The following is a 122,437-nucleotide window of genomic DNA, read 5'->3' as shown; positions in this document are numbered from 1 at the left end:
GGCAGCTGGTGCCTTCATGTCTACAGGACAGTGGAATCCACTCCAGGTTTTAGTCCAAGCTTCCAAAGGAGCTGTCCAAGAACCTTGAAAGTTCAGACTAAAACCCACAGTGGATTCCATTGCCCTACTGTCATGGAGAGGAGCCCATCTGGATCATACAAAAAGGCCCATCAACCCCAGTGTTCATCAGCCTTAGGTCCCCAGCTGTTGTTGGAGTACAACTCCCATCACCCCTTACCATTGGTTAAGCTTGCTGGGGCTGATGGGAGCTGTAGTCCAGGGACAACTAGGAACCCAAGGTTGAAGGACAATTGATCTAATCCAGCAACCCATTTTTCCACAGTGATGACTCTTAAGGAAGTTTACAAAGCAGAGCATGAAGGCAGTGTCCTTCCTGTTGCTTGACTCCATCATCTGGTATTTTGGAGGTACACTGCCTCTGTAGCTGGAAGCTCCACTCACCTTACCACAGCTAATAGGCATTGATAGATCCATCCACCATCAATATGTCCAATTTTTTAAAAAACCAATCTCTTTTTTAACACCACATCATCTTGCAGGCATGGCAGACCACATTCCTAGCATCTCCAGGTAACAATGGGAACGTCTCCTATACGGAAAATCTGAGGAGCCACGGCCAGTCAGTACAGACAACTCGGAGTTTGATGGACAATGACTGACTTGGTATAAAGTGGCTTTCTATGAAAGATTGTCTTACCCCTTATATAACTATTCAACCACTGCGCTCTGCAGGCAAGGGCCTCCTGCAGATACCATCTTATCAGGAGGTCCGTTCTTCTGCACAACATTGGAAGTGGGCCTTTAATGTTGTGGAACCAACATTTTGGAATTCCCTCCCCTTAAACATTAGACAGGCACCATCTCTTGTTATCTTTTTGGTACCTACTGAAGACCTTCCTCTTTCAACAAGCCTTTTACGTAGAGACCTGATCCCAGTCTGCATCTGTGTTGGAATTGGTTTTTTAGTATGTTTTTAACGCTTTTTTAAAAAAAACAGATTTGTTTTAATATATTTAAAAGTCTGTTTTTAAGACGTTTTAGAGTTTTTAGTGTTTTTGTTTGCCGCCCTAGGTTGCTGCTGGAAGGAAGGGTGGGATATAATAATTATAATAATAATAGTAATAATAATAATAATAATAGCACTTTATTCAGAACCATGAGGACTAGAACCTTATTTTATTTTTAGGATTGCAGTACAGTAGTAGAGCACCTGCTTTGTGTGCAAAAGGTCCCAGGTTCAATCCCCAGCATCCCCAGGTAGGGCTGGAGATTCATCTGAAATCCTGGAGAGCTGCTGCCAGTGTCAATGTATAAAAGGGCTTCCCTGTTGGATGTCTCTGAATGTACTACAGAAGTGGTCGCCAAACTTTCCCCCCCACGGACCATCTGTCCCAAGTTCCAGCATGATGAAAATATGCAAACTGAGCAGCAGTGAAATATTATTATTAAGCTTCAGCAGCTATAGTATTATTATTAAGCTTTGGCAATTGACCGTACCAAACTTTTTCCAGACTAAAAGAAAGAGTACTTTATTGAGGATCAGGGAATTTGACAGGAATCAGTGAAAGAGTTTGTACACCACTGCGAGAGTAAAGGAAACTGGGTCTTGAAAAAGGAATCACTCTGTCAAAAAGTTTTTAAAAAATCAGCAACAGCACACCACAAAGTAAAACAAGACCTTAGATCACAGTCATGCCTACCACAAAGGCCATTTCAGAGGCAGCCTAGATAGCTCTGGAAGGAACATTGCACATTAAAAGACTCTCCCATCATGATGCAGCCCTTTTGAAGCTATGTGACATTCTTTTTTCACCACTTGAAGAAAACTGAATAGCAATTAAAAAAAGACCCCAAAAGCTTATACATGTATATGAGTTACTGTACTGGTACAACAGCAATTTTATTTTTTGGAAGGGGTCTCCTTTTGTACCCAACCCCATTCATTAATATGCAATTAATTAATTGTATATTTGATTCTCTTTATGCCCTTTGCAACCTTGCTTGCCTTAGCAGAACCGACTTTGGTCCATCCTTCCCCTAACACCATCATCCCCTCAAAAATCTCCTCCTCCAAAAAGAGAAATGAAAGCAAAATTATCAGATGGTTCTTAAAACTCTGAGCGAATACAGACACAGTTATAGCTAAAGATAGTCCTACTCAGAGCAGACCCACTGAATTGAACAGAGATGACTAACCCAGGCCCATTGATATCAATGGGTCTACTCTGAGTACAGCTAGCACTGGATATAACCCCCCAATCCCAAGCAGACCTTGGATGAATGAATGAATAGGACTGGTCTTTAACCATTAACTAACATCTCACATTGACTTCAACGGGATCTACATGTGACTTGAGTTCACCAAGAAGGCCCCTATGTTGCCTGTACTGTCTTTACTTGGAGGGGGGCAACACTGCCGCAAGTCCCCCCCTCCCCAACTTACTGCCCAAGTTCTACATTTGTGGCAGCAGGGGAGCGTTTTGAAGGGTGCACATTATCTCCAACAGAGAGAAGGAAATCAGGATACCAGAAGCTACATGTCGGGCTTTGGCAGGCATCAGAAAAGGCCGCAGAGTTTGCCTGCCGTGATCCAGAAGACCGTTACCACCCTGGCCTCCCACTGTCGGCAAAATTGCTTTAGAAATGCCCACCCTGGACTGCAGGGCCTAGAAATGAGCACACTGTGCCCCACCAACCACCCTGATGCTTGATGGACCTGGTCTGTCAAAAGACAAGCACGGCTTCTTCTAGGTTGCTCACTGCCTAACGGATGGAGGACTTGTGGCCTTTCAGACACTCCCATCAGCCGGCATACCCAAAGCTCAGAGACAATGGGAAGCTGCAGTCCAACAAAATCTGGAGGGCCCACAAGTTCCCCCATTCCGGCTTTATAGCACGGATGGTCCTGGTTGTAGGTTTGGTCTCCACTGCCCTGTCAACGAACATTTGGGCACCTCGTTCCAACACATTTGAAAGTACCGCAACCTTCCCGTACCAAGTCAAGGAAGTGGGTAAGGACGGCATGTTTAGGAACCAACAGGGCTGCAATAAGTTTTAAAATGGGCTGAAGAAAACCTGCCGCTAAGGCATCCGCAAAAAAAGACCGAGGCAGTTAAAAAGTCCAAAAAACCCCCCAACCCTCCACATATGTACATTTACGAACAAACTAACAAACAAACAAACATGCACATCAAGGGACATTTTGCTTCGCCCAAGAAAGAAAAGTGGTGTTGTGTTTTTTTAAAAGGAAAAATGTTTTTAAAAGTTTATCTGGTAAAAACCTCCCCCCTGCCCCGTTGCCAACCTGCCCTCAAAGGGGGGGGGGAGAGAGAAGCAGAATTTTAGACAATGCAGTCTGAGGAAAACACCGTAACCTTGGATACAGTTTCCAAGGACACCAGGGGCCTTTGGCTAACAGGATAATAGCACAGGCGATGGGTGAACACAATGCTGCCTTGTGAATGAGTTGGATGTATTACAGCGGAACAAGACACACACCCCGTACCCCACCATGCATGATGCAAACAGCCTTTATCGGTATTTTTTTTTTAATTAAAACTGTTCATGTCCCAAAAACACAAAGAAAGGTGTTTTTGTTTTACGACTATTAATTTTCCTTTTCATTAAATGCTTTTCTTTGGTAGACTAGACACGGCACTGTCAATAACAGAAGGCTATTTCCCCTTCCCGTATCTGTCGTGGGCTTTAACGCATTCACAGTTCAATAAGCTCCGCTGTAATTAGACTTGAAGACCCTGCCTCTGCCCCCGCTCCCCGGCTAAAGAGGCTCACTGGAGCGATTTCGAGAAAAACAATAGCAGGAGAAAGAAGTCAGGGCCCTCCTCAGAAACTGCGGTTTGCGGTTGATGCTCCTTCAGCCTTTCAACGGCTGGCAGGATGAGGCTTCATTGCATATTTGTACTGGGACCGTTAATAAAAATCCTGACCCCACCCTCCCGTACGTACAGCAGATGGGTGATAGTACGCTCGTGATTCAAATTTAAGCAGCTCAGCTTCACTAACGCCCGAATCACAGAAGGCCGGAGGTGGTCTTAGTAGTAGCTCCCTTCTCAGGGAGGGAAGTTCAGATGATGTCGCTTCTCCTGTGAAAGCACTACGTGGGATTGTTACGCAAAGGCAGCCAAAGAAGGATTTCATGGTCTCAACGCCTAAGGATCAGTGTGGCAAGCCCAACTGCCTACTGATCGTACTTCTTTTTTTCCATATGCCCATTGGCGTGCAGTGGATCACTCTCTTTGCCCCAATGTTATCGCTGCTCAAGATCTTAAGTACCTCACAACTGTTCCTCCTGTGGCGCTGATGTGAGAGGTGAGGTGAGGGACTTTTGAGCCCCCCTCCATTTGACCCTGTTATCACTTATTCCTTGCAAGTGCATTCTCACATTAGTTTTGGGATGTGGTTAAAGAGATGACAAGACGATTTTCCCCACGTTTGTGAGAGTGGCAAATGCGTCGTTCAAATGCGCTCTCGTGCGGAGGAAGATGGTATTTACCATGCCCAACAAAGGCCTGACCAGGGTTTGGGCTCAGTGCCATCAATTGCCCCACACAAGAGTGAGCTGAAATGACACATTCCGCCAAAACAAAAACTGCACATTCCTTCTCACAGAAGAGAGAATCCCAAGAGGAAAAATATGATTTGAGAAGCTGGGCTCACCCTCTGCTCCTACTACTACTATCTCCCTTGCTGTGCTTTTCAGATTTTCATAGCTGGGAGACGCACGGTGGCTGACGCCGTATCCTGCTGCTGAAGCATCACAATGGGTAAAAGCTGAAACTTGCTGAAAACTCTGTGCGACTATTACAGAAGTTCTAAACCCCTAATAAATTAGGCACGTCCTTTACCTGTCTGTCCCACACCTGATGTCACATGTGGCAGGTAGACATGGTTTCGGGAGGGTGACAGTCTCATGGGCCAAAGTGGGACCCCCTCCTGGGCCTAATTAGGTGCATGGGCCAGAGGTTCCCCACCCCACTCCGAAGCAGCAGAATAGGAAAACGACAGTGACAGTGGTAGATATCAAGTGTAACCCGTTGGGAGACGGGCCATCATTAGGCCTGGCCCCTGACCGAGAATGGCATCAAGTTTCCAAGGGAGGGGGCGGTCACCAGCGAGGGCAGGCAAACTTCTAAAACAAAACAAAAAAAGCGAGAAGATTGATTGTTTCATGCTGTAATCGAGCTGCTTGCTTCGTTTCAGCAGAATTAAGCAGTCCCTTTCTGTATCAGTGCAGCGGTTGCAACCTGGAGATATTAAATACATTTTAAAGTGGGGGGGGGAGTAGAGAAGAACAGCCTATTTTGCTTCATCGCAATCTCTGCACTGCTGCCCTATCTAAGCCACAGCACGGCATGACCCACTTGCTTAAAAGGGGAGGGAAGATGCCGCTTCCCCCCCAATCTACCCCCCTCAAATTATCAACGTACCATGAAAAGGGCTTCCCTCAGAGAGAGAGAGAGAGAGTTTGAGAAATGTCCATGACAGAAGACAGCTTTAGCCTTTAGGCTTTCTTTGCTCACTGCAAACCTAACAGAGTCACAAATAGTGGTAATGCCCTTTAGAAGATAAGGGGAGGAAACACCCCACAATCTTACATGGCAAGACCCCTCCCCTCCACATATACCTTCTCTTGCCTGCTTTTATTCCAAGCTGTCGTTTGGGACAGCTGATTCTTAAAAGCATTTCTAGGGACAGATCTCTAAACTATAGAGATCAACGGCTCTAAAAGTGACAGGGGGCCCTTCATTCCCCTGCACCCTAAAACACTAACAGAAATTTGGTGCGAGGGGGCTGAGAATATCTGCAAGCAAATTTGAGTTGGCTCCCTTAACATGGAGAATTCCTTGTCGAAGAAGGGGGAGAAAGGGATCCCTGACACTTAAACTGATTTAAGGAAAAGAGGTGGGGAACCTTTGGCCCTCCAGATGTTGCTGAACTCCAGCTCCCATCATTCCTGGCCATTGGCCACACTTGCTGGGGCTGATGGGAGTTGTAGTTCAGTAACTTCCGGAGGGCCCAAGGTTCCCAACAGCTGTTTTAGAAGCTCGCTGGGTAAATGCAGGGTTAGGAGTGAGAAATCGTTTAAGACCCTGCGTAAAAGAACAAACAAACGTGAACCTCCCAACAACTCCTCCAAACCAGACCCGACTCCCTTTTGGCTTTGCAATCCTGGGGGGATACAGCCATTTAAAACAGAAGTTACTCCTTGGGAATGGGAAGGTCTTTAGCCTCCACCCTTCATTAAACGGAAGAGAACTTTGCCCCACTCAGAATGAGAGTGCCAGTCAAAAGCCATTCCAGAAACGCCGTTTGTGCCTCAGTGCAATTTCTTTTGTTTCCAAAAATCAGTAGATATTTCCAAATCCTTGCAAAGTCCTTCACAAGGAAATTGCAGATTAAAAAACACAGTGGCTTTCACCCTTTGCAAAAGAGAACAGCTAGCCTAAAAACAAACATTTTATAAATACACTAAACCCAACCTGCCCCAAAGCTGCTGCCCCCCAGATGCTACAACTACACCAGCTGGGAGGCTGACGGAAGTTGTAGTCGAAAACATCCAGAGGGCGACAGATTTGGGGAAGGCCACGCTAAGCAATCAGAACAGTTTTCACATTTAGTTGCCAGCCCTCCCACCCAAGCGCCCGCTAGTGTATGGTTCCCACATCGAGACCAAGGTGAAGGCTGACGGAAGTCTGCTTAAAGTAGGTCAGGCAAAATGAGGCCCGGGGGTTTGGGTTCCACGCAGTTGATCCAGAAGTTGGCGCAGGTGGCGTGGTATTGATGCCCCCCGTAAGCAAGTTTGAAGTTGTCCGTTTCCGAGTTAAAGGCCTGGGGAGAAGTGGGGGAGAAACGTCAGAATTAGAAACCGCTGCAACCATCCCATGCGCTAAAACATGGCGACACAGGAGAGGACTAGGTGCTGGCAGTGCGCACACACGCCATGACAACCTAGGCGGATGTTAAGTGTCTTTATGTAGCTTCCTTACTCCTCAAAGGGCATGGGTGTTGCCATAGCTCTGATGAAACATGTTAACAGCCCGGGGGGGGGGTGGACAGAGGTAGATGCCCTGCAAAGTTCAGCTTTATGCAATCAAAACAGCTCTTTCAAAGAAGCGGGAAGAGAAAGAGACCTGTTGAAGTCATTATTTTCTTTATTTATGACAGGTGTGGGGAACCTGTGGCCCTCCAGATGCTGCTAGACTACAACTCCCATCAGCCCCAGCAAGCATGGCCAAAGACCAGGGAGCATGGGAGTTGGAGTTCAGCAACACTGGGAGGGCCAAAAGTTCCCCACTACAGCATGGTGCTCCAACCATCTGACCTGAGATGGGGGGTGGGGAAATCTCAGGCCTGTGGACCAGATGTGGCCCTCTAAGCCTCTCTGCCTGGCCCTCGGGATTCTGCCCAAGCCACACCTCTCACTGGTCCTGCTTTGTACCCACAGGGCTTTTTCTTCTGGCTGGCATGTATGCATGAACTCTGATCATGCCTCTCACTTGCTTGGATGGAGGACAGAGAAGGGTGTGTAGAAACTAGCCTGCTGCACAAAAATAAGATTTATGTTTGTGGCTCTGCCCGCTTCTGCCTCTGACCCTCAAGCAGGTTGCCCAAAAGGGAATGCGGCCCTTGGACTGAAAAGTCTTCCTCGGCCCTGATATAAAGAGAGAGGACAGGGTGGCGGGTATCCAGTACCAACTCTTTCACGGCAATAGTATTAGGGTTGCAGTTTTTAATTAATCTTAATGTCAAACTTATTAAAAACATTTCAGTTACTAACTAGAGGCCCCAGATTAAACCAGCCAGCAGAAGTATATATATTTTTAATTGCTTTTTAAAAATTCATACACTTATAGAACTGCAGATCTTAGAAGAGATATTCCGATATGTGTGTATGTGCACATGTGTCAACAGGAAGCCACCTTTTACCAAGTCAGACTACTGGATCCATCTAGCTCAGTATTGTCAACACTGACTGGCAGATTCTGTCCACCGCTTCAGACTCTCCCAGCCCTAAATGGAGATACTGAAGATTGAACCCTGGGACCTCCTGCGTGCGAAGCTCTATCACTTCCCAAAGGGTGAATTAAGTATGCAGGACAGAAAATGCCTCTTCGAATGCAGCATCTGCCGCAAAGACAGCATGCTTTTCCCTCCAACAATTGTTTTCCCCCTCATATGCTGATTTAATTGATCAATCAATCTTCTAAGACTCCTCTGATTAATTGACTCTAAGATCTGTTTAATTGGGGTGACAAGCCCTAATTATAACTATCATGTGCTTTCAACCGGGTGCAGCTGCCTAGATGTCAGGGAGGATGGCTTACTCCTTCGGGCCATGCACGGCCCCCAACAACCTTAAAATCACGAATGTTTGAATCTGAACAGCTATAACTCTCTCTATTTATTATTTATTTATTTATTTATTTTATTACATTTTTAAACCGCCCTATAGCAACAAGCTCTCTAGCAGTGAACTCAGGTGAGAAGTGCCAACGAAAAGGGAGCCAAAATGGGGGCGTTGAGACACAAGGGGAGAAGTACAAAAAAACCCTTGAGCACACCCTACAACAGCAGCAGCAGCGGTGCGAAGGCTGAGCACATTCGGCAGCCAAAGAAAGTTGAAAAATACATACAGCAAGCTGCCTTATGCTGAGTCAGAGCCACTGATCCATCTAGCTCTGTGTTGTCTGCACTGACTGGCAGCAGCTCTCCCGGGTTTCAGGCAGGGAGTTTCGCCTGGAGATGGCAGGGATTGATCCTGGCACCTTCTGCATGCAAGACAGGTGCTCTGCCACTGAGCTACAGCCCTCCCCCCATAGTTTGGGTGAACTGACATTACGGTGATGGCGGGCGGGCGGCCCACCAGGGGTGGGAGAGCTACTGGCCAAGGTGGCCGTGCTCTGCCACCAGTCAAGGCAGCATGCTTCTGAAAATCAGTTGCCAGAATCCACGGGGGGGGGGGAGAGAGTGCTCTTGCGCTGAGGTCCTGCTTGCGGGCTTCCCCTGGGCAACTGATTGTGAGACAGGATGCTGGACTAGAAGGGCCACTGGCCTGAACCAGCAGGCTCTTCTTATGAGCTCAGGATCTGGCCCACCAGTCGAACCCTGCTCCCCACCTCTGCTCTCACAGCTTATCGTATCAGGGAAGCGGGCAGGGCTGGCTGGCAGGAACCCTGAAGAGGAGCACTCCTGTTAGGAGGCGAGGAGGCACTGCGATATTTGGTTGAAAGTGGGAAATGGACTGCCTTCAAGTCGGTCCTGATTTATGGCTACCTCTTATAATAGGTAGCAGTTCCATCCAGCAGGGGGAACTGCAGGGAGACTGCCATGGAGATCTGGAGGCTGAGCTCTAGAGTAAAGGTCAGGTAATGCTTTAGTTATAGCAAGCAGGTTTCTGTCTTCTCTCAGCAAAGAAAGCACTATTAAAACACTACCCTATGAAGACGGTGTTCATGGTAAGCGGCATTCAGAGGGGGTTTACCATTGCCTCCCTCTCAGGCTAGCCCTCCCCAGCTGGCTAGGGCCTGCTCAGCTTGCCACAGCTGCACAAGCCAGCCCCTTCCTTGTCCGCAACTGCCAGCTGGGGGGCAACTGGGCTCCTTGGGACTACACACAGGTGGCAGGGCACGTAACCCCTGAGCCACTCACTGTGGGGGTGATCTTTAGCTGGCCCTTGACATCCAGGAGACACGAGCGGGGATTTGAACTCAGACTCTGGACTCTCAGCCAGGCTCTCCTCCCCACTGATTCCAGCGTGGGAAACCACAAACAAGCTGAAAAGCACCTGCAAGGAATTTCTGACTGGGGCAATGCTAGCAAGCGAATTTTTCAAGTAAACAACACCCACACCATGGCTAATTTGACACTGGACAAGGTTTGCGGCTGAGCAGAAAAATAAGCTGGCAGCCGTTTTCTCACTAGCCTTCTCAACAGCTCTGAGCAAACAGCTGGAGTATTTCGGGAAGTGTTTTATTAGCGGGGAGGGGGGGAGGGATGCAAATGTTTTCTCGCTGGTCTGGAGTCACCGCACCTTGTCTCTCAGTCAGGGGCAGATAATGGAAAGGCAAAGCGCTTGCATGACTTTCAGAGATTTTTATCTTATTTTATTTATTCACTTATTAGATTTAAATCCCGCCCTTTCTCCCAGTAGGAGCCCAGGAGATTCCACAGGAGATTCATCTTACACAGGAGGTTCTGTGTAACCATATAGAAAACAGTGGTAGGAGTATTGTAAGTTTTTTTTAAAAACCATTAGCTTAAAAAAATCTACTTTGCACAGATAGAGGGTAGGTATGGATTTAAAAAAAACATTCTAAGGTAGTGCCTCTTGGGCCTGTTCACCCACCTTTGCAGCTTAATTCTGTGCAGATCATAGAGTCCAACTAGATGACTAAATGCATATTCACTTCACATGGAGGAGTCATAGAACACGTGGGATCCTACATCTTGGAACAGGCGTAGGGAGCCTTTGGCCCTTCGGATGCAACTGAACTACAGCTCCCATCAGCCCTAGCAAACATGGCCAATGGCCAGGGATGATGGGAATTGTAGTTCAGCAACATCTGGAGGGCCACAGGTTCCCCACACTTGATCTTGAATATCCCACCTTCCATTTTTAGAAGAGGGCATTTTTCTTGTCTGTATAGATGTAAAAGAGAACTGTGCGGGAATCAACAGGAGAGGGGTGCACCCTAGGGGAAGGGCCGTGGCTCAGTGGCAGAGCACCCACTTTGCATGCAGAAGGTCCAAGGTTCAATCCCCGGCATCTCAGGCAGGGCGAGGAATTTCCCCTGTATGAAATCCAGAAGAACTGCTGCCAGTCAGTGTAGCAATACTGAGCTAGATGGACCAATGGTCTGACTCAGGATAAGGCAGGTTCCTATCGCTTGTGATAAGACCCTCGGCTACCCTTTTAAGAAGGGCTCCAGGGAGGACATGGTTTGCCCACCGCTGCCTCAGTTCAATCTGGTTCCACCACATGGCTACACACCTGGCTAAGAACAGCAGGAGTCTCCAACTCTGCATTGCTTTACTCAGGCAGTCTGCTCACATCCGCCTGTTATTCTCTAGTCTTGTTATGATAGGAGGGCAGAGGGGATCTGGCCCCCTTAGCTACTGTTTTAAGTGAGAAGCAGGGACCACAAGTTGGCTAATGCTGGGATGAGTCAAATAGATGCGACTTAAGACCAGTGAGAAAACCTCTGCATTTCCCTCCCTAATCTCACAGAGAGAGACTCTGTACACATCATAAATTTAAAGCACACTTACAGCGCGTGGCTTCCCCCAAAGAAGCCTGGGAATTGTAGTTTGTTAAGGGTGCTGGGAACGGTAGCTCTGAGAGGTGTGGAACTACGGTTCCTGAACTCTTTGTGGAAAGCCATGTGTGGTGTGTACGCCGTCCAGAACTCTTTTAATGCTACCAAGACACTGTAAAAGACTGAAAATCCCAGTATTATATTTTGCTCATGCTGCTGTTGAGTCTCACGTGAAGACACCGGAGGGCATCAACCCTATTCAAAATAAGTCTTTTTCCGGACTTCCGGGAAGGGTTGCTTTGCCTGTGCTGCCTCTGAGCCGAGCTCTTGTCTCAGAAGAAGCTTTTTCAGCTATAAAATCAGTCACAACGCTCTTTTTGACTGGTAAAGATTTTCTCCCGGGCAGGGAGAAACGTAAGAGATTAACCACAAAGCCTGTTTTTGTGGGGAGGACTGGATTTCATTTATTTATGAGAGAAGGTTCAAACTGCAATGCCGGACGGACTTTCATCAAGCTCTAGCTGATTACAGCGACACGTTTATCTTTTCTTTAAAGAATAACGGACTTTAACAGGCAGATAAGCATCCTTCTTTCTTTTTTCTTTTTTCACTTGATTTAAACTGGTGCAGCAAAAAAAAAGAGATTTGTCAATGAATCAGCTGTGAAGAACTTTTTAGGTGAGTTATGGCTTTTCTCTTTCACTAACGAAATTAAGGAGGAAAGAAATCGAAAAAGCTTATCTTTGTTTATCGCAAAAAGCTGTCCTGGAGGTGCATTCTAAAGATACCAACGGAAGAGGGATTTCTATTTCGAGGAGGGGGGGGGGAATTTTTATTTTATTTTATTTTGGTCTATTTCACTTTGACGAATCTGCTTGTTCACGATGCCACTAATTGTTTTGATGTTGGGAACTAAGTTTGTTTTGTATTCCTGAACACATAGAGATAAGGCAGGCTGTATTGTCTACACTGATATAAGCAAGCCTGGAATATTAACCCAATTGTGGCTGAAATAATTTTTGTTTCTGTGGTTTTAAGAATGGCAGCCAGCAAGATTGAGACCATGGAAGAAATTATGTTTCAGAAAATAATGGATGAGATTGAGATAACGAAACAAACCCTGAGACAGGGTAGTCAGGAGACGAAAATTGAATTTAATAAAATGACGCAGGAGCTTAAAGAAATAATGGATTCTGTGAGAGAGGAGTTTGATGGGATAGGGAAGCTACAAGCCCTGGAGATTGGAACAAATGTGAAATTGGAAAAAGATTTGGAGTTTATGGATGATAGAAATAAAGTTTACTGTTTGGAATTCAACGTTGTCTCTGAAGAAATTAATGAAGATTTTGGTGGTAAAGTTATCAATGTCTTGGATAATTTTCTGGACTGGAATGATGTGATGGAGCTTGACATAGAAAAAATCTATGGAGTTGGCTACAGATATGTGACAGAGCAGAGATGCACCCAGAGCAGAGATGCGACTTTACAACAATATTTCAACAACATATTCAGAATTGATGGCAAGGACATATTTGTGATGGGGGAAATTCCCATCAGACTCTTGTTGTATGACTATGGCTATGACAGCAAGATCATCATGGGATACTGATTATGGATGAATGGATACTGAAACCACTGGATTTAACAGGATTATTGAAGATGGAAGATGGAATTAATATTGATAATGGAAGAATGGTTATGGAAATTATTGGACTTAACAGATTTGACTAGATGGATTAATTGATATGTTTACTTGGACTATGGCTATGACAACAAGATTATTATGGGATACTGATAATGGAAGAATGGCTACTGAAATTACTGGACTTAACAGTATTGAAGATGGAAGATGGAATTAATATAGATAATGGAAGAATGACTATTGAAATTATTGGGCCTAACAGATTTGAATTAGATGGATTAAGCGACATGTTTATTTGGAGAAAAATTGAAAGATATATCTCTCAAGGAATTGAAACCTCTCTTTGACTTTTTGTGGAAAGAATAAAATAATGTTTATGAGATTTGACGATTAATTAAGATAACTACTGGAGGAAAGTGATTTTATAATATAATTTTAGAGATAGGATTGTTATATATTGTAGACTTATAACTGATCTGCGACAAATCGGAAGTCAACATTTTATTTTATTGTTTAATTGTTTTTGTTTTGTTTTGTTTTGTTTTGTTTTTTTGATTTTGAAAATTTGAATAAAAATTAATGGGAAAAAAAAAAGTCTTTTCCCAACAGAAATGCTGATAAACAAAACTAAAGAAGAGAACTAGGGCGCTTCTTTAAAGCCAGGGTCGAGGGGACCTCAGACTGAGGGGGGGGAAGGGGGTGAATGTGGCCCTCCAGGCCTCTCTGTCTGGCCCTTGGGATTCTCCCTAGCCACTCTGTCTCATTAAGACACACCCCTCCCTGGCCCTGCTCTCTATGTGCTTTTGCCTGGCTAAAATGCATCCCTCACTCAGTGCCAGCTGGAGGCTCCATGTCAGGGGTGCAGTGGAATCCTCTCCAGCGTTTAGTCCAAGCTTTCAAGGAGCTGTCATTCTGACTAACACCTGGAGCGGATTCCACTACACCCGACATGAAGCCACAAGCCGCCACTGCCCTGACTTGCAATAATGCCTCTTCCTAGCCTGGATGGGGGGGAGGGAGAGAGAGATGCGTGTGCAGATGCTGACTTTTGCTGGGACGCATCCTATTGAACAAAGGCACGAGTCCCATCCATTATCCCCCCCACTTTTGTCTCTGGCCCCAAACCACCCCAAGCATGATGTTTCCCCACAAGAAAATGCAGTCACTGGGGTGGACCCCTTCTCCCGCATGCTTGAAAGAGAAGATGACTCCCAGACCCCCACTCCCTTAAATTCTGAAAAGCTTTTGACATCTCAATGCACAGCAAGGATTGACGGCGCACGCCCGGCCATCGCAGACACACAAGACTGGACAGGTAAGAGTCGACTACATTAGGCCACTTTGTCTGCCACGCCACATCACAGACCACCACAAAAAAAAGCAAAGCTACTCACAAAGCCACAGGTGTGCCGCCAGGATAAAAACTCACTTGGCACATAGCGCTGAGCCAAAAGCGTGGATGAGTGTGAATGCATGAGCAAGCGGGCTCCCAGAGAAGATCACGCCCGCTTTGGTCCTGCTGTGAGCTAGGCCCTGGTTTGGCTTAGTGCGTTGCCTGAACCTAGGCTTTTGGTTTGTCTCCTCCAGACAAATTCATTTTGAGGATGCAAAACTGAATTATGTGTCTGCGGAGTGTGAGACTTGATGGTGCGTTAGAATGGCAAGCTTGAGTATATTGGTTTAGAATATTGATGTGTTTGATTGATGCAAGTATGTTGATCAAGTAAGTGTGTTGAGGATCATTTGGTTGAGTGCAGGGCCGACATCAGGCGTGACTGGGCCCCTGGGCACCAGCCTGCCCAGGCCTGCAGCTCAATTTACTCCAACACCCCCTTCTGACAGAAGCAGCGTGGTGCTTGTATAGGCCAGGCCAGCCCGCCCCCCTACCTCTGGGGTCAGTGTGCACACATGCCTACCATCACCCAAGATGGCAGCAGGGCGTCAACCCCTTAGGGATGCCCCCACCGCCACCATAGGTCATGGCAGGCATGCACACACATCACGTGGGGTGTGCCCACTAATGTGACAGATAGGTGAGGCAGGTGGGCTTATTTAAGCCCGCACCACCTGTATTGGGGGAGGTGCCTGGGAGCTGCAGCTCTGTGGCATCGGGTTGCATGGTCCAACGCTGCCACGGATCACGGAGGGGGCCCTCAGGGGCCCTTGGCCAGGTCCTAACCTGCCTTTGTGCCAGTGCTGGGCCTGCTTGAGCAGAACTGAATAGTATGTGTTTCTATCTGTAGTTAGATTAAATTGTGTTTGTTGATATATACAGGGAGCTGGGAATTTAACTGGATTGGTTTGTTTCATGGTATGAATTACTTGTATGGTAGTTGGGAAGTGAGTTGATGATGACGATTTTTTTGCCTAATCCTCTATCGCAGTGGTTCCCAACCTTTATGAGCACGGGACCCCCTTTATAAGCTGAATTTTTTTTGTGACCCCCTCCCCCCAGGGAGGCAGGCTGGCTGCCAGGAAGGAAGGGGGAAAGCAGCCTTTCTTTGCAGGCTTGCTTCTTTTTGCTTCACAAAAAGCCCTCTCCTCTCATTCTAGGTAAGGGTGTTGCCAGTAGCGGCAGTGCAAGGAGACGGGCATCAGTGATAGTAATCCCCTCTTCTTCCTGGTAGCTGCACCCTCAGCTTCCTTTGGCATCTGCCATGTATTTTATAGGCAGATGCCTGCCCTTAGTACGCCTGAAAGACGCTCTGGCACTTCAGCAAAAGGCCTCCCCTCTCGTTTGGAGCAAGGGGGAGGTGTCATCTGCAGCGGCAGTGGAAAGCAGACAGTGTCTTTAAAAAAATAAAATAATTCAGTTCTTTACTGTTCACGGCCCCCTCTGGATTACTTCGCGGGGTCCCGGCCCCCATTGGGAACCACTGCTCTATCGTGTTAATTAAAAAAGCTAAATTTAGCCTTTTTATAGTTGATCTTCATTTGCAATATCTTACTCCCTGATGTTTAGAGGAGATATTGTTTAGTTATTTACTATGTTTATTATGAATTTTCCTTGTATTTTTGTAGCTGATTTTTTATGTGTAATGTTTATTTTGATACTAAAGAGGATGTTCTGTTTAGTTGTTAATTGTGTTTTAGAGAATGTAGAAATTATCTGGTCTCTCTCTCTCTCTCTCTCTCTGTATATATATATATATATACACACACACACACACACACACACACTGGGACTCCCAAACACACACCTTGCTCACCCACTAGCCTTTTTATAGTTGATCTTCATTTGCAATATCTTACTCCCTGATGTTTAGAGGAGATATTGTTTAGTTATTTACTATGTTTATTATGAATTTTCCTTGTATTTTTGTAGCTGATTTTTTATGTGTAATGTTTATTTTGATACTAAAGAGGATGTTCTGTTTAGTTGTTAATTGTGTTTTAGAGAATGTAGAAATTATCTGGTCTCTCTCTCTCTCTCTCTCTCTGTATATATATATATATATATATATATATATATATATATATATATATACACACACACACACACACACACACACACTGGGACTCCCAAACACACACCTTGCTCACCCACTAGTCTGCCTTCCTCATTTGCCTCGTGCCCACTGTGCACCCACCTCCCAACCCCCATGGAATATGGCCGTCACGCTGTGTGACAGCTTACAGAAATATTGTATGTATAGATATATGTATGTTTGTGCACACATGCATGTGTGTATATGTAGATATACATTTGTTATTTGCTATTTATTTAAGATGTTTCAGCCTACATTATAAACCAGTTTGTTTAAATATAAGCAGCATATAAATTGTCCAGATAAACAAACAACAAGCAGTTAAGTCACAGCACAAATCTTGGTTACAGTATATAGTTCATCTGGAGCAAGACAAACGATGGTCTGCAGAACATGCTAAGGCATACTATGGCTTAGCTCACAGAAGCAGGGCCAGGGAAGGAGCAAAGCGGCTGCTATCTCCTTTCTAGGAGGCCTGCACACTTGCGTGTTCTCACACTAAGTGTTACGTGCGAACCGGGCCATTGAAGAGGAAGCGACTCAAGCGCAAGTTAGTTGATTAAAATCGAGAGGTTAGAGAGAGAGGGAGACAGCGGAAAATGACGGCAATGGTCCCCCCCCCGACCATTTTGCTTAGAGCACACATGAAAAAGGAAAAAAGATAGCTTTCATGGGTCCGTACTTCTTTAGGATGTTCCTCCGCAGGCTTCTCTTCTTTCTGAAAACAACGTCGAAACCAAAAAAGGTCAAAACACAATAGCCAAAAGGGAGGAGTTGATTGCCAACCAAACACTCTCCTGTTTTAAGAGCCCCCCTGCTCTACTCAATGGGGGCCTTTCGCGTCTCTGTCCCACTGACAGCTCAAGTTCTTGAAGGTGGCCAAGTCTGTCCCTCCTTCCATCTTGCTAGGAAAAAAAATATATAGGTTCTAAGCCAGTTCCAGGGAACTCTTGACTACAGAAAGCTCCATGTCAGCTGGACCCTCCAGTTGCTGAGGAAATTAATGTATGCCACGGATGGGTAACTTGGTACCCTCTGGATGCTGTTAGGACTGCAACTCCCATCATTTCTGACCGTTGGCCATGCTGGCCGGGACATCTTGGGAGTAGGAGCCCAAGAACAGCTGGAGCGGCCACAGGCTCCCCATTCCTGATGTACGGCTTTTTTCGGGGGAAGGCCTTTGTCTCCTGCCTGGTGGATCCACTCAGGCCCCAGGGATTTGTATCTCTCACTTCCCATTCGTTGGCCCCAGCAGGCTGCCTTCAGAGCAGCACCTCAGCCATCTCCACCCATGCTGGCAGAAGAAGTGATGGAAAGAACTCTGCTCTGCTTACTGCTTCCAAAGAGGTTGCCAGGATGCTTCCAGTGACTGGTGAAAATTAGTGGACTGAATGGGGGGGGGAAGGGAGAAGACAGCAAATGCAAAAAGGGGATGAGAGAAACATGAAAAAGAGGCCGCAGCCTCCCTACTTACTTTGCTTCGAGAATTTACATTTAAGAGGCACACCCCGCAAGCCAGTTCTTGGGCGTTTTTAATGCCTGGGCGAAGCATACAAGAGGAAAAGTCCAATGAGTTTTCGTCCGGCTGCAGGAAGAGCAACAGGAGGAGGGGGAAAAAACACAGGATATTGTTTTGGAATGGTTTTTGAGATGTTTTATCCCTTGTTGTTGGCTGCCCTGGGCAGGATGTAAATATAACAACAACAATAATCACAGGAACACAGGAAGCCATCTCTAACCAGCTAGCTTGGACATCTATTATTATTATTATTATTATTATTATTATTATTATTATTATTATTATTATTATTATTATTATTATTATTATTATTAATAATAATAATAATAATAATAATAATAATAACAATAACAATAACAATAATAATAATAATAATATTTTCTGTCCTGCCCATCTTCCCAGAGGAGTCCAGGATAGCACACAACAAGGTAATATAACAATACAATTAAAAAGAAAACACTTAAAAACCTTTGAAAAAATGAAATGGAAATGCCTTCAAGTCGATCCCGACTTATGGCTACCCTACGAATAGGGTTTTCAGGGTAAGGGGTATTCAGAGGGGGTTTACCATTGCCTCCCTCTGAGGCTGAGAGGCAGGGACTGGCCCAAGGTCACCCAGGGAGCTAGAACTTCTAAAAACATTTTTTTTAAAAACAACAACGTAGTCCATCTCAATCAGGGGTTGCCAAAGTGTGGGCTGCAGAGCACCAGTGGGCCGTGAGCATCATCCCGGCAGTCTGCGGTGCGTCTGCGTTAAATATTCATCTTGATTTTTAATTGTATTCTTGTTGCTTTTCTTTCTTAGATTGTATTTTATTGTATTATAATTTGTATGCCATGGAACTCAAATCCTAATGCAATAAAACATAAGAAATAAAAGAAGCAACAGAAATGCCATTAAAAATCATACTGCATCTAGCGCAGCGCTTTATAGCTGCTACTATCAGCAGAAAAATCATTAAGGGGTCTGTCAAGACCCCGCAATTTTCAAGTGGTCTGTCGGGGGGAAAGCATTTGGGAACCGCTGCTATAAATAACCTAGATCACCAGCAGGACTGAACATGGAGGGAATGATAACCAAATGGAGCCTCCATGTTTAGAGGCAGCGTATCCTTAAAGGACAAATGCTCAGGTCAAAGAACATGGGATGGCCCCTGCCTTCACAACCCGCTCATGAGGCCCCCTTGTACTAAATGTAGTGCTAGAACGATCTAGGACGCCATTCTTACATTACAAAGGGCAAACATTTGTATGCTGAAGAGGCAGACCACATAAACCGCCTTACCGTTAAAGCAGCAAGCGACATGAAACCGATCAGGTTGTTCCACACTTTGTCAATGTCCTTCAGCAGCAGCTGGAGCTTTTCGCTACAGACGGCCGTCGCTTTGATGCCCAGCTCCACCCGTTTCGTGACTCTATAAACCTCGACGACTCCTGTTAGGAGACCGAAGATGAGTGTGGGGTCCCAGGTGACATGTCACGCTCTTTAACAGCAGCACCGAGGATCAAGGTTTCCCCAACGCCTGAGCTCATTTTATTATTTTTAAAATGTTTTTTATTACATTTATATCCCACCTTTCTTCCAAGGAGCTCAAGGCGGTGTACAAACCTGGCTCTCCCCATTTTATCCTCACAACAGCCCTGTGAGGTAGGTCAGGTTGAGAGACTGTGACTGGCGCAAGGTCACCCAGTGAGCTTCACGGCCAAGTGGGGATTTGAACCTTGGTCTCCCAGGTCCCAGTCTGACACTCAAACCTCTATACCGCACTGGCTTTCAATTTTCAGGTCGAGGGCCACATTCCCTTCTCGGCAGCATTCCAAGGGCCAAATGCCGCCCTCTTCCTCTGTGGCTTGGGTTTCTTTGGAGGGACCTTTGATCTTAGGCAGCCAATCTGTTTTACAGACTGACTTTTCTGGCTTCTGCTGCTTTTTACCCAAGGAAGACTGTGACAACAATTATTTTTTCCTCCCTTCACCTCCCCCACCTCACAGTTGCTTCCCCACCCACCCAACCCAGCATCGCTAAAACACCCACAGTTATTTTTTTAAGATGTAGAATATAGTTTCAGTGTTTCAGGAGATCTTGCTGGGTTGCTTTTTGCCCTGTCACTGACCCCTTGCTGAGCTTATAAAACCATCACTGACCCCAAGCCAAATTCCAAGGAATGTAAATGAAATCGAGTGTTGTATCCTACTCAGAGGAGACCCCATGAAACTGACAGGCCTAAGTTAGTTGTCCATTCGTTTCAATGGGTCTACTCCAAGTAGTACCAACACTGGACATTTATTTATTTATTTATTTATTTTATTAAATTTATTTTAATAAAGTTGAGGTTTTCCCACCTCCTTCCAAGTAGAAATTAAGTCTTATAGGAATATATCCAGCTAGTATATTGATTGTAAGTCACTTTGGGTTCACTTGTGTGAAGAAAAGAGACTAACAAATTAAATAAATAAATAAATATTTTATTTATATCCTGCCCTTCCTCCCAGAAGGAGCCCAGGGTAGCAAACAAAAACACTAAACACACTCTAAAGCATCATAAAAACAAAATAATTTAAAACATATTAAAACATCTTTAAAAAACACCTTTCAAAAAATATATAGTCAAGAAATAACAATATATAACTATTTATTGATCACTCAAACACCATTACTACACATCATAAAATGTTAAAAAAAATAAGAAAATGACACACACAAAAGCAAAAGTACACTAGTATACACATTCTTTTAGCAATAAAGCAATTTGGCCTGAGAACAGTGCTGTATTGTAGAATCATTTTATCGAACGCCGAGTTTCCTCGTTGGGAAGGGAGCAGCACTCTGTACCTTCCCATGCCCTTTATTTCCGAGGCTCCTAGTTCCTAATTAATTTTTTTTTTTTGCACTATAACTTGTCAGATTCTTTTCCACCCACAGGACCTTTTCAACCCCTAAGCCTTTATTCACCACCCTGCAGTGTCCCATCAACGCCAGGGGGAGTCAATATCAATGACTCTGGGAACCCCTGCCCTAGATGTTAATCCCTTTTGGGTCCTGCTTGTAGATCTGGCTCTTGAAGAGTATCATGGGCTGAGCAATAATTCCAGTGTGATTTCATTTTTTAATGCTCAACAGTACACAGTGTTACATTTTACAAAAGAAGCCTTTGCTTTCAGATTGTGGTAACTCGCATCCAATGAAACCTGGAAATTTCCTATGGAAAATAAAAAGTATCAGATTCCCATGCACTGTATGTTTCAATCAACCACACAACATCAGGAGGGCGGGCAGAGGTCAACAAGCAAAGGAGGTTAGAGAGAGAAAGGGGAAAGTATTTATTCTCCTCAAAAGTCCATTTTCAAAAAGGAACATCCCAAGCAGAATTCTTGCCGGGGGGGGGGGGGAGGGTTGCATCCAGTGCTAACCCTACTCAGAATAGACACACTGAAGTTAATGGACACGACTTAACGAAGTCCATAAATTCCAATGGGTCTACTCTGCGAAAAGCTGGCTGCAACACTGGGTATCTTTTTTTTTAAGTACTTCCTGTTAATTCTCATGTTAACGAGACATAAGATTCATACCTAATAAATATTCCATGCCTTGGGCCGACTGGATGACTTCTGTGCAGACAGACGAACTGCTGATTCCGTTCAGGGTGTTGTTTGCCTTCTTGATGACCTAACAGTAGGTAGAGAGGCTTGTTTATTACACACTGAATTCAGAGGGTGGTGTGCATGGGCTCCCCAGCCTGGCCCACCATCCAGGCCTGCTTAGCTCCGGAAATGCTACTGCTGTTATCACGTGCCTTCCCACTTGGCAGGGAAGGGGAATCTCAATCCAGGAGCCAAATGTGGCCCTCTAGACCTCTCTATCTGGCCCTGAAGACATTCCCAGCCCAGGCCATACACTTCCCCAGCCCTATCTTGCACCTTCCTTGAGAGGTTTTGCCTGGCTGGGATGTGTCTTTGAAAACTGTGGCTTTCTGCTTGCCTGGACGGAGGACAGAGTGTGGTGTGTGTATGTGTGGATGTAGAAACCAGCCTACTGTGCAAAGGGAACATTTCCATGCATTGCTCTGACCAGTTTTTGTCTCCGGCCCCAGCCGCTATTGGCATGTGGCCCCCGGAAGGTTGCTCATGGCATGTGGCCCCTGGAAGGTTGCTCAAAAGGGAATGTGACTCTCGGTCTGAAAAGGGCTCCCTACCCCTACTATATGCCTTAGGACTCGATGGCTGCTCTAAGCAAAGAAGGAGAAACCCAAGGGAAGGGTTAAGCTGATGTAGACATCTTCATTATCTGTTGTGATTACTGTTTTATGACTGTATGCTCCCATTTTTCTTTATCAATGGTCAACCCAAAGCAACTTACCGTTAAAATTTAGCACCATTCTAAACAGAAAGAAATCTGCCACTACATATTTAAGGGAACATCTTTAACCCTAAGAACTAGGAACTTCTTTATTTAAATGAAAAAAGCAGAACTTCCCAGGATGCTAGCAAAAGTTGCCAAACTGCAAGGAAAAAAGAAAAAGAGAGAGCCTCTAGCATAGCATGCCTGACTAGTGGGTAAGATTAAAATATGCCTCTTCCCTCTATTTCAATCCCTGCTTCCTGCTATAGCCATACTCCAGTTTAGGTTTTGAGCCACATGACTGGGCAGTATATTTTGTTAATTTCAGAGTAGGCCACCACTTTTCCAGGGCTTCCCTCTCTCAACGGGCAATGAAAACCATATAACTAGTTCCTAGTCCTCATGGTTGAAGTTATGCTCTATACTCGCAAATATGTAGTGGTACTTTCCTCCCCCTCCCCCAATTAGGATAGTGAAATGTCATGTTCATTTTTACCCTTGGATCCCTAACATCACTAGGTTAGGGTGGCCTGGCCACCTGCTCCATTTGAAGGCATATTCTCTGTTTGGCGGGTTGTCCAGTCTAAGCTCTTGTTCCTACATACATAAAATTGTAAGGCTGTCATCAAGAAGCTGCAGTTTGCATGGCTGCCAACTGGTGCCATTGCAAACTGCAACGTGACAAGGAAGGGGGTGGGAAGCTTTGATGAGGACTAAAGGTCGGAGGTAAGTGGAGGGGTAAGGAGGGTTGGAGAGCAAAGCGAGCAGGGGCACAGCCCCTAGTTAAGATAAGAAGGAAGAGCAACAGGGCCTTGAAGTTGCCCATTAACAGATCTCCTAGACAACAGACTGAAGAAACACATCAGTCACCAGGTTGTTGTGGTTCCCATTAGGGTGAGATATATTGGATTTTTTATTACAATGATACCAGTCACTTTGCTGGAAATCTGTTTATTTTGATTATTTTCAGATAGGAAAACCCAGTGGCCATGTTCAGATGCAACACTTTACCGTTGTTTAGCACTATGTGAATGAGCTAAGCCTATTCCCTGACTTGCACCCTCTCTTCTCCATGCTGTCAGAAGGAGAAATTTGGAACCTTTTGCATGGGACAAGGAGAGGGGAGCAGAAGAGCATGCAAGCCCAGTAGGAATTAAGGCTTGTTCATATTGCGCTAAACCATGGCTTAGTGTTGCATCTGAACATGAACATATATGTTCATATGTGCGCCTGGCGCCAACACTGTTACCTTTTTGGTGCCAGGTCAAGACTTTCCTCTTCTCCCAGGCATTTTAGCATGTGTTTTTAAATAGTTTTTAAATTGTGTTTTTAAATTGTTTTTTGTGTTTTAAAATTTGTATATTTGTTTTTATTGTTTTTAATTGCTGTAAACCGCCCAGACAGCTTCGGCTATGGGGCGGTATATAAATGTAATAAATAAACTATTTCTGAATATGCCTCTGTACATATAAATTAACACGTGCAAATTTTTCTTCCAAACCCATCTCCACCCTATACTAGATAAAGCAATAGATATGAATAGGAAAAGCAAGTTATTTTGATAGAAGGTGATAACATACTTACTTGGAGAGCACTTTCTAAACATCTCTGCCATTCATAGGCATATCTCTCGCTTTCCTAGGTGAAAAAGGAAAGGGGAAGGAGAGAGAATTTAATAGGGTTCCAAACAAACAAACAAACAAACAAACTTGTTGCTAGTCATGGCTGCTGTATAGATTTTTTTCCCCCAGCACGGAGATAGTCAAAAGCACAAAAGATTCCCAGAAAGACGCAGGCAGCTTTCACCTGACACTCTTGTGCAGAGTGTGGGATGCGGGCCATAGATTTGGTATGCCCAGCCTGTGCTGGGTGAGATATAGAAGGATAGAGGGGGTAGCTCAGCATTAGAGCATCTGCTTTGCATGCAGAAGATCCCGGTTCCATCCCCGGCATCTCCAGGTACAGAATATCCTGCCTCAAAGCCCAGAGAGCTGCTGTCGGCCAGTGTTGTCAATACTGAGCTAGATGGACCAATACTTTGACTGGGGAAGGACTATGGCTCAGTGGTTGAGCACATGCCTTGCATGCAGAAGGTCCCAGGTTCAATCCCTGGCATCTCCAGGTAGGGCTGGGAGTGCCCCCTGCCCGAAACCTAGAGAGTCACTGCCCAACAGCGTGGACAATACTGAACAAGAGGGACCAGCGGTCTGACTGGGTAGGAGGCTTCCTAGGTCCCTGTAAGAACATAAGAACATAAGAAGAGCCTGCTGGATCAGGCCAGTGGCCCATCCTGTTCTCACAGTGGCCAACCAGGTGCCTGGGGGAAGCCCGCAAGCAGGACCCGAGGGCAAGAACACTCTCCCCTCCTGAGGCTTCCGGCAACTGGTTTTCAGAAGCATGCTGCCTCTGACTAGGGTGGCAGAGCACAGCCATCATGGCTAGTAGCCATTGATAGCCCTGTCCTCCATGAATTTGTCAAATCTTCTTTCAAAGCCATCCAAGCTGGTGGCCATTACTGCGTCTTGTGGGAGCGAATTCCATAGTTTAACTATGCTCTGAGTAAAGAAGTACTTCATTTTGTCTGAATCTTCCAACATTCAGCTTCTTTGAATATCCACGAGTTCTAGTATTAAGAGAGAAAAAAAAAAATTCTCTATCCACTTTCTCAATGCCATGTATAATTTTATACACTTCTATCATGTCTCCTCTGACCCCCTTTTCTCTAAACTAAAAAGCCCCAAATGCTGCAACCTTTCTTCGTAAGGGAGTCGCTCCATCCCCTTGATATTCCTAACCTCGGCTAAACACCCCCTGCACATCCAGATGGTAGGGATCAAAAGCACCGAAGCAGCACTCTGCACACCAAACACTGAAGAATTTAGCTACGTATTGAGCAAAATCAAGTGGCACCGTTCTTTCTGGGATTCTACCACTTCACGCTGCAAGTTGGGGAAATCTCAACTCTGATAGGCTGCCTCTCTTTTGAAGCTCAGCTCCCTGAACATAGAAAAGTAGCACATCAGGAAGAGGTGAGTGCAATTTTCCCCCACAAAGAGTTTTGGTTTTATGCCTGAGAATGCATCGCACCTGTAATCTCAAGTGGTACAGTCCAAGGAAGGAGTCTGTTATGCGATTCTTACACGTAGTTTGGCTTTTAAAAGCCTTCTTAGCCTGACAGCCCTGATGATTAGGAAGCCCCACTTTCTTCACTGAATCTCTCCTTACCTCGACTTCCCCTGTAAGATCTTTGTATTTGTCTCTGATGACAGGCAGGGCGGGCTTCTCGCTGAGGGTATTCGACCGATCTCTAAATGGCTGCTCCGGAGGGGGCAAAGGCGAGGAGCGGCTGATCTCTCTGTCACCCAAACTCAGACTCCGTTTGTGAGATCCTAGAAGGAAACACATGCATTAAAGTTGGGGAAGTGTGTATGCCCCAATTCTGAATTGAGGGCAGAAGAAGAAAAAAAGACAAGAGGCCTGGTTCACACATAATGCTAAGCCATGGTTTATTAAACAATGGTTTATTCAGGGACTGCCTGAACCCTGATATACCAGCTTGATCACTGAGATCATCTCTCAGAGTGCCACTGGTTGTCCCCCAAATCGGTGAGGCTCATTTGACATCAACATGAAACCAAGATTTCACTGTTATTGGTCCAGCCCTGTGGAATGCTCTTCCAACAGAGATTCAGCAGGTGTCCTCTATATTAACTTTCAAATGCTTGCGGAAAACCTTTGTTTGCCAGCAGGCTTACGCAGGCAATTAAGAAAAACATTTTACATAATAGTCAGCTGGTGATCTGTTTTAATGTGTGTGTGTGTATCTGTGTTTTGCTGTATTATAACTATAAACTTTTGACTTTTTTATAGAAACAAACCTTAGCATTATGTGTGAACCCCACCCAGTGGCTTAACTATAGTTTGTTTATTGCCACCAAACTGTGACCTGAAGCCATGGTTTGCTCCTGGCACATGAACCTTTGTTTGTTTTAACTATAGCTTTGCATAAAGTGCAAACCCAGCAACCTTCCTTAATCATGGCCTGTTTGGCCACTCCGTCCCAGACACTCAGCAAGTTACAAAGACATTAGACAAGAGTAGCTGGAAAACAAAATAAACTGTGGAGAAAGAAACCTTGATTTGTTGGATCATCTGTGGGACAACTTATGGTTAACTTGTGGTTTGTTAAGCAAACCATAGTTTAGCGTTATGCGCAAACCAGACCAATATGAATGTTGTACTGTGAGGCAGAACTCACCTCCCTGAAAATCAAAGGTTCAATTTTTTTTAAAAAAGTTACCTTTCCTCAAAGGTAGTAAAGATGTGCCTGAAATTGTGCAAGCTAAGGACCAGCAACGGGAAGACCAGAATCCAAATCTCATCTGCAAAGATTTTCCTAAGATGTGTTTTCCTGGATCAGACCCAAGATCTATCTAACCCCGAATCCTGTTTCCCGGAGACCTTCTGCATGCAAAGAAGATGCTTCACCACTGAACCATGGCCCTTCCCTGGCCAGGGCTGATGGAAGTTGTAGTCCAAAACAACCGGAAGGCACAAGGTTGGCAAAGGCCGATCCTATGTCCTTAAGAGGAGCCCTGCTTCGATTAAGCCAATCTAGTTCAGCATTCTGCTCTCGATGCCAACCAGAAGCCGCCAAGCATAGAGCTCAAGAGCACTGTCCCCTCCTGTGGTTTCCAGCAACTGGTATTCAGACACATACTGCCTCTGACCTTGCAGCACAGCCATCATGGCTAGTTGCCACGGATAGCCTTTTCCTCCATGAATCTGTCTAATTCTCTTTCAAATCCGTCCAACTTGGTGACCATCACTACCTCTTGTGGGAGTGAATTCCATAGCTTAACTATGCATTGTGTAACAAAGTACTTTCTTTGTCTATCCCAAATCTTCCAGCATTCAGCTTCATGGAGTGTTCACGAGTTCTAGTGTTATGAGAGGGAGAAAAACTTTTCCCTATCCACTTTCTCTCCATGCTATGCATAATTTTATACACTTCTGTCATGTCATCTCTTACCTGCCTTTTCTCTAAACAGTTTTGCTTTGTCTTAATATGTTTTAAAGTCTTCTGTTTTAAAGATGTTTTGGAGTGCTTTTAGTGCTTTTGTTTGCTGCCCTGGGCTCTTTCCGGGGGGGAAAGCAGGATATTAAATAAATAAATAAATAAAAATCCCCAAATGCTGCAACCTTTCCTCACAGGGGAGTTGCTCCATCCCCTTGATCATTTCGATTGCCCTTTTCTGAACCTTTTCCAGCTCTACAATATCCTTTTTGAGGTGAGGCGCATCAGGACTCACCTTGAACAGAGAGGTCGAATGTTGCAAGCTCACTCTTGATCATTTCTTCACTTGATTTCACCTTCCCTTGAGAAGTTGCCAACAAGAAGTCAAATTTGCTGATTTTCGGCTTCTCACTCTGAAACTCTCCAAAGTCGTCTGCGCTTTCTTTGGCCGCTTCCAAAGAGGTGATGGCAAAGCCCGCAACCTCTTGGACTGTGCCTGCGGCTGGGCTTTCCGACGTCTCTGCCAAAGGTCTTGCAAATTTCCCAAAGCTTTCAACGTCATCGTCGCTCTGGTCCACAGACCGAGAGTCAGGTTCTTTGAAGTTAGCAAAAGGAGAAAATGTCACATCCTGGAGAGAATCCTCACTAGCAAAGGTGGTGACTTTGGAAACGGTGGTCATGGTGATGTTTTCTGAGCTGCCGAACAAAGTCTCTTTCTTCCGGAGGACAGAGGTGGCCAAAGAGGATCCACTTCCTGGAGGAGAAGGGAAGGGAAGGGACTTCCTGCTTTGGGAACCGTCATCTTTGTCAGACCAATCATAGCTTGGAAAACTACTCAGAGCGGAGCCATTACTATAGCTTCCGAAGGTGGCACACTTCAAGTCCTCAAAATCTAACAAGGGAAGGAGGGGGAGAGAGAGAGAAAGAAATCCCAACTGTTAGAACAGTGGTGGCCAATGGTTTCAGCAAATCAAATCACAAGTCACATCCAAAGATGGCAGCACTCTAGCATACACTAGAGTACTTAAAGAACTGTCACCTCCCATTCAAACCTACCAAAGTACAGCGGTCAACTTCTGAGTTCCGCTCTGTCATCCTCTGCTGTTGGAAATACAGCAGACAAGCTCCAAGAACAGGACCCTTTTTTGTTGTGGCTCCATGACCATGGAACAAGAGAAGTCTGCCCAACTCCAACTGCATTCAAGAGGCAGCTGGATAGCCACCTGTTGGAGATGCTTTAAGTTGGATGCCTGCATATAGCAGGGGGTTGGACTCAATGGCCTTGTAGGCCCCTTCCAACTCTACTAGGATTCTAGGAGAGCTGCTGCCGGTCAGAGTAGACAATAATGAGCAAGATTGGGCAAAGGCTTATGGTGGGGTTGGGGAATCAGTGGCTGTCCAGATGTTGCTGGATTCCAACTCCCATCAGCCCCAGCTAGCATGGCCAGTGGTTAGGAATGTTGGAAAAGGGAGTCCAGCAACATCTGGATGGCTACAGATGTTCCCCACCTTGTTTTACATGGATGGCTCATTAAAAAAATCAAAATACTGTGGATGATAGCTGCTAAATGATAGCTGCTAAATGAAACTACTTCTGACACTAGAAGTAGTATACAGCTATTGGGACCAGCTGTCATCGATAGCTCAGTCCTCCATGAATTTATCTAATCCCCTTTAAAGCCTACCAAGCTGGCAGCCGTTGCTAACTCTTATGATTGCAGAGGACTGACGCGCACCTCACACACTTAACTCTTCATTAAAATTTAAGATTTATTCCAGATTTTTGGTACTGGGGCTGAACACAAGCAGGTCTAAGCAGGGACTTCTGTGCAAGCACACCGACTTCACCTTGGAAAGCCAGAATAAGTTGGGTGGGAATAAGACCTCTCCCCCACACACCCTAAAAACACGTTACAAAAGGCATCACCACTCACCTGTATCGCGTGGCTGAAGCAGGAACAAAAATTAGCTCGGTAGCAGCAACTACCGTATGGAACACTCTGCCAACTGAGGTTCACCAGGCACAGTCTCTTTATTGCAGGTTTTTCCAACCAAGCGGTGCCCTCCAGATGTTGTGGACTACAACTCCCATCAGTCAACTATGCTGACTGGGGCTGATGAGAGTTGTAGTCCAAACCCTCTGGAACGCACCAGGTTGGCCAAAACTGCTTTACTGTTTCAAGAAGCCAGTAAAAACTCAGCTGCTTAAAAAAGGCCTTTGGCTGAACATTTTCCCTGTGTCATTTGAAAGGTTTGGGTGGGTTTTTTAAAGGTTTTGGCTGCTGTCCCTAAGCATTTTCTGTTGTTATTATGACGACAATTTTTTAAATCATTACTTTTTTTTTCTTGAACGGTTAGCCACCTTGGATTCCTTTTGGGGTTCAAAATCCCTTTCAATAAAAGCTTCTTCTTTTTTTTTGCTTTTTGTCAGCATATATTGTTTCCTCGTTTCAGTTTTAATTCTAGACCCAGATGCAGCAATAATAATCATAATAAAGCCAAGGGTCATAGGTTGCTGGTTTTTTTAATTGTAAGAGCTTCAGGGACAAACATGTTCCCTTCCGCATGATGGACATTTTGCTTCCCAGGCGTTAACGGCTGTCGATCTGAATTAAAGTCTCGACCAGGTCCAATTGTGGCAAAGTGTGCCATGGCTGGGGACAGTGGCTGACCAACCGCTGTCCACCCCTGCTGCTTGCACACCAGCTGTGCGGGAAAAGCTCAATGCGCACAGGCCCACACTGTGACTAGTTCCTAGATTTCATGGGGGATTTGATGATGCACCAGCGTCCTACCAGGATCTTTCATGCATTAGTACAGGGGTAGAGAATCTCAGGCCAGGGGGAAGAATGGGGCTCTGCGGGCCCTTATCTGGCCCCTGGGGCTCCCCCAAGGGCACATCTCTTGCCAGCCCTGCTCAAACCCCTCCTTTAATACTTTTGTCTGGCAACAATGTGTCCTTGAACCCTGAAGATGCCTCCAGCTTGCCTGGATAGAGAGAGATGCATGTAGCATTTTTGCGTGGCAGAAATGTAGCCTACTGCACAAAGGCAAGAGCTGCATCTGTTGCTCCGCCCACTTTTTCTTCTGGCCCCACCCACCACAGGCATGCGGCGCCCGGAAGGTTGCCAAGGAGGGAATGCCGCCTCTCAGGGTGAAAAAGGTCTCCCCCTGAATTAGGAAGCCCCAGATTAATGAGATGCCTAGATGCATTCGGGTAGAAGTATGACAGGCGCCCAATATCTTTACTTTCTGGAGACAGCTGAAGACATGTTTGTCGCAACAAATTTTTCCAGCTGGTTGAAAAGGTCTCTGCTTGACGTGTTCGTTGTGCAATGTTTTAAAACCTATTTTCAGTTGGTTTTGTACTATTTTAAAACTGTACTGCTTTTAGGGGAAGGGCTGTAGGTCAGCAGGTACAGCAACTGCTTTGCTTCCGGAAGGTCTCGGGTTCAATCCCCAACGGCATCTCCAGGTTGGGCTTGGGAAGATGCCTGCCTGAAACTCTGGAGAGCCACCATCAGTCAGTGTAGGCCACTGTTCTTCAACCTTGAGTTCGCAGACATTGTTGGCCTACAGCTCCCATCAAACCCAGCCAGCTTAGCCAATGGCCAAGGATGATGGGAGCTGTAGTCCAACAACATCTGGGGACCCAAGGCTGAAGAACAGTGGCGCAAACAGTACTGAGCTAGATGGATCAATGGCCTGGTTCAGTATAAGGCAGCTTCCTCTGTTTCCCCAAAATGACTGTAGCTGCTTATATAATACGACCGTAAATCGCCCTGAGATGTAGATGTAAAAGGTGATTCATAAACTGGACAATGGAAATGGACTGCCTTCAAGTCGATCCCGACTTATGGCGACCCTATGAATAGGGTTTTCACTGTAAGGGGTATTCAGAGGGGGTTTACCATTGCCTCCCTCTGAGGCTGAGAGGCAGTGACTGGCCCAAGGTCACCCAGTGAGCTTCGTGGCTGTGTGGGGATTTGAACCCTGGTCTCCCAGGTCATAGTCCAACACCATAACCACTACACGACACTGGCTCTCTCATACATCAAATAACAAATAATATGTGGAGAATTGGAAAAGTAGTCTCTCTCCTTCTGCAGACCCTTGCCTAGTTAAAATCTGGGATATGGCATGTACAGGGAAGCCAACAAATCTGGTTAAAGTGAGAGAGGGTAGACAATGAGAAAAACAAAGTGCAAGGGTCATTGAACCCGTGTTGGCTGCTGGGAGAAGTCTAAAAGTAAGGAATGTAGATGAAATAGGAAAATAATTTGGAAAATGATAACGATGGTTTTCTCCTGCAAGGGATTTTAAATGTATTTAAATGATTGATGATGTGATTATTTAATAGAAATATTAAAACTGTATTTATAATGAGCTGTATTCAACTAAGTCCCGCTCAGAGCAGACCCAGCAAAATTAATGAACCTAAGTTAGCCACATGGGTTAGCTTCAATGAGTCTACTCTGAGTAGGACTAAGCACTGAAGAACACCCAATAATATTTTTAGAATTTGCACAATATTCAATATCACAACATTCAATAGTTAGTTAATGCAGCGGCCAGATTGGTAACAGGGACCAGACAGTCCGAACATATAAAACCGATTCTGGCCCGCTTGCATTGGCTGCCTGTATGTTTCCGAGCTCAATTCAAGGTGCTGGTTTTGACCTATAAAGCCTTACACGGCTTGGGACCACAATACCTGATGGAACGCCTCTCCCGATACAAACCCACCCGTACACTACGTTCAAGATCAAAGGCCCTCCTCCGGGTGCCTACTCCAAGGGAAGCTCAGAGGGTGGCAACAAGGGAGAGGGCCTTCTCAGTGGTGGCCCCCAAATTATGGAATGATCTCCGTGACGAGGTGTGCCTGGCGCCAACACTGTTATCTTTTCGGCGCCAGGCAAGACTTTCCTCTTCTCCCAGGCATTTTAGCACGTGTTTTTAAATTGTTTTTATATTGTTTTAAATTTTAAAATTGTGTTTTAAATTGTTTTAAAAATATGTGTTTTAAATTGTTTTAAAAATATGTGTTTTAAATTGTTTTAAAAATATGTGTTTTAAATTGTATATCTGTTTTAATGTTTTTGATTGCTGTAAACCACCCGGACAGCTTCGGCTATGGGGCGGTATACAAGTGCAATAAATAAACAAACAAATAAATAAATAATGATTTCTGATTTTAAATGTTTATATGGTTTTACTGTGTATTTATATAAGGTGTAAACAGCTGTGATCTTTTTTTAATGAATAGCGGTATATAAATATTTTAAAATTAAAAAATGTATATTGTTGCATTGCAATGTATTAAACATCTCTGTATATTCTCATTAAGAACAATAAATATATTGGGTTGTATCCACCTAAGGTTTACTCAGAGCAAACCCACTGAAATTAATGGACCCAAATTACCCATGTCCTTCATTCTCATTGGGTCTACTTTGCGTAGGATTAGCTTTGGATACAACCGCAGTCTAGTTAACCCAGAAGGGGATCTGCCCCTCACAGCAGCAGTAGTCTGTCTCCCCTACTGTGTGTTCTCACCACACACCGCTTCTTGTAACTAGGAGCAACAAGTCCAAAGCAGAGCAAATGCCAACAGGTGCCCCCGCGCTCTTTTCACATCATTTTTTGGATGCAGGACCAGCCTCAGCAAAAACGGCACCTCCACCGGTATTGATGTCAACCCTGGGCCTCCCAATCCAGGCGTTTGTGGCTGGGAAGACGCCACCTTTTTAACACTTCCCAGAACACTTCAGAGATTGGTGCTACGCGGCGTGCTCTGGGACACTCTGGGAATACAGAAGGAGCAGCTTTTCAGCAGCTCACCATTGCCACCAGGTGGAGGGGTGGGGAGGCACCCAGGAAGATGAGCCGATGGCCCTTTTCAGATGGTCCCCCTCATCCCTGCTTGCTGAAGCAACTCTGACACAATCATTGGGGATTCTCACATAACTTGTAGCAGCTTAAAAGCACCGAAGACAGCCAAGCTGCCCTTTAAATGCCGTGTCTGTCTGTGCTCTTCCTTAAGCACTGAAGCCCACGGTGAGTGCATCATTTCTGCCTTTGTTTACCCCCACCTGGCAGGCGAAGGAAGGAAGACAGAAAAGGTCTGCAGCTCACTCCCTGCCCGATTTTGTATGCGACCAAGCCAGAAGACCTCAAAAGTGACAAACAGGGCTGGAACGAGAGAGCATTGCATTCTCTAGACTGCCCTTTTGAAATTCTCAGAAGCAAAAGCCTGGCAGAGAGGTGGAAGAGCCATTGTAGCCTCAGACCACAGGCCCATCCCGTCCAGCATCCTGGACTCACAGTGGCCAACCAGATACCTCTAGGAAACCCGCAACCAGGACCTGAGAACAATCCCCACTTCCAATTCCCAGCTACTGCCATACAGAGACATACAGTACTCCCTCCAACCGCGGAGGTAGAACATAGCCATCATGACAGTTGCTTTAAAGTTCCTGATGGCCACCTCTGTGGGTGCATTTAAAAAACCATGGTTACTCTGCTAACATGGAAAGCCAGCGGTTAAAACATGTGGGTACAGCTGTAATAACTCTGTAAAAGCACTGCAGCTTCAGATGAGACTCAGAACAGCGCTCATCAGGCCAAAATATAAGAGGGAGCACCAATAGGGAAGGATACATAGGTGCACGACTGTCTGAAAACTTTGCACTCTTCTATTCAGCCAGCCACAACATCCTGCTTTGCTTAATGTGGATTATGTAATGCCTCATCATAATTTACAGTGTCTGGAAACAAGCTACAGCCTTCAACTGCTGGTGAATACTTTCATGAGAACCTCCATTCTAGCTGAGAGGGGGAAGGACGCCATGGCTCCCTCTAATAGCAAGAGTAGGTGGCGAGTGCCAATGAATTAGAGCTAAAACGGGGCCACTGAGAAGTATGCTTGGGAAAACCATGAGACAGGGATGGGCGAATATGTCAGTTTTGGTTTCTTTCGTTTTTTCCACCTTCACCTCAGTTCTCCACATTTCCACATCAGCATTTTTGTGTGAATTTCTCCTAAATTTTTGCCTAAAAAATTGTTTACAAAACAATTTCCCGAAATATTTTGTATTTTTATATGTTATTTTCACTAATCTATGCATTTATAAGCACATTTTCAGAAACATTACTTGGCTGGATAACTGCACTGCAAAATTCATAGGAGTGCAAATTTTGAAGGATGGTCGAGTTTCAGTTTGGGGAAGTGCAAATTTGGCAAGTTCGCCTTTAAATGCAAACTGAATGAAACGTCTCCCCCATATGTATAAAAATGCATACGCTAAGGTAAAGTGTGCATAAAAATGAATAAATTAGTAGATATAACAGACAAAAGCTCTAATCTTAAGGGAAATTGCTTTCCAGAACCGTGTAATTAGGCAAAATCACAAATATGTGTATATTAGGAGAAATTTGCACTAAACTGCTGATGAATTATGATGACAATTTAAACAATATATTTTTGCAAACTGATGTGGAAATGTTGAGAACTGAATTTAAGACTGGGAAAATGAGAAACAGAGAAACTGAAATCAACAGGGTTTCCCATCCCTATTGGCAACCTCACCCTCCTTGAATTTGTCACCCCTTGGCCTATAGAGCACTCCTTGGTCCTATGAAGCTGCTGATATGTCTGAACTCTGAGCAACCCTTGGTCACATATAGCACTCTTGCAACTGACCATCGTTGCATACCTGACTGCTTAGTAAGCAGACTGGCTGACTGACTGCTTACTAAGCACCACCACCATATCTCTGCCATGACAGTCAACAAAAGAATACTGTGTAACAATTCATCAAGAAGTTTAATGCTCTTACTTAGGGACTGAATCAGACCAATGGATGTTTATCATGCTCTATGTGTTAACTGGCTTCCAATACCAGGATGCGTGTGTTATCAACACCTTTTTCTGAATGGCCACTGCTAATCGTATAATCAACACTACCTCTGTACTTTCTGCATTGCATTTCCCTCTGACCTCATCACTTACAATTCCCTCACAAGCGATGTGAACTGAGGATAACACTTCATGCATTTGATGAAGTGCACTTGAGTCCACGAAAGCTTATGCCACAATAAATTTGTTAGTCTTTAACATGCTGCAAGACTCAGGCCTACAGCCAACTAAGTTCTACTCAGAGTAGACCCACTGAAATTAATGCACCCAAATTAGTAATGGCCATTATTTTCAATGGGTCTACTCTGAGTAGGGCTAGCATTGGATACAACTGTTGTTGTGGCAACAAACACTGCTACTCCTCTGGAAGATGTTAAAAAAGAAGAGAGAGACATTTTAAGTGGAAGGGGATACCATTGCTTTAAACTTTTATGGTGTTTTTTCCCTGACGACAACCAGATGCATTTCTGGACTCTCAGAAAAAAGGGAAAAAGAAAAACCACACATGCTCAGACTTTCAAAATATGCCAAGATAAATATTTATTTAACACAGCAGGACTTACAGATCACAAAAGAGAATGCTATACAAGAGCTCAAAAGGGAAGTCATCAGAATCAAAGCATGCAGGTCAGTCTTTTTTTTTTTTTTTGCAGAAGATAGATATCAATGCAGATTCAAAAAGGCACATTCATACAAGGAAATGTTGAGTTCAAATAAAGGTGTCAGAGGGAGAGGAAAACAGACAGCAAAAAGGGGGGAAATCTCCACCCCGATTTCAGTTTACAAAGAATGTTTCCCCCTCCAGTAAGCGCCAATGAAAAAAAGGTTCTACCAGTTTGCAGGTTCGGTAGATTGGGTAATCTTCCGACCATTAAATCGTGAGCGAGGGTGCGGCCTAGCTGCAGTGTTTAAAGTCACATTGGAGAGGGGAAGGGGGGGAAGACCCCAACACCAAGCAATTCAAAGTGGCATGAACATTTGAGGAAAAGGGGTTAAATTTTGGGTAGAGAAGCAACAGCAGCAGCAGCCTGGTTGAAACCAACATGCAGGAAGTGCTTAGAGAGTTAACGGTTTGCCAGAAGTTTCTTTTTTTTTTAAAAAAAATCCACAATCAAGCCATATTATTAGGATCAACTACCTTCCGCACAAGGTATCATACAGCAAAGTTTAAAGAGACAGTATCCCCTTGAAAGAACTTGGAAGAGAAGTCTCTCTGCTTCACCCCTGCCCAGAAAAGTTAAGGCTATTTTGGCTGAAAAGGGACCAGTTCTAACATCCTAGCTCCCACCCCACCCCGCCAGCCAAACGTTCATCCCTTTTTGTCCCTATAACTTATTGCCACCTCTAAATTCCCAGAAAGGAATAAAAAGGTCATTTTATTTGCTGTGCCCAAATTGGAACGTTCAGATAAAGAAAGGTGTGCACGCTCATGTTCTTGACTGGAGAACTTCACTCGCAGAGCCCCTTCTGAAGACAGCATAAAAAGGAATCCCAACAGCTGACCAGCCACTTCTAAATCAAAGGTTACAGATTATATAAAAGGGATACTGTCCCTTTCTGACATTTCAATTTACAGACCAACAAGAATCAAAAGGGAGAAGAGGTGGAAAATCTAATTAAAGTATGTAAATGTCAAAGGAAGTTATATAGACACTTCAAGGTTACTATTCAGAGCCTGAAATACTTCAAAACAGATATATATATATATACACACACACACACACACAAGAAATGCCAGAGCACAAAAAAAAATGATTTAACAAATAAGAGTTCAGAGCAAGATCAGGAGGCTTCAGACAAGGAGGAAATGAGAAAAAAAGTAATCTTTGGGCCAGGGCAGATGCAATATTTTCTGTCTCTACAATGTTTAAGGGATCATCCACTGGCTGTGTACAGCTACATACAGCTACTTTGTTCTGCGTCACTTCTCTCTTCAAATGAGCAAGCAAACAAGTCAGAAAGCTGCAGCTAACCATTGTTTCCTTTTACATGCAAACCAAGAAACTCTGGCCAATGGCTTCCAAACAACATCAAGATTCTGATGCAGACTTCATCTCCCAGCCTGTCTGGAAGCCGCTGGGGGAATATCCAAATCATACCCCAAAGTAGATCCATTGAAATAAATGGAGTTCAGTTACTTAAGTCCATTGATTTAAATAGTTCTACTCAAGAACAACCAACGTTTGACATGACCCATTAACCAGTTTCCTGGTTTGGAAATAATGGGAAGCCAGCAGCTTCTGGGCTTGTTTCCCTGTTTGCGTGAAGGAAGGAGCAAACAAAGAGCTATGTGTCGGGAGTTCCTGCATATCCTGGATGACCAAATCTGGTCAGGGCTTGGTCATCAGAACCAGGGAAGTCCCTTCTCATTTCATGTGTAAATTTAGGTTGTCTCCTCATTGCCCCAAGGCCTTAATCAGAGTTTGTCATTATGGTTGCAACAAAGTTAACCACAGAAGAGGCTAATTAGGGGTCACTCCAAGCCAAAATTTGAAATATTAGTTAGGCGCGAATCTTGGTTGGCACTAACTATGGTTAACTTTGATGCAGCTTTTTAACAATTAACCATGATTATGGATGGTGGGAATTTATGGGCTGCGAGGGAGGAAGGGGCTCTGTGATCCATTCCTAATCCTTAACCATAGTTACAATAAGAGAACTGGTAGAACTGAACAGGCCCTTTGAAAAACACACCAGAGTTAGCACTACAAAGTAGGCAAGGCTTTCTGTTTTAGTTTCAGAAAACAGGGGGGAAAAGACAAAACCCACCAACCTCCTGATAATAATACTGAAATTTTAAACATTTAGCATCAAAAACACATGACCTGCTTAACCACCATTAGGACCCCAAATGCACCTCTCAATGTAAATCAAATGGCAAATGTATTATCTTTGAATTGCTACGGACACCAAACTCATCTCGTGGAAACGAGCCACATAACAGTTCAAGCTACCAACAAGATTAGATTAGAAAAATAGTAGGAAAAAAGTGCTTTTGAAAAACCCAAAGTCAAAACTTTCAAGGACTCACATCTGTAGGTGCCAGACAACCTACCAGGTCAGACCCATGCATTTTAAACATACAAAAATTGTTTTAATCCTTCGGCAAGAAGAATTATTCCTGATATTTTGCACCCTGTAAGAGGAATTCTCCATATCTAAAGCTACCAACAGTTTTTTCTCTCTCCTTTTCATCACTTAAAAATAGAATGTAGGGTTACAGTACTGTAATTTTTTTGCCTACTCAAGATCTTAAGGGCGGAGGGGGGAATGGGATGGAATAGTCCATGTGAACATAAATGATGTTTGTAGCAATGGCCTTCCTGCCACAAATAATACCAATGCCGCATAACACTTTTTCATTTTGTAATACTGTCGTTTCTCCCTGTTTTTAAAGGCCACAAAACATTTAATTCAATGTCCTCCCCCACCCCTAATTTTTACAGATTAAGAAAAGCACAAACCCAAACCAGACCACATGTGTGACATTTTAACAAGCTGCAATCCAATGTATATGCTATGGCGCTAATTTGATAAGGGATTTTTTTTAAGGGGGGGATTGTAACAAAAAGGTAACACAATATCCCCTCGGCTTTCGTTGCAAGTGGAAAGCTTGCAGATGCTTGAGCATCTACAATCATTTGGCAGAGGGTCAGAGTCATATGAGTTGGGCCCATGAAATGAGCCCTTCCCAGCTAAATGCCACCCAGCTCAACTGGGAGAAGCCTAAGAGGTTACTTCCGCTGATCCGACACGTACTGCAGTGCTCTGGGGTTCTTGCCACGCAGAAGTGGCTGCAACAACACTAGTGGTTCAAGTGAACAGATCCATATTCGCCACACAGGAATGACTGGCATGGTACATTTTTCGTACAATCAAAAGTCCATTCTTTGCATGCTGAGATAGGTGGGCTCTGTAATGTCAGAATGGCTGGGTCAGTGCAGATGTTGCAAATTGAGTGCCAGGATGAAAATGCATTGTGGTGAGACCATTCTGTCCTTACAAAAGCCACACACATCTCTGGACACAAGTATGGACCCTTGTGAACAAAAAATGGAACAGAAGGAGAAGAGTCCCCGGCTGGCCAAAGGGGTCTCCCTGTTCGCAATGCTAGTCCAAAGCTTGCAGAATACAAGAGTTCTGTGTTACCCTTTTCTTTTTCCCTTGCTGAGGGGTCATCCATGCCTGACAATCTGTGCAAATACAACATGGCAGCTATGCTATCCAGAGGCTATTATGGCACAAAGACTGCATGAGGCAGAATTTCAAAATACAGGTAGAAGGCTGATAAACTGTTTAGATGCCATCGTGGCATACAAGCGGCATATAAATAAATAAACAAATAAGCAAATAAATAAATAAACAAACAAACAAACAATACAGATAAAGGGCTCGAGACAGATGTTAACACTGGTTCTGCCTTGAGCTGTAGGTAAAATAAAAAGGCACCGACCCCACGAGTGTGCCCTCTATCACCTTATGACCACATTTAAGCAGACCCTTATCACTGTTGTTAACCATGGTTAAGGCTAAGGTTAACTGGCACTGCGGTTTAATCAAGATTTGAAAAGGCTGCTTAAAGCGGGTATCAAATCCTAGTTAAACTGAAATGCACACTAGCTTGAATATCAGTGCTAAGGTATCGCTCAAGTGTAGTTAAGGCAGAAAGAGGGAATTTGCCCTGAAGGGGACTGTGGCTGACTCCCAATCTCATAGGCAAGAAGAAGCTGGTATTTATGTCTGTACTGGATGCCTGCCAGTCCTCTTGAGACATCTCCAACATTCATTCTGACATTTGTGATCTTACACATCTTCAGAGATGAATGAGGATTCCAAGAGGAGACCAACGCCTTTCCAAATATAAGCAACCCCCTGCACAGCAAGAGTAGGCCAAAAGCTAACTTACAAATTGGTTAGCTAAAAACCTAGAATCGTGAGGCAGCCCCTCATCTTGTCTCCGAGACAGTCTTTTCTCAGGCACCCGTAGAGGCCCCATGAACACAGGAAGTGTGTCTCCCCTAGAACTGGGGCTGCTAAGAGAATATCGGTAATACTACGTAGCACAGGGACCACTTCAAACCATCCAATATAAAAATTACGCAGGACAACAGCAACATAAAATGTGTAGCACTGCTTGGTTAAGAGATTAGCAGCTTGCCAAGAGTACAGGTTCAGAGGACCAGCGCATAATACTGAGATTCAGCTCAAGGAGCAACACTTCTAGACATTTCCATTGCCTTTCGTTACCAGAGCAATCTAACTAGTTCCTCACCTGCGGCTGGCGGATGCTGACCACTAATGGTTGGCAAATCCAAAGAACTATCAGACATGACATGCTTAAGGTCTCCTCCCACATCTGCCAGCTTCATGTCAAACTGGGCAGACAGCGCATCTTCGGAGTCTTCCTTGCCCACGCTGCTGCCCCCGATGGACGGGAGGTCCAGAGACTTGACCGAGGCAGAATCCTCTTTGGCATGCTTGAAAGCCGTCAGCTTGTCGACCAGGGATTTCTCAGAACTGGAGGAAAACTTGTTCAAGTGGAAATCGGCAAAGTCATCTTCGCTCTTGACCGACGAAGGGGTGTGGTCTTTCAGTTCTTCAAAGCCTAAGCTGGGGCCATCCAGAGACAGCTGTTTGAAGATGTCATATTTGGTGGATGCGGCAGCCGGACTTTGCCCACTCTTTACGGTACTGACCAAGGAGCCAGCGGGAGGACCGGGGCTGCCATCTTGCTTGAGAGTGCTGTATTTACCCTCCGGCTTCAGCTCAGAAGAGCCAGCGCTGTTACTGAAAGCCATGAAGTCTGCAAATTCATCCTGAGTGGTGGCTGAGGTACAATTCGACAATCCCCCAAACAGGTTGAAGTCGGCAAAATCGTTGGCCAAAATCGAGCTATTGCTGGGCATCGGGAGAGGCGCAGTAGCAGTGGCAGAAGTTGGAGGTGGCGCCACAGGAAAAGACACCTGTTTGGGGGAGTTGTAGGTGGCCGGAAAGGGAAGAGGTCTGTTCTCGCCAGCAGAGGCTGAGGAAAACAGATCCAGGTCTGCCAGATACAGAGAAGGTTTTCCTTGTGGTTGTTGCTTTGATGGTGCAGGTAGAGAAGAGAAAGGAAGAGGAAAAGTTTTATCTTTCGGCGGCAGGTCTAGTGGTGAGATGCTGTCTGAGGTTTTGAAATCCGTAAAGCCATCATCTGTTCCAGCAGACTTGAATTCGGCAAAGCTGTCTCCTGAAGGGCAGAGGGAAAGAAGGAAATGTCGGCAGGATACTTGAAAATGGCAGCTACAATATATCTCTCAACCGAGCAATTAACATGTTAATTCATATAAATGCTCAAAATGGCTTATGGACAATTTATTTATTTTGTTCATTTCCAATCTCAATTCTTCCTAAGAGCTCAAGGCAAACAATGTTCTATTAAAAAAAAAAAAAGAGGCAGGGAGCACAATCTAGCCAAAGTGAGATATGTTTAAAGTCGCACGGATTCCAACGGGAGAGATTTAAAGATCTACTGACGATCCCCATTCAAATCAATGGGATATCTTTGACTAGAAAGATCATGCCCAGAGATACTCATTTTTAAACATATATTTTCATTCCTACGTAACTGGATTTATCTCAAGTCTTCCATATGCTGGAGATTATAAGCATTTGGAATGACAGGTACATTCTACATTTGATTCATGTATTACAGCCGGTGCCTTGGAACCTTAGGCCCTCCAGATGTTACTGAACTACAACTCCCATCCTCCCTGGCCACTGACTGTGCTTGCTAAGGCTGACAGGAGTTACAGTTTGGCAACATCTGGAGGTCCAAAGGTGCGCCACTCCTGCATTACAGCATCTCAACTGGAAGAAAGGTTTGCAGCTGCTTTTATAGAACGGCTACGACAGACTTAAACCCCCGTTTCCAGAATTATAAAATACACCAACAGGATTGCCAGTTTCTGAAAAGGAAAATTTAAAGTTAATAATTCTTTATCAAGAGGAGACCCCTGGAGGGAAAGGGAGGTTAGGATGATAGCAAAAAGATATTAGCATGCCTCAAGAGAAATGTGGAGCCAAAGTACTGTCTCAAACACCAATGAAGTGATGTAAGCAGAGGGAGCCAACATGGTGCTTCCAGATGCTGTTGGACTATACCTCCCATCAGCCTTGACCATTGGCCATGCTGGCTGGGGCTGATGGAAGATGGAGTCCAACTAATGATGGAGGACCAGAGGTTTCCTACCCCTAGTATAAAGTAATTAAATGAAATGCAGTACCACGCAGGCCATGTTCAGACATGATCAAATGTCAGTTCAATAAACCAAGGTATGGACATACATGCTTCATGCAGCGGCTTTGCCTCCCACTTTGCTCCTCCCTTCACACAAGCAAACAAAGAAGCCAAGAAGCCACAGTTAACTATTGTTTCCTCTAACATCCAAACAAGGCAGATTATGAAGTCATGATTTAAAGTTGGCTATCAAATCCCGGCCTGTTTGGAATCCATCAACCATAGTTTCCCCATTAACACGTAACAGGAAACTATGGTTAACTGCAACTTCCTGGCTTGTTTCGTCTCACATGTGAAGGGTGAAGAAAAGTGGCTGCAAGTGAAGTCTGTGAATCCCTCAACTTATTAAACTGAGATTTTTATCATGGGGACACAGCCGCAGGAGGTGGCCAAATTTGCTATGGTAGTCCACTTAATGAGAAGGGGGCTATCTAGAAGCAAACATGAGAATTATCTGGGGTGGGGAAGACGATTGGCTGGTGCAGCTGTTCCAAATGTGGATGGCAAATGCTTTTTACAGAACTTAAAGCCCTGATTGTACATGTTTAATTGTATTGATCTATCAACAATAGTGTAATGAGCCTTGATTAAAAAAAATAGTTTGCCTAGAACAGCCTTCCCAACCTGTCTTTACAGCACCAGATTTTTATAAGCAACAGTCATCTCATGGCAAAGTGAGACCAGTTTCATATTTATTTTAACTGTGATGGCTCCCACTCAAGGTTTTCTCGGAACAGATTACCACCTACAAAGGCTTGCATCATAAATAACCTGCTTGTCCATTGAGATAATCTGATCCTCTTCCACAGGCACCCCTGATTTCACAAGTTAGGTGGGCAGCTATCATTAGGGATGGGAGAAAATTTTGATTCAGCCTGCATTTAAAGGTGAAACTATCCAATTTGCACTTTCCGAAACACGTGAACCAAAACAAAGCCATCCTCCAAAATTCGCACTTCTCTGAACTTTGTAATGCTAATTCTCCAGCCAAGTAACGTGTACAAAAAATGCATGTACTCAGGCAAAGTGTGTATAAAAGTGTATATATCGGTGAAAATAATATGCATTTATACGAGGGAACATTGCTTTGCAAAATTATATAAATTAGACAAAATTGCATACAATGATGTGTATATTAGGAGGAATCTGCACTAAAATGCTGATGAAATATCTCAAACTGATGTGGAAACCAGAGAGCCAGACAGAGGATTAGCTGGCTGGAGGTGCAAGCCTCTGGCGTGGGCGGAAGGGCGAGAGCAAAAGGGCTCTCGTCCAGAGGCTATCAGCCGTGGATGGGTAGCTGTCAGGCAATACATTAATCAAGTTGGAAAAAATGAGAAACCAAAACTGACATACTCGCCCATCCCTAGCTATCACCCAGATGACTTTTTCTTTAGCAGAACCTTCATGATTCAATCTTCTCCACAGGCAAATTCCCCTGGCACCGTCACTGCTACTACGTGGCAAGCTAGGCCCAAACCCTTTCCCCCCTAAACTTTGAACAATATCAGCTGGCCATGGCTGCTTTTCAGTAACTGTACCGTTTTTTACCAGTGTTGATGGACTATTTTCTAGCTCGCTTAGAGTTAACTATTTAGCGTCACTATTTTATACTGTTTTCATTGGTGATGTAAGGCTCTCTTAGTGGAATAACAGTAAGGGGGGGGGGAATTAACCAATTCTTCCAAATAGCTTACATGCTGTTCCCAAGATTGGTGGCAGCGTTGCACTAACTGTTGATGGATCAAGGAAGGTGGGAGTAGATGTTTCCTTAGTGGAAGCTAATGCTTAGAAAATGACTGAATGCCTCGTCCCTCAAAAGCTTATGAGATAATAAATTGGTTAGTCAAAGGTGCAACAAGATTCATCATTGATTTTCCTGCAGCAAACTTTACATGCTGTGAAGGCTAGGACAGCCTTTCCCAACCAGTGTGCCTCCAGATGTTGTTGGACCACAACTCCCATCAGCCTCAGCCAGCATTGCCAATGGTCAGGAAAGATGGGAGTTGTGGTCCAACAACATCCGGAGGCACACTGGTTAGGAAAGGCTGCTCTAGGAGTTATTAGGAGATGGTTTCTTGAGACAGAAATATTTCTGAAATGTTCACAATGGAGTTTGGGGAAGGTGACATCCCTCTAGCTAAGGGACATGCGTGTGTATTTTATATATAAAATAGCGATTTATAGTAACCCGTCAGGGGTGACAGGCTGCATTGTGCAAAGGAGCTTCAAGACTTCAGTCACGACATAAACATGCAACCTAAACGTCTTCCCCTTAGAGATGCCCTCATGAAAACATGGCAAAACTAGTGCACCAATTTGATCATTTGTGCACATTTTGTTAATTTAAAACAGGGTGTTTAGGAACATAAGAAACTGCCTTTCACCATGTCAGATCACTGCCACAACCAGTCCCGTCTACTCTGACAGGCCATGGCTCTCCGGGGTTCCAGACAGGGAATATTCCCAGCTATATCTGGATATGCTGGGAATTGAACCTGTGGAAGTGTAAAGCTCTGCAAACTATGTAATGGATGACATTGGCATGACAGATGAAGATTTCATTGCTATCCTCTTCCTGCTTTACATCAGCCCTTATGAATGTAGTTTTAGAAGGCAGCTTCAATGTGAGCCCCATCTTCATAATATGCAGCTTCTGGCTTCCAGTGAGAGCTAGGAGGATTTGGCTCAACTGGAGCTCCCTCAGGCAGCAGGTGCTACGGCCCAAAGTCAGGCCATTGGTTGATCTAGTTCATTAAGTTATGAATAACCCGTTCACCAGCATGACATATTTGCACAGAAGCTGCTGTTAAAATCTGTCCATTACTTAAAATGTAATGCAATCTCTGTGTCTACATCTACACACACACACAACACACAGAGAGGTTTTTTTAAAAAAATATTTCAAATTACCATCACCAAAAAAATGAAACACGCACTCCAAGAAACTCCAGTCCAGTCAGTTTCACAAACGCTTTCATAAGTCAACAGAAATCAGCAAGTCAATGCGAAAGCCAGTGTGGCGTAGTGGTTAGAGTGCTGGACTATGACCTGGGAGACCAGGGTTTGAATCCCCACTCAGCCATGAAGCTCACTCAGTGACCTTGGGCCAGCCGTTGTCTGTTTCTCGGCCTCACCTACCTCATAGGGTTGTTGAGAGGATGAAATGGAGAGGGAGAGAGCTGTGTATACCACTTTGAGCTCCTCGGAGAAGATGTGGGTCACAAATGTAATAAATAAATGAGTAATTTAAGTTGTGGCAAAAACAGTGGCAGTCGGGTGGAGCGGGGTGGGGGCATTCACCTGCCTTCCAGTCGTCCCCACTGCAAATGCACCAGCGAGTCAATACGGAGGACAGGTGAGCACATACACCCTACTGCCCCCACTGCTAGGCAAAAAGATACTGAAGACACATTGAACACAACTCCTGTCACATGGATACGATTTATTCCTTGAAAGACGGGGCAAGCTTCAGCTTTCCCAAAGGGCTACTACTACTACTACTATTATTATTATTATATTATTATTATTATTTGTGAAACTGACGTCAACCCCAAACCGATAAAAGGTAACAGCAAAACGCAACTTACTGATGGGCTGCAAGCTTTTCCGTTAGAAATGTAAGCTGGTGAAAGGGTTAAAAGTGACAAGAGGGCAATTCAAAACCAAAGACTCTCTCTTTCTCTCTTGGACATGCTGGGCTGGCTCAACCTCTTTTTCCCCTGCGCCGTCATCCCCTTGTTTTGTGTAACATCCAGCCTGACAAAAGGGGGTTCTGGAGAACTCGAAAGCTTACTTGACCCATTTTGGTGACTTTCTAATAAAGGTACTACCCAGTTGTGGACTTCTGGGGCAGAATCCAACCTCACTCGTTCCATCAGCGCAAGGATTTCTGCTTACACAATGGAACTTCTCCCCCACGTGCCCATTAAATCTGCTCTGGGTTTCCCCCCCAGCCCTCCAGAGCCAATCTGGGGAGGGTGTGCAATGCCCCGTTGGACAGGAGACTATTGCGCAAGTGGAAATCCTTGCACTGATGGAACAAGTTAGTTGGATCCTGCCCTTGGAGAGGTTTTTTTAGCCCCTTCTAGACCAACACGGCTAATTTTTGTGAGTCACTCCCCTTCCCCACCATTCCTTGTTTCTTATACATGAAGCAACATAACAGCAACGCTGTAAACAATTAAACTTAGATACAATTCTCTTATTTGCACATCTGTGGCTTCTCAACTCCCATTCACACCTGGGTCTGTGCCAGCCTTCCCCAACCTGATGCCCTCCATGTGCTTTTTGTTTAACAAAACTTATATACCGCTTGAATATAAAGATCGCTAAGCAGTTTACAAAAAACATTAAAACGATTTTAAAAAGTGAAAAACAAGTAATTAAAGACACAATTCAAACAATTAAAACAGAACAACATCTATCTGTCTGGAAAGGCTTGCCTGTTGGATTAGAATTCCCATCAGCTCAGTGGTCAGGACGGATGAGTGCTTGTACTCCAACCACACTGGAAGGTCTATGTGCCCTTGGGCAGGGGGTAGAAATCAAGAGACTCTTGATGAGAGTCAAGGGCCGCATTCCCTCATGGTCAGCCTTCCAGGGGCTGCATGCCGAGGGGGGGGGGCTCAAGGTAAAAGCAGGTGGAGAAACGGATGGGACCCTCACCTTTGTACAACAGGCTACATGCCAGCCACGCAAAAGCCAGAGGGTGATACACACACCCTTGGATCCTCCATCCAGGCAAGAGGCATCCTCACAGTTCAAGGACATGTCGCAGCCAGGCAAAAGCACTTGAAGAGGATATGAAGCAAGACTGGAGAGGGGTGGGACTAGGCAGAGGAGCATGGCCTGTGGAGGAGGCGTGGCCTGGAAAGAGTCCCAAGGGCCGCATCCTGCCTATGGGCATGAGGCTCTCCATCCCAGCCCTTGATCATCTCCTTGGTATTCAGGGGATGCTACCCCATCAACGATCTGCTGATGTCACCGTCCAGTTTACTACACGGCTCTCTTATTCGTTCTTGGCTCCTTGTATCCTCTTTAAGTCATGTTAGTTTGGGCTAGTTCCAGAGAGACAGGAAGACTAGAGCCAGAGTCATGGAGAGAAATGGCCTAGCACAACGTATGAGCCAAAATCCCCCCAGCCATCTGTGTCCTGGAAGAGTTTATTCCCTGAGAACACAAGAGAACAAGTCCACAAGGAATTTGCTCCAGAGTTGCTGTTACAGCAAGTCTGCATAAACACTGTACATTTATTCCACTATTATTCCACTTGAACCAGTCATGGCTTCCCTCAAAGAATCCTGGGAAGGATAGTTTGTGAAGGATGCTGAGAGTTGTTAGGAGTCCCCCTATTCCCCTCGCAAAACTACGATTCCCAGAGTTCCCAGGGAAGAGAGATTGATTGTTAAAGCACTCGGAGAATTGCAGCTGTCTGAGGAGAATAGAGGTCTCCTAACAATTGTCAACACCCTTCACAAACTATCCTTCCCAGGATTCTTTGGGGGAAGCCATGATTGTTTCAAGTGGAATAACAGTGGAATAAATGTATAGTGTGAATGTGGCCCAACTCACAATAGCTGCGAAATATGATGAGTTTAGATTTCCACAAGAGTAAGCAATTTAGGGTCTTGTTCTGAAGGGCGATGGGAATATTACACCTCCAAGACATTATTAAAATCAAGTTGCAGATATTCCATTGTTTAATACGCAAGAGTTTGGGTGTATAATCAAGACATAGGCCACATCCGCACCAAACTTTATTTCATTTTATTGATATCCCTCACCTTTCTCCAAAGGAACCCAAGCACTATGGTACAACTTTAAACAGTCATGTCTTCCCCCAAAGAATCCTGGGAAGTGTAGTTTGTGAAGGGTGCTGAGAGCCGTTAGGAGACCCTGATTCCCCTCACAAAGCTACGATTCCCAGGGTGGTTTAACAATCAGTCCCTCTTCCTCTGGAAATTGTAACTCTGAGGGGAATCACGGTCTCCTGACAAGTCTCAGCACCCTTGACAAACTGTCAGGATTCTTGGGGGAAGCCATGACTGTTTGAAGTGGTACAACACTGCTTTAAACGTATAGGGCAGATGTGGCCAGATTCTAAGAGAGAGATGATGAAAGATAATCTTATTTGCTGATCTTATGGACAAGGTAAGCTCAGTTTGCATTCTTGCAAGCAGAGAGAGATGCTCCACTCCCCAAGGCTGATGCAACTGCGTGAGGAGGAAAAGGGGCTCCCAACAGCCCATCATACTGGTGCGCGTAATGCTTTACCTTGTCTGCAACTGAATGATGCCCTCTGTGAAGAGTTGAACACCATCTCCTGAGATTTGATTTTTAGATGTAACACTGTTTAGTCAAAAAAAGTCTGAAAATGGGGCAGTCTTTGATTACACTTACACCTGTTCAGATTTCTAAATGACGCAAATGTTACTGAGTGATGTGCCAAGCATCCTTATAGATAAATGTTGTGCTCTTCTATCAAAGAGAAACTTCCCTAGGAAGTCTCCCATCTAGGCACCGACCAGCCTGAGTCCAGCTTAACTTTACAAATGTAAAGGCATTCCAAGCCTCCAAACCACACACAGCACCATCAATTTCCACATTACATAGAGAGTGCTGGAAAGTTTAGTCAATTTTACTGATAAACTGAGATTCATAATGTGGTTCCTCTCCAGATTCCGATTACTGAAAATACACAAAGCATCAGATGAAGCAGCCTCTAACTCAATGAGTTCATTAGCCACAGTATATCCGTTAGTCTTTTTTAAAAGTGCTTTTATAAAAAAAAAAACAGGACTCTATTCCATTTTGATCTAGAAAATCACATCTAACCTAGAAAATGCAACCAAGCTGCCCTTGGGGAACTTGAAGGCAATGAGCTTTCCTGGAAAGCACTATAACAGGGCTGTGCTTTTTTGCAGTTATATACAACAGCAATAAAGGGAGGACGGATGTCTCACTGTGGTGTTTCCCTCACAGCCTGCAACAACTAAGAAAGAAATGCCTGAGCTATGAAGAGTAACTGTTTATGATTATAGCAATTATTTAAGCCAGAACCTACACTACTTATGGTGCTTTGCAGGGCTTTTTTTGTGATAGTACAGTTATGTTTAGGGGGGATTCTGACTTAGAGGCAGTCTGTGTCGTAACAGTACTCACTGAGACAGAGCACCGGCACCTCAACTCATAGAATAGTAGAGTTGGAAGGGGCCTATAAGGCCATCAAGTCCAACCCCCTACTCAATGCAGGAATCCAAATCAAAGCATTCCTGACACATGGCTATCCAACTGCCTCCTGAATGCCTCCAGTGTCGGAGAGCCCACCACCTCTCTAGGTAATTGGTTCCATTGTTGTATGGCTCTAACAGTTAGGACGTTTTTCCTGATGTTCAGCCAAAATCTGGCTTCTTGAAACTTGAGCCCATTATTCCGTGTCCTGCACTCTGGGACGATCGAGATCCCGGCCCTCCTCCCGGCAAACGTCGTCCCGCTCTTTAAAAAGGGTAAAAAAGAAGATCCGGGGAATTACAGGCCAGTCAGTCTGACTTCAGTACCGGGAAAGATATTAGAACAGATAATAAAAGAGTCCATTGGCAACTATCTAGATGACAATGCTGTGATTAGTAGGAGCCAGCATGGGTTTGTCAAGAAAAAATCCTGTCAAACTAATCTCATCTCTTTTTTTGATCGGGTCACTAGCTTAGTAGATGGTGGAAATAATAATAATAATAAAATTTTATTTATGAGTCGCCTATCTGGCCGAATTAACGGCCACTCTAGGTGACGTACATTAACACAATAAAATAAATACAATATAAAACCAATACAAACCACACTCAATAATTAAACTAATCACCCCTCTTACATTTAATCAACGGCATTAAGAACTAACCCACCCCAGAGATCCCGTAGGCCTGCCTGAACAGCCACGTCTTCAAGGCTCGGCGGAAACCTATCAAGGAGGGGGCATGACGAAGGTCGAAAGGAAGGGAATTCCAGAGGGTGGGGGCCACCATCGAAAATGCCCTCTCTCTGGTCCGCACCAGCCTAGCTGTTTTAACTGGTGGGACCGAGAGAAGGTCTTGTGTGTAGATGTCATCTATCTAGATTTCAGCAAAGCGTTTGACAAAGTCCCCCACGACCTTTTGATTAGCAAACTGGTCAAATGCGGACTAGATGGAAATACTGTCAGGTGGATTCACAACTGGTTGGAAAACCGTTCTCAAAGAGTGGTCGTCGGTGACTCTGCTTCGGACTGGAAGGAGGTTTCGAGTGGAGTGCCACAGGGTTCTGTCCTGGGGCCAATACTCTTCAACATTTTTATCAATGACTTAGATGACGGGGTGGAGGGAAGCCTTATGAAGTTTGAGGATGATACGAAACTGGGAGGGATAGCTAACACAATGGAAGACAGGAATAAAATCCAAAGGGACCTGGATAGACTAGAAAATTGGGCTGAAATTAATAAAATGACATTCAATAAAGACAAATGCAGGATTCTACATTTAGGCCACAAAAACAAAATGCATGGGTACAGGATGGGAAATACCCGGCTTAGCAGTAGTGCGTGTGAGAAGGACCTTGGAATTGTAGTGGATCGCAAGTTGAACATGACCCAGCAGTGTGATGCTGCGGCAAAAAAGGCAAACGCGGTTTTGGGCTGCATAAACAGAGCTATAGTTTCCAGGTCGAGGAAAGTAATAGTCCCACTATATTCTGCATTAGTCAGGCCTCATCTGCAATACTGCATTCAGTTCTGGGCACCTCATTTTAAGAAAGATACAGACAAGTTGGAGCGGGTTCAGAAGAGGGCGACGAGGATGATAGCCGGTATGGAGAACAAGTCTTATGAGGAAAGGTTGAAGGAACTTGGCATGTTCAGTCTGGTGAAGAGAAGGCTGAGGGGTGACATGATTGCACTCTTTAAGTACCTGAAGGGCTGTCACATAGAGGAGGGTACAGATTTGTTCTCTGCTGCCCCAGAGGGTAGGACTAGGTCTAATGGTTTTAAGTTGCAGGAGCGTAGATTCAGATTGGACATTAGAAGGAACTTCTTGACAGTAAGGGCAGTTCGGCAATGGAACCGACTGCCTAGGGAGGTGGTGGGATCCCCTTCGCTGGATGTCTTCAAGCAGAGGCTGGACAGCTATCTGCGGGAGATGCTCTAGCTGTGGATTTCCTGCTGTGAGCAGGGGGTTGGACTCGATGGCCTACAAGGCCCCTTCCAACTCTATGATTCTATGTGTGACAACCTTTCATGTACTTGAAGAGTGCTATCCTATCTCCCCTCAGTCTTTTCTTCTCAAGGCTAAACATGCCCAGTTCTTCCAGTCTCTCCTCACAGGGCTTTGTTTCCAGTCCCCTGATCATCCTTGCTGCCCTCCTCTGTCCCAGTTTGTCTGCGTCCTCCTTTTCTAGCTGCCCCTGGCAGCCACTATGCGCTGGCACCCACAATACTTTATCAATATATGAGTACTGGCATCACTTTTTTCATTTTTTAACAAAAAAGCACTACTGTTCTGGGCACAATCCGAAAGAGGAGGAGGAGGAGGAGATTATACCATTTAACAGCTGATAGATACCAGCTGTGTCAACCTTGAAATTAGTAACTTTGAGGGTACCTGATTGCTTTTAAATGTCTGTAGCTATTTTAAATGTTATAGATGTTCTTTTAATTTTTTAAAAACTGTTTTAAATATATTTTATTTCATTTTAAATTGCATTGTTTTAACATTTTGATGTTTGCCACCCTGGGCTCCTTTAGGAGGAAAGGCAGAATAGAAATAAAATAAAATAAATAAATACAATAATGTAACAAACAACAGTAACCATCAAGTTTAATAAAACAATGCCCCCCCAGAAGTCACCACACTGAAATAACAAACATGATCATCATAACCCCTGAAAAGCCTTGAAGAAGACGAACATCTTCAGCAGGCGCGGAAACGATGCTCATGTTGACCTATAAAAGACCTAATGTACATGTCGTGAAGACCATAAGTGACATTCGCACCGTAAGCTCACTGGAAACCGCCTGACCATGAGACTGGGACTGATGGAACATCAGAAGCTGCCTTATACTGAGTCAGACCCACTGGTCCATCTAGCTCAGTATTGCCTACACTGACCGGCAGCGGCTCTCCAGGGCTTCTCCCAGCCCTACCTGGAGATGCTGGGGATTGAACCTGGGACCTTCTGCATACAAAGCACATGCTCTAGCACCGAGCCACGGCCTTCCCCCAAAGGGGAGTTGGAGTCCAACATCACTGGGAGAAGCCACAGGTTTCCTGCTCTGTAAAAGCTGTTTTTATTTTCTTAAGAGCGCCTACAAATACAATCCTTAGGCCCCGAGATCAGCGTTGGCAGCATTTTTGCCAACCCTACAGAGACCACCAGAAACACCCAGAGAAAATAGCATGCAGGAAAAGTTGCAAAGATATCGAGGTTTGCAAATCTGGGTCACTTACCTAAGGGTTTACTCTCAGGTGGCTGCTCCAGCACTCGAAAAGCACTGTATTTGTCTCCATGATCTACTGTGGATATAATTAAAAAAAGGAAAGAAAATAATTCCATCACAGTCAGGGGAAAACAAGGCTTTGGAAAAAATGGAAAAAACCTACCCACCCCCAAATTTTCCCAGTTTTTTTCCAGGCCTTCACATCTCCACACCTTAACCTGTACGTCTCAAGTCCACCACTGCGCTCATCAGGGGAGCACTAGTAGCGGGCCATCATGGGCCAGAAACACAGCAACGAGAAGGCCTGCCTTTAGCGTTGTGGGCCCACCTCGGTGGAGCCCCTTCCCACTAAACGACAGACAGGCATCACCGCTGCTGAGTTTGACGCCTGGCTAAAACAGTTTATTTCAGGAAACATTTGCATCATGAATGCTTCCGTGGCGTTTTAAAAATTTCAGATGTTCTTTGCTTAAATTTCCAAGGTTTTACATTTCTGAGGTTTAACTCATGTGTTAACATTTTGTACTTTGCATAGTTTTATCGTCGTAAGCTGCTTTGAGACCTAAATGGTGAAAAGCGGAATATAAGTTGTTAAAATATTTTAAAAAATTAATGCCCCCACCATGCTTGAACATGGTGAATAGTGGGAAGTATTCTCACCCTCTGCCCTTCGTAGGCAAATGACCCTGTTAAAGGTTTCAGCCATTTAAGACGTAATAAATGGGAACAGTAGCGTGTTAATACATTTGATAGCTGCTTTTTTACCTCCAAGCGAAGCGGAGCCTTCAGTAGGCTTGTCGGCGGCAATCCCTTTGAAAACGGCGTACTTATCCACAGTAGGTGGCATTTTTGCTCCAGAGAGCGGGATCAGCATCGAAGGAGCACTGAATAAAAAGAAGGAAATGGGGGGGGGGACAAGAAGAGAGCTCAGCGCAAAAGGTCTCACTCCCACATGGGGTGCAGAGCTTGGAAAAGTTATTTTTTTTGACTACAACTCCCATCAGCCCAATCCAGTGGCCATGCTGGCTGGGACTGATGGGAGTTGTAGTTCAAAAAAGGAGCTTTTCCAAGCTCTGGGTGGTTGGCAACTAGGTCAGTCAGTAGCACAGGGATTCTCAAGCATCAGGGTAAACAAGGGGCAAAAAATTAATCTGGAGAGATCTTGATGCAAGGATGGTCTCCGGTGGAGTGAGAGAGCATCCCTGTGCAGGGCACCTCAGGCCTTCCCGGCCTCTCTACCTGGCCCTCGGAACACTTCCCTCGCTGGCCCTGCATTTTTACCTCGCTGAAATGAGTCCTTGGCACTCTGGCAATGCTGCTTGCTCATCTGGACGGAGGACAGTCTGTGTATAGAAACTAGCCTACTGTACACAAGTAAAATTTACATTCATTGCTCCACCCACTTTTGCCTCTGACCCCACCCACCATTGCCATGTGGCCCTCAAAGGATGATCAGAAGGGAATGCGGCCCTTGGGCTGAAAAGGGATCCTCACCCCTGTTCTAGAGCGAAGAAAACCACACACTCTCCTACACATGTGCATGCAATGCTGATTTTTATGCTGCAAGGTTTATTGAAGATATTTTAAGGGTAAGAGATGGGGGGAATCAGCAACACGCTGCATGGCATCTTCCCACCCCTTTTACCACCCACATACATTCTGCTCTGAATTCACAGTCCCTATCTTGAGCTGCAAAAACAATGAAAGTTTGTGTTTTAAAGGAAGGGCAGTGCAATTGGAAGGATGCAAAAATCCAGGGGGCCCAGTCACGACAGGCACCACAGCTGCGGAAGGGAAGAGGACACCGATTTCTGCCCGTCCAGGTGCACAGACCTCGGTTGCAATGGCTTCTTGCATCCTTTTCTGACACACCTGTTGCCCTTGTTATCCCCTATCTCATTGTAGATGATGCTTTTTAAAAAAAAAAAAAATCCACCATTTCCCCCCTCTCCTTCCTTCCCTTCACCCCAATTTGCAACCTTCCCGATAAGGAGAGCTCAGTGTGAGTCCAGGCTTCCCAGGTCACTGTTTCAGAATCTTTCAGTGCTGGGGGCTCAGCTTTGGCTTATGTCAAGTCATAGTAAGAAGAGCAGCTGTGAACATATGCAAAGTGCTTTTTCCACATCACAGAGTAACTGCATCCAGCAATAACTCGTTGGAGGAAGGGGTCCAAATGAAACAAGCCAGAGGATAAGACTTCCATGGTAGACACCTAGGGTAGAGACATACTTACAGTTCTGCTAGTTCCACTGCATCTCGACCTTTATTTTCTGAAAACGGGGGCACACAATACTAGTCAAACCCCACTCCTTTTATTGTAAAACCTGGTGGAATCAACTCGAGTGTTCCTGTTGTTATTTGCCTTCAAGTCGATTTCGACTTATGGAGACCCTATGAATCAGCTACCTCCAGTAGCATCTGTTATAAGCCACCTTATTCAGATCTTGTAAGTTCAGGTCTGTGGCTTCCTTTATGGAGTCAATCCATCTCTGGTTTGGCCTTCCTCTTTTTCTACTCCCTTCTGTTTTTCCCAGCATTATGGTCTTTTCTAGGGAATCATGTCTTCTCATGATGTGTCCAAAGTATGATAACCTCAGTTACATCATTTTAGCTTCTAGTGACAGTTCTGGTTTAATTTGTTCTAACACCCAATTATTTGTCTTTTTCACAGTCCATGGTATGCGCAAAGCTCTCCTCCAACACCACATTTCAAAGGAGTTGATTTTCCTCTTATCCGCCTTTTTCACTGTCCAACTTCCACATCCATACATAGAGATCGGGAATAGCATAGTCTGAATGATCCTGACTTTAGCGTTCAGTGATACATCTTTGCATTTGAGGACCTTTTCTAGTTCTCTCATAGCTCTCCCCAGTCCTAGCCTTCTTCTTTGTTGTTATGTGCCTTCAAGTCGATTACGACTTATGGCGACCCTATGAATCAGTGACCTCCAAGAGCATCTGTCATGAACCATGCTGTTCAGATCTTCTATGTCCAGGTCTGTAGCTTCCTTTATGGAATCAATCCATCTCTTGTTTGGCCTTCCTCTTTAGTCTTCTTGACATTCACCTGTAGTCTTGCTTTTGTGCTTTCTTTAACTTTCAACAGGATTCGTTTTTTAAAAAATCACCTTCAAACAGATTTCGCAACTGAACAGCAGATCAACCCAGATGTGGCCAATGGACACGCTTTGCTGTAGGCAACTAGCGTGCTCACAGCCCTAGTGAAAGACTTCAGAGTACCCCAGTGAGGCTGAAGCTCTGCTGAAACTAAGCTGCATTGGACAAGTTCAGGTCTTGCAAAGGAGAACCCTAGGAGGATGCATGCAGAATGTTTTACATGTTTTTAATTGCTTTCAGATGTTTTTGTTTTAAATGTGTTTTTATTTCATTTTGAGACTGCATATACACACCATACATTTAAAAGACATTCCCTTCCCTCCAAGAATCCTAGGAACTGCCGTTTACCCTCACAAAACTACAAACTACCGGGATTCACTGGTTGGGGGGAACACACTTTGAATATATTGGGTAGCATTCAATGCTAGTCCTACTCAGAGAAGACCCATTAAAGGTAACAGACATGACTAACCTAAGTTCATTAATTTCAATTGGTCTACTCTGAGTAGGATTTAGTTGGCTACAACCCATTGTACGTATGCAGTGTGTATCATATTGCTGTATCACTGATGTGTTTGCTATCCTGGCTTCCTTTGGAAGGAAGAGTGGGATAGAAATCTAATCAATAATAATAACAATAGTAATGATTAAATTAGCCTTCTAAAATCAGCCCAAGAAAGCCATTAGCCTATGAAAAGGCTTGTAGCCCACACTTCCATTCTGGCTGTAGTGGAAGAAAAGCAAACAAAAATAAAAAAATTAAAATACAAATTGTGTGTGCCCTTTGATCTGTAGAACTACTAGTGCTACTATTATTAATTAGATTTATTAGTTGCTTGATACCCAAAAGTCTTCAAGTGACTTACAACCATGTTAAAAACAGAAACAAATAGGCTATAAAAACATAACAGTAAAACAACAACCCCTATGCAGCCCCAGGAAACTTTGGCAGCCTGCTAATAACAGACAGCATCATCCAGTCTATCAAGTGCACCGAAAAGATGTCAATGAGGGAACCAGGTGGACCTCACTGGGGAGTGTGTTCCACAGATGGGGAGCCACAACTGAAAAGCCCTTCTACCTTGTCACCACCCCCTGAGCCTCCATCAGAGGTGGAACCTGGAGAAGGGCCTGGAGAACAATTTTGCTTATGAAGTGCCCCATCAAAACTTTGAACAATTTGAGTGCAGCAACTGAGACCTTCTGATCTAGCCAATTAAGTGACAAAACACTGCAGTCCCCATGCAAATATCCATTTAGTTATGCGGGGACGACTGCAACTACTGCCCAAGACAGTGCTTATAATTCTTAGCAGAACAAAGCCACTCTGGAACAGCTTTCTCCCCCACCTCACCCCTCCACATATTATCTCCTTCCTGACAGATCTGCACAGCATCCACAACACTAAAACAAGTCATTTTGTTCTAACCCAAAATATGCACACCAAATAGAAAATACAGTTTCCTATGGGCTTCCCCGATAATATACATATTTTTTTAAAAAATGGACTGGGAGCAAGATTATATTTTACTACTATTTCAAATATCTTTATCAGGGACCTACAAGCTTCTTACAAGCTGAGCGTTTCGCAGATGCATGCTAATGGGGATCCACAAAGCCAGCAGACAGGGAGGGAAACTACACCAATCAAGAGAGACAGAGCCTATGGAAATATTATTCAATTTCACAACAGCTATCTAACAGGATGTGTTTTAAGGAAAGTCTAATTGTGAGACATGTACAGAGCTGGAGACTGTCTCCCCTCCGCCCAACAGCTCCCCAAATAAAAGTCTTTAAAACAATTAGATCACCTTATTCGACTGTAAACAGTTATGCTATTCCAGGAAAGAGGCGGAGTCACACAGGACACAAACGCAGCCGAGGCATCTCAAAGAAAAACAACTTCTCCCTGACCCCCACTGCACCCCATCTGCCAACTCACATCCCAATTAGACTGTCACTCATTGAAATTTCCTGTGCAAAAGGTGAAAAACTGCAGCACATCTATATTTTGGACTGTTCCTTCATCTGTTCTCTATGCATTCGGACACCTCTGAAGATATTGTCAGCAAATTCGACGTGGTGGTTCCTGAGATCTAGGAGCAGAGACTGGTCTGTGTCTGGATGCACGGTTGGACGGCATTTGGAATCAAGATGGCGATTTTAACCAAGTTTGGAAGGGTTGTATATTACAGTTTACCCAACAGCAGTGGAATGAAAATATTTTTTTTTTCCATTAAGAAACTAAAATTATCCACTTATAAATCTCAGTACTTTTTGGTTTCTTAGAGTTCCGGAGCAACGCTGGGTACTCTTTGCTGGTTGAATATATTAATATATAGCGGCTTTTCAATATGGGTAAAGGCAATATGTAATAAAAATTAAAGGTAACATGGCAAAGATTGGATGCAAACACCTACAACCTACTTTGATGTCTTTTAGTGAGCAGTGGGAGGACCTACCTCATGTTTCCAAGCCTTTAAATCTTTTAACTCCTCCATTTTAACATTGTGTTTTATATATATATATATATATATATATATATATATATATATATATATATATATATATATATATATATATATATATATATATATAATTACTGTTGTTCTTACCCGTTGTATTGTTCTGTTGCAGGGGTGGGGAACCATATTTAGCCCAGCAGCCACATTCCCTTCTGGGCACCCTTCTGCAGTCCACATGCCAGTAATGGCCAGAGCGACAAATGTGACATTTACCTTCAGGTAGTAGGCTGGTTTCTACACGCATTCACACACCCGTCTCTCTTCTCCACCCAAGCAAGTAAGAAGCATGATCAGAGCTGAAGGACTTGTCCCAGGTGGGCAAAAGACACTCAAGGAGTTATGTTCCATTCATGAATCAGTTCCTATGAAAGGTCTCGAAACAATTAACAACAACAACCTCAACAATAAAAACAGAAAACAATTTCATATGTAAAAACCGTGAGAGGCAAGAGGCAAAAATGGACAGAACAAGAAATGTGAGAGAACTAGAAAAGGTCCTCAAATGCAAAGATGTATCACTGAACACTAAAGTCAGGATCATTCAGACCATGCTATTCCCGATCTCTATGTATGGATGTGAAAGTTGGACAGTGAAAAAAGAGGGTAAGAGAAAAATCAACTCATTTAAAATGTGGTGTTGGAGGAGAGCTTTGTGGGTACCATGGACCACAAAAAAGACAAATAATTGAGTGTTAGATCAGACTAAACCAGAACTATCATTCATCATTCACGCATCATTGTGGGAGGGAGTGGTTCCAGCTGCTTTGAAACCAGAACTGTCACTAGAAGCTAAAATGATGAAACGGAGGTTATCATACTTTGGACACATCATGAGAAAACATTATTCACTAGAAAAGACCACAATGCTGGGAAAAACAGAAAGAGATGGATTGATTCCATAAAGGAAGCCACAGACCTGACCTTACAAGATCTCAACAGGGTGGTTTACAACAGATGCTACTGGAGGTAGCCGATTCATAGGGTCGCCATAAGTTGTAATCAACTTGAAGACACATCTCTCTCACACACACGAGACTAGTTTTTCCACACATTCTCCTCTCTGCCCTCCATCCAGGCAAGCAAGCGGCATATCATCAGGGTTCAAAGACACATTCCAGCCAGGCAAAACCACTCAAGGAGGGAGTGAAGCAGGACCAGTGAAAGGTGTGGCCTGGGCAGAGTCCCAGGGGCCAGACAGAGAGGCCTGAAGGGCCACATTTGGCTCTCGGGCTTGAGGTTCCCCCCACCCGTTATATCTGCATATAGTTTTGAATTTTTTGAATTTTATTGTTACAGTCAAAAGACCATTTCACACAAAAGTCGTTTCACACAATATACAAAACACAAAATCATTAGATAAATGCTAAAAAGTTTTTTTTTAATTTAAATTTACATTTAACCCTAAAGGAATTAATTAAAATCATTTAGAGCAATAATATAAATTATTTAACAGAAGGATAATTCATCATTGTTTTCCTATAGTGGATGGCTGCCGCACTAAATTTAGCAACTGCGAATGTCACCTCCGGTGAATGATCACCTAATAGGTAATCCAGATAAAAAGACTGAGACCTACCAGGGAAGGGCAATAAAATAGGTAGGATTAATTGAGTTCTTAGATCACGATAATATATACATCGGAGAAGAACATGGTCATTTGATTCAATATCTCCCTCAGCGCATGGACAGAGTCTCTCTGAATAGGGAATTTTGTTATATCTACCATAGAGAACCGCAGACGGCAGGATATTTAATCTCAATAACATGAAAGCTCTGCGATAATTAGGGAGCTCCAAAGTCGAAAGATATGACATTAGGGTACCAAATTTAGGGTTATATCTTTGATTCCTAACAAGAAGTAAATGGTGCTGAAAATCAATATCTTTTAGTCGTTGTTTGACTGATTCGCGAGCCAAGTGTAAGATATATGATGAAGACAGACCTAAACTTGATAGCTTATCAAGGATTGTTTTCTCCCAAGAGGAGTACTGATTATCTGAGAGAACATGAGGGGCCAAACCTAGAGGATTAAATACCAATTTCAGCCAGAGAAATATTCTCAGCTGCCATACACGGGACTCTATGGATTGGAGACCACATTCTAGTCTCAAGATATAATTTGGAACACAGGTGGGAGTTCCTAGGAAGGAGTTTTGAATGGATTCTAGCTTTGTAAAGTTCGTGTATGTAGTAATTTGAGCACCGTATAAAAGTTGCGGAATGATTTTGGCAACGAATACTTTCCTAGCTGGGGAGATAAGTTGGGCTCCTTTAGTATAAAAGAAGGATAGCAGAGTCTTTATCGTACGCCTGGCGTTTAGAAGACAGGAGTTAATGTGCTGCTGTTGGGAGCCAGAAGATTGAAAGAAGATACCAAGATATCTGAAGGTTTTCACCTGTTCTATTGGAAGTTTATCGATTCTCCAGACATAGTTTTGGATCACCTGTGTTAGCCCTCCCTGAGAACACAATGAGCCACTTAAGCATGCAACATGGAAAAGAGCTATTGAGGGGGGGAAACTACTCTGACCGTGGGTGAGGCAGGGATGGAATTGGGGAGGAGCCTCCTGTGCCAGCTCAGGTGTACAAATCTGGATCACATGGTGCAGCCTGTCCTGGGCGGAGGGTGGAGACAACCAATTTCTGGATGCCTCCCTTCCACCGGACGAAGAAAAGGTCTTCCACCATCATCTGCTTTGCTACCTGGTCCTCTTGACTGCTGATGCTAGGGCAGGGGTGGGAAACCATCAGCCCCCAGGCCAAGCTGGGCCCACCATGGATCCAAGTTGGCCCGCCAGGCCATTTCCCCCAAACCTGCCCATAGGCTGACATTACTTCTGACAACATCTGATGGGCGGAAGAGCTAGGTTAGATCGTGCTCAGTTTGGCTGTGTATAGCTGTTCCCAGCAGGGAATGGGGTGCGCAGTCAAGCTGAGCAGAGTTTTAACCCCACTCATCAGGGGGGAATTTGACACAGGAAGAGGTTTGCATGGAAACCCCTGCTAAAACAAAGGGGAAGAAACATTATTTTTAGCTGTGCCTTGCAAGATGCTTTGAAGTCCCAACTTCGGAACTTTAAAGCACCTTGCCCCTGACATCATAGTGATGTCAGGTGATTGACAGGTGGGCAGTCCCACCCACCTGTCAGCTTTGGACAGTGAGGCTGCTCCTGATAAGGACCTGGCCTGTGGAGCCAAAAAGGTTCTCCGTCCCTGCGCTACGGCTTAAACCTGGGACTTTCGGTGTGCAGAAGGAGGTGATCTAGGATTACTTTAGTGACATTATCATTTAAATCCATATCACACTTTTTCTCTTCCAAAGGCCTCCTAAAGCAACTAGCAACATACACACAAGCAGTTAATATCAAAATAGCAATCCATTTAAATAAGTGTAAGCAACCACAAAGCAGTATGTAAATGCAACGCTAAGAATCATAATATTGGCACTCATTACAATACAAAATACTTAGGAACATAGGAAACTGCCTTACACTGAATCAGACCATTGGTCCATCTAGCTCAGTACTGTCTACACTGACTGGCAGCAGCTCTCCAGGATTTCAGACAGGGAGCCTTTCTCAGCCCTACCGGGAGATGCAAACCAGATGCTCTACCACTGAGCCACAGCCCTTCCCTTAAAAATAAAACAAGATTCCTGTCCTCATGGTTCTGACTGACTCAGAAACAAAGGAAGCTGTCCTCCAGGGTTTCAGACGGGGGACATGCCCACCCTACATGGAGATGCCTGGGATTGAACCCAGGGCCTTCTGCATGCAAAGCAGGTGCTCTACCACCTGTCTCTTGGTACACAGCTTGGCCATGGCTAATCTAAACTCTGACTGGATCCAATTCAGAGTGAGGCAACACTGTTTGGGGATACCACTATCTCTGTGTCTTCTGAATGGGAAGATTTTCAACGATAACACTTGTGACGCACATATACGTCCATCCACCCTCCCGCCAACCCCTAAAATAAAATCAACAGTTTTGACATCCTCTACCTGCTCCGGTGTAGTGCTGCAGTGGCCTTACTCATTCCAGACACTTCTCCCTGGAAATCCGTAAAGGAGTCATCAAGCCCCCCAGACTTAGAAGCATCTTGGAAATCCTGAAAGTCATCATCATCCGGTTTGGCTGCCTAGATTGACATGAAATCATGAGACACACACCCCCTTTCAGCGTAAGAGCAATCTTGCACCTAGTTGCTGCTTTTAAAATTAACACTATTGTTTTTGTTAAATGTTTTGTTATTTATTTGGCTGCTCTTCAGACCAATCTCAGAGTAGCTTATGACAATAAAAACACACAGCAGAGCACTTTAAAAAAAATAAAATCTAGCCTAAAATAATCAGACAAATCAACAGTTCTTAAAAGAGCTGGGCAAGTAAAAGCTTTTCTCCTAGTGCTGGAAAGAAAAGGAAGTTGCTGACAAGTGAACGGCCCTGGAAAAGGCATTCCAGGGATCAGGGTGCCACCACTAGGAAGGCCCTAGCTCAGTGGTAGAGCTCCTGCGTTGCATGCAGAAGGTCCCAGCTTCAATCCCTGGAGTCTCAGGTGGGGCTGGAAGAAAACTATGGAGAGCTGCTGCCAGTCAGTGGAGACAATACTGAACTTGATGGAACAGTGATCTAAGGCAGCTTTCTGCGTTCCTATGTTCTGCCTCCAGTGACCACCTGCCTTACTTCTGACGATGGTGGGGCTCAAGAGAAGTGCCTCACAGGCTGCTCTCAATATATAGGCAGATTCATGCAAGAGCAGGTGGTCCTCAAAGCATCCTGGGGTCTCGAGGCTTAATAAGTTAAAACGAGGACTTTCAAGTGACGCTCAGATTTTGCTGTGAATAAGCTCAAGGCTTCCAACAGTTGAGCTGCATGTTTTCCCTCTTCCTGAATTAAAACAAGAAGATGACTTTGCTCCTATTCCCCCCAAATGTTTACTTTCATAGTGCACAGGAGAAAACAAGAATCTGCCTTCAGAGGAAGGTACTTATAGAGTGTCTGCAAGAGTCACTGACACTGGGAAAGAGAGACCAGCTGAGAGCAATGACTCAGGCAGAGATATAAAAATGGACAAGGAATTCCACTGCACGTCTGCATCAGAAGTGGCCCATCCTATCACACTGCATACAGAGACACACAGCAGAGGAGACTAATAGCAAGGAAGCAAGGTCGAAGCCAGAAAATCATGCAGAGGCTCAGTGGGCAGCCTCTATTCAGGGAAGGAAGGGTACAAAGGGCTTATGGGACATACCTGGGCATGAATAGCTAGGATGGGGAAAGGTGGCCCTCTGCCCCCAGATACTGTTGGGGCTCCTGTCGGCCCCAGCCAGCGTGGCCAATGATCAGGAGTGATGGGAGTTGTGGCCCTGCAAAGTCTGGAGGGCCACAGCTTCCCCCTCCCTCAGTTGCACAAACAGAGCCAGACCCCAGTATAACCATGGTGCACAGCTGAGAACAACCCACATGGGGGTGGGAGGAAATCTGTGCTGGCGCAGGAGGTGGGCGGGGGGGGCTCATCGTGGGGGAAAGAGGACCCCCTCCTCCTCCCTGCCATCACCCCCTCTCCTTCCCTCTGCCTCCCAGTTCCTCCCGCAGCTCCTCCCCCTTTGCTCCCAACTCCTCTCTGTCGTTTTCTCACTTTAGAGCAGGCAAGGAGCCAGCTACGGAACGAGCTGCGCCAGCGTCAGGGCCAGGGGGCTCGGGGGGGGGGTCCGCCCAGTAATGCACTCGGGGGCAGGTATTTACTTATGTTCATTATTTAATTTATTAAACAAACTCATACGGCTGCTTTATGTTTCAAGAAATCTCAAAAGCGGATCGCACGTCAACAAAAATCGATTATTATCTTAGATCAAAAGGGAAAACCCGTATTCAAAACACAGCTGCTGCTAATAAGACCAACAGCCCACGTTTTAAGTAATATAAGCACATTAGGAAGGACCACAGAAAGCCCCCGAGTCAGACCAACGGTCCAGCTAGTTCAGTATTGTCTACATTGACAGGCAGCGGCTCCCTGGGGTTTCAATTAGGAGTATTTCCCAGCCCTACCTGGAGATGCTGGGGAATAAACCTGGGACCTTCTGCACGCAAGGCAGGTGCTCTGCCACTGAGTTACGGCCCCTTCCTCATTGCGCCACTGACCCCTTACACCAGCCCTAAAGAGGAAGCCATATGAGCAAGATGAATCAAGTGCACAGCTCTTACTAGAATGCTCCTGAGAACAGAAACGCCAGATTTCTTACATAGGAAGCTCCCTTTATACAGAGTCACACCACTGGTCCCATCTAGCTCAGCATTGGCCACACTGACTGGCAGCAACTCTCCAAGGTTTCAGACAGGGGGCATTCCCAGCCCTACCTAGAGATACCGGGGATCGAACCTGGGACCTTCCTGCATGCAAGGCAAATGCGGTACCCGTGCAGCCGTCACCCTTCCTCCATTCCTGCAACCAGCTGCTGCAGAATTAAGCAGGCTTTGTAAGTGGTCATGTTCAAGACGTGACACTTTTCAGTTCCGCTGCGTAAACATTGGCTGTGAATGGGCAAGGTTTCATTGGAACCGAGTTCAAGAATAACACCAGTTTAGTTGCATGGCATGGAAGAGAGCACTAACCTGGTTTGCAGGGTAGGATGACCCAAAGCTGCTGGCGGCCTGTGCCGAGGCTCCCCCCACCGGGGCAGCCAGGCTCATCCGCACCACGGCTGGCCCCATACTCAGAGGCATGGAGAGCGGGGGCCCAGGAGGCAGCATTGACTGTTGGCTCACTGTGACCGGGATGGCCATTGGAAGCCTGCTGAGCGTCGGAATCGGGGCGGAGGGAAACTGATTCAAACCGTCGGGGCTCATGGCCGGAACTCCTCTCTGTATATGCAAGAAAGCATTAAGACTGGCTGTCGTCAACTTCATTTGCAAACCCTGGTTGTGAGGGAACCTGGCTGATTTCAAACATAGCTACAGACGCTGCGGGCGTTAACCACTTAACTACAGTCAGGGCAGGAGGGAGCCATGCGAATCCTCTAGCATTAAGTTGACATCAAGCCTCTTATGGGAAATCCTGGTAATCCGGGTGGGGAACCTCTTCCAACCCAAGGGCCGCATTCCCTTCTGAGCAGCCGTCCAGGAGCCACACGTCAGTGGTGGGTAGAGCCAGAGGCAAGAGCAACAGATGTAAATTTTACCTTAAGTTTCTACACACACACACACAACACCTCTCTATTCTCCATCCAGGCAATCAAAAGGCATCGCGAGAGTTCAAGGGCACGTTCTAGCCAGGCAAAAACACTTGAGGGTGGGAAGCAGGGCTGGTGAGGGGTGTGGCCTGGGCAGGGCTCCAAGAGCCAAACAGAGAGTCTTCAGGGGCCACCTTTGGCTCCCTGGGTTACCGAGTCAGAAACAAGTGTTCCCATATCAGGTACTGCTAATAAGGAGCAGAAACAAAGAGCTGATCTTCCCCCAGTTTTGCCGCACAATTTTTAGTCACCCCTACCTGAGTTAATGCTATCATAGCCAGGACTGTATATAATTCTTCTTTCGTCAGCTTCCCAGGAGTGGTGCGATTAGCTAAGGCCCATATCTGCCCAAGGGTCTCCCTGGGAAGCCCAGATGACATCAGAATGGGATAAAGCTTGCCAGTGTCTATCCCGGCAGGCGTCAGAGTGGTTTCTAGAATTTTCTTGTAGAGATCTGTAAAGAACAGAGCAGTCGGCAGTCAAAAAGGGACTGAACTTTGCCTAATCAAGAGTTGCGCAACTGCTGCCTCAGACGACAGTGCATGAGAATCTAAATCACAAATGAGATGTTTTGAACTTGGACACATCATCAAATGCCATCCACTCCAAAGAAGGTGCTCTCCACTGTTACGCTGGATAGCAATGAAAACATGCACAGAATTCCCCAGGGAATGCGCCCCTTTTGATAAATTCCACTCCATACGTCTGAAGAGCGTGGTGGTGTGGCGCAGTGGTTAGAGTCTCAGACTGGCCCTGGGAGACCAGCTCTCCAATTAGCGATGGAGCTCAGGGGGTGACACTGGGCCAGTCACTGCCTGTCAGTCTAACCTACCTCACAGGGTTGTTGTGAGGATAAAAATGGGGAGGAGAATTCTGTAGGCCACCTTGAGTGCCTTGGAGGAAAGGCAGAAAATAAGTAACATACATACATTCATACAATACATACATACAACACAACACAAACAACACAAACACACAACACAACACGCACAACACAACACATACATACATGAATGAGATAGCCTCTGTTTTTATCATCCTTGTAAAGAGAGACACCCTTAGCAACAGGAACCAATTTAAAATCCAGCGTCACCTAACCAATATTTAGCATAGTGCTTTGTTTTCTATTTACCAGGCCCCTCGCATGCAGAAAGGACAAATCATCTTAAGAAACAAGCTGGCTGAATGAGGAGTTCAGAAAGGCAGATGACCGTGCACTTTTCCTAATATCTGCAATGACCGTTCTTTGCTCGGTTACATCATTGCCACTATTATTACCTGGAACTAAATTATCATTGTAAATCCATGGGGGAATCAGTTGCTGGATTTGATCCTGGGCAGGAAATACTCCAACACCTAAAAGGCACATATACACACACACAAAGGAAAAAAAACTGTATTTAGGACATATCCACAGCAACATGACTCATCTGCAACATTCCTTCGGGCATCTTATTTCAAAGGAGGAATCATCTCTCTTACAAGTAGTCCAGGATTATTATTGTTTTTCAAAGGCACCCTGAAGGAACTGCAGGTAGCTTACTGTAGTCTCTTTCTGCATATAAAACAAACCTCCAAACATTCTATGGACAATCGGGCTTCTGCCACCACTCTCTACGCTAAACTCTTGGGAATAATTACCAGGATTGTGGGAAATTCGTAAAATAAATGCAATTCAACTGATCAGTGGTGGGTGGTGCACACTGGGACTGGTAGGGCGGAAGGCAGGGAGACCAACAGTAGGTGCAGCCACAGCCAATGGCAGACAAAGTAACCCTCTGAATGGATGTTAAAAAAGAAGGCAGGCAGATAAGGGCTGTCTGAGGGCAAACTGAGATTGGTGGGGCAGAGCCCCGTTCGCTCTTATGGACCAGCCTCCACTGCAATTGTCTAATTCATCCACAAACTGCTCATAATAAGAGCAATGGCTTTCCTTAGCTACACTAAAATTTCTACCAGAGAGCAGCAAATGACCAGAGGAAAGGTAATGTTCTGCCTGGGACAACCTAGACACATGCAGACCTAGACATGCAGATCCTCAGAGCCTCCAAGGTGGAATCGTACAACCTGCAGAGGGTTGGCTTTTGCAATCACCCTTTCTTGGGAATCAAAGGGTACCGAAGAAGCTGCATGAGTGGAGATGGCAGCTACCACTGTATGGCTATCCGGTGGGGGGGGGGGTGGGAATCTAGCACACGCCAAGAGTGAGAACTGTAGAGCCCATCATGAGTTCATTTCATGGCACTCCATGCCACTGCTGTTTTATTTAAGGATTGCTCTTTAAGCAGGCAAAACCATTCTTATTCTGCAAAGTCTGTAAGTACATTTTCAAAATAGAGATTTAAGCGATGTCACCGCTCTGTGCACTCATTAAACAGCTGTTTTGTCCAATTTGCAACAGAGCCCTTTGAAAATACCACAACTGTCAGAGGAAAGGTCACTCCCAAACAACAACCCAGATGGCATGCAGAGAACTAAATTAAGAAGTTGAGACACTAGGACAGTTATCAGTAAACCCTCGGGGGGAAATGCTCGACTAGAATGTTAAACTGAGCATTACAGATGAAGTGATGGACTACCAGGCCTAACGAGTCAGAAGGTTTCTTACGACCCATGGCAACTAAATGCAACTGGTGACTCTCCACCACATGCTGCAATAAAAAATTGCATGAAGCAGTTCTTTTTAGGAACAGAGGAAGTTGCCTTATACAGAGTCTAACCAATGGACCACATAGCTCAGTATTGTCCAAGCTGACTAACTGTTAGGGCGGTACGACAGTGGAACCAATGACCTAGAGAGGTGGTGGGCTCTCCAATCCTGGAGGCCTTCAAGAGGCAGCTGGATAACCACCTGTCGGGTATGCTTTAAGTTGGATTCCTGCATTCAGCAGGGGGTTGGACTTGATGGCCTTATTGGCCCCTTCCAACTCTATGATTCTATGACCCTATGACTGGCAGTGGCTCTCCAGAGTTTCAGGGAGGGGTTTATCCCAGCACTGCCTGGAGATGCTGGGAACTGAATGTGGGACCTTCTGCATGCAAAGCGGATGCTCTACCACTGAGCTACAGCTCTTCCCCATAAAATGAAACAAGATTCCAGTCCTCATGCTTCTGAATTAAGAGCTGATTTAACAAAAACACAAGAAGCTCCCGTATGTAGATTTAGACCATTGGTCCCCTCAGCTCTGTACTGCCTTCACTGACAGCTCCTCAGGGTTTCAGGTGGGTGATATTCCCAGCCCTACCTGGAGATGCTGAGGACTGAACCTTGTGACCTTCTGCATTCAAAGGAGATGCTCTATAACCGACCTGTGCTCCTTCCCCATTTATCTGTCCTTAGTCTACCTCCCATCAACTTCATTCGGGGGTGGGGGTTGCTGCTGTTTGAGAGGATGAGGTATCCATTCCCCCCACCTCACCCAGTAAACAGTGAAGGACAAGAATAAGAAGAAAGCATGCATGATCAGAATAACGTTTTGTTGAAAATGAGACAGGATTGAATCTCAGGCCAAAAAAGCCACTTTTTTTTTTAACCTTTTCAGGTTATAAAATGAAGAGTGCTAAAAACAGAAGGAGAACTTGCTGGTGTTACATGTTAAAGTCAGGAAAATAGAGATGCTTTGCTGTTGTTATTCAAGCAGGGGTTCACAGCAAACTTTCCCGGCATTCATGTTACGATGTTAGCATGTCCAAGCAGCACTGGAACGTACGCTTTGCAAAAGACATAGATCTTGCTCACCACGCTCTTCAACTGACAGGTTTTGTTCTGAAGCCTTGTTTGCCTCTGGGCTGGGGGTACCACTCGGGGGGACCCCTACGAGCTCCTGGTTATTGGCCGCTAACCTGGGGTCAGTGCCGCTTACAGCTGGGGCTGCGGTGGCACTGAGCTCCACTTCAGGAGCTTTAAGTTTGATATGAGACTGCCCAAAGTCACTCAACCCACAAGGTGGTGGGGGCTTCTCTTCCAAGGAAAGGCCTGGACAAACAAAAGGAGGAATTATTTGTACTTGGTTCAGCCTGATCCATAATCCCCACGCACAAAGAGGATGGTGTCAAGGTGCAGAAACAAGAATGTATGAACAGCTCTACGCAAGCCTGGTAGAGGTTATGGCTTCCTACACACCATTTCTCTTTCCAGCTGGCTCTCAACATTCCATGGCTACTGAGCATGCTCAGTCCTCACTCTGCTGTTGTTTTTTGGGGGGAGGGTTGCCCCTACGTTTTAAAAAACTATTTTTTTTTGTATTTCTGCAAAACCAGGGGTACTCTTGAGCATGCTGGTATCCCCCTTCTTCTTTCTCAATGGCTATATTTTGGCCAACACTGTTGGTACTAATGGTGTTTGGTGTTAATTTTTTTAAAGGTAAAGGTGTCCCCGCACTTGTAGTGCGAGTCGTTTCCGACTCTTAGGGTGACGTCTTGCGACGTTTACTAGGCAGACCGTATATATGGGGTGGGATTGCCAGTTCCTTCCCCGGCCTTTCTTTACCCCCCAGCATATGCCGGGTACTCATTTTACCGACTACGGATGGATGGAAGGCTGAGCGGACCTCGACCCCTTTTACCGGAGATTCGACTTCCTCCTTCCGTTGGAATCGAACTCCGGCCATGAGCAGAGCTTCGGCTGAGGAAAGAAGAGTATCTCCTCTAAGGCGGCACCTGCCACCTATGGATGTTCAAGTACTTATATTAAAAACAACACTCTAAGCCAGAGTTTCCCAAAGAGTGATCCATGGACCACTGCTAGCCTGCAGGCTTTATTCAGGTGGTCCATAGCATGCGTGCGTTAGATATTCATATTGATTTTTAATTGCATTTTATTGCTCCTTTCATTTCTTGGATTGCATTACAATTTGATTTCCATAGACACAATTTATAAACACAATTTATAAACACAGCAATAAAAATACAGTCGTACAACATCTAGCACAGCACATTGCAATTGCTACAACAGGCAGGAAAAAATCATGAAGTGGTCCGCCAAGACCCTCGCCAATTTTCAAGTGGTCCATCGGAGAAAAAAGTTTGGGGACCGCTGCTCCAAACAACCAGCTACCCAGTTAATTGGGGTTGCCCTTTTAATCGATCAAAATATTTTCAGTGGACTAACACCACAACCCTAGGCGTGTTCACTATGCGTGTTCATCAGATGCATGTTTCACTGTGCCTAACCCCAGAGGAAGTGCGCTTAGGATCGCAGCCTCGATGTTGCACTCTGATTTAAATCATTTTTGCCAATGTGGCTTTTGATTAGATGGAATTTATCAAGCACGAAGGCGGTTCCCACATTCAGGGCTGGCACCATTCCATCCCCCGCTCTTCCCCTCCCCCCATGCGCCACCAAAGAAATGGTATGTTACCTGTTTTCTGAGTGTTTTGTGAAGCTGGAGAAGTAGAGAAATAAGGGACCTGCCCAATGGGCCCATGGAGGATGGAGGATAAGGACACTGGAACCTGGACTGGAGGGAGAGACTGGGCCACAACCTTCTCAGAAAGCCGTTGCCCAGCCTGGGAGGAAGGACGATGGCAAGACTGAAAGGTCTGGAAAGAGGCTGGAGGCACGAGTGTCAGGGTGTCGACAGGCCCCTGTATAAAGTCACTAAACTCGTCATCGTCAAGAAAGGCAGAGGTTTGGGAGACAGACACAGCAGAATGGGATGGTGTGGGATGATCTGCAAAATGGAATGGACACACACAGACACGGACGTAGACACAAAATGGAAACCAATGAGGGCAAAGCCTTTTGGCTAAGGAAAAAAAAGAGAGAGAGAGAGGCCTCCTCCAAAAGCCCTCCAACTCATTTGATCGCTGCATTTGTCCTGTGAATGTGTATGCACAGATTGGGGGGGGCAGCTGGTGCCCACTGAGACTGGTGGGGCAGAAGGCAGGGAGCCCAACAGTAGATGGATTCAGAGCCAATCAGAGGCAGAGACAACTAATTCTATTCCCCCTCCCCCATTCTCCTCCCTGCTGAGTTCTACAAGGGGCAACACTGAGACTCCAGAGGAGGAAGCTGGCAGGCAGTGCTAACCCTTGGGTTGGTTATAAGTAAGAAGGCAGGCAGGTGGGGCTGGCTGAGGGCAAAGTGAGGTTGGTGGGGCACCGCCCCGCTAGACCCAATGCAGCAGCCTCCACTGCAAGAGAACCACGTAGACAGCCGAAGCACGCTCAGAAGTTTTCGTGCTGCCACTTGCAACGGCTGAAGAGGCAAGCTGCTTTTGAGTACCAATTTAAACTGGAAGCTCCTTGCCTTTTCAGCAAGTGGTGAAGAAGCAACTCCTTCTGTACGTCCGCCACTCAACCTTCCTTCAAGCCTGAAGTTTATCCAGCAAGGCCTTATTAAGGATGCCCTTGCTGTATAAAGTGCAGGAGGGGCTCTCCAGATTTGGACCCCCTTGGTGGTGGCAGTGCATTCATAGGACTCCCTGGCTTTAATCCTGTAGAAAGTTTGTAAACTTTTTTTTAAAAGCTGTGAGCTAACTTTTATTGATTTTATACTTAATCTGTATTTCCCCCCCCCAATGATTGCTGTTTATTGTTCTGATATGAATAATGTTTTGCATTTTATTTTGTTTACATAAACCATGGGAAGAGCCCTTTAGCTTAGTTGGCAGGGCATCAAATGTAAGGAATAAAATTAGGGTTATTTTTTTTAAAAAAAATCAGGATAAAACACGGCAGTCATGCAACACCCACAGGAGGTGAAAAACTGTGTTCACAAACTGTATTGGTGAGGAACAGGCGTGTACCTAGAGTTGGTCACACACAGAGCAGACCCACTGAAATTAATAGACATGACTAACTTAGGTCCATTCATTTCAGTGGGTCTACTCCGATTAGAACTTAGCTAGATATAGCCCTACGTTTTTCTGAAGTTTTGTTGCTGGCCCCCTAGAAATCTTTTTAAAGCTCCTGATTCACATCCACAATTACTCATTTTCCTGACGTTTTACAGTAACACAGCATGACAGTGATCTAGGAGACGTCAAGCTGAATTCAGTCCTGAGGATTTCAGGAGGCGAGTTCAATCTCTTCCACTGAAATCAATGGGATTTAGAAACACTTAACTCTGGTTCAAGTGAACTCTTCATATATTAGCAAAGGAACAAAGGAACAACAATATTCCTGATAAGATACACATCTTAATGTTTTTCATTACCTTGAATCTGCACCCTATTAGATCAGCCTTCCCCCTTCTCCTGCTAGACTACATCTCCCATCATCCCTGACTACTGGCTGCGCTGGCTGGGGCTGATGGGAGTTGGAGTCCAGAAATATCTGGAGTGCACCCAGTTGAGGGAAGGCTGCATTAGATGGTTTCATTTTCCGCATCTCCTATGAAAAAATGTAATACCTGCATTTTTGGGGTGCGATGTTGGCGTGGGGTGCAATTTAGCATCTCTGGAAAACCCATCCAGGTTCCCTTTAATCGCTTCCAGTGCATCGTCCCTGCTTTTCTCACCTATCTGAAAAACAGACATAAGATCAGGCTAGCAGTCCATCTGGTCCAGCAGCCTGTGCTCACAGTGGCCAACCAGATGCTCGAATGGGAAGCATGCAAGCAGGGCCTTGAGCGCAAAAGCACCCTCCACAAGCACAGGAGAATTTTAACATGAGCTGTGCATGCATGCACACATGAGGGGAGGGGATAGGGGCAAGACTGCATATTAAGTAGAGCCCTTCTAGATCCAGGCAGTGGCCCATCTAGTCCAGCATCCTGTTCTCACAGTGGCCAACCAGGTGCCCCAATGGGAAGCCCACAGGCAGGGCCTCAGCGCAGCAGCACTCTCCCCTGCCTCCAGAGCAGCATGCTGCCTCCAACAGTGGGAACATGGCCTATGCTTTCCCCCCTCTTTTTATTTTTGCTAACAAAATTGGCTTTCCTAGAAAGCACCTTCATGGCAACCTTCACAGAGGGGCCAGTCAAAGGTAAACTAAAACATTTTTACCCAGGAGAAGTTTATCACTGAATAACCAACTTTCATGAAGTTTTGTGTGTCTGATAAAGACTTTACTGTTACGTGCTCTACCATGTTTTATTAAAATGTTAAGTTTTCTATTAGCTGCGTTCGTTATTCCAGCACATGAGAAGTTGTGGTCATAAATTAAAATCTGAAAGCCCGTTCATAGCCACACCTTTGGCTTCACACTGCTTAAAAGCCGCAGCTTTTGTTTCTGCTCTTCAAACTGCCGCCTTTTTCTTTCCTCTTCCAAAAACTTCTGCTGGTGTTCAAATCGTTTCCTGTAACGAGATGCAAGCCATGCCGATGAAGCAACAAAACTATTTAGGCCCTAAGTTTCCCCACTATGTATTGACCTGTGTTCCACACCTACGTAGTACATGACATCTGTGGAATATGCTCCCCAGTGAGGTCCGCCTGGCACCTTCATGCTCATCTTTTCAGCACCAGGGAAAGACATACCTTTTCTCCCAGGCATCCGAGAGACTGAGATGATGTTTTGGTTTTAATATGCTGCCCAACCTTCCTGCGACTGCGTGGGCGTGTCATGGCTGTTTTGTTGTTGTAATGTTCTCAGAGTGTTTTTGTTTTAACGTTGTTTAAGTTGATTGGGGACCTTTGGCTATCAAGCGACCAATAAATCTAAACAAGCAACATTGCTTAAGCCAGGGATGGGGAACCTTTTTCAGCCCGAGGGCCACATTCCCTTCCGGGCAACTTTCCAGGGGCCACATGTGACAGTGGTGGGTGGGGCCGGAAGCAAAAGTGGGCCAAGCAAAATAAGTCAATTTTACCTTTGTATAATAGGCTAGTTTCTACATACACTCACCCAACCCTCTTTTATCTTCTGTCCAGGAAAGCAAGAGGCATTATCAGAGCTCAAGGGCAATTCCAGCCAAGCAAAAACACTCATAGAGAGCTGTATTTGTCCATTGCTAACCCTGGTTAGGCCACTCAGAATCTCAGAATCCAGGCTGGACATTGCCTTTGCCTGGCTGAAATGGGTCCTCGCAATACACCTCTTGCTCACTTGGGTGGAGAGGTATCTGTTTGTGTGTGAAGAAACTTCCGACTTTTGCCTGGACAAAGCTCAGAGGCACATCCATTGCTCCTTCCACTTTCACCTCTGGCCTCACCCACTTATGGTATGCGGCCCCCAGAAGGTTGCCTACAAGGGAACATGGCCCTTGGATTGAAAAAGGTTAAGGCAAAAGGCCTCTGATGATGAAAAATAGTATGGTAAAATAGGTTTTCTACTTGGAAACCACTTAGAAGCCATTATGGCATGTAAATGGCATATAAACTTGGATTCCTGCACTGAGCAGGGGGTTGGACTTGATGTCCTTACAGAACCCTTCCGACTCTACTGTTCTATGATTCTATAAATGATTGATCAGTAACATCAACAACAACTCTTCTCATCTGCAGCTAAGGCTTTGGCAGAGCAGCTGTGGGTCACTTACTGTTGTTCTTCAACAAATTGCTTCTGCATGTCCTGGGTGTACTGAGGAGCTGCCGGGCGCATTCCAAGGAAGGGAGCCTGCCCCACGTACGACATTCCAGCTGTTGGCATCGGGCCCAAAGGCATGCCACCCTGAGAAGAAAACCCAATGATTTTATGTGAAACAAGCCACCTTAGAAATAAGAAATAAGAATCAAGAATCTGGGGAAGGGCCGCAGCTCACTGGCAGAGCATCTGCTCCACATGCAGAATCAATCTCCGCTGTCTCCAGGCAGGGCTGGAGGAGGCTCCTGTCTGAAACCTGGGACTGCTGCTCCCAGTCAGCACTGACAACGCCAAGCTGCATGGACCAATGGTCTGGCTCAGTATAAGGCAGCCACCCATGTTCTCACTCTCCCCCAAGCGATTACAGGTCTGTCCCCAAGACCTGGGACATGAGGGGTTGCCACAAGTAGGGTGCCTGGTGGCAGCAAGTTGTACTCAAGTGGGATTTGGTTTGAGAAGCTTCACAGAGTGGCTTTTCCCCTCCAGCCTTGGAGAAAGAGCAGGACATGAATGAAAATGTTTTAGTCGCAAGGTAGGCGTTTAGAACGGCAAGCCTGCCGTGTCTCTTGCATAGGTTCCTCCCCCTCTTGCTGCCAGCGCCAAACGCGGCTCGCCCCAATACAGGTCAAAGCCAGACAACTTCACATTGACGGAACGCACGAGACCCAAACCTGCATGGCCATCGTCCCGGGAGGCATCTGAGAGCTGTAATTCATTCCCATCATACCCTGCATGCTGGGCTGCATGACCGACACCATCGAGAAGCCTGGCATGTGGATCATACCTACAGCAAGAAGTTAAAGATTTAGGTGAGGCTCCCTGCTAGTTCTAGCTCAGGAGTGGAGAGTCTTTGGTTCCCCAGATGGGGCTGAACTACAGCTCCCTTCATCGTCCCTGATCGTTGGCTGTGCTTGCTGAGGCTGATGGGAGTGGTAGTGCAGCAACATTTGGAGGGCCAAAGGTTTCCCACACCTGCTCTAGCTTACAGTGATCCACACCTAAAGTACAGGTATCTGGGCCAGGGCAGGCCCATCCATTAGCCATAGTTAAAGGACCGGGAATGGGCCACAGGATCACATTATCCTTTCAGGTCTGGCTTCTGAGACTCTGGACCCAGTGACCTCAGGTGGAGACCTCCCTCTGCCAGTTGGGCCTTATCTGGTAGCTGTGGGCAGTGGTGGCTATGCTCCAAGCAATGCCAGGTTGCTCTGCCTAATTGCCATTTTAATTTCACACACTGCCCCTCAGTTAGGGTCATTCTTGAATCATTGGAGGAAAATGAAGTGGCAGGCAGACCCAGCTGCCCAGGGCAGGTGTCAACATGAATGGGATATGCCCAGAGGCTGCCAGGTGCTGATGCCATCCTGGGATCCCTCACTTCAGCACTCTTCATTTGCTGCAAGCCTTAGTCGCAGTTAAGAGCTCCATCAGCACAAGCATTAATGATGGTTAATGCTAACAGCTTTGAAGCCAACTAATTAGCATTAGCTTTGGTTAATGGCAGCTTAACTACAGTTAAGGCCTCTGGGGAAAACACTTGAAATGTAACGGTGATTAAGAGGCCTGATCTGCACCAGCCTTACATTACCAGGCATGATGGTTTCTCTCCAAGGACGTCTGGGGGCTCCACTTCCATGGAAGAGGAATTGAGGTGTGAGGCACCCGGGGAATTTTTATCTCAAGTCTTCAGCACCCTCATCTCTCAGCTAGAGCACCACTTTTCACATATCAGGGAAGAGTCAAATCTAAAAATAAACCTACCTGAGAGATACATTCAACATTTGCATTTCAGAACCTCACAAAGGGCGTGAGAATAGTTCTGGCAGGGATGGGAAACCTGTGGCTCTCCAGATGCTGTCAGACTCCAGCTGCCATCTGCCCCAGCTGGCACAGCCAACAGGCTGGGATGATGGGAGGTGTAGTCTGACAATATCTGGAGGGCTGCAGGTTCCTCTTTCCTCCCCGTTAAAGTTAGAGCTTTTACATACCCTGAGGGCCGAGGCCACTTGCTACAGGAAACATGAAGCTGAAAGAGAAAGGGGTGAAAATTGTGAGTTTTCCGTTTGGAGTAATAGCGCAGATTTTTTTCAAAGCTCTAAGGCAGGAGTGGGAAACTCTGGCCCTCCAGAAGTTGCTGAACTACAACTCCCATCACCTCTGGCCATTGGCCTTGCTGGGGCTGATGGGAGTTTGAGCCCAACAATACCTGGGAGGCCAAAGAGGTTGTCTCAAATGAAGCGGGAGAGGAGGAGGTCCATCACTATAATTCCAGGAAAATAAAAAGGTACGACTTGGCAAGCATTCTGAAAACTGTAGAGAGTGACAGAAATTATGTATGCCTCTTCACGTTTGTTGGAAGCCTGCATGCAATTCCCAACCTCCCATAACCGGCTAGTGTGACCACAAAACAGAAGCCAGGGTGGCCTATGCAAGTGAAAGGGCATGGCAATGACTGTGTGAAATCAGCCCATTGGCACAAATTATCCTGTCTTCGGCCAGCGGGTTGGACTCAGCAACTCTTATTTGATCCCTTTTGCCTTTGTGGATTATGTTTTGCAGGTTCATTGTAGAAATACAGAACTCAACTTGGAGCAACATGTCAGTTAGGAGCGTGAACTCCCAGTATTCAGTCACAAAGGCATTGGCTGCATCTGCATGCAACGCTAAGCCATAAACAATGGTTTGCTTCTGTTGTACTGTGTGTCAGCTGCATGCTGGTACCTGCAGCCCAAGACCACCTTCTTCACTCCTCCCAACAAACCATGGTTTAAGGCAGGTTAGTCACCATGGTGAAACAAAGCAGAATCCACATTTCAGGTGGCACACTCAACTAAACCCTTTGTGGTTTATTTTCCCAATAGCACATTGCTTGCACTAGTGAGCTTACAAGTTTGCGAAACCATCATTTATGGCCTAGTGCTATGTGTGAATGTGGCCAATGGGTGTCTCCCTGTGGCCTGGTTTGCACTCCACACTAAACTAAACCAGGCCTTAGCACGAATGTGTGGGCTCCCACAGAGGGGACTGCAGCCACCTGGCTTCCCTCCAGTTGCTCCACTGCTGCACTGATTTAAGCCTTGGTCTGGCTTTGTTAGTATGTCATCCAAACCCGGGGCTTATGGTTTAGCTCTCGTGGACAAACCACAACCCCGTAAACCATAGAACAACCCACGGGTTACAGCTCATGGCTAGTCTAAGGACTACAACATGCTGAGCCAAGCCATGGCTTAGAGCAGCACAACACAGAGCAGAACAATAGGGGAGGAGCTAAGTGGCCACCATCTCCTCTCCCAAAGCCCCCACGCTCACACCTATCCATGGTTTGGCTTAGCATGATGTGCAACCATGCCAGCCTCAGCCAGACCAATAGACTACAGGTAGAACGTCACTGGCTTCTCTTACAGGGCTTATATCAGTCCTACTCAGGGTAGAGCCACTGACATTAATGAACCTAAGTTAGTCATATTCATCAACCTCAATGAGTCTGGTCTGAGTAGGACTCAGTACCACCCAATGCAATTTTTTCAAAGAGAAAACAACAACCCAATTCCCCCTCCCCCCAAAACAACCTTAACCTCTGCTAGCAGGTGGAGAAATAATCAGTTTCTGCGAACATGTTTGGTTGAAATGAACAAGAAAACCAGTTGTGAAGCAGGATTGTAACTTATCCTGACAAGACTGGAAGAAAATTCAGTTCAACAGCACTTCCTTTGCAAAACAGCTCCAATACGGAAACAGCTGCCGGCCACAATTTACCACTCCTAACCTCAAAACAGGAGAAAGGTTTTTATTCTGGCAAGGAGTGCCAAAATATATTCCCCTTTTCTCCATTGCTCATTCAATATACATTAACAATAAGAGGTTTAATAAAGGTAGATAGTTTTCCCATAATTTATTCATTTTTTCCTCCGTCGATGGCCTATCCCAGGATGGGGAACCTTTAGCTCTCCAGATGTTGCTGAACTTCAACTCCCATCGGTGCCAACCGGCATGGCCAGTGGTCAGGGATGATGGGAGCTGTAGGCCAGAAGCGTCAGGAGGGCTGCAGGTTAGCCGGCCCTGTTTTTTTTCCTCTAAAAGGTGGGTGGGGAACCTTTCCTCCGCCTGAGTTCCCTGGGAAGAGGACTGACTGTTGAACCACTCTGGAACTGTAGCTCTGTGAGGGCAATAGGGGTCTCCGAAGAACTCTCAGTACTCTTAACAAACCACAGTTCCCAGGATTTGTTTGGGGGAAGCCAGGACTGTGTGGTATGACACCGTTTTAGCTGTATAGTGCAGATGGGGCCTTAGGGGTAGATGAGTTAAAGCAAGGGTGGGGAACCTCAGGCACGGGGCAGGCGGTGAATGCGGCCCTCTCTATCTGGGCCTTGAAACTCTCCCCAGAGCACATCCCCTCTCCAGCTCTGTTCTGCACCCTCCTCGAGTGTTTTTGCCTAGCTGAACTCAGATAACCCTTCTTGCTAGCCTTGTGCACAGAAATGAGCCTCCTGAACAAAGGCAAAATTGATATGCTTTGCTCTCCTCACTTTTGCTTCTGGCTGCACCCACTCCTAGCATGTGGCCCCCAGAAGGCCGCCCAAAAGGAAATGCTTGCGCTGCAAGCAGCTCCCAACCCCTGTGTTAAAGTCCAAGGATACCCGCTCCCACACTTGAAAAGCAGGCATCTTTTAAGAACGAAAGAGGACGAACTTTCAACAGAAGCTTGAATGAATCGTAAGGAACCTGCCAGAGAGGTCAACCCAGCTCATTCCAATGGACACCTCCAGGGTCAAATGAAAACTCCGCTGCTGAAGCACATTGGCATCAATGCTCCACGCGGCTTATCCCCCTCATCTGTCCGCGTAAGGATCCAACCATAAGGTGGGGGGGGGAGAAAAGGGCTGTAACCACAACTTGATCTGAAGTGCAACGCGACCTGCTCAGGCCCCACTAGTTGCCATTCTGTGCGGCAAGCAAAGCAGGCCACGTCATTAAACATGCATGGCTTTCTAGACAAGCAGTGACTTATTTATAAGCCTCGCCAAAGAAGAAAACACACTCCGACTAATTAAAGTCCAGGGCAAAGTGGGGGAAGAAGAGCCCAAACCAACATTCTCTCCGGTGTCCAATCAGGAAAGGCCATCGCTCAGTGGTGGAGTATCTGCTTTGGATGCAGAAGGCTCCTGGCTCAGTCCCCAGGATGTAGGAAGCTGCCTTATACCGAGTCAGACCTTTGCGGCCATCTACCTCAATACTGTCTACACTGACTGGCAGTGGCTTACCAGGGTTAAGGCAGGGAGTCTCTCCTGGCCCTACCTGGAGATGCCAGGGATTGACCCTGGAACTGTGTGCATGCAAAACAGATGTTCTAAGACTGAGCTACGACCCTTCCCCCTTGACATCTCCAGGTAGGGCTGGGACAGACCCCTCCCTAAAACCCTGGAGAGCTGCTGCCAGTCAGTGTAGACAATACTGAGCTAGAGGGACCAATTGTCTAATTTAGTAAAAGGCAGCTCCCTAAGCTGTCTCGCAGCATGCTGGATAGGATCCGCAATTCACCTTGTGCAGTCAAAACGTAATCATAGTTTGAAGACGTATTAATGCTTTTGCAGAATGGGTACTTTAAAAAATCCACGCGTTCATCTGTAAGAGACACATCAGGAGCTCTGGAAGAAGACATATGAACTGGAATGGAATGAAATTGAAACCCAGCATTCTCTAAAGCCCACAAAGCCTTCTATTGCTTCACCTACACAGAGACCTGCTTGTCACAGGACAGGCTGAACTCCCAAAGGAATTTCTGTAGGCTGCGAGAATCATGCTGCTTTGGAGTGGGTGGGATTTTAAGCAGCCTCACCACACACAGGGCGGCAGCCTTGCTCTCTCTGACAAAGGGGCTAATCAATACTGGGCTGCAACCCTTCAGCTGGTCCAATATGCAGCAGGCAGATTACTGGGTGGGGTTCCCTTTATAGCTCAGACAACCCCTGCACTAACACAGCTGCATTGGTTGCCAGTTTGTTTCTGGGCCCAATGTAAGGTAGTCACACTAGTGTTTAAAGTCCTATACGACTTAGTTCCCAAATATCTCAGAGACCGCCGCCTTCTCTACAGACCCTCTCGGGTGTTCAGCAGAGGGGGCCCTTTTGGTAGTTCCGCCACCCTCAGACATTTGGGGGGTGACCCAGGAGAAGGCCTTCTCTGTGGCAGCTCCAAAATCACAGAACTCCATCCCCACAGAGGTGTGTCTGCCAACTTCATGGTACAATTTTCGGCAAATGCTGAAAACACACCTCTTTACCCTGGCCATTGACAAGACATATATTTTTAGGACCCACCTTATTTTTGGCAATGTGATTTTAGGTTGTTTTAAATTGTTTCTAATGATGTCTTTTAAAACTGTTAGGACCCGCCCTGGGACCTTTGGGTGAAGAGCAGGTAAAAAAATGAAATAATAATCATAGTAAATGGACAGAATGGACGTGAGGGGAATACAGACATCATGTCCCAATTGCTTCTACAATAATTAATGACAGAATCAGGGAAAACTGTGTTTTCCCCCCAAGAAAAAAAAAAAAGGGTCAATTCACCTCAATACTTGATACGGTAAATTGAGTTTCATACCAAAATTTGGGTGGGCTGAATGGAATTGAGCTTAGACCTGAGAGGATAAGCCCCTTTCGCTTTTTCTCACACACATACGATCACTACACAGCAGCACAACTCTGTACTCCAAGACAACTAACAGAGATCAACTGCAACGTACTCGCTAGCTGAAATTCCTTGGGGAAGAGCCACAGCTGAGTGGCAGAGCATCTGCCTTGCATGCAGAAAGTCCCAGACAGAATCCCTGGGAGGGAACGCTGTCAGAAACCCTGGAAAGTCACTGCCAAGCAGTGTAGACAGTACTGAGCTAGGTGGAGCAATGGCCTGATTCAGTATAAGGCAGCTTCCCATGTCCCTAGCTGAACCATTCTGTTGCTAATACTCAACTATTATTGAAAGGACAAATTATACCTAAAAAGTGACTTTTGTTTAAAATATCTAAAAGGCCACTACCGCACACAAAACTGCCTTGAATATGTGCTGCTGACTTCAAGCCCAACTTTAGAAAAACGACTTAGCAGGAAGCCGACACTGCTGGTAACAAGAATAAGGAGCAACCCCCTTAGGAGGGATGGATATAAATATGAAATAGAGAACTATAGTTTGAAGTGGTTTTGATTAGAGTTCAGAAACCAGAGGCCTCAGAACTTGCCCTGAATGCTGGACTCAGCCCCCAGAGCAAAGAATGTACTCCTTTAGGAGAGTGTAGTTCTGAGCACGTACAAAGAATTTTTGCCTCATCATCAAAGGACAGTTTATGTATACACATGCCAAACAATTGTCAACTACAGCGTCAAGAAATGACTTTGCACATGAGTGAGCCACAACATGAATCAACAAAGGGCAGAACTGTCATCACCACCTGATTTCAGTTCAGACACAGTCCTCTTCAAAAGCTGGGCTGCAAAGAGCACCTAGAGGTGATCATCATGCAGCCACCCCCTACACATCTCAAGTTGGGTGTGGAGAGATTCCACACAGGTTTTGCATTTCTCTTTAAGGCCAGCCCACATCTCAGCAACTTAACCTTCCACTTCTCTTACACCTTAATCCTCTGTGAGTCTATACCAATCACACTCCATAATAAAAAAAAACCCCACTTCTGGCCTACAACTAACACACTTGGTTTATCATTTATACAGAGCCACACAGTAACATCAACAAAAACAAGACAGGTCCCTGCCCCAAGAAGCTTACAATTAAGCCCCATCTGTGCAATACATGTAAAGCAGTAACATACCACTTTAAACCGTCATGGCTTCTGCCAGACCATCCTGGGTACTGTAGTTTGTTAAGGATGCTGAGAGTTGTTAGCATACCCCTATTCTCAGAGTAGTTTATAAATCATTCCGTTTCCTAGGAATTGTATCTTTGTGAGGGGAATAGGGGGTCTCTTAACAACTTTCAGCACACTTAATAAACTACAGTTCCCAGAATTCTTTGGAGAAAACCATGGCCAATATTCAGTGCTACTCATACTCAGAGCAGACCCACTCAAGTTAATAAGCTTAAGTTTATTAATTCCAGTGGGTCTATATTTCTGAGTAGGAGTTAGCTGAATACAACCCATGTTAAAGTGACATAATGTATGGTGCCAATGAGGCCTAAAATAGACAATGGGGGAAAAGGGCACAGCTTTGTAGTCCAAAATAAAGTGTAAAAAGCGTTATTTAAAATAAAATAAGAATTAAAATCAATAATAAATTGTTGCACTGGAGCGTTCCTCCCCAACTTCTAAAAAATAAATTGATAGAGGAAGAGAAGATTCTTCATCTGTTGTCTAAAAGTATAAAATGTAAAAAGAAAGGAATCTTCCCTTAGTCTCTCTCAATTCTTAATATATAACGGATGGCAAAGAAAACATTATCTATTCTCTTTCCGATCTATCTATAATACATAACTGATGGGAAAAGTACCTACCTATTCTCAATAAGATAATTTATTGGGGAAAAGAATCTTATCTTTTTTCTCTTTCTCTCCTATAATACATTAAGAAATAAACTGATAATTTTTTTTAAAAACCCAATACAGAGATACCTGCCCAATCTTTACATTCAGCCAGAAAGACACGATTAATACTTGAACACATAATGTTTGCCTTGCTCCTGCAAGAAACAGGGCATTAACAGCACAATCCTAACCATATTCAGAAAAAAGTCCTATTGAATTTAGTGGGGCGCACTCCCAAGTAAATGGTGCTAGGGGTTTTACTCTGTTATCTGTGCTTAGATTGTGAAACTCCTCACCTACTAATATGAAGTTGATACCCTCAATACTTGTTTCAAACGCCTGCTTAAAGACACTTTGTTTGACACAGGCCTTTGTCTGATATATAGCTCTGGCTATTGAGTATCGCTGTCCAGACATTAAGTACTTTTATACTGTTTTATGGATATATTAGGGTCACCACTTAGATCATTTGTTTATTGAGAGGTATATAAGCCTACAAGTTGCTGATTTACACACTCACACATGCAGATGACCTTATTGATTTCTGAGAGCAGGTAAGATTTCCCCCCCAATGAATTATATATAAATATTTCAGAAGGAGAAATTAGGCAAGCACTCCATATATACCCATATATATACAAACACGCACGTGTTCCCTGGGAACTGTATCTTTGTGAGGGGAAAAGGGGGTCTCTTAACAACTCTCGACACACTTTACACACCCGCATATACACAGAGTATGTGTGTGTGTATACATAGATATATACAGTTTCTTTGGGAGGAAACGCAGGATTTAAACTGAATTATTACTAGTAGTAGTAATAGTAGTATATGGAATATTTACCTGTTTTCTTCCTCTGATACATTTATATATAACTGAAGGGGGCGGGAATTCTAATTATGAATTCATAAAGTCATTCCAATCGTAATAAACATTTATTAACAATGGTGCCAATGACACTGGCCAACTTGCCATCGCCGAGCATCCCCCCCGCAACAAAGCGCACCTGTGAAGATGCCCGCCCACCTACCTGCCCACCTACTTACCTTTTAACCCCCTCGCTCCCTCCGGTTTGCTCCCCCCCCCCGCCACCTCCTCTCCCGGTCGCAGGGCCGCTCCTCCTACCTGGCAGGCCCGGGGCTCCCTCCGGCCGAGCCCAGTCCGGCGCCACCGACGGAGCTCGGCGCTGCCGGCCCAGCAGTGACAGGAGGAGCGGAGGCGACGGCGGAGGAAGAGGAGCCGCCGCCGCCGCCGCCGCCGCCTCCACCGGCTCGCAGGCCCGGCCGCAGCGCCATCTTGCTGCCCGCCTACTGAGGCAGGAGCCCGAGCAGTGCCTCCTCGCTAGGCTCCTGTCAGCTGGGCCGCCGCGACTTCCGGGGCCGGGCCGCCTCGCCTCCACCAGGCCCGGCCCACCGACTGGGGAGCGCCTGCCTGAGGGAGACGCCTCAGGGGAGGCGGACGGGGCGCGCACGGCAGGGAAAGAGAAGCGCTGAGGCAGCGTCTCTTCGCTCTCCTAAAGCGGGGAAATGGGGGGAGGCAGGAAAAGCCTGAGGAGAACTCACTATTTGGGGGGGACGACGACAGAGGGGGTCACTTTTGGTGCACGCCACGTGTGGGGCAAGAAGATGGGGCAGCAGGACCCCAGATCCGACAGAGTTGTTTTTATTTATTTATTAGATGTATCTCCCGCCCTTCCTCCCGGTAGGAGCCCATCTTTCATGCTACAGATATCTTCCCCTCCCTAATCCAGATCTATACTTACAGATTTTACATAGAAAGAGCTTTAGGTCTAGAGATCTATAAACAGACCCGAGACTGACACGTTTATCTTTCTACAGATACAGGGCTGGGTATTTTTAATTATACATACTTAATATTGATTAACAAAACAGAGGTTTTTATTTTACTAGCAACAAGCTTCGGCCTGCATCAGCTGCTAAAACAAAAATAATATCCATACACACTGAGAGAGGCTATAATCCAGAGAAATCTGTCTATGTCTATAAAAAGATGGGTTTATAGATTTTCAGGTAATACATTAAAGAAATTTTATTTATTTATTATTTGGTTTATATCCCGCCCTTCCTGCCCGCAGGAGCCCTAGATTAAATATCTGTAGATATATATGTCTCAGGCTCAGATCTGTCTATATCTCTATAAAGCTCTTTCTCGTATATAGATTACACATCTATGTCTATAAAAGGATTGCTTTATATATGTTTATAGATCACAGACCTATTTATACAGAGATACCTATATAGATTAGAGATGTAATTTTGATGGATTGCATCTAGATATAAATAGATCAAATGTCTATAGATATATGTTGAGAATAGATTTATCATTATTTAGCATGCACACTCTCTCTGGGTTGTACCCAGCTAAGGTTTAGCCATTGGGATCAATAGACATGACTAACTTATCAATTTAAGTGGGAGTATGACTTTATTCCATCTGTAATACAATAAAATACAATTGCTACAACAGGCAGAAAAATCATTTAAGGGATCCACCAAGATCCTCAGCAATTTTCAAATGGTTCATAGAGGGGAAAGGTTTGGAAACCACTGCTTTATGCTAAATAGTGAATTAATAGTAGGTGGATGCTTATTCCATTCATGCATAAAAGGGAGTTATCCCATGGTTTGCAAAAAGGACCAAAAAATTCCCAACTGAATGAGGACTGAGCATGCTCAGTGGCCACAGAATGCCATTACCTTTGCTTGGGCAGGACTTCTCTGCTCTTAAAAACCATGTGACTGGCAAAAATACAACTGTTGCTGCATCTCTGTTCCTCTGCACTCTCATGCACCTCTCTAAAGATACGAGCTCTGCTGTCAGAATAAAAATTAACAACCTTAAGACACATGAGAAGTCATAATCTGAGAAGTACTATGTTTAGGTTAGGCTGCATTGTGGCTCTGGGTGAAAGTTAGTTGCTGTTACTAGGACTTGAACCTGCAAGTGGATGACTTGCTGCTGGAGAGGACACAGAGGGTCCCATGAAACAGCAATGATTGCTCCAAACATTACTCCTATGCGTTCCATTTGAACACCGGGGTACTTGGTTCAGCATCATGGTAGATCCGAGGGTCGGGGAGGGGGGGTCGCTGTGGTCTATAAGAGTTCCATCTCACTCACCAAGCACCATGTCCATACAACTACTGGTCTGGAGTGTTTGGACCTTGTGTTGGGTCAGAGGGACAGACTGGGAATCCTGCTGGTGTACCGCCCACCTTGCTGCCCAACGGCTTCCCTAACTGAGCTGACAGAAGTGGTCTCGGAGGTATTGCTGAGATCCCCCAGACTATTGGTACTGGGGGATCTCAACATCCATGCCGAGGCTACTTTATCCGGGGTGGCTCAGGACTTCATGGCTTCCATGACAACCATGGGGCTGTCCCAATATGTTAGTGGCCCAACACATGTGTCGGGGCATACTCTAGATCTTATTTTTGCTACTGGACATGGAGATGGTGATCTGGATGTGGGGAGTTTTACATCTCTCCCTTTGTCATGGACAGATCACCGCTTGCTGAAGTTTAGACTCACAGTGGCTTCTCCCCTCTGCAAGGGTGGGGGACCTACTAAATTGGTCCGCCCCCGGAGACTAATGAATCCTGAAGGTTTTCAAAGGGCTCTGGGGGATTTCCCGGCTGATAGGACTGGCGCTCCTGTCGAAGCCCTGGTCGAACTGTGGAATGCGGAGATGACCCGGGCTGTTGACACGATTGCTCCTGCACGACCTCTCCTGTGTAGAGCTCATACAGCTCCATGGTACACTCCAGAGCTGAGAGCGATGAAACAAGATAGGAGACGGCTTGAGCGGAGGTGGAGGCGAACTCCCGACGGATGCAACTATGCGCTGGTAAGTGCCTCTACTAAGCTGTACGTAGGAGCGGTGAGGGTGGCTAAAAAACAACATTTTGCTGCCACTATTAAGTCATCTCTTTGCCGCCCAGCAGAGCTTTTCAGGGTTGTCCGAGGGCTACTTCATTCTGGCCCTCAGGACATGGTTGAGTCATCGGTGGCCCGCTGTAATGAGTTTGCTGGGCACTTCCAGAATAAGATCTCATGCATCCGCCGGGACTTAAGACTCCCAGTTTATAGCAGCTGATCCAAATGAGGTGTCCGGAGCACAGTCTTGTCATGTTTTATTGGATGAGTTTCAGTTGGTTCAGCTGGAGGACGTGGACAAGGTGCTTGGACAGGTGCGTGCAACCACTTCGGTACTAGATCCTTGCCCCTCTTGGCTAATAAAAACCAGCAGGGATGGAACGGCTGGATGGGCCAGGGAAGTGATTAACGCCTCTTTACGAGAGGGAGTGGTTCCTGGCTGTCTGAAAGAGGCGGCAGTGAGACCACTTCTGAAAAAACCTTCCTTGGACCCAGAAAATTCCAACAGCTACAGACCAGTAGCGAATGTTCCATTCCTGGGCAAGATCTTGGAACGAGTGGTTGCTAGCCAGCTCCAGGCACTATTGGATGAAACCGATTATCCAGATCCATTTCAATCGGGTTTTAGGCCCGGTTTCGGCACCAAGACAGCCTTGGTCGCCCTGTACGATGACCTATGTTGGGAGAGGGACGGAGGGAGTGTAACTCTGTTGATTCTCCTTGATCTCTCAGCGGCTTTTGATACCATCGACCATGGTATCCTTCTGGAGAGGCTCGCGGAGCTGGGAGTTGGAGGTACTGCTTGGCAGTGGTTCCGCTCCTACTTGGCGGGTCGTCTCCAGAAGGTAGTGCTTGGGGAACATTGCTCGACACCATGGATTCTTCAATATGGAGTCCCGCAAGGGTCAGTTCTGTCTCCCATGCTTTTCAACATCTATATGAAGCCGTTGTGTGCGGTCATCAGGAGTTTTGGAGTGCGTTGCCATCAGTACGCTGATGACACGCAGCTCTACTCCTTTTCATCTTCTTCAGGTGAGGCTGTCAATGTGCTGAACCATTGCCTGGCCGCGATAATGGACTGGATGAGAGCTAACAAACTGAGGCTCAATCCAGACAAGACTGAGATGCTGTTGGTGGGTGGTTTCTCTGATCAGATGGTGGATATACATCCTGTCCTGGACGGGGTTACACTCCCCCTAAAGGAGCGGGTTCGTAGTCTGGGGGTCTTTTTAGATCCTTCCCTGTCACTTGAGGCTCAAGTAGCCTCGGTGGCACGCAATGCGTTCTACCAACTTCGGTTGGTGGCCCAGCTACGTCCCTATCTGAGCAGGGAGGACCTTACATCAGTTGTACATGCTCTGGTAACCTCGCAATTGGATTACTGCAATGCGCTCTACGTAGGGCTGCCTTTGAAGATAGTTCAGAAGCTACAGCTAGTGCAAAACGCGGCGGCCAGATTAATAACAAGGACCAAGCGGTCTGAACACATAACACCTGTCCTGGCTCGCTTGCACTGGCTACCAATACGCTTCCGGGCCAGATTCAAAGTGTTGGTCTTAACCTATAAAGCCTTATACGGCGTGGGACCACAATATCTGTTGGAACGCCTCTCCCGATATGAACCTGCCCGTACACTGCGTTCTACATCGAAGGCCCTCCTCCGAGTTCCGACTCATAGCGAGGCTCGGAGGGTGTCAACAAGAACTAGGGCCTTCTCGGTGGTGGCCCCCGAACTGTGGAATAGTCTTCCCGATGAGGTGCGCTTGGCGCCAACATTGCTATCTTTTCGGTGCCAAGTTAAAACTTTCCTCTTTTCCAAGGCATTTTAATGTAATTTTAATTTAGTTCTTAAGTTTGCTGTAATTGATTCTGATTTATTATTTTATTTATGTTTTTGTTGTATTATATTATGGAATTGTATTGTTATATATTTGTATTCTTGTTGTACACCGCCCAGAGAGCTATGCTAGTGGGGCGGTATAAAAATTTAACAAATAAATAAATAAAATAAAACAGCTTAACCCCCAAAGAAACCCAAGAAAAAATGAGGAAATAAAAGAACAGAGGTGCAAGCCACAGTGAAACCATTGGGAGGCAATTTATTAGGGGGACTTACAGATTTTAAGGCCAAAGCGTTCCAATAGTTGCCAGGGAAGGATGAACCTTTGTAAAGCATGCAGCCTCGTACAGGCGAATGGGACTATTTTGCTAGAACACACTCTTAGGGATTTCCCTTCAGAGGCATTCTACTGTGGATTTAAAATTTGCTTTCCCTGCAAATTATAAATCTGCAATCTGGCCTGCGATGATTGTGTCTTACTTCCAACACAGCCGCTACAGAATCTGTTACTGTATTACATGGTCCCTCCAGATGTTGCTGGGACTACAACTCCCATCATCCCTGACCGTTTGGCATGCTGGCTGGGGCTGATGGGAACTGGGAGTCCAACCATGCCTGGAGAGCCACAGGAGTTCCCCATCCCAGCTGTATTGAGCTAACAGGTGGGAGATGTGAAGGCATAAACAGTGAGGTCCCCTTTTCCACCCACCTGCCTTTCCCCCCATCCCTCAGAGCAGAGAAGCAGGCACTTTGCTCCCCAGTGAAAGAAGACACTTCTGTCATTGCACTGTCTTCCCCAGAAACCCGGCAAAAATGTCACAGCAGGCGATGGCCTGGTCCCCATACAGCCACAGCAGGAAGGGATTTAGCTTAGGAAGACTGCCACGACCTTAAAAAAAAACAAAATAGAAAGAGGTAAAATACACCCAAATATAAAATAAATTCTTTGTCCATCAATGGTTCATGTGGCTTCCAAGCTTCCTACAAATATCACAGAATCCTTGCTTATTTTGACCAATCATTCAAGGCAGCTGAATCAATTTTCTGGAGCAGTCTGTGCCTGAGAATTGTTGGCTTTATCTTCCTTGGCATTCTTCTTTACTTTCTGGGAGATTCTCCTAAAAGAGTAAAGTACCAGGTTAGAAGAACCTTAATGAATCCAACTGTAACATTTAATAGTAGCTATTAGCCTCTTATAGCAGTAGGTACTAATTCTGTCAATATAGCAGATTTTGTAGGGGAGGAGTGGTAGCGTACACCCTGTGCGTGCTGAAGGCCTTGGGTTCAGATCCTGACATGGTTCAGATCCTGACATTTTCAACTAAAAAGGGACCACAGGTCCAGGGAGACTCTGTCTCTACTTTCAAGAGACGCTGCCAGAAGGAACAGACAATGGATGGATCAATGGTTGTATTTAATATAAGGGAACTTCTTGCATTCAATTATTTGGGGACGGGACTGTAGTTCAGTGGCAGAGCATCTAGGCCCCGGGTTCAATCCCCACCATCTCCAGGTAGAGCTGGGAGAACCTGTGCCTGAAACCTTGCAGAGCCACTGCCAGTCAGTGTGGATAATACTAAGCTAGATGGACCAATGGTCTGACTCAGCAGAAGGCAACTTCCTCTGTTCCCCATACTTTACTTTCAGCAGAGTTTAATATAGAGCAGCTGTTTACGTAACTTTGGCATAAATATGAGCTACTGAGAAATGAACCACTGTGCCTAGCTGCTAATAAACAAAGAAGAAGCTGGCATGAAAAGCCTATTTAAAGCTTCTTTTTTTTAAAAAAAAAAGGCCAAGTAGAAAGGTGTGAACATTAGGAACAGATTTATGTGAAAAACACACACACACTGTGCTCAGACACCAGAATAACACACTTACTGGGTTCCTGATCCAAACGTTCAGAGGGCAGAACTGTATATAGGTCCAAAACATCTCCCAATCCAGGAGCCGATTATCTACACAACGTGTTCACTATGGCAACAAAATGGGGTGGAGAGGATCTGGCTCTTCCTTCACGTGAGGCATGGGTTAAGGGTTCATTAAGGCTGCTCCACATGCAGCCGCTCGTTCCAAACCCCCAGTTCCAAGTAGGAAGCCGCCTTCTATCAGCCCAGAATATTTATCCTTTCATGCCAGTGTTGCCTATTCTGACTTGCAATGCCTCTCCAGGGTCTCGGAATGAGAGTCCTATGCATCTCCCGCAACCTGATCCTTTTAACTGGAGATTCCAAGGGTTGAATCCGAGATTTTCTGCATGCAACACAAATGCTTGGAATCCTCCCCGAGGTGGTTCTCCCATCTCTCCCACCGCAGCTCAGTTTTCAGCCAGTTCCTCCATTCCCCTGAATGTCACTGGCACGCCCTCTTTCTGGCATGAAGGCTATGTGGGCAGCTGCTCAGGGTCATTGCTATGTCGACTGCAAGAACTGGCTTAGGGAAGTAGATGCCTTAAGCCAGTCCTCTTCTCTCTGCCTGACGCCTTCGTGTGGGAGAGGGAGAAAGGACAGCAGGACAGTGTGCGTGAACCAGATTTTGAAGTGTGTCTCTTAAGCCTGAATCCCTTCTGAACCAGGCTCTCTCAGGCTAACTCAGGAGCAGCACCCAAACTGAGAGCACCATCCCCAACCCAGCCACGTGAGATCGCCTTGAGTTAAAGGGCTGACGGAGAGCACGTAAGAGACACCCATATGTTAAAAGATGTGTTGACAGACTCTTGGCTTCTGCATTAATCCTGAATATGGATTAATTTCAGAACTGATTTGACAGGAGGGCGCATGCCCCCCCCCAAGCAATCAGAAGAGTTGCCTTCTCCAGGGGAAATTCAGATCCCCACTCTATGACCAGCTGGATGTCTGCATCCAACAACATGCCCAGCAGGTTGGTGGCTTCAATCCAGTTGTGGACAGATGCTAAGGAGAGGGGGGAAATTTGCCTATCCACCTACCCTTCATATGCCTAAGATCCCTGGGGGGAGAAGGGCTGAATCACTGCTGAAATGCCATCTCTTTGATTGCAAACTCCCAATATGGGAACCCTCAGCCCCCGCTGGCTGAGGCTGTCAGGAGTTGTAAACATCTGGAGGGCACCAGGCTCCGGAAAGAGATGGCGTAGACAATACTGAGCTAGATGGGACCAGTGATCTGACTCTGTATAAGTCAGCTTCCTGTGTTCCTACCCGAGATATTCCCGTTCTTTCCAGTGTCCTCAGACGATCCCCAAGACCAAATGACCTCAGCAGCACCATCTTTTGACTAAGTGGGTACTTCAAGGGCCTGTAACAGGGCTGGGCAACCTTTGGCCCTCCAGATGTTTCTAAACTACAACTCCCATCATCCCTCATCACTGGCTGTGCTGGCTGGGGCTGATGGGAGTTGGGGAGACCAACAGCATCCAAAGGACCGAAGATGCCCCAGCCCTGGCATATGTAGGGCTGTTCCTGGAAGTCAGCTCACTTTTACACAAATGTCATTCTTCAGATTCATAGCCAGTAATTGGTGGTGAGGGAGTTTAAAGGGGTGGGGAAATCGTTTCAGAACACTCAGAATATGAGGATCCAGGGAGTCTAATATGTAAAGTTATTAAACTGTGTTTTTGCGAGCAAGCAATGTTTTGCGAGATTTTCCTTACAGATCCATAAGCAGAAGGTAAGAGACTTTTTTTAAAAAAAAGGAATGTTCAAGAAGGAGCCCTGGAGTGTCTATGAGAGAGGGCAGGCCCACTGTCGCTACAGCTCTGCTCTTTCCTTAGAGGCTCCCCAGAGCCCTAGACTGAGCGTATTCCAGAAGCAAAAGCAGTCAGGCAGTCAGGGAATAGCATCCATTTGGAGCCTGCAGAACAGGGTTGGAAACCTGTGAAGAGCAAGGCTCGCTCAGCATTTGACACCTGTTAAAGTCACAGGAACATCGGAAACTGCCTTATACCGAGTCAGACCATTGGTCCATCTGGCTCAGTACTGTCTACATTGACTGGCAGTGGCTCTCCGGGATTTCAGTAGAGCCATTCCTAGCCCTGTGCTGGGGATTGAAGCTGGGACCTTCTGCACACAAACGAGATCCTCTACCACTGAGCTATGGCCCTTCCTCGCATTCAACCGGCCCAAAGGCTCAATTTGTGGCATGTTTAAGAACGGCGAGTGTTTGACTTCCATGTTCTAGCCTGCACTGTAGGGCTACGGGGGAACTTTGCATGCGGAGGGCTGGGAAAGGCTCTGTCTGAAGCCGCTGTCAGTCGGTTTGCAATAGTGAGCTACTGTAGATGGGCCAATGATCTGACTCCACTTCCTTTGTTTACCTGGACAAGCAAACCATTTTGTTTGTTTGGCATAACATTTCTCTCTCACTCTCTTCCTCTGTCCTCTGTCACTGGATAAACGAAATTGCAACTCCTCCCTGCCCCCTCAAAAGATGCTTTTGACAAGGAATACTTAACTTACTTTTTTTTCTTGGCTTTCGCCCGTAAGAACTGGGGAGATGTCAGAATGTGTTCCCTTTCCAAGGGTTTCTTAATCAACTTCTTCTTTTGCTTGCTGAAACCACCGGGGGGGGGGAAGAGAGAACCATGATGAAATTTAAAACCAGTTTGCAGGAGAGGAAAAACAAATAAAGAATGATAGTTTATTTAAATCAGCGTTACAGTTTTCGACCCAATGCCCCTTTGCAAAATCTTTTTGTGGCCAACGCCCCCCTCAGATTAATTATATGCCAATGCTTCCTATTCTTTCCTTAAAATATGAGTAATGCATAAAAGGTATTTTCAATGATTACTGATCGTTTTTATCATGCCTTTTTATTGCACTTAGATTACACATTGAATTCTTAGTATGATTTATTAATATACATATATATATAGAAAAGTAAACATCACAGAAACAACAGGTAGCGAGTGTGTCCCATTCCTGAAGAAAACCACCGAATAACTGACTGTCTGCGTCACCCGTTTGCACACAGCACTCATCTGTTGGAAGAATGCACCCTCCACCAATACACCCAGCTTATCAAACACTCTCTCATGATTGGTTCCAAGATCCCTCAAGACAGCATCGGAACATTACCTAGTGCCGGGGCGTGGCTAATATCCCCATTCCTTGAAAGGACACTGGCTGCTATTCAGAATTTCTTTACTAAAGAGCACACACGATTTACAGTGTTATTTCCATGAACTGAGACTATTAAATACGTTCTAACTGGGGACAAAACAGTTTAAAAATTAATGATTTGTGTATTAAATAAAATTAAACTTAAATGCTTCAACTGTTGCATCAGACCGCCAAATGTCAACACCCCCCCAATGAACCCAAACGCCCCCTAAAGTTTGTAGTCACGCCAACGCCCCCCAGAGGAGTGCTACCGTCCACATTGGGAATCGCTGATTTAAATCATGTGTAGGCAACTTTCAGCCCTCGCTGGCCTTCTGTACGGACAGTAAAGCTGCTCCCACCACAGGATTCTCCACCATCACCAAATTTTGCTGCCTCCCCTTGTGCCACCAGACCCATTGTAAACATGCGCCCCCTCAGCCCACCAAACAGTTCAACCTCCCACTGCATGTTCTCTCTCTGTGTGTGGGCACGCATGTGAGAGAGAATGACCTCCCACCACCTCAGGCCTCACCACCCACACACTGCCACACCTTTCAGAATTTAACACAGAAGCTTAAGGCCCAGCTCAGACAACTCGACACAAGCCACAGCCCCACTCACACCTCCCTCCCTTGCGCGGATTCATTTTGCCGTGGCATCTGAATTGGCAAACTGTGGCCCATGCTTACCCTTCAAACCAGTGGGAGGAAGCTACCATTCAAGGTGGGTTTCCCACTCTGGGTTGGACAGCAGAATGCAAACCATGGTTTAACTATGTAGATGCTTGACCAGGAAACCGAGAAAGCAATGCCACACATGGGGGGGGGGGAAAGAGTGCATGCAAGTCCCCTGCTAGTTTCTGATCATCCTGAGTTGGGCCTAAACGAGCACCTCTCAGGACGAGAGCAAGAAGCAGCTTAAATAAGTTCACAGAAGGATTTTAGGAAAACAACCAGAGGGAAAGGTGTGTGGTGTCATTCAGTCAACACAAAGGATGGGCACCCAGGCTCCTGCTTTGCACTCCTTGCAACTGACAGAGGTGAACCTACAGGCTTACATCAACTTTCAAAGCCTGCCTCCCTATTTCTGTACAACTCTGTGAAATGTAGCTCCCTGTGGGGTGCCTGGAACTCAGTCCTCTTTGCCCCATAGAGGGGGCTTTTTGCAGAGGACTCCCTTCGCAGTTCCACCAGCCACAGAAGTGTGGGAATGGCAGAGCAGGAGGGGGCTCTCTCTGTGGAAGCCCCTAAACTGTGGAACTCCCTCCCCACAGAGGTGCGCGTAGCATCTTCATTGCACAGCTTTCGCCGCGTGCTGGCGATGCACCTCTCCAACCTGGCCTTTAACAGTTAAGGTACTGTTGGATTGTGGGACCCACCCCTTTGGCTGAATTTATACTGTTCTGTTCCATCTGAGATGATTTTGCTTATCTTTATAATTGTAATGCTTTTATAACTGTTTATTATGTGTTACAATAAGCATTAATAGATATGTCCTGGTTAAAAATAACTATTATACGTTGTGCGATGTAACAAACCATTGCGTTGTTTGAGGAGAGCAGCAGCGGCTGCCTACAGCTGTATCCAACCAGAGGACGGGCGTAAGAAACCCATCACTGTTTTTAGTTCCTGTAAACCGCCCAGAGAGCTTCGGCTATGGGGCGGTATGTAAATACAATAAATAAATAAATAAATCACCCACCTGCGGCTGACTGAATTATTGGATCCAAACAACAGTTATACGGATGAGAGGAAAAAGTGCCAGGGACCCAAAATAGCTTAGAAATTGTTCTTCATTCTTGTTCATTATTTTGTTATGTACACTACTTAGACATTTTTTCTGATTAAGAGTTTTATAATCCCCCCCCCAATATATAAATCTGAAAATATATACAATAGTACCCAGGCTGCTGTTGCATTAATCTGGATACTGCCAGACGCTCCCACCTGCCCACACTCAAAGGCCAGCCAAAGCGCTCTTCCAAGATCACTGGAACCAAAGCAGCAACTGGCCACAGCCCAGCAGGCATAGTTTCCAGAGAAGATTTGGGGGGGGGGCACATGCTGTTCCGGGCCCTCTTCCAGCATAGGATTTTTTTCTATTTGGCTAAATGCTAACTTACCTTTGCAGTTTGCGAAAATGTTTTATGTAGCCTGGCACAGGACAGCCAGCTCGCTGAATAAGGCTGGCTATGCTACAAGGAAAGAAAATGAATGGGAGGGGGAAAAAAGGGGGGGGGTTCAGACCCAAGAATTCTCTTGCCAACTTGAGAAAGCGTGTTTCAGCCGGAGGATCAAAAGCATGCTCTCCCTCACACACCACCTTTGTAGACAATCCTTGCTCTGGCAAAAGTCTAGATTTGTGATAAGCACTTCTCCCAACAACCCCAGTGAATGCCCCGATCTCAAAAATTCCTCAACCCCTTAGGGAGGAACTCCACAAGAAGGGCTGTGGCTCAGTGGGAGAGCACGGGCTTTTCACGCAGACAGTCCCGTCTCCAGTGCCCGACATCTCCTGGCAGGGCTGGGAAAGATCCCTTTCTCTGAAATCCTAGAGAGCTGCTGCCAGTCAGTGTAGACAGTACAGAGCTAGATGGACCAACACCCTGTCTCAGGGTAAGGCAGCTTCCTATGTCCCTCTCTTCTTCCAAACGGGCCGAGTATGAAGGTCTGTCTATTCTTTCTGGTCCTGGGACTAGCCAATCAGAACAAGGCCACTTTACCACCACCTCCCACCGCGAAGAGAGGAAAAGGAGCTTTTGCAGAGCCCTCCCATCAAAGCCTCAGGGCTCTGCTAATAAATCACCATCGCCTCTGCATGCAAAAGTGGGAGGGACGAGCCGAGAGAGCGCTCTGCCCAAAGAGCTCCCTCGGCCAGCGTGGGAGCAAGCAGAGCCAGTCAGCCCAGCAGGCCCCTCCTGTCCTTCCTTTTAAGAAGTTGCCCACTGGGGTCCAAAATGGTTCTGAGCGTTAACAGGCAGCCAGAAGGGCCAGCAACAACACGGCAAGGGAAGGTACCTTCGCAGTAATGGCTTGTCATCTTCAGTGAAGAAGGTAATCGCTTTTCCAGTGAGCCCTGCTCTCCCGGTGCGGCCTGTTGTGGAGGAGGGTGGCAAATAAGGAAATCTCTCTTTAGGGCATGCCGGTATATAATGCGGGGTTCTCGCACACACTCAAAAATGTCAGTATAAAGAGGTCGTGGACCTTGGCCGACGAGACACGAACAAGCCTTCTCTGAACCTGGCACCCTCCAGATTGTTTGGACTACAAATCCCAGAAGCCTCTGCCAACATAGCTGGAAATCTCTCCGGCTCCCAAGAGTCTGCAGGCATTGCCCACACACTTTCAAGTATATCGCCCCCGCCAAGAGGACTACAAACTTACCCCTTTTTTAAAAAAAAGAAAACTGAAATTTGGACCCAAAGCCATGTTCTGTGCTCCTGCGGAAGCACACAGCCCTGTCACCAGCTCCGAAAATCCACCGCCAGAGGATTTCAGAGGCGCATGATTCAAGAACTTTTAAACCGGGAGACAAAGACGGATGGCGGGGTCTCACCTACACAAAGAATGGCTTGTGCAATTATGCTCCCCATAATGAGAACGCAAGAGCCCTGCTGGATCAGGCTGAAGGCCCATCAAGTCCAGCATCCTATTCCCAGTGGCCAAGCAGATGTCCTCATGGGAAGCCCTCAAGAGGCTCTCTTCCCACTCGCGATTCCCAGCAAATGGCACTCAGAGGCCTACTGCCTCCAATAGTGGAGGTAGAACACAGCCACTGTGGCCAATAGCCACTGATAGCCTTCTCCGCCTCCGTGGATTTGTCTAATCCTCTTTTAAAGCAATTCAAGTTGGTGGCCGTCACAACCTCTTGTGGGAGTGAAATAAAGACTGAAAGGTAACAAAAAGCCCCCCCTCGAAAACGTACCGGCCACACTCACCAATCCGGTGGATGTACTCCACAGCACTGCTCGGGAAATCAAAATTGATCACCATCTTCACTCCTTTGAAGTCAATCCCTCTCGCTAACAAAGCGGTACAGATAAGGACCCAAATCTTCCCCGCTCTGAAACTGTGGACAACGTTATCTCTCTGTGGGAGACAAAACAACAACAACCCTGACATGTAATTTTCCCACCTTCAATAAAAGCCACAATTACACTGTGGCTTCTACCTCTCCAAGCTAGCATAGAGAGGGTAATGACGCTGAGGCAGGCCTGGAATTGCCTGAGCTGCAATGGCGCCTTGATGCAAGTCCCTATCCTGTCCCCTTGCCTCTAAATATGCCAAGAAAAAAAAGAAAGGCCCAAACTAGCAGAACCCGCCTTCAGCACAGTTTCTCCTACCTGCTGTTGGGTCCTGTCTGCGTGAATGACATCCACATTGATGCCTTCATAAATGAGCTCGTGGAAAAGCTCTTTTGCCCGTTCAATGGACTGTACAAAAACCAAGACGGGCGGCGTGAAGCCCTGCAAAGAAAGAGAGGGAGACTACATGCCAGAAGGTTCTTGGGGTTGTTATAGATCAAACAGAATTTGAGCCAACAGTGCAACGTGGCTGCAAAAAAGGCAAATGCTATCTTAGGCTGCATTAACAGAAGAAGAGTTTCCAAATCATGTGAAGTAATAGTTCCCCCTCTACTATTCTATGAAAAAGAAAGGTTGGAGCAGGGGTGGCTGACCACATGCAGGAAGGGCCTAGACATATTCCTGGAAGGTAGCAGTATTGAGATTGTCAGTCCAGATCAGCCTTCCCCAACATGGTAGCCTCCAAAGGTTTTGTGACTACAACTCCCATCAGCCTTAACCAGCCTTAGGTCACACAACAAAATTCGGCTCTAATTATCTCCATGCGGGGAGTTTGCAATCAAGGGACAGAATGTCAACGATGATTTGTCCCTGGGGGTCCTAGGTGTATGAACAGTGCCTGGATGGGCAGTTTCACTCTCCTGTTTTACCCTGGGATGCCTCTACCAGCATGGCTGGCTAGGGTTGATGAGAGTTGTAGTCTAAAACATTTGGAGGGCACTAGTTTGGAGAAGTCTGGTCAAGATAGCCAGGAAATGTACCCACAGGCTCAGGGGTAGCAGGGCTCAACAAGTCATGCAGTGCATATTCATGCTGAACTGGAAAGAGGTCTGACTGATTTTCAATGCTAGTCATATAAGAGTAAACCCATGGAAACTAATGTACATAACTTACTTTGGGAGTAAAGGGCCAGAGCTCAGGGCCAGAGCATCTGCTTTGCATGCAGAAGGTCCCCAATGGCATCTCCAGGTAAGGCTGAGACGGACGCCTTGCCTGGAATCCTGGAGAGGCGCTGCCAGTCAGTGTAGTCAATACTAAGTTAGATGGACTAATGGTCTGAATCGGTTTGAGGCAGCTTCCAATATTCCTAACTTAAATCCCCTAATTTCAATGGGTCTATTCCAAGCAGAACTAAGTTGGATACAAACCCAGCAGGATTTGCTCTTGAGGAAGTGTACGCAAAATTTGCTTGTTTATTTAAGCATTTCCTTCCCCACTTGTGTTTAAAAACAAATCCAAAGTGGCTTATAAAATTACTAACACATTTCCAAACCTTATGTTCACTAACAAAAATCAGTCCAAAAATGATTAAAAGCAGTGTTGTATGTAGCATGGCAGAGAGTAGATTAACACAGTTCAACCTTTGAAAAATACTGTTGTTATATGTCTTCAAGTCAATTATGACTTATGGCGACCCTGTGAATCTTTTTTTGGATATATTCATAGGGTTTTCACGGTAAGAGGTATTTAGAGTTAGCTGACCATTGCCTTCCTCTAAGCCTACAGCACCCGGTATTCCCAAGCGGTCTCCCATCCAAGTACTGACCAGGCCTGACCCTGCTTAGCTTCCGAGATCAGGTGTGTAAAGGGTAGTATGGCCGTATGAGAAATATTAGTTTAGTGGTAAAACAACTGATCTGCATGCAGAAGGTACGAGGCTCAATTCCTGGCATTCCAGGAAAGACCTCTGCACAATACCAAAAAGAGCCGCTGCTGCCAATCGGTGTAGACCAGCCTTTCCCAACCTGGTGTTCTTCAGATGCTGCTGGACTACAGTTCCCATCATCCCTGACCACTGGCCATGCTGGCTGGGGTTGACTAGAGCCGTAGTCCCAAACACTCTAAATTCAACGCTCTAACCCAGGGATGGGGAACCAGGAGCGCTCTAGATATTGTTGTATTACATCTCCCATCATCCCTGAGAATGGTGGGCAGGGCTGATGGGAGCCCAACGACAGCTGGTTCCCAATCCCTGCTCTAGCCACGACATCACAAGGGACTAAGAGAACAATTATGTGTAATCTTCACCAATTAGAATTTGTATTTTTTAAAAAACTATGTTTATTTAACTCACTGGCCATGTTCAGATGCAACAAGAAACTATGGTTTGTTGATACAAGCGCAAGCTGTAGCAAGCTTCAGGCTTGTGTTATCCCTTCCTGCACTCTCCTCCTGCTCCTTTTAATAGAAGAGAGCATTTAAAAAAAGGAATCTTCACCTGTAATCTGAAGCAGCACAGTCCTTTCCACCCCTCATTCTGCTGTATAAGTAGATCCCACCTCAGTTTATAAAAAAACACTAAACTCCGCAGTTTGAAAAGAAACAGCCTCACAGAGAACAAATACCTTTTTCACAAGGTCCCTCATGGCTAGCAGTTTCCCCGTCTCCGATCCAACAAACAACAGCTCTTGCTCCACCGTCTCAGCTGCAGCATTTCTGAAATTAACAAAGCCAGATAGCCATTGTTAGGCTCAAAGGTAGACCAGAATTGAAGCTATTGCCAAAGGAATCGCCTAAGTAAGAAAAGAGTGGCCACCACTCCGAGGGTGGGGAACCTTTTTTCAGCCCAAGGGCCGCATTCCCTTTTGGGCAATCTCCCAAGGGCCATATACCAGCAGTGGGTGGTTCTTTTAATGTAAGCTTTACCTTTGCACAGCAGGCTAGTTTCCACACATGCTCACAAACCCCTCTCTATCCAGGCAAGCAAAATGCATCTTCAGAGTCGAAGGACACATCCCAGCCGGACAAAACACTCGAGGGTTCCAAGCAGAGCTGCTAAGGGGCATGGCCTGGGGAAGGTTTGAGGGCCAGGCAGAGAGGCCTGGAGGGCCACAATTGGTGCCCGGGCCTGAGGTTCCCCACCACCCCTGCTGGTAACAATCACTTTGTGCAGATGAGAAGGCTCTGAGAACACCACATATTTTATGCTGGTTGTTTTGTTCCAGCTTGCAGCTTCAACTCGCAAACCGATGGGAGTTCACCGGGCAGAGTTCTTTCCTTTCCCTAAAAGTCATCACAGGGAAAGGGAAAGATCTGTCCAGTTCTTTAGAGCAGTTTGGCTCCACTCCCACAGCCCCAACCAGGATTGGGGGGGGGGGTTTCTTCACACTTCCTCCTCTCTCACCCCCAGTTCAGCATAAAGAACTGTGTCTGATTTTTCACACCTTGGATAGGTAGCAGCATAGGCTGGAGATAGACAGACATCTTTAAATACTCCGAATTCCTCAGTTCATAAACAGGACTCATTGACACACTTTCAGACCATCTCTAAAGCCACACTAAACGTAATGCCAAGGAGTCAGAGGTCTCGAAAAAGTTCCCCCTACGCGCTGAAGAGGCCAGCAACCTCTCCAGCTGAAAATGGAAAGCTGCTTGCCTCTTCAGCAGCGCAAGTTATTGCAAAAGGATGGAAGGATGATGAAAGGAACCAAGCAGGATGAATCCGGTTCCAGAGAGGAAAGCAAGTGGGTAAAAAGGCCTTTCTAGCATCCTCCCTCACAACAACCATAAGCAAAGAAGCTCCAACAGTCCAAAAAGAGCAATGAAAGGTGACAGAAATGTGTCAGTTTTCTAGCTAGAAACAGGCATGTCAGAATGATCAATGAGAGAAAGAGAGAGGGGCAATGCTAGATCTTCCACTCTTGCCTTGCTCCAATGGAGACAGATATGATGTTGTCAAGGTTGAGTTTACACCACTGCTCTACGTCATGCGCAAACGTTGCACTGAACATGGCTCTCTTGACAACGTGGGAGGTGCAAGCCAGGAAAATGGTGGCCAGCTGGTCTCTGAACCCTGTCTTCCCATCTTCAAATAACTTGTCCGACTCGTCGACCACTAGCCACTCAACCCTACAGAAGAGCAGAATGCAGCCATTAGTAGTTTAGAAGGGGGAAAGATGTACAAGTCTTTTTATTTTAATTTTGTATTCTAATTCTGTTCTTAAATATGTTTTATAATCCACACTTGTTCGTATTTTAATTGTGGTTTTATCTTGTGTACACCGCCCTGAGAGCTTGTTGCTATAGGGCGGTTTAGAAATGCAATAAATAAATAAATAAATAAATAAATAAATAAAATTATAAACACACAGCTATATTTATCCTGCTCGTTCCCCACAGACCTCAGGATGACACAGATCCAGAGTGGTCCAGAACCATATCTCCCCTTATGCTTTGCTGGCCCAGTTTGACAGATGGGTGGGGGCTAGCCACCTGTCAGTTGCAAAGGCATCAGGTGATGATCGAGGCTTCAAACCAGCACCCATGGCTTGTAGAGTCCTGCATCGTGCTTCAAAGCCCTGATGATGAACAGGCTTGACGTCACTGCCCATCAACTGATGGGTATGGCTTCAGGCCTGCTTTTTGCTGGGATCGGCAGCGTGATCAAATTCCCCACAGGGAGTTCTTCTGCATAGCTGATCTGGCTATGTCTACCCGCTCTGCACCTGATGTTGCAGGTGACAGGTGTGGGGCATGATTTGGGGAAAATGGTCTTGCAGGCCCAAACTGGGCCTATGCCAGGCCAAATTTGGCAAGCCAGAGGTGCCACACCTCTGGCTTAGATAATACTACTGGAGAGCAGGAACTTCACTGCCGTATTCCCCCTGCTGCTCAAGGCTAGCAAAAGCAGAACTAGGCAAAATATATGCAGATTTACTTAATTTGCGGTCCTTGGAGCAGGACTTGGGTTAAGGCCACTGCTGGAGTTACAAATGATACGTGGCTGTTTATATTATTATTATTACATTTATTAATACCCCGCCTTTTGGTCAAAGGCCCTCAAGGAGGCTTACAAAGAAAAATAAACACAAGTACATCCATAAAAGCAATGCAATTTACAAAAATTAAACTAAATAACATTATTAAGAAAAACAAATGTCCAAGAAAAAGTTTGAACAAGTGAATTTAAAATGGATCACTCTCCGTCTTTGCCTCTCTGACATGTAGGCAAAACAGCCTGCGCTAACGCAACTAGCATAGGCAGGCACATATTTTAGTAAGCGCGTTAGTAAGACTGAAGGAACTCTGGCTGCGTACACACCATGCATTTAAAGCACATGACGTCCCCCCAAGTCTCCTAGGAATTGTCATTTACCCTTCACAGTTAGCTACAGTTTCCAGCTCCGTTAACAACTACAGATCGCAGGAGTCTTTAGGGGAAGCCATGTATTTTAAATGGATGGGGCCGTATTCAATTAAGTTCTCCTCAGAGTAGACACACTGAAATTAGTAAACCTAACTCGAGTCATCTCTGTTAAGTTCAACGGGTCTACTCTGAGCAGGAGTAGCAGAGAATTATTTATTTATCTTTTACACTTATATTCCGCCCTTCCGAAAGAGCCCAGGGTGGCCAACACTTCAACAAAACAATGTTGCACCACCTACAAAACCATTCCAGAAACAGTTAAAAACATTCTAAGATCATTCTGTCATCCAGTGATCTGTGGATTGCCAGGTAAAGTCTCCTTCAGCCATTAAATAGGAATGTTTTCAAATTCCTCCTAAAGTCAACAATGATGGGAAGAGGGAAGGGAGAGGGAGAGGCCCCTCACCAGAGACAGTATACCAAGAACGGGGAGCCACCACTGAAGAAGTATGCATGGGTGAACACCACCCATGGCACGATGGCCCCCTTATTTCCAGGGGGAGCTCTGTTGCTTACCTAGTCAAATCTATCGCTGGAGGGTCTTGCTTCAGCAGATAGATAAGCCTGTTTGGAGTACTCACCAGAATATCTACAGGAAGAACAAGAACACACAGACACTTAAAATTAGCCAGAAGGGACGAGCAGGGAGTGGATTTGAATCCTTGAACTCCATTATATTTCCAAGTTACCAAATTTCTGAGAGGACTTTGGCCCAAACTTCTTTGCAGCCTCAGCAGCTTTATGGATCATATGTATTCTGAAGCCAATGCCCTCCGACAGCTTAACCAGCTCTCGATGTGTCTAAAATGTAGAGGAATAATAATTTGTTTTATATAGGAACCCAACTGTCTTCCGCCCCCCCCCCCAAAAAATATATAAATTACTGGTATCTTCCAGCACAGAAATGAAAAAACACATAGAATCCAATACAATAACAATCAACACGAAAATAATGTTTTCTTCTATTCCCGCTCCAAGTTTGAGAACTGCAATTACACATAGGATAAACCTCAGTTCTGCTAAATGTTCCACTGGTGTGAGGTGCCTTGCCTTAACATACAGGTAATAAAAGGCTTCCATATCAAAGGAGCCTGGCATGTCCTCCCCTTGTACGAGTCTGATTGGATGACCAATGCCCTAGGAAGCAGTTCCCAAACTTTCCTACCCATGGACCACTTGAAATCTGGTGATGGTCTTGGCGGACCACTTCCTGTTCTTCCTGCCTGTGGCAGCCATTGTAATGCGCTGTGCAAGGTGCTGCCTGATTTTTGATGGCATTTCTGTTGCTTCTTTTATACTGTGTGTTATCATGTTACATTCCATTCAAACCGTAATAGGATAAAAATGCAACGTAAGAAATAAAAGAGGTAATAAAAATACAGTTAAAAATCAGTATGAATAATTTAACGTGGGCACAACCAGGGACCACCTAAATGAAGCTCACGGCCCACTGCTGGTCCACAGACCACAGGGTAGGGACCTCTGGTCTGGAGTAAGGTTTTGTGCCACTTCCCACTGGCTCTAAATGTCATCTTTTCAAAATGTAGCATACCAAAGGAAGAGGTCCCTCAAAGGAACACGCAGGATAACCAAGTGAAGTGCATGCGCAATCAAAGAAGACAACTCAAACCACGATGATGGTAACAGGCAAATGCAAAGGCATGTAGCAAGGGTGTCGCTTTCATCAACGGAAAGACGGAATTTGGACTGTATTATTTCTGTTCGTGAACTGGCCTACAGAATTTGGACTATTATTCCTGTTTATAAATGCTGCAAATAAATACATGCTACACATGCATGAAAGGGACCTTCTCATGAGAAAAGGAGTCAGTCAGGCGCTCCAGATGTTGCTGACCTACAACTCTCATCATCCCTTGCCACTGGCCATGCTTGCTGGGGTTGATGGGAGGTGTAGTCCAGCAACATCTGGAGGGCCAAAGGTTCCCCACACCAGGGTTACAGATAGAGATTTGATCGTTTGAAGCAGGTCACTGTCCCCCATGATAGTCATCATCTGATTTACATCCTTTGGAAAGCTGAGAGCAGCTTAGATGGGTCTCCCACTCAAGTACAATCCTGCTTAGCTTTCTTACATGAAATGTGCCTTCAACCTCAAACTTAGGACAGTTTTTTTAAAGTCATACCTGACCGGCAAGCTCCCGCGTGGGTGATATTATAAGAGCTCGGAAACCTTTATTCATGGGTTGTTTCAGATGTGCTAAAACAGGAATGCCAAAAGCCAACGTCTTTCCTGAGCCAGTGGGGGCACAAGCCAGAAGTTCGCGGCCCTGGTGGGGTGGAGAGGAAAACAGAGTGAGACAAGACAGAGTTTGACAATATGTAGAGTTCTCAATGCCACAGTGAGCGAAGAATGCACCGCACTGAAACTTAGGCCCTACTTGCACTACACACAAAGCACTATCATACCACTTTAAACGGTCATGGCTTCCCGCAAAGCATCTGGGAACTGCAATCTGTTAAGAGTACTGACAGTTGCTAGGCGATCCCTGTCCCCTCGCAGAGCTACAATTCCCACAGTCCCCTGGAAAAAGGCTGTTAAACCACCCTGGGAATTGCAGCTCTGAGGAGAACAGGCAGTCTCCAAAAAACTTTCAGCATCCTTAAACTGCAGTTCCCAGGATTCTTGGGAGAGGGGAGCCATCGCTGTTCAAAGTGGGATAAGACTGATTTAAATTGACAGTGAAGATGGGGACAAAGAGCACTACATGCTGCAAACAACGGACCACACCGGCTAGACTTGTTTCAGTTCTCCCCATTATTGTTAATTTCTAATGTGCTTTAAAGGGCACAAAAGCAGTTTCAATAATGATTTAATTCAAGGTCATAACAGGCCTGCAAAATAGGTCCCATCAGTCTGGGTGAGACGAGACATGCATTTTTGCCCCATGGAGACTTGTGAATTGGTGACCAAGCAGGAATATGGACTAAGCACCTGCTGATCTAAGTCAAACTCCTGTAGCTACCAAGCCACAAAGGCCATCTTTCAAATAGGACCCTGCAGGCACGAGCATAGAAGCTCTCCGCTAGTCTGTTGAATCCACGTTGGTGGAGATCTCAAGGCATGTCACTTACAAACTACATCAATATTTTATCTCAAAGTGAAAAGATTAAACCAGGACACACATGGAGCATGACAGGAATAGCTTGCATCTGAATCGGTGTAGGGGTCTGGAACCCAGCTGCTTCAATATTCTGCATGATCTTTGGGTGAACTTTGTATTCCTCTCCGAGTTGCTCAAACGTAGCCATAGGTTCTGGAAGATCTGTTCCCTGAATGTAGATCTTGTGCTTATTTCTGAAGTGATTTACCTAGAACATCCCAAGACATTCATGCGATATTAAAATGGAAGTCATAATAACATAAGAAGAGCCTGCTGGATCAGGCCAGTAGTCCATCTAGTCCAGCATCCTGTTCTCACAGTGGCCAGGCAAGATGCCAATGGGAAGCCCACATGCAGGACCTGAGCGCAAGAGCACTCTCTTGAAGCTTGCTGCCTCCAACTGTGGAGGCAGGAGCATAGCCATAGTAGCTGCTGATAGCCTAAGTCTACATAACAACACAAAAATCATGTCTCCATTTTGCTTAGTTGTCAGACTCTTAACATGCCTCACTGTTTCAGTTTGCATACAGATTTGGGAAGTGCAAGTACTTTCTCATTCAAACAAAACCACATTTCTTCCCCATTCCCACCCAGGATGCCTCAGAAGCTTATTGGGTGGTATTCAACACCAGTCCTCCTCAGAGTAGACCCAATTAAGTTAATAGACATTACTAACTTGCACACATTCATTTCAGTAGATCTGCTCCGAGTAGAAATTAGTTGACTACAACCCATTGGGAGTTTCTCAGAATGAAAGGCCAGCTCTATAATTATTTGATTTATTACATTTAGATCATGTATTTTCTCCGAGGAGCTCAAGACAGCATACACTTTTTCCCCCACCCCCATTTTATCCTCACAATAACCCTGTGAGGTAGATTAGGCTGACAGAGAGTGACTGGCCCAAGGTCAGCCGGTGAGCCTCATGGCCAAGTGGGGATTTGAACCCTGGTCTCCCAGGTCCTAGTCTGAACACTCTGAACCACTATGCCACACCAGCTGGCTCTGTACCTCACAGCTCTAAAAACCGGAGTGCTAAATCAACTCCTAAGAGTTCTCTTTTTAGAAATCAGCTTACCCCCCTTTTTTGCAATCCCTCTTCCTTCCAGGGGCACCCCATCCCTTGCAAATGGCACACTAAAAAGCGACACCTCACCTTTTCTCGTCTCACTCGTTCCACTTTCTCTGCAGTGGGCTCCTTATTCCCCTGGTTTTTCGGAGTGCTGAGCTTCCCTTCCAGAGCAGACATCCACAGCAACTCATCATTTTCAGTACCAGGATTCACGGGAGGCGTCTCTGAAAGTTTCAAGAAAATCAGTGAATGTAAGCCAGGAGCCAGGGCTGTGGAGTCGGTATGTCAAACCTTCGACTCCGACTCCTCTATTCTTCTACTGTCCGACTCAGACTCCTTCATAAATGGCAAATGTATATTAATGTATTAATTTTAATAAATTAGTATTACTATTAAAATATTAATTTTATTTTGAAGTCGGAGTCAGTACATTTCTACCGACTTCGACTCCGACTCCACCCAAAATTGCTTCCAACTCCGACTCCATGACTCCGACTCCACAGCCCGGCCAGGGCCAAAAGTGAAAACTAACTTCTCGCGTGGTGATCACCGCTATGGCAGTGGCTCTAACTTCATGGAGACTTGGTTGTCTGTATATCCTGACCAACAGCAAAAGGTGGCTAGCATCGAAAAACCAAGGAAGAGAAAAGAAAGGGGGAACCCCCAAGATGCTAGAAAAAATAAGTTTAGGCCTTCGTGGTGGTTGTGCTAGTGCAAGCAATTCTGCTTACAGAAGGATATTTCACACCAGCTGTTCCCCTGACAAAGGCCTAAACATATGCAGGCCGAAACGCATTAGGCTTTTGTTAAAAATTAAATATATTTTTTCTAGCATCTTGGGGTTTTCCTCATTCTTTTCTCTTCCTTGTCCGTACATTCTGGCCAGACAGCAAACTAAGCATTAGGAATGTAAGAAGCTGCTTCGTATGGAGTCAGATCATTGGACTATCCATCGCAGCACTGTCTACACTGACTGGCAGCAGCTCCCCAGGATTTCAGGCAGGGGTCTCTCCCAGCCCTACCGGGAGATTGCACCTGGGGCCATCGGCATGCAAACCAAGTGCTCGACCACTGAGCAACAGCCTTTCATCAAAATACGAGTTAGGAGCCTAGGAAGCTGCTTTAAATGGAGTCAGACCATTGGTCCATCTAGCTCAGTACAGTCTACACTGACTGGCAGCTGCTCTCCAGGGTTTCAGGCAGCAGGTTTTCCCAGTCCTGCATGGAGATGCCAGGGACTGAACATGGGACCTTCTGCATGCAAGGCAGATGCTCTGCCGCTGAGCCCTTTCCAGCAAGATGGAATTGTCTCTGCCTTAGGCCCTCATTTTGAGTTATTTTGAAACTTATCCTCAGTTGTTCTTGGTCTTTTTTAAAAATTACTTTAGCAGTTTTTAAGGGTATGTTGGTAAATTGCCTTCAGACATGCATGTGGAAGGCGACTCACAGATTATTATTATTATTGATTATGGTTATTATTATAATTACTACTCCACTCCCACAATTGTGTGGAAGTGAGAATTAATATCACTTCACAACTCCTGCCCAAATTTGCTGAATATCTATGACTTAATGAAAATTTTAAAGCAGTTCTCTTTTTAAGGAGAGCCGCTCTGGGCTGCTGCTGGGAGGAAGGGTGGGATATAAATCAAATAATCAAATAAATAAATAATAATGAGAACTGACCACTCACTTACCCTGAACCTTTTTCTTTTTCTTCCTCCCTTCTATGCTCTGACCATCTCCCTTTCTCTTCCATGCAGCCCCTACCTTGCCCACTGGTCTGGATTCATTTTTTTTATTTTCAGGGTGCAATTCAGACAACTCCTGGAGTTCAGCTTGAGATTCACGGGAACAATTTTCTCCTCTGCCATCATCAGGACAGTTTAGCAGGGGCTTGCTTTTGTTTGCAAAAAAGTCAAGCTTGCTTTTGTTTGCAAAAAAGTCAAGCTCTCCCTGAATCTCCAGTGCTCCAGCTTCCTTCTCCTTAGTTCTGATTACCTGAAATCAAAACGGATCCACACAATCACTCTCCCAATGTAAAAGTTCGTCTAACTGTTAACCGTAGTTTTAACTATGTTATTGTTTCCCCATGCAGAACTATCTACCAAGAACTCTGCATAGCCACAAAGCTGGCTGGGACTCCTTGGGTCAGCTGCTTAAGCTTATTTGGTGGGTGTCTCTTAGGGAAAAAGAAAAAGATCATGCTTATTTATTTGCCATGTAGAAAACTGGCAAATAGCCCGCAAGGAGGGGACATAATCGCTCCTGCTGTGAAATAAGCCGCAACATCTCATCACTGCTCCACTACACCACTGCTTTACAAGAATAAAACATGCGACACAGTAAAATTATTTCCAGAGGGGTAGCTGTGTTTGTTGCTTACTGCAAAAACAATCACAGAGTTAAAAACTAAGCTACCTTTCTGACTGAAGAGTGTGGTACAAATCCAATAAACAAATAAATAGGCCTTTATTGTGACATAAGCCAGGGATGGGAAGCCCAGGCATAGGAGCCAAATATGGCCCCTCAGAATTCCCTCTACGGCCCTCAGAACTCTCCCCTGGCCACACACCCCATGAGTTCTACTCTACATCCTCCTTGACTGTTTTTGCCTACCTTGAATACTGATCACAGACACCTGGATAGAAGATTTTAAAAAAGGGTGTGCAGGACTAGGTAGAAAGCAAGCGTACTGTTTAAATATAATATTTACATTAGTTGCCCAGGCATATGGCCCTCAGATGATTGTTCAGAAGGGAATGCGGCCCCCTCCCGCCAGGCTGAAAAAGCTTCCCCATTGGGATAAATTTTCATGGACCAGACCCCGCTTTGTCAGATGCATGTAAGCATAAATAAAAATAAGAAAGTAAAATTAAAAAGAGAGGGATTGCTCCTGGGCATGGGCAGAGGGCATTTCCCCTTGGATTGAGGCCCATTCACGCAACTATGGGCAGGAAAGAGATTTCCAGGCAGGGAGCGAGTGGGGAGGGGTTTTTCATAGCCTATTTGAACCCCTGAACCTCTTTCTTTAACCACTCCCACCCCGAGTACTACTGCTTTCCTCCCCGGACCGCGGCTCTCTTCTCGCAGACTTCTCCCCTCACCCTGAAACGTTCCGCGTCTCCACTGAAGCGCTTCACGTCGAACTTGGCGCCGGCCCCGAGTTTTCGGAAGAGCTCTTGGGCATCCATGCTTCCCGAGACACACCGCGCAGCCCACAAGGAAGTGCCCGCGTTGCTTGGCAACGGGGGACACAAATAAAAGGGAAACCCGGAAGCAGAACGGAAGTGAGGAGGAGCAATTCCGTCTCCAGACCATAGAGAGGAGGGAGAAAAGCTAGAGAGTCGCTCTCCTCAAAGGGAGGACAAGATACAATTAGCCCTTCATTCCGGTATCCCTCTGACACACTCTCTCTCTCCGGGGGGGGGGGGGCGGAAGGACTTACAGAGTACCAACATATAAAATTCTATTATTGCAACTTAAAACAAGTTGCTTTTTAAAAGCAATAAACTAATGGGTTGTAGGCAATGCTACTCCTACTCAGAGTAGACGCTAATAGGCATGACTAACAGGTTTATTGCTTTCAGTGGGTCTACTCTAGAACTTAGTTGAATACAACCTTATATCTCTGCTGGGATCATAACAGGAAAAAGGATCCTCTTTACCTCCAAATCTCTTTATAATACATATTGTAATATTTCTTTGCTTGGGTTCCCGGAAGTGTCCCCATAGTTTCATAGAGACTTTAGCTCTTTGGCATGGGGGGAATGATTCTCAAAGAAGAACTCAGCCACGTGCACGTGGCCGTCCCGGTTGCTTTTCCACCGATCGCCACTTGGGGGCACTCGATGCCATGCAATGGGATGCGCACCGTCTACTGTATGTATACACACACATTTATATCTCACATTTCCTCCAAGGAGCTCAAGGTGGCCCACACAAACTTCTCCCCCCTCTACCTTTTATCCTCGCCACAACCCAGTGGGGTAGGTTAGGCTGAGATTGTGATTGGCCCAAAGACACCCAATGAGCTTCCTGGCCGAGCAGGGATTTGACCGGGTCCTAGTCCAACACTCTAACCACTACACCATACTGCCTCACTTTGCTACTGCTGCTCCTAATAGAATAATAGTAATGATAATTAGTTCATTAATATTTGTTAGTCATTTGTTACACAAAAAGATTTCCAAGAGACGACATATTTAAGAGCATAACAATAGGTACCATTATAATAAAACTGCATTTGCACAAAAACTCATGGAAGTTATAAAAGGATACTTAACGCAGCCCCCCAATCACAGCATCTTTGGCTCCATAATTAATGTTGATGGGCATCCTCAAGGGTCCTGCTGTTCTCTGTGTCTTTAAACCAGGCTTGGCCCTTCAGCAAGAGGATACCTTCAAACAGAGAAGTATAAAGTAGCACAATAAAGCTACTCTAAGCCCCAGTAAACACAGTGGGACTTACGTAGGAAGCTAGGAAGCTGCCTTATATCGGGGCAGACCATTGGATCTTCTAGCTTAGTACTGTCTGCCCTGACCGGCAGCTGCGCTCCAGGTTTTCATACAGGGGACATTCCCCAGCCCTATCTGGAGATGCTGCTTACCTGGAGATGATCCTACTTTCTGACATGTTAGTTGGTCCCTATTAAAAGTATTGTCATATTCTGGCTTTTGGGGGGAGGATTCCCCCTCCCCACTAACAGATCAACCCAACTGCCTAGATCTTTATTTTTGTTTCCGCTGTGATCATCACAGGTTACACATTAGATACAAAGTTCTGTTCAAAACGTTGTTTCCATTTTTGACAGGCAGAGCTACTCAAACCCGAACTATCCATTAAAAAATTATGAATGGAACAAGGACCCTTCCCCCTCCAAATAAAACTGACAAAGAGACAATACTCTGGGATCCCCTTCTCACTCGCTGAATAAATTTTATTGGCTGAGTGATGGATCCTCTCTGGGTTTCTGAGATGATTCGGAGCCCCCTTTCTGGACTTTGTGTAAAGAAAATTTAAGAGGAGGGGGGAAATCATTGCAACGGAAAAGAGAAAGATAAAATTGTAAAAACTGTTTTCGGGTGTTCTGCCCACCCAAGGCCTTCGTATCAAACTTTCCACCCCCACGTGGAAAAGTCAAAAGGTTGGCAGCAAGAGGGATCCATTAATCAGAATGATCCAGGCTACAAGGGAGGAAAGTGGCCACACCATTTTTCATCAAACAGATGGTTATTAAAAGCAGGCCGCATAACAGAGATTGATAGCATCCTTCAAGCTTCCCATCAAAGTGGTCAACTCAACACCTGTTTTAATTATGTTGCATACATGTCGGTCAGTGTTTAGAGGCCAGTTGCCCCCACGACCCCCAGCAAGCCATGCTTCTGGTACTATAACAGTAAACCTGATGCTCTGAAATTGAGTTTTTCCCAATATGGAGCAAAGTATATGGAAACAGTCACCTTTGGGAAAGGGCGACTGTGTTAAGCCACTTCCAGACTGTTGCTGTTTTCAGGTGGGATTAAATTACAGGCCAGCAAATCCAGGCTGTGAAATTACAGTGGATTTGGCACTGTTGCAAAATAAACTTGCGTCCCTTCTCAAAAAAAACCCCAAACTTTTTGCCATAAGGAAAGCGGTGGGAAAATTATCCAGAAAGTGTGAGACAGATATGGGGAGAAATCCTAGACTCTGTGTTTGGCATTTGAAGCCTTTTTTCATGTGCCCCCGCCAAGGGAGGTGTGGAGAGTAGTGACACAACAGCAGGCCTTCCCAGTGGTGGCCCCCCACTTATGGAATGCTCTCCCCAGGGAGGTGCGCCTGGCACCATCATTATCTACTTTTAGGCACCAGGCAAAAACATTTCTCTTCTCCTAGGTATTTGGCTCCTAATTCTGGAGGGCTGATGATGTTGTACCCTCTTCTAGGTGGTGGGTTGTTCCACCACTGTTATATTTACATGCTTTCTTTAAAAGTTATTTTCTTTCCGTTTTTATACAGGTTTTGACATTTTAATTGATTGCACATTGCGTTGGGTTCATTTTTGTGGGGGGAAAGGAACGAACAAATTTGATAAAGAAAGAAAGGAATTCAATTCAGTTGGCATTTAAAGCCAAATTTATCAAATTCACGCTTTCCAAAACAGTATGAGAACTGAAACACAGCCATCCTTCAAAATTTGCTCTTCTTTGAATTTTGTGATGCTGTTCTCCAACCAACCAGAGTTGACACAAATTATTATTTTATTTATTTATTAAACTTATATACCGCCCAACTAGCAATAGCTCTCTAGGCGGTGAACATAGGAAATACAATAAATGACACAAGCCTTACACGGCGCGGGACCACAATACCTAGCAGAACGCCTTTCCCGATATGAACCTACCCGTTCACTACGTTCAACATCTAAGGCCCTCCTCTGAGTTCCAACTCACAGAGAAGCTCGGAGGGTCGTAACAAGATCTAGGGCCTTTTCGGTGGTTGCCCCTGAATTATGGAACAGTTTTTCTGATGAGGCGCGCCTGGCGCCTACACTTTTTTCGGCGCCAGGTTAAAACCTTTTTATTCTCCCAGGCATTTTAATTCTATCTTTTAGCTTTTAATGTATATCAGGTCGTTTAATTGTTTAATATGTATGCTTTTACTGTTCTTGTGATTCTATTGTATTTTATCCTATGTTGTGCACCGCCCTGAGAGCCTTCGGGCTGTGGGCAGTAGAGAAATCGAATAAAATAAAAAATAAATAAATAATATGAACAATAAAACACAAAAACAGTCTAAAATCAATACAACAAAATTTTAGGATTAAATTAACTTAAATTAAAATGCTTCAGAGAATAGGAAGGTTTTAACTTGGCGCCGAAAACAAAGCAGTGTCGGCACCAAGCGCACTTCCTCAGGAAAACTGTTCCATAGTTCGGGGGCCACCACTGAGAAGGCCCTAGATCTTGTCACCACCCTCCGGGCCTCCCTATGAGTTGGAACCCGGAGGAGGGCCTTCGTAGCAGAACGTAGTGTACGGGCTGGTTCATATCGGGAGAGGCGTTCCGACAGATATCGTGGTCCTGCACCGTATAAGGCTTTATAGGTTCATACCAACACTTTGAATCTGGCCCGGAAGCATATTGGAAGCCAGTGCAGGCAAACCAGAACAGGTGTTATATGCTCGGACCGCTTGGTCCTTGTTAGCAGTCTGGCTGCCGCATTTTGTACTAGCTGTAGCTTCCGAACTGTCTTCAGAGGTAGCCCTACGTAGAGCGCATTGCAGTAATCCAAACGCAAGGTTACCAGAGCATGTACTACTGATGTAAGTGATGCATGCATTTGGGGAAATATGTGTAAAATTGAATACATCTGTGAAAATAATATACAAAAATGTATTATATAAGGGGAAGTTGCTTGCAAAAATGTGTACGTTAGCCAGAACTGCAGACAAAAATGGGTTTATTGGGGGAAATGCATTAAAATGCTGAAGAATTTTCATGAATTCTTCCAAAGTTTCCCCCCGAAATCGCAGATTGCTCCAGAACCAGGAGAACTGAATTTAAGATTGGAAAAATGAGAAACTGACAAAGCTGAACTTGACAGATCCTTCCATCCCTAGTGTAGGATCACATTGGCTTGATACAACACTGTTTAACATCTCTACAAACATCTAACCTCATTGTCTAACCTTCCCGCAAACAAATTAGGATGAATAATCAATAAATTGGTCATCTGGGGCTCATCCACACGGTGATTTAGTGTGTGTGTGTGTGGTGCCACTTGCATCCCCTGGCAATTCACATGGTTCACATGACGTTGTAGGCAAGCAGAAGCTATCACACAGTTTTCCCCTTTAAATCCGTATTAACACAATCCGCTGATAATGTCCCACTGAGTTCAGGGAGGCTTTATTCCAAATAAAATGTGCAAATCTGTGCGTGTTTATGCGGACGTCGTCTCACTGTAAACACCCACAGGACTGGTGTACGTGATTTATGGTGACTGAAGATAATGGGTACCAGTGACGGCTGGTGGCTCCGTGTCAGTGGCTCCAGATTTTAGTTTGAACTTTCAAGAAGCTGGTAAAGATTGGACAGCTCCTTGAAAGTTCGGCTAAAACCCAGAGCAGATTCCACTGCCCCACTGATATGTAGCCACCAGCCGCCACTGCTAGGCACCAGAGTCCACTTCATCAAGTAGATACCGTTTCATTCTGTTTGTTTTAAATTAAGGGCAAACTTTTATCTCCCATTGAAGGAAGATTCAATTGCCAGTCTGGACAGTTCCTCTACATGGAATGGGGTGGGGGAAACCACCGTCTTGAGCCAGCCCTGGACATAAACACAAGCCCAGATGGCTAGGCTGGTTCTACATGGAGCATTTATTGTGGATAGCCACATTTTGTTCATAGCATTGTGGGGGGGAAATCCCCCTCTCATGTTTTCTCAGCTCCAACTTTCTTTCAGTTAAATGAAACAGCTGTGCAATTTCCCCAGGTTTAAATGGCCTATTGCACAGCTATGCTGGCCTTTATAAAGAGCTCTCGCCATTTCCATCACTCTACTCTATCGCTTTAACGCAGATGCTTCTCGTGTTCTCCTCCGGGATCCCTAACCCCAAAAGACAAAAATAGGGGCAGAGGAATTATTAGGGATAGATGCTAGAACAAGGGGACTGGCCTTGGTAAATGGGAGCAATTGGGGCACAGGAACTGACTGGCAAGCCCAGGTGTGACGGACAGTGGCTTATCCATGTTGATTGTGTAGGAGAGGATGAAGCTGCCTTAAACTGAGTAAGACCATTGGCCCATCTAGCTCAGTACTGTCTACACTGACTGGCAGCAGCCGTCCAGGATTCCAAACTGGGTGCATTCCTAGCCCTACCTGGAGATGCCAGGATTTAACCCAGGACCTTCTACATGCAAAGGAGATGCTCCACGTGCTGCCTGTAGCCCTCTCCTAAAAATAAAGTAAGCTTCCAGTCCTCGTGGCTCTCAATAAAGGACTAATTTAAAGAGGATCATGGGAAGCTGCTTTGTTCTGAGGCCACTGGCCCATCTAGCTCCGTGTTGTCTACGCAAGGTATGGGGAACCTGTGGCCCTCCAGACTTTCCTGAAATACAACTCCCCTCCGCCCCTGCCAGCCTGGCCTATGGTCAGGGATGTTGGGAGCTTTAGTTCAGCAACAGCTGAAGAGCCAAAGGTTCCCCACCCGTGGTCTTCACAGTCTGGTAGCAGCTCCCCAGGGTTACAGGCAGGAGTCTCTCCCAGTCCTACCTTGAAAGGCTGGGGATTGGACCTGGGAGTGTCTGCATGCCAAGCGGATGCTGTGCCACAGAGCCACTGGCCTTCTTATGTAACGCCATGTGAACCCACGAACCAAGAAAGAGCCGTTGCAGCCAAAAGGGGAGGGAGGAGGACATCTAAAGTTCTGTCCAGCTCTTTCACACTTTTGATAAACAAGGCGACGCAGCCGGCTGGATGAACTCACAACCGGGGATATACAAAAGGCCACAAATGCCGATTTAAGACTATAAAGATGCTGAACACTTTCAAGGCCCGGCAGGCCATTAGCTATGGCTGAGCAGTTTAGACGCCGCCCCAACAATGGGAATGTTTGGGCGATGAAGGAAAGTGGAATAAGACCTTTGCTGGCAAAACCCGTCGGACCAGATTCTTGACCGGAAGCCTCAGCAGCTGAACGTTTTCGCTGAACGAGAAGGTTTTATGACTAGCTTGAGCCATCGGCAAGATGCACCTTGCAGACAGCAACTTGCACCCATGCGATGCGCAAAGCTGTCATGCACCCAAAAGGAGGGGGCCGGAACTGTTCAGACGCCTATGTGAGGGGCCCTGAGCCTGGTGGCTGGCTTGGAGCTGTGCTCTGAAGTTCTCACAGTGCTCCAGAGTGCAGCCAGTGGCAGTTGATGGCCACTGGACCTGGTGGGCTAGCAGGGTGATCCCTGGTGACTAGGGACGGAGGGGAAATATGACTCAGTTCACATTAAAGCTAAATTTATCAAATGCACACTTTCGGAAACGATGTGAGAACTGAAATACAGCCGTCCTTTGAAATTTGCACTTATCGAAATTTTACAATGCAGTTTGTCAACCAAACAAGGTTTACAAAAATGCGCATATTAGGGGGAAACGTGGACAATATTGGTGAAAATAACACACAGAAATGCAGTATGTTAGGATAAATTGCTTGCAAAAACATGTGCATTAGTCAGAACTGCATACCAACATGTATTTATTAGGAGAAATTTGCAAGACGATGCTGAGGAATTTTCATGAGGATTAAAAAAAATAATCACAAATTGCTGCAGAAATGGGGAGAACCGAATTTAAGATTAGAAAAATGAGAGACTGAGAGAAGCAAAATTGACAGCTCATTGCACCCCTACTGGAGACGGGGCCCATTTCTTCTGCCTTTCCCTCCATCCTCTTCCCATGCAAAGGTACTGTGTGAACTCCTAGTTTACCGAATGCATCAGTCACTCCCCATGACAGAATGCCCCAAAGTAGTTTACAAGGTTTACACTTAAGAAATGCAGTCTTACAGTGACTTAGCAATCCTGTGAGGTGAGGTTCGGCTGAGAGAGGCCCTGTTTTGACAAGCCACCAGCTTTTTAATATTATATTTGGGAGTGACACTATGCTGATGGCATTGTGGTACATTACTGTAGCAACTTGGACCCCAGCCACTTTGCACTGATTGCGGTTCTGCAGCCAGCCGGCCTCCCCCACCAAGCAAGTCCACCTGGGCACAGCAGGATTGGGGCAGGGGAGAAAGCACAGATTCTCTGCCAAGAGTCCCTTCAATCCTACAGCCAAATCTGCAGCTTTTAAAGTAGGCTTTGCCACCCTGGTGCCCTCCAGACTCTTCGGGCTATGATTCCATCCACCTCAGCCAGCGTGCTGAGGCTTATGGGAGTTATAATCTAGAACATCTGGAATGTGCTTGGTCGGAAAAGGTTGCATTAAAGGCACAGGAGCCCCCGCGAGGCGAAAAATATGCCGGCCCAAGCCCTGCTCTGATGTAGTCGCTCAGGTTCTGCAAGGCTTATCAACATCACCGGCGGCCAATCAGTGGTGGCAATCAGCCTGGCTAGATTCCACTGACAATCAGACTTCTGATCTCTATTAGTTTACTGCCTGTTTCCTTTTTGCGAAAGTATACCAATGCATTGTACGTGTTTGCAGAGGGAAAGAGTCATATGTAGTTCCCTCTTTCATCCACCAAATGCTGGGGGTAGGCATCTAGAGGAAGTTCCACTCCTTAAGCATCAGTAGCTAACCTGCGTCCCTCCAGATGTTGCTGGACTACAGCTCCCATCATCCCTAACCATTGGCCATACTGGCTGGGCCTGATGGGAGTCGTAGTTCGACAACAGCGGAAGGGGCACATGCTAGCCACCCCTGCTCCTAAAGACACAATCCTTTAGAGATGTTTTAGGCCTCAATTCTCATCAGTGCCAGCACAGACAATGTCCGAGCAGCTGGAGGGCACCAGATTGGGGAAGGCTGCATCAACAGTGCTATTAAGTTGGTCCTCTCATTAGGGCTACTACTGGGAGGAAGGGCGGAATATAAATCTAATAAATAAATAAATAAATAAAATTAGCTGATTAGCCACCCAAGTGGGAGAGAAAGCAATGCATAACCAGGGATAAAGATCCAAGACTGTAACAGAAATGAATCAATCGGTGTATTGATGTGCAATGCTTCATTCAAGGCATGTGAACAAAATTATGAACTCTGTTGAAAACACAGTGACATCAGGCAATATAGTACTTAGAAAGTTTGGATTTTGAAGAATGTCATAAGATTTTTCATTATAATTGTACTGACAAAGCCGTCAAAAAGAGCCTAATTGAAGATTTCGCCTTCTGTCTTCCTCTGGCTAGGGATGGAAATGTCTGTCTGTTTTTAGTTCTCTCTGTTTCTAATTTTTCCAATGTTAAATTCAGTTCTCTACATTTCTACAGCGATACGCAATTAAAAAAAAAATCCTCATGAAGATTCTCCACCATTGTAGTGCGAATTCTTCCAAATAAATACAGTTTTGTAGGCAGTTTGGAGAAAGGTACACAGTTTTGCAAGCCATTTCTTGTAATTTCATGCCGTTTTGCATGTTATTTTCACGCATGTATTCATTTTTATGCCCACTTTCCTCTCATATATGCATTTTTGTAAATGTTGTTTAGCTGGCGAACTGCAGCCCAACATTCTAATAAATGCGAATTTCGAAGGATGGCTGGGTTTCGGTTCTCATATTGTTTTGGAAATTGCGAATTTGATCAATTTTGCCTGAAATGCGAACTGAATCGAAATTCTCACCCATCCCTACCTATGGCCCATCTTAGTTGCTAACTAGAAATATCTGTACCAATTCTGTTCAAAAGCCAACAAATTCAGGTTGCACAATTAAAGTTGATTTGGACCACTTGAGCCACAAACCAGCTCAAATTGGACTTTTTCCTGTCAGAAAACTGGAACAGGGTCAGAGGAGGGCAATGAGGATGGTCAGGGGACTGCAAAGAAAGCCCTATGAGGAGAGACTGAAAGAACTGGGCATGTTTAGCCTTGAGAAGAGAAGACTGAGGGGAGATACGATAGCACTCTTCAAGTACTTGAGAGGTTGCCACACAGAGGAGGGCCGGGATCTCTTCTCAATCGTCCCAGAGTGCAGGACATAGAATGATGGGCTCAAGTTACAGGAAGCCAGATTTCGACTGAGCATCAGGAAAAAAATCCTAACTGTGCAGTACGACAGTGGAACCAATGACCTAGGGAGGTGGTGCACTCTCCAATGTTGGAGGCATTCAAGAGGCAGCTGGACCTGTCGGGTATGCTTTAAGTTGGATTCCTGCATTGAGCAGGGGGGTGCACTTGATGGCCTTATAGGCCCCTCCCAACTCTACTGTTCTATGATTCTATTATTCTAAGAAAATGCACTGGAAGTTGTGGGATAACCCTTACTTGACAGTTCATCGTCTAACCTCCCCACAAACAAACCAGGATGAATGCTTAATAAACCGGTCATCTGGAGACAGCCTAAGTATCCTAGCATTTTGCAGTAAAATTCATAGCCACACCAGGCAAGAGCTGTCGGCCACGATCCTGCTGCCTTCAGCTGGGTGAGATCATGTGAAGAATAGTTGGGGAGGCAGCAAGAAAGTCGGAGAGGAGAGAATGATTATCTGTACACCTTCTGTATCGCTCAGGAGCTGGACAAGGAAGATGGAACTGTCCGCCTTTTAATGTCAATTTCATTACTTATGTCGGCGACAACTCTGGAAGGTGTCGACTGGGTATCTATAATTTGTTGGGGCACAGTGTCACTGCTTTCTTCTTCACCAACATCATGGGATTCCTCTGAATGCCAGTTGCTGGGAATCACACGTGGAGAGAGTGCTGCTGCGCTCAGGCCCTCTTCTGGGGCTTCCCATTGGGGCATCTGGTTGGCCCCAGGGACAACGGGAGGCTGGACTAGATGGGCCCCGTTGGCCTGATCCAGCAGCCAGGCTGTTCTTCTTACGCTCTCACCCTGACACATTTCACGACATTCCTTTGAAACATTCCAGCAACATTTATAATTCCACATCCATTGGGAGGCCCTTGTTCTTCTCTTCATCTATGCTTGACGGCCTGGTGGGCTCTTCAAACTGTATCGCTGGGTTTTCATCACCCGAATTGTGGCTGTTACTGAGAGTCAGCGAAACAAAACCTGTCAAGCAGCCGGTGCAAAAATGCCACAGAGTTGTTGCATTTCCCCCTGCACTCTTGTCCCATCATGGCCACTTTACCGTTTGCTGAAGTTAGGAATGGAAGACTCTGCTTTACAGGGAGTCAGACCATTGGTCCGTCTGGCTCAGTAGTGTCTACCCTGACCGGCAGCAACTCTCCAGGGGCTTTAGAGGAGGGACAAGTCCCAGCCCTACCTGGAAATGCCCGAGGATTTGACCTGAATGCAAAGCCTCTTCCAGTAAAAATAAAGCAAGATTCTAGTCCTCACGGTTCTGAATTAAGGGCTGGTTTAAATAGGAACACAGGAAGCTGCCTTATACCGAGTCAGACCATTGGTCCATCTAGCTCAGTATTGTCTACACTGACTGGCAGCTGCTCTACCAACACTACCTGGAGATGCTGGTCGGG

The 122,437-nt window shown here is 45.6% G+C and overlaps 2 protein-coding genes and 1 pseudogene across 7 annotated transcripts; all 3 read right to left on the bottom strand.

Annotated features, from left to right (window-relative positions):
- Positions 1-1,523: 1,523 nt before the first annotated feature.
- On the bottom strand, positions 1,524-85,265 carry SYNRG (synergin gamma). 5 transcript variants are annotated; one of them, XM_061605492.1, is made up of 23 exons: positions 84,958-85,265; positions 77,285-77,322; positions 75,968-76,080; positions 75,253-75,383; positions 73,965-74,070; positions 73,183-73,294; positions 71,189-71,500; positions 69,568-69,804; positions 67,107-67,184; positions 66,086-66,282; positions 65,212-65,460; positions 62,602-62,738; positions 53,724-53,842; positions 52,969-53,031; positions 40,493-41,446; positions 27,598-28,194; positions 25,511-25,674; positions 23,870-23,923; positions 21,517-21,613; positions 19,232-19,380; positions 17,902-18,012; positions 17,110-17,145; positions 1,524-6,870 (listed from the first exon to the last, which is right to left on the bottom strand). In XM_061605492.1, the coding sequence occupies exons 1-23, from the start codon at positions 85,125-85,127 to the stop codon at positions 6,739-6,741; spliced, it is 4,356 nt and encodes a 1,451-aa protein (XP_061461476.1). In that variant the 5' UTR covers positions 85,128-85,265; the 3' UTR covers positions 1,524-6,738. The 5 variants fall into 5 exon arrangements, with proteins under 5 accessions (XP_061461476.1, XP_061461475.1, XP_061461477.1 ...); XM_061605491.1 differs by having other exon boundaries at positions 52,969-53,034; positions 84,958-85,264; XM_061605493.1 differs by lacking the exon at positions 69,568-69,804 and having other exon boundaries at positions 52,969-53,034; positions 84,958-85,262.
- A 4,538-nt stretch (positions 85,266-89,803) lies between these two features.
- DDX52 (DExD-box helicase 52) lies at positions 89,804-111,549 on the bottom strand. Of its 2 annotated transcripts, XM_061605025.1 has the most exons (15): positions 111,400-111,546; positions 109,990-110,293; positions 108,377-108,516; positions 107,243-107,428; positions 106,243-106,386; positions 104,788-104,899; positions 104,615-104,687; positions 102,598-102,801; positions 101,298-101,388; positions 98,992-99,114; positions 98,587-98,737; positions 97,667-97,742; positions 96,772-96,843; positions 94,005-94,097; positions 89,804-90,687 (listed from the first exon to the last, which is right to left on the bottom strand). In XM_061605025.1, the coding sequence occupies exons 1-15, from the start codon at positions 111,484-111,486 to the stop codon at positions 90,606-90,608; spliced, it is 1,938 nt and encodes a 645-aa protein (XP_061461009.1). In that variant the 5' UTR covers positions 111,487-111,546; the 3' UTR covers positions 89,804-90,605. The 2 variants fall into 2 exon arrangements, with proteins under 2 accessions (XP_061461009.1, XP_061461010.1); XM_061605026.1 differs by lacking the exon at positions 109,990-110,293 and having other exon boundaries at positions 111,400-111,549.
- LOC133374544 (5S ribosomal RNA) lies at positions 100,450-100,558 on the bottom strand (annotated as a pseudogene).
- Positions 111,550-122,437: the final 10,888 nt, after the last annotated feature.

This window comes from Rhineura floridana, chromosome 21 (assembly GCF_030035675.1).
Source record: "Rhineura floridana isolate rRhiFlo1 chromosome 21, rRhiFlo1.hap2, whole genome shotgun sequence".
In the NCBI taxonomy this organism is placed as follows: domain Eukaryota; kingdom Metazoa; phylum Chordata; class Lepidosauria; order Squamata; family Rhineuridae; genus Rhineura; species Rhineura floridana.
The sequence above is the reverse complement of the archived record's forward strand: the minus strand, read 5'-3'. Positions and strand labels throughout refer to the sequence as shown.

Excerpts from the sequence above, each read along its gene's own strand:
- SYNRG (XM_061605491.1), bottom strand. The coding sequence starts at position 85,127 with ATGGCGCTGCGGCCGGGCCTGCGAGCCGGTGGAGGCGGCGGCGGCGGC. Across the intron at positions 77,323-84,957 it reads GGGAGCCCCGGGCCTGCCAG|CTTCATGTTTCCTGTAGCAA; the intron begins GTAGGAGGAGCG and ends TTTCTCTTTCAG. Across the intron at positions 74,071-75,252 it reads CAATTTGTTGAAGAACAACA|GAAACGATTTGAACACCAGC; the intron begins GTAAGTGACCCA and ends ATCTCGTTACAG.
- DDX52 (XM_061605025.1), bottom strand. The coding sequence starts at position 111,486 with ATGGATGCCCAAGAGCTCTTCCGAAAACTCGGGGCCGGCGCCAAGTTC. Across the intron at positions 110,294-111,399 it reads GAGACGCGGAACGTTTCAGG|GTAATCAGAACTAAGGAGAA; the intron begins GTGAGGGGAGAA and ends TTTTGATTTCAG. Across the intron at positions 101,389-102,597 it reads TCTGTCTCCATTGGAGCAAG|AAATGCTGCAGCTGAGACGG; the intron begins GCAAGAGTGGAA and ends TGTTAATTTCAG.